Source organism: Dipodomys merriami, unplaced genomic scaffold (assembly GCF_024711535.1).
Source record: "Dipodomys merriami isolate MVZ:Mamm:240054 unplaced genomic scaffold, mDipMer1.0.p SCAF_166, whole genome shotgun sequence".
Classification (NCBI taxonomy): domain Eukaryota; kingdom Metazoa; phylum Chordata; class Mammalia; order Rodentia; family Heteromyidae; genus Dipodomys; species Dipodomys merriami.
In genome coordinates, this window is record NW_027203004.1 from 1,321,255 (window position 1) to 1,465,433 (window position 144,179).

At 35.8% G+C, this 144,179-nt stretch overlaps 1 non-coding gene across 1 annotated transcript; it reads left to right on the plus strand.

Moving 5' to 3' along the window:
- The first annotated feature begins 86,707 nt into the window (after positions 1-86,707).
- On the plus strand, positions 86,708-86,814 carry LOC138828857 (U6 spliceosomal RNA). Its single transcript, XR_011372396.1, has one exon. It is a non-coding gene; the product is annotated as a U6 spliceosomal RNA (small nuclear RNA).
- The last annotated feature ends 57,365 nt before the right edge of the window (positions 86,815-144,179 follow it).

Below are 144,179 nucleotides of genomic sequence, written 5' to 3' on the forward strand. Positions count from 1 at the left end.
CTCATGTCTGTAATCCTAGCTACTGAGGAGGTTGAGACCAGAGGATTGTGGTTCAAAGCCAGCCTGGTCAGGAAAGTCCATGAAACACTTACCTTCAATTAACTCCAGAAACTCGGAAGTGGTGCTGTAGCTAAAGAGGTAGAGTGCTCAATTTGTGCTGAAAAGCTGAGAGACAATGCCCAGGATCAATATTCAATAATCACAACCAACAAAAAATTACAAATATGGCTTTAAGTTTCCCTCAAAGGAATGATGAAGTCAATAGTAATCTTCCCAAATGATTTAGTAGTGCACCTACTTTTGCTGAGTTATTTGTTATGGCTTCTTTGCTAAACATATTCTCTTTTTTAAAAATTGTCAAATAGTAACTTTATAATAAACTTCATCTAATATTTCTTGGTTCAAAAGAGAAGTACATACAGTTGAGGTCACTTAGCTTTCTTACTGTCTTAGTTCATAGCCAACCCAGGCAAGAGAGTCTGTCAACCCTTATCTGTAATTAAACACCAAAAAAGCCAGAAGTGGAGGTTTGGCTCAAGCAGCGGAGTATTGGTTTGGGCCACTTTGGAAAAAAAGACAACTGTTCAGGGACAGGGGCCAGTCTCTAAGTTCAAGCCGGAGAACTAAATAAACAAGGAAACAAAACAAACCCTGGGTATTTCTTTGGGACTCTCCTTAAAATAGTGGTGGTCCGAAAATAGGCTGCTTTTGCTGATCATACTCACTGGATCCTGCTTTTTTGGAATCCTTATTGCTATGTAAAACTCAGGACTTGACTAAAGGAATTGATAACTGATTCCTGCAACAAGAGAATCATCTCAGGAGTGAAACATCCATCCATAAGACACTTCAAAACCTCCATATCTTTGCTTCTTTGCAATAGAACATTTTTAAAATAAAGTGACTTCCTTTTGTTCTATACTGGCCTTCAAATGACATATTGTTTCCTTTTCTTATACTCTCAACCAGAAGTTCACAGACAAGTTTTATATGAGTAAAGGACACACTCACAAAAGTCAGGGACAGAGTTTCCTTCCAGCCTAGGATCCTTTTCTTATATAGTAAAAAGGAAAGCAATAGTTAACTTGAACTTTGTCATTTCACTATATTCAATTCCTCTCCTAGGATCAGTTTCCACATCCAGTAACAGTTACTTCCACTTACTTCCAGTAACAATCTATGGTGCTGCTCCAGAAATAAATGAATGTTTTCTGGCTTCATTGAAATAGCACAAGGATACTTTTGGCCATGAGGTAACACGTGTTTCAGAGACAACTTAGTAAAGAGAAATGAAATTTAAATTGCTTATAAATACATTATCCATGAGAACATTTTGTTCAAACTTCCTATGTGTTCTGTCAATTAAGGTGAATTTTAAATGGGAAGAAGGTTCTCAGATCATTTTTGTGAGTCTATGTGCTGTACATTAATTTCCCAAGTGTACATGAGTTAAGAGTAAGAGAAACAATAGCAACTATGGGAGAAAAAGAAGTTCTGTGTTTATGTACAAGTGTTCAATAAAATATAGAAGACTCAACAAATAAGAAAACATTGAAAAATAAAGCCAAATCCAATATGTAGATTTATGGGAGTGATATAGAGAAAGCATTACTCCTATGTGGAACATGAAGCATGAGGCCACTGCCTTTCTAAATCATGCTTGCTAATCACATAAATGTGCAAAAAGGAGAATGGAAGAATGATTCTGTTTCCAATGCAAGTCACATATAGGAGAGTAGATGTAACTGGAAAAAAAGAATCCATCTTGAGAGAACAGGAATTATACCAGCAATGAACCTGGTGGCTAAGATCACATTTCTTATTCTTTCCTTTTCGTATATTCTTTTTGTTGTTGTTTTTGTTGTTTGTGGCCCTTGAAATATAGGACAGGTTGCTGTCCCTCAGCACTTCAGCTCAAGGCTAGTGCTCTTCCACTTGAGCCACAGTGCCACTTCCAATTTTCTAGTAATTATTGGAGAAAAGAGTCTCCAGGACTTTCCTACCCGTGCTGGCTTTAAACCCCAATCCTCAGATTTCACAACAACTTGGTTTAGGATCACATTTCTAACAGTGTACACTCAGGATATGTAATGTATATGTTCATCTATCTTTATATGAATTCTTGAGTTAAAAATCTGGGCTACAGGTTAGACTTTACACTCACAAAAGTGTTTGAAGTTTAAAAGTTGATACTCCTGGAAAAATAAAACCTAAGAATGTAAAGGAGTCTGGGAAGTTCAATTGGCATTTAGCTTGGACAGTATAGGCTTTGAGACACTACCTATAATTAATCAGCCAAAAGCTGGAATACCAGTCAAGAGCAACATTGCTGAATAAGAGCTTTAGGTTTTTGCATACGTACATTCGAACATACACATACACACAGAGGCACTTATAGGTGCACACAAAAAGACACAAATGAAACAACTCTCAGAATATGTAGAAAAGTTAGAAAACAATAGAAAATAAGTCCTGAGTAAGATTAGAATCAAATGATAATTTTAAATATTAGAAAGCCTTCAAGTGATCTTTCCCCCAGAATTTGAGAATATTACATAGGTAGGGACAGAGATAGTAAGAGAGTCAAGTAATCATTATTATTATAAGATCCATGGTAGAATGAATCAGGGAACCCTGCAGGTGCATCTGAAAATGTTCATATCCTGAGTCAAATGTTAAAACATCTTTGAAAATAGTACATAAACAGTCTGAGCATTCAGTCTAGTGGATAAGATCATAGGAGAAGTTCAGAATTGCTAGTCTGTTTCTAGATTAAATAAACAAACTATGGCAGGGCAAAGTGCTACAAACTTGGAATTATAGCACTCAAACAGGAGAATAGAGAGTGGAATTACATAACGATACCTTCCCTGGACCAGGTAGAATAATTTTGTCTCAGTAAAACAAACCAAACAACAAAAATGGAATACACAGTTGGAAGTTTGGGCTAATTTTGTCATTATGATTTGAGAAGTCAAGTTTCCTATTGAATGCAACTCATATATATCCTCACTTGTGTTTTAAATGCTCTCATCATTACAGAACATTCCTAGATGAAAAATAGCTCATGATTCCCATCCAAAAATTTGCAAAAGTAAGTAAGCCTCATTCTGTTGGATTCCAAATTAATGTTGAAGTATTACAAAAGCTTAAATCTGGAGAAATAGGAAAGTTCATCTAATGTAGGACTTTGTAGACCTTGTTAAATTAGAATTTAGATTTAAAATATATTTTTTGGTTTTGTTTGTAATTTCATATTCTATAGTATACTACAAAATTATTTTTAAGTAGAGGGATTAATTGAAAAATTCACAAATGATTCTGGCATTCTATTTGTCTACATATTCTTTCAAGAGAGTTATAATTAGAACATAGTAAATAGATAATTCCCACAGTTCATGTATACTATGTTAATGTGAATAATCTAGACAGAGTTGCCAAAAAATGGATGACATTAATTTATACATTTAGAAAAACCAATTTTTTAAGGATTTGGTTTAATATGGTATGAAGAGAGTAATTGTGTGACATCTTCTTTCTTCTACCTATATGTAACACAGGAAGTCATTTCCTTATTTACGTGCCTCTATATACATGGAGAAAAATGCTAGGTTTGGGGTTTGTTTTCAATTTTGTTTTTGTTTTATTGGTTCATCCTAGAGCTTGAACTCTTGGCCTGGACAGTGTCTCAGAGCCTGTTGATGCTCAAGTCTCATGCCCTACCACTTCAACCTCAGTGCCACTTGAGTCTGGCTTTTCTGGAGAATTTTTTTTGGAGATAAGATTCTAAGAAACCGTCCTGCCTGGGTGGGCTTTGAAACATAATTTTTTTATCTTAGCATCCTGAATATCTATGATAGTTAAAAAAGTATAAATATAAAAAATATTTGCAAGTGTTCTGATCTCAAGAATACTAGCGGAGGAAAAATGATGCAGCTCAATGTATTGTAGTGTTCTTTTCAGAACAAGGAGGGCGTCACATTAGCAGAGGTGTAGTATTTTTTCAAAATAGAGATAAGGTATTCATGATGTGAATTAAGGAATTTTAAGGTGCCCCTTAAAAGTTGGAAACTGTTGGGCTAGGATGACTTTATGGCATAAATCTTGGGATTGATGGTCATAGAAATAATAGCTTAATCTGATAAACAATAGCTTACTCTTGAAGAATTAGTTATTACACATGCTTCATAGTTTTATCCTCTACCAGAATGTGGCTATTTTTCTGTTGACTTCTCAGTCTGTAACACCCCATTGGAAACTACATATATTGCAGAATTATATTACATGCAAACAGGTACTGTTTGGAATCTCTCAGAAATGTTAAGAATTTAAAAATGAGTAGTTATTAGTCATAGGAATTTTGAAGAACACATATATTCTGTCCTCTTAACAACTTACTTACTTTTAAAAGTTATGGGTTTCCATAGCATTAAACAGGTTTCTGTTTTAGAATGAGAAAGTACTAAATTTATTCTTTTTTGAAAATTTTGGCAAGTATATTGTGAAAATATTGTCTAGTTGGATAACATTCAAGTTGATCACCCTCTGATAAATAAGGGGTAATTAATTCAAATTAGATGCCAAATAGTATTGATTTTTAAAATATTACTACATAAAGAATATTATTTCCTGTGCCAATACAGTGAAATTATATTTTACGCAGCTTATTTTTCAATTTTATTATCAAAGTGATGTACAGTGGGGTTACAGTAATTGTAAGGTATTAAATCATAACTTTTCAAATTTGTTAACCTTCTCTTATTTTCTCATAGTTTTCCTTCACCCCTTCATCCCTCACAAGTTGTAATGTACATTTCCAATATACTGTCTTGTGAGTATTGCTATTGCATTGGTTTGCCTTTTGTCTTTTGTCTCACCATTATGCTTTACCTCTTCCCTTCGCTAATTAAGGTAAATGTATATACAATACAAAATGATATACAGGAAGGATAAACCATAGGGGGAAAACCCAAAGAAAACAGAAATCACATAGTTCATCAAAAACAACAACCACAAATGAAAAAATCTGGTTCCATATCTTGGAATTAATTTTGCTTAGCATCAGCTAATATAGTTATATATATGCATAACAAAGCCACTGGAATATAATAGCTGCATGGATAATATATCATGAAAATAACATGTTAACTTTTTGATGGTAATGGTGGAATTAGGATTGGTGAATTCACGGTTCTGATAAAGGATTTTCAAGAGTTTTAAAGTTTTGACAGGTAAATTTTAATTGTTCAAAATTTTAACAACTTAGCCTATTACAAAAATTTAAATTGCCTGGAAGAATAGTTTTCATGCAAAGAAATCCAAGGAGACTTAGTAGAGAGGGAGCAATGTGGATGAAGATGGCTCTTTTTCACACTAAACAAACAAACCTGTAAATCCTGTAGGGTCCCTTGGAATTATCCTTACCCCGGAAATATATTTTCACTGTTTGACACAAGGTTGTATTGGAATTTAAATTCAAAATTCTTAAAAAATAAGGCATCAAAATTTGTGAATTTACCTTTAATTACCAAAGAGTAATTCTCTGAAAAAGATAATTTGAGTCAAACAATTTAGGGAGAAAGTGCCCTTCACAATGAAAGAAGGTGTTGGGATTACACATTTTTGTTTGTAACACTTTCCACAATGTCTTTGGATGTGAAGCAGTGAAACACAGAAAAAAATCTGATTGGATACTTCAAACCAATGATTTCACATTTCTAAATGGCTCACAAAAGTAATATCCTTATTAATATGAGATAGTGAATACTTCTGTTATTACATATGCCAAAAAGTTCAGAAAAGAATTGAGCAAATGGAAAAGTTAATAAAAAAAAGTTTTGTTAGAAGACTTAGCTAAGCATATTGTATTCAGCAGTGAAGGGAGGCCAAAACTTTTTGATATAAATTGTGTTAGTATTTTTACTCCCTAAAGAGAGTTTACAGAGCCTATTTGGCTCACTACAATGCAGAACTGATTGAATGAAGACATGAAAATAAATTCCACGTCCAAATGAGGCAACTTAAAGAGTTTTAAAAGAGAAATAATGAAGATTTAACAGTGGTGGAGCCGATATAGTCCTTCAGCTTCACTAGACATGAAGCCAAGAAGCTGTGATTAATTGGAACTCCGGCAAGAGCTAAAAGGAGGACATAGAAATAGGACATAGAAGCATTGTCCTTTTGTAACAGACACTGTCTTCCAAGGTATGGGTCATTTAACTCTATTGTCCTCCATACATCTTGGTGAACAAAGTCAAGACCAAGAGAAAAATAATCTATTGAAATAATTTTGCCTAGAATAACTTCACTGTTCCTGATATGGTATCTAAGGAGAATCTTAAGAGAGAAGATAAAAGTGCAGTGTTTTTTGTTTCCTATAAGCATCTTGTTAGGAAAATATATTTTTGAGCTTAGACAATTCTGATTAAACCAACAAGTGATGGAGTACTTATTTTTGTGGGCACTTTAGACACAAGAAGTCTTTTAAGGTATAAGAAAAAAAAATAGCTGAATATTTGTGATCACAGCTTCTAGGGCTGTATTCTGGAGACAAAGTTTTACATTAGATTTCTCCTCATTAACATAAATGTTGTTTCATGGCAACCAAATGCAAGAGGGATATTAAACAGCCAATTAAACAGCATGAAAGAAGAAAATGGCAAATAATATTTAATGAATTACTTTGCCAGAAGAAAGAAGGAAAAATATAATTCAAAATCAATTGACTTAAAAGTATGAAGAAAGAGTAGTGAAGAGATATTAGAGAAAATATAGAGTATTGTTTTCTCTCCAGAGGAGTAATGGGTTCATGATCTTGTTTCTTCCACACTAACCTCACAAGCTACCAAATGTGTCTCAGAACTGGATTATCCAGTTCAGACAGAAAACTCGTAGAAGAAAGATACTATTTGCAGCAGATTCTGTTCAAAATTCTCCCCTATCCCAAACTTCTCTCTTTGAACAGTTTTGTTTGCTTTTCCCAAGACTGTCCTTCATTAATTGATTAAAATTTTGAGAGGTCATATTCATACTCTCTGGAGATTGCTGTTTGGTTGTGATTTTTCTGTTTTTTTTTTTTGTTTCTTGTGTTTTTTAACTGAATTTTAAAAGGTTGTGCAATTGTTTTACAATTAAATATATCCATCTAATTGTCCAACACTCCTAGATCTGAGTCACTCCTTCCATCATTCTCAACCAACCCATTCTCCAAGATTTATTTCCAATTTTCCACTTCCTTTATCATGTGTGTACATTGAATATTCTAGCTGTACTTACCCCTTGTTAATTTTTCATTCATTCTATGTCTTTACTATAATTCTTCTCTGGTTTCAACTTCCTGATAGTCATTGTGTTAAACTGTCTATTAATACTTTGAGTGGTTTATATGCATTCCATGGACTTTCAATCCTGCATATTCTTGAACTGATGTCAGCTTATATTTCCATAATTGATTCATCTGCAGCAACAATTTGCTGGAGACTGGAGAGGTGAAGCACCTAAACAAGACTTTATTCTCATCCATTTGGAAGATTAATCTTTAGTCAAAAAGAAAGTTAAAAAAATGGCTTAGAATGTATTCCTAACTACGAATTTTTATAAATGGCTTTGTACAATGGTGTGATTCTTTTATTTTACATGGAATAATATTTTCTACTGCCTATAAGTTTTGGAAAAAGAAGAAAATTAAAATTTATTCCAAAAGAGGAATATGATAAAAATAGAAGACAGATATTATGTTTGTCATATCTCTGATGAATACCCATATTCAAGACTTAAAGTCATATTTCTTACTATATTAGACAGAAGGAAAACATAAAATAACATATGATAAGGCAACTATTTGTGACTTTTTAAAGTGTACCTTATTAAATGATAAAATTTATTAGCTCAAGTTTGGGTTTGAAATTTAGGAGGCTAACCTATTTAACACATTTCTGGAAGGCCCTTACTGAAAAACACAAATTGTGGGTGGTACTATTTCTACACTTTAATGAATGGTTGAACGTGTTTGGCATTAGTGCTGTGTAAATAATTCAACTCTATTGTAACTTGCTCCCTACACTTAAAAAACTTGTAATGTCACTAAGTATCATCAACTTGTAAAATGTCATTTTGACGAATGTGATTTTTAAAAGTTTATTTGAAAAGGAATACACTTTCAGAAGATTGAATGTAGATTATCATTGGTTTGAGAGTGACATTTTTATACCACAGAACCATGTTGTACTGAAGTCCCAGTGTTTTGAAGCACCCCTTAGTGCTTCAAATATTTTTCTGAATTACATTTGACCTCTAAGTCAAGTTTTCCGGGCTTTGGTAGACCAATTATGGATCTATCCTTCAAGGAACTATTTTTTTGGCCCACTTATGTTGGAATAAAATCTTTCATTAATCATAGGGGAGGGGTATTAAAAATAATCTTTTTACACTTGGTGAACTTGTTCACTCATATGGGCTGGTCATCTATAAGTTGCATGTTTTAATTACTGTACTTTCTCTCAAATTTTATTTCATTCTTCATTTTAAGTTGCCTTGCATTCCACAATTGCTTACTGCTAATTCATGCATCTCAAGGAATTGGGGCCCTGAAATATAGGAAATGAGAAATTGAGATTGGTCTTCAATTACTATGTGCTGACATGTTGCATGGGCCTTGGTGAGAAGTCTTGCCCCTGTTATTTGATGATGCAGATAACTGGGACCTGGGATCCTAGGACCCATGGGGACTGCAGAAGAATAATGTTTTTTTAGACATCTTAGCAAAATTTGGGTATAATCAATAGGAATGCTTCCAAAATATGCAGAAAAACAGTTTGGGACAAGAGAGTTAAAACAATAAACAGAGCAGCAGAGTAAAATGCATTATACATTAGAGGAAAACATTGTTTTTTTTACCATGTGGATTCAGAAGACCAAGAAAAGTTAAAATGTATCACAAGTTTATACTAAAGACATTTCATTGATACTTTTTATATTCTAATATATATTTTAAACCTAATTATTTATATTCCAATTCTATTTACTAGAATAAATAAATATCAATTTATTTGCCAAATTATCAACTAATTCTAGTAAGTTTTACTGTGTAAAATATAAAATCAGCACATATAAATATAAAATACATAATTATATATAATATAATTAAAAGGCACAGGTTTGCATTGTTCTGTCGTAGTTACTGTATCAAAGGCAACTCTGTTTTAAAGTATTATTCCATTATTTCTACCTTAGTGTTTGATAAAGTTAGACCTAAAGCTTTACCGTTTGTAGATTTACAGCATGGAGCCAAGAGGAAACACTGTGATTAAAACAGTATCAATTTAATGCCTAATAACAAGGAGAAACATATGGACTTCTCTTGCAACTATGAAAATATTTGGTGATAAAAAGGCAGTAGTGTAAGTTCCTGCCTGGTTGGATGGTAGACAGGCCAGGACATTAAGTATTCATGCATATGAACAATTTTTTCACCTTCTTGGCTTTAGCTACTTTTGAAATGGAAGGTATAATAAACAATTATATTTTGATAAAATACCTTCTAGTCTGAACAGTTCTGTTTGAACTGTTCATCTCTCTATGATCCCTTGTAACCAAGATTAGTTTTGTTCTAGTAAGACAATCTATGCTGTCAGGGTATGATTTTCTGGTTGGTCTGTTCCCACATGGAAGAAGGGTAAAGGCTCAGGTAGACATTTGTGCCAGTAACACCTCATTTGGGAAAATATCAGCTGAAGAAGTTTAGAAGTAGCTCTTAAGCAACGCTTACTTTGAATCCATTAGGTCCACATAGCTAACACAGTTGGATAAATAAGTACTTGAAAAAGCCATCACCTTTGGACCTATCTATAAATAATTGAGAGTATGATCAAATTCCAAATAAAAAGACTTAAGATAGTCATTGACAAAAAATTTGCAAATGTGAGCAATCGATTGATCAATATAATTTTTTCTACTATTCACAGAATTTTAGGGAAATAAGATCGATAGCATTGTTAGGAACAATACTGTTTCCTTGTTACAAGTAGGCACCCAAGCCTATATAGGCTTGTATAAAGATTGCATCATTAACTACTTAAATTTAGAGGATACTACATGCTTCAGCATCACGAATACTCAAATTACAATGCGGAGTTTAACATGGCACTTGCACAAGGATAATATGAAAATTTGAGAAGTATTCCATATGTTTCATTCTTCAGATGCAAGAAATGAAAAACAGTTATTAAAAAGTTGATTGCAAAATTACAACTGTAACAATACACGTAATTCATATAATTAAATTTAGTTTGACATCAGTGTATTAAATATTCACCTCAGAAAGGCGTTTACAAAGCATAAACTTTACAAAACTTTTCAAATTAGACAACATTGTCATTTTATCCCAAAGAAAAATAATATTAAGACCTAGAAAAAAAGGAATCAAACTGTTTCTATATGGAATGCAATCAGAAAGGACACATTAATGAACCTAAATATTATAAAATAATGTAGAATTCAAAGTATATCTAGTAGAAAATAAAATAAATTATGAACATTATGCAAACATAGAATATAGAATATTTTAAAATATACTTTTTCAGACAAGCACCAGAAATATTTTAGTTTCTGTACTACTCATTTCAACAGGTAAGTTAAAATTGTTTCTGATTAAAAATCACAAACTCTGAAGAAATCATTATACATGTATACAAAAACTATTAAATACATTTTGACATCCAATGCAGGCAATTAACTTGGAAGAATTCCGCACAATCCATGAATTTTTACAGTAAAATATTGGTGTTGCCGGCACATGTGGCTTATGCCTATAATGCTAGCTACACAAGAGGCTGAGATCTGAGGATCATGGTTCCAAGGCAGCCTGGGAAGGAAAGTCTGTGGTACTTTTATCTCCAATAAACCACTAGAAAACTGGAAGTGGAGCTGAGGCTCAAGTAGTAGAGCGCTCACCTTGAGCTGAAGAGCACAGAGATAGCTCCCAGGCCCAGAGTTCAAGCCCCATGACAGACCAAAATAAAATATATTGCTCTTATTTGGATTGTGAAAATATTTTGTAGGGACACAAAAGATCGACTTGCATTTTTGAAATTTAAGAAACTTAACCCGACCATTAGGACATAGGTGAACAATTTGTACAGCCTTCCACAACTTCATAGAGGTAGTGATACATACTTATCCTTTTGGCAATATCAAATGCAATTTTTTCTATGTTGTTCTCCAGGCCTGGTTTTATATAATGGTTCAACAGAAGGAGATTCAGCGTATCTTTGCTAGCTCAATTCTCACCAGCAAGATGTAAGGGGGACAAGAGGCCTTTAGTTGGGCATTGGTATCTGCATCATGATGAAGTAATAAAGAAGTCACTCTGGTATTATTCCACGTATATGCACTGTGCAGGGGTGTCCAGTCATCTACAGTCATTACATGTGCCGCTTGAGACACCAACTCACTGACAATGTCTAATTGTCCACTGTACGCTTCTTGATGAAGAGGGGTATACTCATCGTCATCCCTACTATTCACATGAGTGGCCTTTTGGGAAAGAAGTCTCTGCACTGTAGTAAGCAGAATATTTTTGGCAGCCCAATGAAGAAATTTGCTTGGATCCTTCTCCATTTTTTTTCTTGCAATTGATATCATTCCTTATTTTTTCATCTTGTTCTTCATATTCCTAAGAATTGCCTAACCAGAAACTTTGAGTGCCAGTGGGAATGAGGTGTCCATGTATTTTCCTAATTGTTCACATTGGTTGAACTGGTCAGAAATATCCAGTGAATTTTCTGCAACTGTTTATTCACCATGATTTATTTTCTCTTTTTTCAATTTTACTATTCGAAACTATTCTAACTGGAGAGTAGGGAATTGATGGAGAGCAGAGGAGAGATGTTCCTCCGTATTCAAATGTACACAGTGAAAATGAGGACCAGTGATGTCTTCATGTGCAGCTTATTCTAGGAATGAGAAATTAGGAAATAACGCCTTCTATATAAATGATTTGGAAATGGCAGAGCAAAAACTGAAACGATGCAACCAAAAATATGAAAGCAAAATAAATTAGGATAATTATGGTGCAATCATATTATCTATGAGAACCAAGAAAGGGAGAGAGAGACAGATGATGTGCAATGACCTAGCTAGCCACAAAATCCATGCCTCTGATCAATTTATAGAGCAAACAAAATTTTATTTTTTAAAAAAGATGGGAATCGAATTTATGTATTTACTTGAAATTAATAAATACATTTATAGTAGCCTACATAAAGAGACATAACTTTGACCAAATTACAGACAATAAACTAATTCCTTGATAATTCTAGCAACACATCTGACTGAAATCAGGTGAATCACACTTTTCCTGTATAATGAAGAAATAGAAAGGTAGTAAAGCAGCTAGAGAAGGCAGGGAGATTGTATCTGTGACAAAACTTTGTGGAAATTGGTATTGAGGATTTCTTACTGGTGACCAACTTGCAGTGGAAGCATGATTCTGAACTATTGATTTCTGATTCTGAATTATTGATTTGATCATTATATTCTCCAAGAAGAAAAATGAGAATTGATAGTTAGGGACTACTAATACATTTTGACCTTCTCACTAAGCACTTTCAATTATTGAAATCTCATGAAGAAAATAGACAGGCCTACTTTTTAGATGAAAGCAAGTGTCTTTAAAAAAAAAAGGAATATTTGTAGTCATGCAAAGGACTTCTATTTTACCAATGCCTCATACATTTCTCTAATGTTGGGTAACAATAAATAATGGATCTATTAGAAAGCTCTTAAAGCTCATATGTTAAATAGTGAGTTCTCTTATACTATAATATGGTATTTTTTGTGTATGGTCTTAAGAATAATTTACATTACTAACTTGAATTTCTGACAGGACAGTATCATCACTGTACATCTTGCTTCTATACTCTCAGCTTTAAATTACTATTTAAGTATGTGCATTAGATAACTATAGAGGAAAAAGTAGAAGCCACACTGATGGCTTATGTCTTTAGTAGTAGTTAATCAGAAAGATGAAATCTGAGGATTGTGGTTTGAAAGCAGACCAAGAAAAAAAATGTCCATTAGATTCTGATTTGAACGTAACCAGCAAAAGCTAGAAATGGAGCTGTGGTACAAGCAGTAAAATGCTAGCCTTGAGAAAACTGAAATAAAAAATAAATTCTGGGACAAAGCCAGGCCCTGAGTTAAAGCCCTAGTATTAGCACCAAACGAATTAATAAAGGTAATCAATTAATTAAAAATAAATTAAGTGGTCACATTTGGAGAGGCAGGTAAAATGTAACAAGGGTGGTGATGGTTCATGTATTATTTTGTAATAAGGCATATTATCATTTGTCCTAATCACTAATATTTTATTTGAACTTTTTTGTACAATAAACCCTAATTTAGCATGCATGTATATGTGTGTGTACATGTGCGAACATGTGTATACATGTATATGTGTGTGTGTGCTGTTGCAATGTTGCTTGCCAATCTGGACAGGGTGGGGCTGAAAAGAGCTAACTGTGTTGCAATGTTTTATTTATCAGTGTTCTGTCATGTCATTTCAGTGGAACCACTGTAGTGACCGCCTACTCGACCAGCGAGGAAAAACGACCACCACTCCAGGAGTCTTCTCAGATCACGCTTTATTGGAGAGCCTTTTAGTTGTAGGAGAGCTTGGGCGCGAGAGAGCGTGCACCCGAAATACAGCCGCTTATATAGGGAATTCGAACACGGGTCTTTTCTATTGTTGGTCGCCTGCCTTTTACCGTCACCAGGTGTCATGGGATTGGCTGGGGACACTACCTTGCTCGCGCACGCGCACAGCCCAGGCGTCCCGCCAAGCACCGTCTGGAGTGGTAATCCTCAAAACTGCAAGGGAGTGGGCGGAGTCTCGCCTCGGCTCCCTACAGTTCCCCCTTCTTTGTTTTATGGCAACAGGTAAGAGTAGAGGTTGGGCCTCTGTCTAAGACATTAATGAGAGGACCTTGCACTGGCCTTCGCCTGAGGGGCGCCTTCCCCAGTGATGACCAGGCCCGTCCGATGCCTTTTTTGCAGAGGTGGGATCTTGGGCATCAACCCACTTGCAACCCAGCATGCTCTTCTTGAGGAGATGAGAACCATCTCCTCAAGTGCAGTGCACTTGCCTGGCACCCTGTCCCAAATTGCAAATTGCATACCTGTCCCGGTGCAATGGGATCCCCTGATCCCTCGGGGTGCTAAGGCTATGCAGGATGGTAAGGCTTAACTGCCTCTCAGGGCCGACAGCCAAATCTGGGGTGAGGATCCACTCTCTAAAGCGGCTAATGCTTGCAAGATAACAACCTTGTCCCTTCTGGTTTGGGCTCGAAGGCGACAGACCAACCATAGGCAGACCACGCATCCTCCCAAGCAGCAGGCTAAAAACATTCCGACTCCCACCCGCTCTTTGGAAAAGGACACCGCAGAGGCAATCCAGTCAGTAAATTGTAACAGCCCACAGCATCATTGGTTTAGCTATCACAGGGATTGCTATTAGCACTGTTGCTAACAGCAGGAAGATCAGCTGTATCAGGAGACGAGTGGATGGCATCTTCAAGATGGGGTTCTTCTGCAGTCTCCACTGGCCTGGTCAGTCTCGTTGGCACCCAGTGAGGTACTTCTTGACTCTGTGGAAAAACACAAACAGCTCCCCTGGATCTCGTTATTACCGGATCCGGTCCATACCATTTATTATTAATAACATCCTTCCACATAACCATGTCTTTAGTATCCATGGAGTCTCTTGTCATATGCCGATCTGCGGCAGACTGATCGTTGTCATTTAGAATTAAAAAATTAAGGGTAAAGAGCGCAAGAGAAAGTCTTTCCCTGGGGGACGCGGACTCAGCAACTCCCCCTTTTTGTTTTTGAAGCATTTCTTTTATGCTTCTATTAGCTCTTTCCACTATACCTTGTCCTTGAGGATTGTAGGGCAATCCGGTGGTGTGGGCAACCTGCATTTGTGCGCAAAAGGCGCGAAAACCATGGGAAGTATAAGCAGGGCCATTATCCGTCTTGAGTCTAAGGGGCTTTCCCCAAGCTGCCCAAGCTTCTAAGCAGTGTATTCTGACGTGAGACACCTTTTCTCCTGCCAAAGGTGTGGCATGAATGACACCGGAAAAGGTGTCCACAGACACATGTAAATATTTCAACTTACCAAATTCCGTCAGATGAGTAACATCCATTTGCCATAGGGCATTTGGTCTCAACCCCCTGGGGTTTACCCCCACATGGGGAGGATGAAGAAAGGTAACACAAGATTTACAGGCTTTAACAATATCTCTTGCCACATGCCTGGACAAATTATATCTTTTCCTAAGGGTATTAGCAGGTACATGATACAATCTATGAAAGTCTTTTGCCAATTCTACAGGATCAGCAGCGACCAGAGCCATAGCCCGAGTTGCCTGGTCCACCAAATCATTACACTTTGCCATCGGGCCCGGCAACATAGAGTGGGCACGAATATGTCCAATATAAAAAGGATGTTTTCTGTTTAAGATAAGGGATTGAATCTGTAACAAAACATTAGAAATTGTACTGGCCTGCTTAATTGAAGCAGCAACTTCAAGAGAAGCAACGGCATTTACAACATATAATGAATCAGAAAATAAGTTAAAAGGTTGATCAAATCTTTTAAAAACTTCAAGCACAATTAAACATTCAACAGCCTGTGGGACATTCGGCCGAAAATTAAAGACTACCGGCTGTTTGTGTCCTTGAACAAAAAAGGCACCTTGTCCAGATTTTGATCCATCCGTAAAGATGGTCAGAGCATCAGCCAAGGGCTCCTTTGAAGTGACAACAGGAAAATACACTAAATTTTTGTTAACTATGGCAAGCAGAGGATGCTTAGGATAATGATTATCAATTACATTTGGAAATGAGCAAACAAGAATTGCCCACATATCCATTGTGGCTGCTAAAATTTCAACTTGCTCACGGGTGTATGGAATAATTAATTTATCTGGAATTTTTGCAAAATGCATTAAACAATAGTTTATACCCAAAATTGCCTCTTTTTTATTTTTTTTTATTTATTTATTTTTATTTATTTATTTTTATTTTTTCTCAGATCAAAATTGCCTGTTTAGCCACTAATTCAGGAAAATATTGAACAGTTTTTGCTCCCACAGAATTATAGCATTAATAGTTAGCCTTCGAAGCAAGGCAGTGGTATAATTGGCCGTCACTCCATAAGTCCTGACTGCCTCAACTAAATCCTTAAGCTGAAAGTAGGAAACCGGCTCAAGAATTCTCTCATTAGTAATGGGATTTTCAAAAACTGGAAAAGCGGCCGCTAACGGCGACCAGGTGCTGCCTTTTATAAAGTGACTCTTCCCTGCCAGCGGGCACGGCGGGGGGGCCGACGGGTGAGGGCCAGCTCTGTTTCCTCTCCCTGGCTGTTGCAGTACTCCCACCCCTAGGGGGCGCCACCCTCCATATTTGTCTGCCACGTGCTCCGCCGCAGCCTCTTCTAACTCTTCACTATCAGCTGGATCGAGCTGCTCTCCCTCCTCCTCTAACATTTCTTCCTCTGAGTCACTCACAAGATTACTATATTCTTGGTCCCGCCCTTCCACATGTAGGGCTGAGAACCGGTTTGCTTTTAAAGAAGGGCACGGAGGTCTCCTTGAGACCCCCTCCCTAAAACCCTTCTCCTTTTGTGAGGGCTGCAGCCCCTCTCACTTCAATTCTTTAGGATCCTTCTGTCTTTTTTCCCTTTTTCTTTTAGGCCTCTTTTCCTCCCCATTACTGTATACTGACTCTGATAGACTATCCTGTTTCTGCGTTAGTACTTTGCGTCCTTCCTGGATTAAATCAAACCCTCCCTCCTCGAGGCAAGTGCGCACCATCAAAAAGACAAGCCACAAGGGAAGAAGCAATGCAAGCAACCAATAAATATCTAAATCTACAGTGAACAGCATACCGGGGGATGTTTACCAAAGTCTCCTCTCCGCGTGTTGAGTTCTGGCTCCAATTCGGCCTCTCGCGCGGGTCCCGTCCCAGGTTCGTTCCCGGGTTTCGGCACCAGTTGTAGTGACCGCCTACTCGACCAGCGAGGAAAAACGACCACCACTCCAGGAGTCTTCTCAGATCACGCTTTATTGGAGAGCCTTTTAGTTGTAGGAGAGCTTGGGCGCGAGAGAGCGTGCACCCAAAATACAGCCGCTTATATAGGGAATTCGAACACGGGTCTTTTCTATTGTTGGTCGCCTGCCTTTTACCGTCACCAGGTGTCATGGGATTGGCTGGGGACACTACCTTGCTCGCGCACGCGCACAGCCCAGGCGTCCCGCCAAGCACCGTCTGGAGTGGTAATCCTCAAAACTGCAAGGGAGTGGGCGGAGTCTCGCCTCGGCTCCCTACAAACCACCCTGCTGTACATATTATTTGTCTACTAAAAAAGTCATCATAATCAAAGCATTTACAGCATTAAGTTAGATAAAGAGACCGCTTTCAGCTCTTATTGTATGTGAGGTAAGAAGATACAGACATAATTATGTAGTAAGTTATTGCTGTAAGACGATTGTCAGTACAAAATTTGACCTCTTAATTTGGTTATACTTTTAAGATACACTCATGGAGTGATTTGGACAGACTTGACCAAACAGGTATTACTCTCTGGTTATTCCTGTGAAACACAAGTTGGATAAACTCTTTCCGGATTTCGGTAGAAAATCGCTTTCTTTGCAAGACCATATCTATTCGCACTAAGAGTTAATCAAACCCATATTAAGTTTGAATATCCCATCTTATTGACAAAATAAGTATTGTCGATATGCTTGTTAGATATTCCTTCCAAAAACGAACAAACAAAATGCATGTGTAATGTCCAGATTGTGTATGCATTTGAATGTGTTTTGTACATGCACAGGGATCTTTACCAATGGCTCTTTTGTGGGAGTAACTACGGCAACTTTAACAAATAAGGCTTTTTGAATGTCTTTTCCAATATACATAACATCCCAGAGGAAGTCTTGCAATTTCTGAAAGTCCTTTGAATAGTTTAGTATTATTTCAGTTCATTGACTATAGAGCTAAAATTTCTGAAATAAATATTGTTAAGATCTGAAAATGTAAGTAGGCATATAGGCTTTTTTATGCATCATTTTATGAAAGCCCAGTTTTTATGAAAGTAAATGGAATAGAATAAAGAATGTAAGTGAATTGGGTAAGCTAATTATTAGTATAACTTCGTTTTCTATTAACAGTCCATTGAATGTACATGATGCAATTAAATTATTTCCTTTGTGTCTGTACTTCAGTTAGTTTTAGAATCTTTATAGTTATGAGTGAATGTTTAGTATAAATAAAGATCTTTTTAAATGATTAGAATTAACCTTGTGTTTTGTGTCCTACTCCCAAGAAAATGAGTTATTTTTAAGTGTTAAGAGTTTATCATTTTCATTATTATCATAGGGAATCATTTTCATTATCATAGGGAATTAAAAAATGCAGTAGTATTGATGTCTTTTTAAACCAATTGTATTCACAAGTTGGAGAGTCTTTAATTCATACTTAGGTTTTGGTGCCTATGATTTTTAACCTCTCATTCCTAACATTAATATGTCAGACTGCATTTTTGTGTATACAAAAGGTAAAATATTTATCTGGGGTGAAAAGTGATTTTTATATCAGTCTTTAATAACATTATATAGTAGCACATTTCTCTCAAAATGTTGGGTATAAAAAGCAATCAAAATACTTCTAATGGTAAACACTTTAGGTGAGCTACAATGTGGAAACGATTGCTCCAAAAGACCTGCTGTCTGTTTCCATCAGGAATTGGGCAGGTCATTCTTTCAGTAAGACTGTGTTAACCAGAGATGGGGTCCCCAGGCAGTGCAGTGTTGAGTGAAGGGATAAAATATGATTTCTAGTATTTTGAGCTAGAAATCAAGAATGTTATAATTTAGCAGTTCCTTTCACCAGGGAGGTATAAATTGATTATGAACTTGGAGTTTTCATATTACAGTTACTTATTTTCTTTTTTTGTTGTTGTTGGTCATGGGGCTTGACCTCTGGGCTTGGGTGTTGTCCCTGGTCTCTACCACTTGGACCACAGTGCCACTTCCAGTTTACTAGTGGTTTAATAGAGATAAGAGTCTCACAGTCTGTCCTGCCCGAGCTTGCTCTGAACCACAATCAGCAAATCTCAGCCTCCTGAGTAGCTAGTATTACAGGTGTGATATACCGGTGTCCGGCTTAGTTACCTATTTTCTAACAAAGATAAAGTGAAATATTATTAGAGTGTGCACAATAATTTTGGGAAATTTTCCTAGAATTAGTAGACTGAGTGCTGGTATTTAGTTATAAAATAGAATGAGGTTATTTGATATGGTGGGAACAGACCGCAGCCTAACACTTACCGTGTGTATAATGTTGTACTAGTAATTCCAACTCTGAAGACTTACATATCTTCATCTTAGAATTAAAAATAGAAGTAGTTCTACTTTATGGGATTATTGTGAGGATTAAATTAGATACCAAAGTTAAAGTACTTGGAAAAACAATCATAGTTTGATATTTTCTACTTGTTATTTTATCATGTGATATATTCAAATATTTGTACTATGATTTTTATATTGCGTCTATTTAGGATAGGCAAAGTGATGTATTGATATTCATTGCGTTGTTCACTTTTCTGTTATTATGAGGATAATACCTGCAAAGAAAATTTCTGAGAAGGAAATTATCATATTGACTCATGGATTAAGATCAGATGTCTCCATTGTTTATCATTATATTTTTAGTAAATAATTGTACGAAGGGTTTTCCATTCAAATAATCAGTTTTAAGTATGATGGATTTTTACATAAATTTCTCACATCCTTCCAAACCTCACCCCACTTTCATTTTTTCCTAGTTTCATACTATCTGCATTGAATATTATGGCTTCACTCTCTACCGTAAGTCTCTTTAATCCTTCCCTTTGACTTCCCCTCACATTTTCCAAGTGATAGTTTCCTGGTATTCATTTTGTTGGATTAAAAGTTCAATTTTATAAGAAATTACACCTTTTAAATACTCCTCTGCAAATAGCATGCTTTGATTAATACTGTTGTTTAACTTGCATAAAATTCTGGCTTCCAAATACGCGTCCTTTGTGTGTCTGGCTCTGACGTCGTTTACTTAACATAGTTTTAGATCTATCCATTTGTTTGCAAATGCTGTACCGGTCTTTATAATGGATGGGTGCAATCCAGTTGTGTATATGTGCAACACTTTCTCCAACCATCCCTCTGCTAAAGGGCGTCTGGGCTGATTCCATAAGTTCTCTATGGTGAATAGTGCAGTACAGAACATGATTGTGAGATTGATTTTACTGTAACCTTTGGGAAGAATTCACCACTGTTTTTCTAGGAGCAACCCTCTAGCCAATTTTCCAGAATAAGCACATCCCTTCCTTCATCTCCATCACAAGGTTTTTTAAGTTGTCAAAAACACACTACCCCCTACAGGTCTGAATCAGCTAAAACCACACTGTGCCCATATTCTTTGTTGTTGTTTTCTGTCCGGTCAAGTGGCCTGAACTCTGGGCCTGGACGCTGGCCCTCAGCTTTTCTGCTCAAGGCTAGCAATCTACCATTGGAGCCACAGCGCCACTTCCAGCTTTCTTCTTTTTGCTTATGTGGTGCTGAGGAATCAACCCAGGGCCTCATGCATGCAAGGCAAGAGCTCTATCACTGAGCCACTTTCCTAGCCCCGATGTGCCCATATTCTTTTAATACATTTTTCATAATTTTACACATAATTTAGTGAGAATCATCTATGTACTTTCCTAATGTGGTAATGAGGGATATGACAATAGAGTAAAAGTAAGAGATATGGAATTTAATTAGCTACTATCATATTTAAAATAATTTTCAGCTCTCATAGCATCACTTACTATTATTTTAATCTTTATTTGATTACTTCACCTATCCCCTAAGTTATAGCATGATTTAACTACAAAGGCAAAAATGTGTGGTTTGACTTTGACACTCATGTGTGAGGATGCAAAATATGGGCAAATAAAGGGATTGGAATTAATAGCCATTATCCATTTTGTTAAATGGTTTTCTCAAACTGATTCTCACAATTCATATTTCATTCAACAAGAAACGTGACTATTCCCTATGCTTTGCTCCTCATTAAACTTGTTTCCATGTTATTTTGTAATGAAGGATGATTTCGTAAATCTACTGTAGATACAAAATTACATTAAAATATTTCTATATGTATGCATTGATATAAATATACACACATATATTATAAAAGTTATAATGATAAATTTTAACTTCTGTAACTGTACAATTTACTAAATTATTAAAAACATGGACGGCTCAGGCCTGGAATCCTGGTTACTCAGGAGGCTGAGATCTGACGATCTTGGTTTGAAGCCATCCTGGGCAGGAAAGTCCATGAGCCTCTTATCTCCAAACAACCAACAGAAAATCAGAATTGGAACTGTGGCTCAAAGTAGTAGAGTGATAGCCTTCAGAGAAAAGACTCAGAGATATCACCCAGGCTCTTAGTTCAAGAACTAAAATCTACCCCAAAAAAGTATTTAATTTACACTTGTGTAAGTAGAGTATTTCTTTCACCCAATTGCACATCCATGCTCATTGCAAGGTAATTCTGTTGTATCTGGAGTACCACATAATATTATCACATAAGTAGAAGCATTGCAACATGGGTAAACTCTATCTGTCTCATGGATTTTTCTCCACTCAATATTCAAATCTTGCAATTATTCCAATTATTTAAAGTCATAGCTTTTTTTCTTTAATACCCATAATATTAGAATTTCAATTGAGTGTCTTGTGTCTTCTCAATGGATGTTCTTACCACTTTGGCATGCCCCCAGCCCTAAATTATCCTGATTAACTTTCAGATTGAATCTCGCTTCCTACTTGTGTATGATCATGGGGTCAGTCTATTTCATGTTATTCTTCCTGGAATTTAGAATAACAGGTTCCTGGCATTGTGTACAGATCTTTCGGTCCAGTCTGAGCTTTAACCACTATCCTCACCACATTAGGCTCCCATGTAGTCAGGATTTTCATAAGCTTATCATAGCTATTTTTTTTTGAGTCCAGTCGTGGGGCCTGAACTCTGGGCCTGGGCGCTGTCCCTCAGCTCTTCAGCTCAAGGCTACCACTCTACCACTTGAGCCATAGCGCCACTTCCGGCTTTTTTATTTTGCTTATGTGGTGCTGAGGAATCGAACCCAGGACCTCATGCATGCAAGGCAACCGCTCTGCCACTGAGCCATCTTCCCAGCCCCTATCATATCTATTTTTAAAAACTTTGAATTTCCTGCAGTTTATTGAGTACTGAGTTAATTTGGGTTTGCTTGGGTTGTTTTGTTTCTTTTGAATGTATGTGTTGAGTTGTTCCTCATTTTTCCTTTTGTTTCTTTCACTCAAGTTCTTACCTATAGTGCTGAGAAACCAAATCTTCTTTCTCAAGATAGTCAAGGTAAAAAATATTTATTCCAAAACAATTCCAGTAACATTTAAACACCTTCAGGAATTTCGAGAAGATGGCAGAGGAGAACATGGTGGCTAAACAAGCTCTTGCAGAGAAAGCAGTTCTAATGTTCTAGTGAACAGTCCTAGGTACACCAAGTGTGCATCACAGTACAGAGAGTTTGGCCAGAGAGGGAAAATCCAGGTAAGGAGACAGATGTGAGCATTTTCCGGCAGCCATGGCTGCGGCGGCTGTGGCGGCTATTGTGGTGTCCATAGCCACCATACCTACAACCCAGATAGTTTGGGACAAATGTGCCAGATGCAGCAAGTGAGCAGATTTTACTCAACACCAACAAGAACTGACAAATAGCAGATATCTTCATCCTGCAGATAGCAGAACATAGGCTACCCAAGAACCCACACTCCCGCTTGAGTACAAAACTGACATTCTCACTGCTTCTCAAAGGAAGCAGAGGAGGGAAGGCCACTCCTCCCCCCAACAGCGGAGATATCCATCTTTGATACAAAGTCCTGGCTAAGCAGCTAGCTCCAACTCAGTCCTTTGATGAAAACAAAAAAGTCATTTAGCGAGTCACAAGTACCTACCCTGACCTGCCATTCTGAACTCCACAACCAGGCAGAGAAAGCTACACCCCTGAAGGAGTGGCTTTCTTCACTGGGTAAAAAGAGCCAGAGGCAGCTCCTCTCTACAGCAGCCCTGACAATCAATTGAAACTCAGTAAACATAAACCCTGAGAATGGCTCCAGGCTGGGCTCTGTGAATGTCTCAGAAGCTAGCCCCTCAGGGAAAGCTACTGTTTTCTGAAAGGCCTCAACTTTTCCCAGAACCCAGCCTTTTCACAGCAACTCCAAACTAGAGGAAACAGCCATCTACCTCTTTTGTGATACTCAAAGCAGATCTCCCTCCCACTGAACTAGCCTGAGAGGAAGATCACAAACTTCTGGGTAAACCAACAGAATTTTTCTGCCTGCCCAAACAAACTGACTTAAAAAAACCAATCAAGCCACAGAAAACGAAACACCACAAGCAAACCAGAGACTCCACCAAAAGACTGGTTACTGACACAAGGGAGATACAGGATCTTCCCATCAACACCCCAAAAACAAAATCAAAGAAGTCTTTTTTTATATCTTTTAAAATATTTACTTTTTAATTATAAAAATTGTTATTATTAATCTTTTTTTCTTCCTCTTATAACTCTTATTTTAGGTGTATATGTCTGTATATGTGCTTTTTAAAAAAAATCTCTACTGACCTTTAGGTCTTTTTTGTTCTTTCTTTCTCATTCATTTTACTTTTTCATCTTTTGTTCTTTTTGCATGAATTATTTGTTGTTCTGCTTATCCTCATATATACCTGTCATTGATTATAAGGCCTTATCCCCCATTGTGTACATACTTAATTCACAAATGTATTCCTCAATTCAAAACTTCTTAGGATTAAATTCCTTAATAGCAGTATTATCTATTTACAACTATACAATATTTGAAGTATTTTTTAATTTATTTTTTATTGTGAAAATACTGTACAGAGGGGTTAAAATTACATGGGCAAGATAATTTGAACATTTCTTATCAAGCATTGTAGCCTCCTCCTTTGTTTCCCCTTCCCATCCCTTCCCAGCCTCCCACTGCCCCCCATTTAATCCTCCCCCCCCACCAAAGTTGTACAGTTCGTTTTCGACATGACAACTTGTACTTCTTATTGTTGCAACAGGTCCACCTGTGTCTTATTTAAACGACTTGTTTTTCCTCTTCCCCTCCACAAATTATTTTTTTTTTTAGTTTTTCAGGTCTCCTTTCTATCCCTCCCCTCCTCTCATCCTATCCCCGTTCATCTCTCAATGTCACTTCTTTAAATTTTCATTACTTTTAAGAGTTTCACTTTTTAAATTTAAATATTTGTCTTTCCGTTTTTTTCTTGTCTCTTCTTTTAATTTTTTTTCTCTCTCTCCTTTCATTCCTTCCAATCCATTTCCCTCTTGAGAGTAGGACTTGGTTAATTTCATTCTCCTTTTACCTTTCCACATCCCTCTAACTCTATTTTTCCACACCTTTCTCCCTAAACATAATAATTTCTGGTTTGTCAAATTCTTCTTTGCTATTCTTACCCCATTAATACAAAGTTGTTTAATGTTAAATAGACTGTATCTCTTGAAATAGATTGTATCTGCCGACTTTTGACTATGCAATTACAGGACTTTGGTTGATGCTTGCCTTAAAATGGTGTTCTAGCACAAAACTAGCATTACTTTCATCCCAAATGGGCAGAACAAGCAAGAAAAACACAAGGAAAAATGGCAAGTCCAGGTATCTCAAATCCCACTCAAGATAATCAGGTGATAGAACAGATAATGAATAATCCAGAGGAGAGTTCCCAAAAAGCTCTACAAACATTACTGGTAAACATGGTAAATGAAATGATTGAAACCCTGCAAAGGACTCAGTGTGAGCGTGATAGGGAGAGAGAGGAGGCAAACCAAAGATCAAAACAGGAAGCTCATGGGCTTGAGGAAGATACTAAAAGGTTGATACTGGAATTGGGTGAGCAGGTTGAGAACACTCAAAGAGAAATAAAGGAATTGTGTGAGCAGGCTGAGATCAGACAAAGAGAACTATACAAGTTGCATGAACGTGAGAAATCTAATCAAAGAGTAATACAAGAATTGCAAGAGCGGGATGAGCATAGACAAAGATCAATAGAGGCATTCATGGAATCCATAAACAGGCACCTGAAAGGAGTCAGGGAGACCACAAAGAGAATGCTGAATGGAGCCCAACAGAAGCAATGGGAGTCCAAGGAAACCATAACCAATCATCCAAGTGATTTGAGAATAAACACTGAACACAAATTAAGGAAGTAAAGAATTTCATACAAGATCTAAAACAAAGCTCCAACAAAGATTTTGAAGCAATAAAAACCGTGGTCGGCAAAAGAAATGAAAAAATGTAGTAGAAAGTCTTGACATCAGGTTAGACCATGCAGAAGATTGAATCTCCGGCATTGAAGACAGCCTAGGTATTATAGAGAAAGAACATACAACTATCCAAGACAAATTCAAGAAATATGATAAATCTATTCAACACTTGGAAGACACCATCAGAAGGTCTTATCTGAGGGAAATGGGTGTAGAGGAGCACGTAGAGACAGAAGTTAATGGTCTAGAAAATTTATTTAACAGGATCCCAGCAGAAAACTTCCCAACATGCAAAAAGATAGGCATTCAGATACAAGAAGCTTTTAGAACTCCAAATAGACCAGACAAGAACAGGACATCCCATCATCACATTATAATCCACACATGATCAATTCAGATCAAGGAAAAGATCCTTAAAGCTGCCAAGGAGAAAAGATCAGTCACCTATAAAGGAAAACCAATTAGAATCACCTCAGATTTCTCAACAGAGACAATTAAAGCAAGAAGAGCCTGGAATGATGTATGCCATGCCCTAAAGACAAACAACTATCTACCAAGAATAGTGTACCCAGGTAAACTCTCCTTCATAACTGAAGGTAAAATAAAAATCTTCCATAGCAAAGAAAAACAAACAATATATGTCCATCAAATCAGCTCTACAAAAGATACTTAAAGATGTCCTACACATAGAAAAAACAAGACCACAATAAAGGCCAAGAAACCACACCAAAACAGAATCCAAGAACCATAGGAAGAATGCAGTAGGCGTAGCTCCCAAGAAGGAGGATAAAATGGCAAGAACATCCAAATACCTCTCAGTCCTATCTCTCAATATTAACGGATGTAACTCCCCAATAAAGCGAACGCTTTCTATTAAGCCATCATTACCCTCATACCAAAACCCTCATCAAAGAAAGAGCACTATAGACCTATTTCTTTCATGAACATTGATGCAAAGCCTCTCAACAAAATTTTGGCTAATCGATTTCAACAATTCATCCAAAAAATCATACACGATGAGCAAACATGATTCATTTCAGCGATACAAAGCTGCTTCAATATACGCAAATCAATTAACATAATTCATCACATCAAAAAGAGCAAGGATAAGAACCACATGGTTACCTCAATAGATGCAGAAAAAGCTTTTGACAAGATTCAACACCCCTTTATGGTGAAGGTCCTGGAAAAATTAGGAAACCATGGAACATTCCTCAATACAATAAAGGCTGTGTATGACAAGACTACAGAAAGCATTATACTCAATGGTGAAAACTAAAGCTATTTCCTCTAAACTCAGGAATGAGACAAGGATGCCCACTCTCTCTTCTGCTCTTCAATCTAGTATTAGAATGCCTATCTACACCAATAAGACAAGATGTGAACATAAAGGTGATCCCAATAGGGAAAGAAGAAGTAAAACTCCCTCTCTTTGCATATGACATGATCTTGTATTTAAAGAATCCACTCCCAAGTTACTCAAGGTGACTCAAAACTTTGGCAAAGTAGCAGTGTATGAAATTAATCCTCAAAAACCAATGGCTTTTCTGTATGCCAACAATGAGAAAATTGTGGCTGAACTTAGGAAAGCAACTCCATTCCTAATAGCCCCACAAAAAATGAAATACCTAGGAATTAACCAAATGAGTGAAGGACCTCTATGATGAAAACTTTAAATACCTAAAAAAGGAAATCAAAACAGACTTAAAAAGTGGCAAAAAAAACCCTTGTTCTTAGATTAGAAAGATCAACACCATAAAAATGGCAATACTTCCCAATGCTTTCTATAAATTGAATATGATACCTATCAATATTCCAAGCTCATTCTTCAACGAAATAGAAAAGACAATCCAAAAATATATATGGAACAATAAAAGACCACATATAGCAAAAACGATCCTTAACAGAAAGAACAGGGCTGGAAGAAAATCAATAACAAATTTCAAACTCTTCTAGAAAACCATAGTAATCAAAACAGCTTGGTACTGGCACAAGAACAGACCTCAGGACCAATGGAATAGAATTGAAAACCCAGAAATGAACCTAAAGAACTACAGCCATCTAATCTTGATAAGGCAGCTAAAAAAAATAGAATGGAAGCAAGACAGCCTCTTCAGTAAATGTTCCTCTCAAAATTGGTTAATTACTTGTAGAAAACTAAAGCTAGATCCTTATATATCACCCGGCACCAGAATCAACTCCAAATGGATCAAAGTCCTCAGAGTCAAAGCAGACACTCTGAAAACTTTACAGGATGGAATAGGAGAAACCCTAGATCTCCTTGGAAAAGGCCGAAATTTTCTTAATAGATACCCAGAAACACAACAAATCAAAGAAAGGTTGGACAAATAGGATTGCATGAAGTTGCAGAGCTTCTGCATGGCAAAGACATAGCTAGCAAGATCAATAGAAAGCCTACGGATTGGGAGAAGATCTTCACTATCCATACAATGGACAAGGGTCTCATATCCAAAATATACTTGGAACTCCAAAAAATTGTATCCCCCAACAACAAATCCTAAAAGAAACAACTGCCCAATAAATAAGTGGGCTAAAGAGATACTTCTCTGAAGAAGATAGAAGGATGGCCAATAGACACACGAAGAAATGCTCAACCTCCCTAGCCATAGTAAAATGCAAATCAAACAACATTGAGATACCACCTCACCCCAGTTAGAATGGCTAAAATCAAGAACTCTAATAACAACAGATTCAGGAGGAGATGTGGATAGGGGAACCCTACTGCATTGTTGGTGGTAGTGTAAACTTGGTCAACCACTTTGGCAAGTGTTATGGAGGTTCCTCAAAAGACTCTACTTAGAGCTCCCCTATGACTGAGCAATCCTACTTTTGGGCATTTACCCAAATGATCACAAAGAAGACCACACTAAAGCTCTCCACACAACTATGTTTATGGCAACATTATTTACCATAGCTAAGCTTAGAACCAACCCAAATGCCCCTCAGTAGATGAATGGATCAAGAAATTGTAGTATATATACACAATGGAACTCTTTGCCTCCATCAGAAAGAATGACATTTCCCCATTGTCAGGAAAATGAAAGTCTTGGAAAAAATTATATTAAGTGAAGTAAGCCAGGCCCAAAGGCACATAGGCGCCATAGTTTCCCTTATTGGTAGTAAATAGTATATGTCTGAGACAAGCAGAAAAGGTAAGATTCGTTGATGTTATGTGAAATGTACCCCAACATAAGTATTCAAATATTTTTTTCTTTCATGTGATTGTTTGTAATATATTTATAAGATGAATTTTTGTTCCTTTGTATGTCCCTCCCCCATGATATAACTCCTGTTTTCACTGTATTTTATGTTGGTATAATTTGTGGAGGGGAAGGGAAAAACAAATCGTTTAAAAAGGGATAGAGTTGGACCCATTGTAACAATGAGATTTACAAGATGTTATGTCGAAAAACGAACTTTAAAACTTTCGCAAGGCGGGGAATAACGGGGAGGGGCAGAAGGGGTGAGATGGAAAAGGATAGAAAGGGGAAACAAAGGGGGAGGCAACAATGCTTGATAAGAAATGTATTCATTATCTTGACCATGTAATTGTAACTCCTCTCTATGGTATTTTCAGAATAATAAAAAAAACCTTTATACCTATTAATGGTATATGAATTCTATGTGCTTAGTAGGGTCTTTTTATATTCACAGCCTTCTTTGGCATACATAGACTGATCATGGGTTATATGAAGTTAATAAATTTCCAGATGCTTGCCAGGAGGAGTAAAACCTATAGGTTTTTTTTTTTTCCCCAGAGGCTTCCCTGTTCATGAAAGAAATATGCTACTTGATGCAGGAATTCACAAAATTACATTGCTAGGAAGAACTTAAGCAATCATCCAACATCACAGAGTTGAGGGAGATGAATTGATCTGAATAATTTACTTTTGGGTCAAATAAAAGCAGGCTGCCATGAAGAGAGTAGACTTTAGAGAAACATGATGAGTTGTATGTAAATAGTTGCTTTGCTAATTTTCTTAATTTGTGAACTAATACAGGGAAATAAAGTACAGCAAGGTAAAAAAAAATATAGAACTCTGCATTGAAATACTCATTTGTGTGTGTACACACACGTGCATGTTCATGTGCTCATGCATGCATTCATCATTCCTGCTCTAAGCTTCTGTGCCCCAGGATAGTGGTCTACCACTTGAGCCACTGCTGCACTTCTGGTTTTTTGGAGATAATCACATGTTTTTTCATGATTGGACTGGCTTTGAACAGTGGTCTTCTGATCTCGGACTCCCGAGTAGCTAGCTAAGCTAATTCACCCTCTGAGTAGCTAATTAAAATTCTGTCTGTCCTCTATGCTTCACTGCTTTTTTATCCTTTTCCTGAGGTAATCACAAGCCTGTCATCTATGTGTCTAATTGCTTTAAAAATACTGTTACTGCTTGGCACCAGGGGCTCCAATCTCTACTTTTAACTACTTAGGACGCTTGAGAACAAAAAGCAGGACAAATTTTAGGGGAGTTCCTTCCCAATCTATACCTGGGTGCATTGGATCATTTCCACCATCCTGCACTATCTAGAGACTAAAATTGGAAGGACTGCAGGATCCAGGAAACTTGACAAGTTGGTGTGCAACTCGGATGCCATTGATGCATCAGGTGCATGTCCTTGTGGAAAGGAAACCCCTATCCTAAAATTAACCACTGATATAATGCCAGCCTAGCATTATTGTTCTTGTTAGGCTGGAATTATATCAGTGGTTAATTTTAGGATAGGGGTTCCCTTTCCACAAGAACAAGTTGAAAATCTCACAATTTTCCAAAACCAAAACAAGTACATACATTAACATCCCAAAACTTAGTACAATCTGTTCTTTGCTCTAATATCATCTTTATCTAATTATCATATGATGGGACAGAATAGCTTCTTCATTAAATTTATGATATATTTAAAAAGACCTAAAAAATTCTTTCTCACTTATTAAGTGCAAACGAATGGCATATTGCCTCATTTCTTACATATTTGACTGCCATTAAAAATCCATTCAAAGATTATTATAGTAATATATTCTAATTTATTACTTTATTTGTAAAAGATTTTAAACATTTTGCTTTTCTGCTGAAGTTTATGTATTTAAATAGTATCATCAAAATATATTCCTTGGTTACTTGGGGCAGTTTTTTATAAAGTTTTTAACTAATGGCTTCTAAGAATTCGTAATTGCTATATTATCTGTTTTATTTTTAATTTCAATATAATTTATTTAAAGGTAATGCACAGAGGGGTTACAGTTACATAATTAAGGTAGTGAGTACATTTCTTTTGGAAGGAATATTGTTATCCCCTCCATCGATTTTTTTTTTGTACACTCAATTATTGATGCTTTTGCTGTTGGTATTGTTCAAATGTACTTTTTCTTTCTTTGTTCATACTTTTTTATTATAAAATTGATATAAAAAGTGTTTACAGTTACTTAAGGCAACTAAAGGGTACACTTCATTTTATTTTCTATATTTCAACTTTTGGTCTTAATTATTTTCTTGTTTTTTAAGATAATTCTTTTTTCAGAGTTGTAGGATTAGTTCATTTAATTTTGCATGATTTTTACACATGTAAATTATTCACAAATATGTTACTTTAAAAATATTTAACATATGAATATTTAATATTATTTTCTTAATTATTATATGGGTGGTGAATTTACATAAATTGGTTTTCTTATAGTTCTAAACATATTTTTCCAGGTAAAAAATAATTACTGTATTTTCAAGAATCACATACTATATTAAGAAAGGCTTCATTTTCTGGTCACTTTTTTGTAAATATTTGTACTTGAATTAAAAAAAAAGTTTGAGCTGGGCATGGTGATTTGGGTGTTCCATTTTCTACCTATGGTAGGAACTGTGAATAGGGTTTGTAATTCGGGAGAGCCTGAAAAACTATGAGACCTTATCATAAAAATATCCAGAGTGAAATGATTTGAGATATAGCCACCCATAGCGAGATATAGAGCACCTGGTTATTGTATTCTAAATCTTGAGACTTAAACACCAGTAATATTAATCTTTTGTCAAATTTAAAGGATACATGTTTCAAAATGTTTATTATTTAAAACTTATTTACAAAGGTTCTCATGTCTTCTATTTCTTAATTTTCCATTTACTTAATCTATAAGAATCCAAGTATATTGTGATCATTTGATTTCTACTAAACGTTTAAATAATATGAGCAATATTATGATTTCATATATTAATCTATTTTTACTATTTGTGATAATTTCCTCTATTTAATATAATAATATCAATATTCCAAATGTGTGTATGTGGTATGTGTGTGTATGTGTGTGTGTGTGTGTGTGTGTGTGTGTGTGTGTTTATGTGGTTTTTGTGTGTGTGTGCTTTGTGTGAACCTTTGTAATGCTTGGGAGATCACACCATTATTTCACATATGCTAAGTCAAGATTTTACCACTGAACTATACTGTGTAGTTATAATGTAAATAGTGTTTTAAATTATGACTTTAAAATTTTCATTCCTAGTATGTTTTTTCAAAATTATATATGATTAAATGTGATCCATTTTCTATCCACGTTAGCAATTTGTATTGTTATTTAGAGTATTTCCACTGCTTTTTCACTTCCAAATTCTTGTGTTTGTTATTGATAAAGGTTTTGCTTTGCTTCTTTTCTCTCTTCATTCTTTTTGCCTTTAGAGTTTAGCTATTGTTTACTTTATTTCTTTGGAAATTAATTATCATATTGCTATTACAATTTATTTACATTGTAAGAGGTCTATACAATGCTTTATTTTCTATTTTATTTTTCCTATCTTCTCTGACTCTCAGTCCACACTATTAGGTGGATTAAAAAGAACTTGATTAAGGACCCTTTGATTATTTTCCTCCTTCTCTTCTCTGAAGTCTTTCTGTTTTTGAAACACAATAACAATGACATACAGCTACTAGGTGGTCCATCATTCTATCCCCTTTCACTCTTCTCTGTAGTCGTTATCATTCAACTTTATTATTCTATAGTGTTATCTAAATCTTAACTCATTCCTAAATTAATTTTAGTTGTTTTAAGCATTCTCTAAAGACATTTTTCACTATATAATATCTGGGGTCTTGTGTTTTCACAAGGTGCAAAATATGAGTGACTATCAAACATCTAGATATCTGTAGAATATTGGTCCACCTGCTCAATAAACTTGTATGTAAATTCAAGGAATACAGGTCAATCAGAACAATCTTGTAAAATGGTGTAGTTTGAACACTCTAACTAGATTTGAATCTTATTACCATGTTTATTAGTGAAAGAACCGACAGATAGAAGAATGTAACAGATTTATCAAAAATAAATTCTTAGTTTTATTGTCAATAGATTTTGAAAAGGATGCCATGACTTAATGAAAGAAAAATAGAATATTAAATGGGTATATTGGCACTACTGCCTCTCTAGTTTTAAAGAATGATCTTAGACTACTACCTCAAACCTTATACAAAAATTTTTAAATAAAAAATGATTATCAAACTAAATGTGAGTTGTAAAATCCTACAAAACATACATGTAAAAATTCATGACAATGGATCAGTAACGGTTTCCAAAAATTTGACATGGAAAGCATTAGTGGCTAAAGAAAAGCAAGAATGAACTAATATCAACTGATGATCTTTCTTAATTCTATGAAAGTAGTGAAAACATATCCAACAGATAGAGGGCACATATCTGTTAATGCTACAATGTTAATGCTACAGTGATCCTGAATCTTAAGTACTATTATATCTTCTAATTCTGTATAAATTTTTCCTGAACAGGATATTTCTATAAAGGACATATATAAATTAATAGTCAATAGGAGGAGCATATGAATTAAGCTCCTCTTTAATATCTAAGAAAAAAGAAAAAGAAAATTCAGTAATATGACCAAAATATAAAATGATGACACCAAATATAGTAATGCATTTGTGGAGAAATTGATATACTTCGCATAATAGAATGATTTGTGTAATACTGCAGTCATTTTATTAAGCAATTTTTCAAGTCTTTAAAAGGTCAAAGAGAATTGTATATGTTCTAACTATTACACTTCTATTTATGTATTAAAGAGAAGTAAAAAACTTGAATGGATCGGGAATGTAGTTCATTGACTGTGCACTTGGACAGTATGAGTGAGAACCTGAAATAATTCCTCAAAACAAATTTTGAAAAGACACCCTATAGAAGATGTATGCAGGACAAATTCCTGTAACTCAATTTTATATCTATTTTAATATCTGTTCTAAAATTTATAGCATTTCTATCTGAAGAAATCCAAGTTTGTGAAAATTAGGCTTGGAAAACCTAAGAGTGTACAATTCACTTCCAAAGCACTAAAACGTATACAATGAAAGGAGATAATATATTGTATGTGAATTTCATGTCAGCAAAAAAATAAAACTATAGTTAAAAATACTTCCTACAAAATGCAAAATGACTAATGTTTTCGGTGTTGGCTAAAAATTCTTTGTAAACTGCAGTTTCTAAAACAAAGATGTGATTTCTGTTTATTTTGAGTTTTTTGTCTGTTTTTATACTTTATGCAGAGATAACCCAATCAAAAAATGTATGTGATAACTGGAATATCTAGGAATTATACATCACTTATACATAATTGATAACCTTTTCTGGAAGAAACTTTCAGCAAATGATAGAAAACACAAATCTATGCATCTGCATTTTTTGATAGCCATATGTTACTTGCTCAATCCAATTGCTTTTCTCTACTTTGCTAGAAAAAAGTATTCTCAGGATAAGAGCCAATAAAGTGAAAAGAAACAAAACATACAATCATCTTGATTTATTTGTGACAAAAACAAATGAAATAAAACAATTCCACTTAAGCGACTCCATTATTAGTATCTATGAAGATTATCCTGAATGCCAACATCCATTGAATTTTTGGAATTTTAATTTCTTCGAACATATGAAAATTAGAATAAGAAAACAAATATAGTTTTAGAGAAAACCAGCCTTGGAATAATTTTCTTAATTGTTTTGAAATTACAAAAGAATTAATAGCATTAAAATTATCCTTTCCTATGGAAATCATTTAAAAATGTATATCACTTATTATAATTCAAATACCAAGCCAGAGTAATTTTACAGAATAATTACAAATATTTTATTACTATTGTAAAATAGAATGAAAGACAGTCCCAATATATTATCATTATTCTTAATTTTAAATAATTACCTAAATATCTTAAACAATCTAAATAGTCATGTCTTTAACATAGATGTAAATATTCTATACTTTTTACCTAACATTTTCCATGGGCATGTATTCATGTTTCTACGAAATGTTCACATAAGGTAAAAGATGCTTCTGTGAAATTAATGTGATATATTTTGTTGTTGTTCTAGATGTTGTTTGCAAGGTTATGCATTGTCCCTAAACCATTTTGTGTTCAAAGCCAGCAATCTACAACTTGAGGTATTGAGCTAATTCCTGGTTTTAGTGGCTAATTGGAGAATCTAACAAGTACTTTTCTGTCTGGGCTAGTTTCAAAAACAATTCTAAGACCTCATTACCCAGAATAGCTCGAATTATAGGTGTGAGTCACTGGCACTTGGTTTAATGTATTTTTTAATTTTAATTATGTTTCAAGAGTTTTGTTTCATTATAATGTATATCGTTCTACACATAAATTTAGATATATGTATATATTTCTGATGACAATCTCTAAGAATGTATGTCTTTCTACACATAATATAAATATATATATATATACAAATACATTTCTGAAGACAGACTCCTTCTAAAACTTCTTATGCTACTATTATTTTACCTTTTTATTTCAAAGATATACAGTATGTTTTTCCAAAAGTTTCCTAGAATAAAATATCTAATATTTCTATAGAATGTAGCGTTTATTACTTTTAAGGGAATTTTAGATATACACATGATATTGTAGTATATTACTTGAAATAATTCTGTTCAAACTCTTAAATATTTGTGTGTAGTGGTGAGGAGAGAGGAAGTTAATTCATACTTGTTAGGAAATTGCAATACTTCAAAAATCTATTCTATAATATGTTATAAGCACATAGCCAAGCTACCTGCTATGGTTTAGTTTTTTTGTTTCTTTGTTCAAAATTTTAATATGGATGCATTCACAGTGGTAACATTAAAATTATTAATCTAAAGACAAAACGAATAATTGCAAAATCATAGATACATATCAGAGTTTCAATAGTTACCACATATGATTCTAATAATAATTTTGATGAGGATAATGATGATCACAGAGTACCCTGATAATGACAATATTGTGATTGAAAAGGAAAAAACTTTACACATTTTTGAAGCTATATTTCCCATTTTAAATATATAGTAAAAAATAGCGTTGGATTACATACAATAAGAATAACAAGAGGAGAGTTTCAATATCAAGAAATACTATCACATAAATGGGTAGAGACAGTAAAAACCCTAATGTTATTCCTGAAGTCTCTCTAATGTATACACACTTTTCTTGGTGGTATTATTTTCTTATAAATAAAATTATTTATTTCCACATTTTGATGGACTAAGATATAGTTTTCAGCTTAGTGTGATTAGTTCAAAAACATTCTCCTATAGATACTATTCAGTAACCAATGTTTCCAATGATATATTAAGGGTATGTTCTTCAATACATCTGAAAAAACATGACACTATTTATTTTTACATAGTACCACTTACATATCTGTAGTTACCTTAAAATGACATAGACCTTAGAGCCAGGAGGTAAAATTTATTTTTATTTCTGCAGGAAACAATTTGTGACTTTATACCAACAAACTGAATTTGAGTCTTTCCTTATTTGTAAGGTAAGGTGGAAAATGTAAGGACTCTTCACTTTTCTTTTTTCCTGCTCTAGAAGTCAACCCATATATTCTTCATTATTTCTGGTAGATTACATTCATTTATAGATGAGAAATGTAAGGCCAACAGTCAATGTAGTGAGTAAATAATGATACTAGAATTTGTGTCTGAGTTCTTCACTCTGTGTGCTTACAAAGAGAGTAATTTGGTGATGGAGGGGTCCAATATGAAAAGACTATGGGAAAAAAGCATACTTTGGATACGGTTGTTTTAGGACTAGGTGACAGTGTTGAGTAAATGAAACAGGCTGGTGTCAGGGTCATAAAAAGTAGTATATAGAAATCATTTCAGTGGGGGCTGGGAAGGTGGCTCAGTGGTAGCACGCTTGCCTTGCATGCATGAAGCCCTGGATTCGATTTCTCAGCACCACATAAGCAGAGAAGAAAGCCGAAAGTGGTGCTGTGGCTCAAGTGGTAGAGTGCTAGTCTTGAGCTGAAGAACTGAGGGACAGCTCCCAGGCCCAGAGGTCAGGCCCCACGAATGCACCCACCCAAAAATTAGAAATCATTTAAGTGACAGAAACTAAGAAAATCTGGATCATTCATCTTATCTAATGGGAGGGAGTAGAAGGGTAAGAAGAAATCTAATGTGCTTCCACACGTTTGGCTGGCAACTCTGTTAGTTCTACTCTTAGTTATAAGGACCACAGGTGGAAATGATGGATTTAGGGGGAAAATCTGATAGTTCTAAAGTTTAGTTGCAAAGATGGGTCTGTTTAGACATCATCAAAATATCCACAACCATGAATATGAAAAAGAATAATAAAATTGGGGGCATTATTGAAAGGAAAAAGAAAAGGAAAGTTCTGACACAGGTGTGAGCAATGTGGGCACCACTGTAGACAAGATTGGAAGAAAGAGATAAATAAGGAAATAAAAAAGTAACAAACACAGATTTACAGACGTAAAGGAAGGAATTTGAAAGAAGATATTGAAAGAAATATGCTATTTGGATTTGAAAAGTAAAAGGACATAGACAAGTTCAATAAGATCATTGTTTTGGTGAAAGTCATATTGATAAAATTTTGGGATATGAATATGAAGCCATAAAATTCTGGATCCATAAATTCAACAGATCATATTGATTTTAAATTTTGGGAACCAATGTTTTTATCCTGAACTTAGAAAAATTATACAGATATAACTGTCATGAACTTTACTCATAGGTATTGTGTGAACATTTTTGAAGGCTTTGTTTATTCAGGAGATTGTAGATTGAACTACAGCACAGACAAGCCTAATTTGTCCTACAGTTCCAATGTGTGGCCCATGTATCCACATCAGTTTGGGATTTTATTGAAATATTTTTACATATGTTTGGATGTCTTATGAGCCTATTTGTTATAAATGTAAGCCAAGTAACACTAAGTATTAGGTTGAACAAACAGCATTACTGATGTGACTGAAGACTCCACGAATTGATTCTTCTTTAGAATAGAAAATGCCTCAATAGTCATTGACACATCATAACTGCCATATACTCCATTTAACTCTAGTTCTTGTTAGGGATATCTCCATGGTGAAATAACCCTGTCAATCATCCTGCCACAAATTCTTATATGTAGGGAATGCTTTTATAAACTTCAAGCTTTTTTTGAATTGGAGAGTTCAGACTTTACCCTCACCAGTACGACTGAATGCCTAAAAAGGTAAGACATTTTGCTGTAATGCCTTCCTTTCATTTTCTCATACCCATTGGCAAGTAGGGAAGGATTCACCTACAATGATGACTTGTACTAACACAACATCTTGGATCTAGTGTTAATAAGGATACTTACTAATTAGCTTTAGATTTTGTGGATATTTATATTTCTCATGGGAAACCTAATGAGTCCCATGGAAATTGACCTAAGGAGACTTTCAATTCTAATATCAGTTTTTCTCAAAATGCTTTAAATTCTACATTCTCTAATGTGGGCATAGGGTTACACTGTGGAACTTTTCTCCTCAAAGAGTGAGTACTACCCTATTGCTTAATATGGACAAAGTACTTTCATACATAGACTGGTCTTGTGCAAACAAGAAGTGGTAGTTGAACAATGTTCTTAGCAGTTTGTAGAGATGAAATGGAAAGAGAGAAACTATGAACTCAAAAGGAATGTGCATAAAAGCGAAAGGCACAAAGTGGAATGTGCCAAGGAAATGCTGAAGTATAATTTCAAATTATGTGCTCAGGTGTGAGGGTGTGTTCAAAGTACAGCTTAAGAAAATGTAGTTGGGTATCTTGGGGAAAAACTGCTTTAAACTCTTCGGGGATAATTGTACAAGTAGAAGCCACTAACTCTGACTCTAATCAGCCACATCATCATCAACTTAGGGACTATTTTCCAAGTGCAAAGTGAGAAAAAGAGGGCTCATCACAGTTAGTGTTCAGGTTGAAGTAATGGAAATAACATAATTTTTCCTACAAGACTTCACTTATTTTGGTGGGTTAAAGTAGGAAAAACCCAAGTAAATTTTTTGCATGTACCTAAATTAAGTGGGACATAGTATATTACTCTCTTTTTAACTGGGAAGTTGTAGATTATGTCTTTTTATACTCTAACTTGGGAAAATGATCTGCTGTCAGTCGTTTTCTTTCCCCTCCCCATCTTTTGCCCTAACAATTACATAATTTTTATTTAAAGAGACATACTTGAGCTTGCATTTCTAAATCCTTCAAAATTATCTGAACTAATTCATACTTCTGGAAGCCTCCTCTATCTTTCTCAAGGGAATATTTTGTCACTACCATTTTAACCCATATGATATTGGATATCTTCCTGCCTAATTCAGTGCAAGATATACATTAGACTCATCCAGATATCTCAACACTTGTACCACCATGAAATCCTATCTTCATAAAAATCATGATTTTAGTATATCTGGGGAGGTGGCATCTGTCATTTTTGAATGACCCTAAGTGATACTTACATGCAATCATGTTTTAAGTCAATATGCCTCTCAGGAGATGAACGAATTGACAAAATGTGATAAATATATCCACTGTGGAATTCTATGCTTGCAATTCATATGGACATGGAAAAATCCTACTAAGTAAAATAAACAAGACACAAAGAAAGAGATTTCATGGTTTCCCTAATTTGCAACAAGTAGGAAATATCTAGGATAGTCCTAGTTAGATGACCAGAATGGCTCAGTAGCTATGTATAAGATGATGATGAACAAAATGAACTCCTACATATGGAAACAAAGGTTTTCTTCGTGGTTGTTGTTTTTAATGTACTCTGTGATTCTTTTTTCTTTTGTGTTTTCCCCTATGGCTTGTCCCCTGCTGTATTTGATTTCAGTATCATGTGTTATTGTATATATGTTTATCTTAATTAGGGAAGGGAAGAGGAACAACAACATGGCGTGACAAAGGACAAAGTATAAACCAATGTAATTGTAATGCTCACAAGACAACATAATGGAAATTTACATTACAACTTGTGAAGGGTATTGGGGTGATGGAAAACTGTTAGAAAAGTGAGGTAGTGGATAAAAAGTTCTACATGTTATGTATTCACCATCTTACAATTACGGCAACCTCTTCTATATATTACCTTGATAATAAAATTAAATAAAAAAAAACTTACATAAAATATAATTTCACTGTATTGGTATAGTAAATACCATTCTATTCCCCCTTTCTTTATCAGAGGGTCATCAACTTGAATGTTATCAAACTATACAATATCTTCACAATATATTTGCCTTTATGTTGAAAAAACCATTACCTCATACTAAAAGAGAAAAGTTTAATTCTATGGAAACTCCTAACTTTTAAAACTGAATAATTGTTACGACAACAGAATATATGTATTCTTCAAAATTCAGATGACTACTAACTAATCATTTTCAAATTCTGATCATGCCATGCCAGAGACATTTAAAACAGTATCTGTTTGCATTTTAATTAATTCTGCAATAGATGAAATTTCCAATGTGATGTTACATATGTAAAAGTGAATAGAAAAAATAGCCACATTCTGGTAGAAGATAAAACTATGACCTATCTATAATAATTAATTCCTGAAGAGTAAACATTTGTTCATCAGAATAAACTATTATTTCTATGAGAATCAATCCCAAGTTTTTATCCTAGCCCAACAGTTTACAACTTGTAAGGTGCACCTTAAAATTGCCTAAATTCACATCATGACTAGCTTATCACTATTGTGAAATAAATACTACACGTCTGCTGTGATGCCCTCCCAATTGTGCAAAGAATAATACACTAAACTTTTCTGCATCATTTTCCCTCCAGTGGTTTTCTTGAGATCAGAACACTTGCAAATAGTATTATATTATTACTTTATATTAATTTTATTATGTATTATTTTTATCTATCATAGATATTCAGGAGATCAGAATATCTGAATATTAAGATCTGAAGATTATGGATCAAACCCACCTAGGTAGCAAGATTCCTTAGATTCTTATTTCCAATAAACTCATAAGGAATAGCCAGACACAAGTGGCACTGAGGTTCAAGTGGTAGAGCAGTAGTCTTGAGCAAAAACAGGCTCAGGGACATTGCCCGGACCTAGAGGTCAAGCCCTAGCATAAACTAAACAACAAAAACAAAATATAAACAAGCATTAAATGTAGCTTTTTTTCCCTCATTGTATGAGTAATTAAGAGGTATGTAAGGAAATTTCTTCTTGTGTTATGTATAGGTAGAAGAAAAAGATGTCATACAATTACTCTCTTCATACAATGTTACACCAAAGCCTCAAAAAATTGCTCTTTTTCTAAATTTATATATTAATAGCATCCATTTGTTGGCAACTTTGTCTAGATTATTCAGATTATCATGTTATACATGAACTGTTGGAATTATGTATTAACTAATTTGTAATTATACCTCACTTGAAAGAATATTCTAGGCAATTAGAATGCCAGCATCATTTGTGAATTTCTAAATTAAATCTTCTACTTGAAAACATTTTTGTAGTATCCTAGAGAATATGAAATTACAAACAAAAAGCAATTATTTCAAATCTAAATTCTAATTTAGGCAGGTCTCCAAAGTCCTACATTAGATGAACTTTGCTATTTCTCCAGGCTTAAGCTTTTGTAATCCTTCATCATTTCTTTAGAATCCAACAGAATGGTGCTTACTTTTTCAAATTTTTGATTGGGAATCATGAGCTATTTTGCATCTAGCAATGTTCTGTAATGAAGAGAGCATGTAAAACAGAAGTGAGGATGATATATGAGTTGCATTTCACTAGGAAACTTGACTTATCAAAACATAGTGAAAAAATTAGCCCAAACTTCCAACTGGGTATTCCTTTCTTATTGTTTGGCTTGTTTTATTGAGACAAATTATACTACCTGGTCCAGGGAAGGTATCGCTATGTAATTCCACTCTCTAATCTCCTATCTTAGTCTGAGTGCTAGAATTCTAGGCTTGTATCACATTGCCCTGCCATAGTTTGTTGGTTTATTTAATCTAGAAACAGGCTAGCAATTCTGAACTTCTCCGATGATCTTATCCACTAAACTGACTGGTTTGACTGTTTATGTACAATTTTCAAAGATGTTCTAACATTTGACACAGGATATGAACATTTTCAGATGCACCTGCAGGGTTCTCTGACTCATTCCTCCATGGATCTGATCCCTTTAATAATGATTACTAGACTTTCTTAATATCTCTGGTCCCTATATTTGTAATATTCTCAAGCTTTTTGGGGGAAAGTTCACTTGAGGACTTTCTAATATTTAAAATTATCACTTGTTGTAGTCTTACTCAGGACATATTTACTGTTATTTTCCAACTTTTTCTACACATTCTGAGAGTTGTTTTATATGTGTGTTTACACATATAAGTGCCTCTGTGTATGTGCATGCTTGCGTGTATGTATGCCAAAACCTCAAGCTCTTATTCAGCAGTCTTGCTCATACCTAGTATTCCATCACTTCAGCCATTCTTACAATGCAGGTTTAGGCTGGTTAATTATAGATATTGTGGCAAATACTTTTTTTCCCAGGCTGGATGCAAACTGAACTTCCCAGAATCCTTTACATTCTTAGGTTTTATCTTTCCAGGAGTATCATTTTTTAAACTTGAAACAGTTTTGTGAGTGTAAAGTCTAACCTGTAGCCCAGATTTTTAACTTAAGAATTCATACAAAAATAGATTAAAATACACATTACATACATTGAGTGTACACTGCTAGATATGTGATCTTAAGCCAGATGACAGTGGCTCACACCTATAATCCTAGCTACTCAGGAGGCTGAGATCTGAGGATTGCAGTTCAAATCAAGCACAAGTAGGAAAGTTTCTGAAGCACTTATCCCCAATTAACAACCAGAAAACTGGAAGTGGCACTGTGGATCAAGCGGTAGACTGCTAGCCTTAAGGTGAAGAGTAGAGGAAGTGTGCCCAGGCCCAGACTTCAAGCCCCACAAATACCAAAGGAAAAGAAAAGTAAAGAAGTAAAAGATATGTGAACTTAGCCAACAGTTCATTGCTAGTATAATTCCTGCTCTCTCCACATGGCTTTCTTTTTCCAGTTAAGTCCATGCTCTTATATATGACTTGCTTTGAAACTAGAATTATTCTTCCATTCTAGTTTTTACAAATTTGCATGATTAGTTGCCATGATTTAGAGATAGAAGAAGAAACAGAGTGGCCTCATCCTTCATGTTCCACTGAGTAGTAATGCTTTCTCTACATCACTCCCATAGATATACATACTGGCCTTGGCTTTATTGTTTCAAATTTGTCCTATTTGCAGAGTCTTCTATACTGTATTGAACAACCATACTTAAACACAGAACTTCTTTTTCTCCTATTATTCATATTGTTTCTCCTACTGTTAACTTATGTACACTTGTGAAAAAATGTACAACACACACACATATTTCTGAGAACCTTCTTCTCACTTAAAATTGGTCTTAATTTATAGAGCACTTAGGAAATTTGAACTTAATGAACTCCAGGATAACGGTTTTTCATGTTTTTTATTGGAAAAATGTTGTTCAGAAGGTTTAGAGTTATATCTGTAAGTTAATTAGTACATAATCTATTAAGCATTGTTACCTCTTCTTTTGTTTTTCCCATCTTCCCTTTCCTCCTCACCGCCCCAAATCCCCCCTCTCCTCCCCAAGTTATAAAGTTCATTTTCTACATAGTGTCTTGTAGAACTCATTGTTACAATGGGTCATACTGTACCCTTGTTTCAGCATTTTATTATTTCCCTTCCCTACCCACATTAGAAAAAGGTATATGCAAGATGCAGATCACCGACATCAAATACAGTAAAAACAAAGTTTATACCATGATGGTAGAAAATAGAAGAGAAAAAAAATCACATAGTACCTGTTAGGTAACAATAAAGAAAAATCAAGTTGTGTCCTATCTTGGAGTCCCTTTCACTTACCATCATTTTATATGGCTATATGTACATGTATAATGTTTTATAAGTGATTTAAATTCCGTATTTTGTCATGACTAAGTTGTTTCTGAAGCGCTTTATCTCATGTACAAAGATGTACTTGTGCTATTTCAATGAAGCCACAAAACGTTCATTTTACCTGGAGCAGCACCATAGATTGTTACTTGAAGTAACTGGAAGGAACTGTTACTGGAAGTGGAAACTGATTCCAAGAGAGGAATTGAACATAGAGAAATGACAAGTTCAACTTAATTTGTGCGCTCACTTTACTGTACAAGAAAAGAATTCAAGGCTTGAAGGAAACTCTGTCCCTGACGTTTTCGAGTGTGTTCTTTACTCACATAAAACTTGTCTGTAAATTTCTAGTTGAGAGTATTACAAAAGGAAACAATATGCCATTTGAAGGCTAACATAGATTAAAAGGAAATAACCTTGTTTTAAAAGTGTTCTACTGCAAAGAAACAAAGACATGTAGGTTAAAAGGTAACATGCCTAGATATTTCACTCCTGACATGATTGTCTTGTTGCAGAAGTCAGTTATCCATTACTTTAATCTGGTCCTGAGTTCACCATAGCAATAAGGATTCCAAAAAGCACGATCCAGTGAGTATGATCAGCAAAAGGAGCCTCTTTTCAAACCAGTGCTTTAAGGATGGTCCAAAATAAATATGTGGACGTTTTTTGCTTGCTTGTTTGTTTAGTTTGTGCTGGTTCTGGGGCTTGAACTCAAGTCTGGCCCCTGTCCCTGAACAGTTGTCTTTCCTGCCCTACTGCCACCACGGCTAGTACTCTACTGCTTGAGCCAAAACTCCACTTCTGGTTTTTTGGTGTTTAATTAAAGATAAGAGTTTGACAGACTCTTCTGCCTGTTGGCTTTGAGACTGTAATAAATCCAAGTGAGATCAACTGTATGGATTTCTCTTTTGAACCAATACATGTTAGATGAAGTTTATTATAAAGCTAGTATTCGACAAATTTTAAAAAGAAGAGAATATGTTCAGCAAAGCAACCATAACTTAACTCAGCAAAAGTAGGTGCCCTGAATTATTATGGAATTATGTTCTCTGCTTGGGAAGATTAGTATTGACTTCATCGTGCCTTTTGAGGAACTTTTTCTGTTGGTCATGGGGCTTGAACTCTGATCCTGGGCGCTGTCCCTCAGCATTTCAGCTCAAGTTGAGGGCTCTACCACTTTAGTTACAGCACCACTTCCAGATTTCTGGTGGTAATTGAAGATAAGATTTTCATGGATTTTCCTGACCAGGGTGGCTTTGAACGACCATCCTCTGGTTTCAACCTCCTGAGTAGCTAGTATTACAAGTGTGAGTCACCAGCACCCAGCTCATATTTGCATTTATGTACACTTAATGACACTATGTTGACAAAGAATGGAAATTTTAATCAAATGGTGTGACATTGCAGCTTTTCAATAAAATGGAGGTAGCAATAATTATGTCCTCTTTTTCCATGTTCTTACATTAATGACTCATGACCTATGGGACTCTTACATTAGCATCCTCTGTTGTCTGCATATGTGGACTTAGTATCAGAAATTGTTCATAGAGAAATAGAGAAAGACAGATTTGTAGAAAGCAAAGGAGATCAAGTTTGAAAGAGCAGCATAGAAGTATATACAACTTATCACACAGATTACGAACTAGCCTAAGTTATTTGGTTATTTATAATCAAAAATGGTTCTCTAGAACAGTTTATGGTATAACTTAGTTATTATTAGCATTTATTCCTTCCATCTGGAGTTATTCCTTCTGTCAAAACTACCAATTAACCTCTGCCTTTTTGGTGTCTTAACTTACCAAAAAGATTTCCAAATTCCACTTATACTACCCTTCTGATTGTGATTAGCAGTGGCCACTCAAGAGCCTGGAATCTTTAAATTTTCAGGATTAATCTTCACTGATATCTAAGCACATTCTTGGTATTAATTGCCATGACCTATTAACAAAACGTTTTTTTTTTGTTCAACACAGTATTCTAATATAGGTAAAGTACATGAATTAAGGACTATTGATAGGTATCAGTTGGAAGGAGCAATTATATATTCCAAGTATGGGTTCTTTATTTTGCATTTCCTAGCTAAATGACTCTTTTGACAGTCCTGGGGCTTGAACTCAGGGCCAGGGAACTGTCCCTGAGCTTCTTTTTTTTTTTAATCGAGGCTAGCATTATACCACTTGAGGCAAAACACCACTTCCACCGTTTCTTTTTCTATTTATGTGGTTTCATGCATGCTAAACAATAACTGTTCCATGAAACCACATACCCAGAGCCCTAAATGACTTTCTTTTTTTTATATTAATAAGTTTTTTGTGTGAAAATACAGTAGAGAGGGGTTATAATTACATGAGCAAGGTAATGAGTACATTTCTTATCAAACATTTTTGCCTTCTCCTTTGTTTCCCCTTACCATCCCTGCCCTCCGATTCCCCCCCATCCACCGCCAAAGTTGTAAAGTTGTTTTTTCAACATAATGTCTTGTTGCAATAAGAATTTCTTTAGATGACATTACTTTTTTATTCGGTTAATATGTATTACAATTTTGGCCAAGTGGTAGAAAAGGAAGTGGAAAACAATACTAAGTCCAGTAAGGCTGACATTCTGATCACATCACTAAGGAAGTAGTGTTAAGACCTTCAGGACTCTTAGGGCTGTTGTATGTGACATTATTATGTAAAACACTATTAACTGTGATCCCAGACATCCATAACATTCTGCTTCCACTTTCCAGGTCAAGAACCAAATATGTACGCCTTTTTATTGATTGGGTGTGTTTCCTAGGAAGGAAGAAAGAGGATGTAGTAAGTGATGGTGGAAAAAGCTGTATATTGGGTCCCTGTCCACATTTTTTGCATTTTTAAAAAGTGCTACTGATGAACTCCCACTTACATCTAATTGACTTGCTGTTTGCACAAGATGCAGATAAATGAAGACATTTATTCTGGTGGATAGTCACATATATTTAACAAAATCCATTTCTGGAAACATAAGATACTAGGTAAGAAATTACAAATTATTGTCTATAAAATGATTTCTTTTCTTGGAGAACAAAAGGTAGTATTGAAGTGATTACTCCAACTTTCTTTGAAATTTTATGCTGTTTCAGTATCAAAATGTTCTCTAATTTCTGTAACATCCAAACATAAAAGACATGATTTGAAGATCTCAGTCGTTTTAGAAAATAAGGAACGTAATAGCATCCTTCCTGCAGAGATATGTGATGGCAAGTATGATTGTATTATGGTTCTCTTTTTTCCCTCTTTATCTCAAGTGTTGCATATCTTGGCATATTACTCTATGTCCCGAATCAGCTTCCTGTAGGTGAGATTTACCTCCACTCTGAAGTGTCAAGATTGGTCATGTGACTTACTTGAGCTTACAAAAATGAACCAGAAGTCGTGAAAGGTTATTTCTAGGGGAAGATTTCTATCTCATTATCTGTGTCTTTTTCTCCTTAGCTATAAAAATAGCATATTTACAGAGGGAGTCTTCTTTCAACTTATGTGTTGGAAGAGTGTAGCATGTGAAATTGAGGCAAAACTCAAATACAGCCTCATACATATAACACAGGCAGAACTAAGCTAATATTAGAATATATTAAGATGCTAGTTTCTTACCATTCTTTTATATATATGTATATATATATATATATATATATATATATATATATATATATATATATATATATATGATAGTTGGCTATAGCACACCAGAATTCAACAAATCCTAAACAAGAACTAAACAAATTGATAACATTTCCTATTGGAAGATATTATGTTTTTTTTTCAGGTAAAGGGTAGGTTTATTCAGTAGACCTGCTGGGACCAGGCAAGGTTGGCACTCCACGTGGCTGGGAAAGGCCTGGGAAAGAGCGAGAGCTGGGAAAGAGAGGAAAGAGAGAGGAAAAAGAGATAAAAGAGCAGAGAGAGAGAGCATGTCTGCGAAAAGTGGGAAAGAGAGAGAACTAGAAAAGAGAAGGGAGCTAAAACAAAGAGAGGAAAGAGCTAGAAAAGAGCAGAGAGAACAGAGAGAGCAGAAAAGAGCAGAGAAAGCAGAGATTGTGCAGAGAGAGAGCAGAGAGCAGAGAGAGCTAGGAAAGAGCAGAGAGAGAGCGTCTGGGCCTGAACTAGGCCTTATGTGTTGAAAAAGGTATGGCCACATCAAATTCAGATGTGACCTCTTCCAGGTGTCCAAGTTGCCTAGGTAACACAGCATTCCAGCTGGCACCAGGCCATTTTGGTACTTAATGCGATGGGGAAAGGCCAGGGAAAGAGAGCTGGGAGAGCTGGGAAAGAGAGAGAGCTGGGTAAGAGAGAGAGAAGAGCTAGAAAATAACAGAGAGAGAGCAGAGAACAGAAAGAGCTAGAAAAGAGCATAGAGAGCAAAGAAAGGTAGAGCAGAGAGAGAGAGCAGAGAGAGCTAGAAAAGAGCAGAGAGCAATATTACAATTTTTATTAATAAGCATTCTCCATGTGATCACTTGTGGGGTTATCTATTTCTATAGATGTGTTTAATCACTCTAGAGCACTGGATCTAATATCCACAATCATTATCCAGATCTTGTGATTGAGATGAGGAAGAAAAAAATATCTAGATTTCTCCTTCTCTTTTCCTCTTCTCCTTTTTCTATTGTGGATTCTCATCTTTTCTCCAAATTCTCCCATTAATTAAGGAAGAATGACACATTGTGGATATGAAGCAAAAGGCTTCAAAGCCAGAATTTTATTCTTTCAGTAAATCAGAGTGGCTCAAGCAAGAATAAAAACATGATTTTTTTTTCCCTTTCTGGATTTCACCATAGACTCTGAACATGACTCTAAATAGCTAGTGAACCACTTGCCTTGGATAACTTTTTAAAAATAATGTTTTTTTTTTAAAAAAAGATAATTTAAAAAATTAAAAATAATTTTAAAATAAATAGTAATTTGTTGTTTGCTTTTGGGAGGCATGAAATAAGACTGCATTAACATTGTGTGAGTTGAGAGGCTTAATTTTATCAGAATCCAAACATAATGAAAATTAGATGATTTTAAGATAAATAGCCTGTAAATACATTTTTACCTTGACATACCCACAGAGACATATTTTTTTCTTCTTTTCCTCTCCATGATGATTCAACTTCAATAAGCAGTTAATGTAATTCAAATGGATGTGTTTCTTCCCGAAATAGAATAGACCCAAAAAAGTTAGAAAAAGAGAACCAGTATTGGGTAATACATTTTTAAAAATAGCAGTCAAATGAATATTAACCATAATTCCAAAATAATAACAATCAAATGCTCTTGAAAAGAGAAGATTGTAAGCAGAATATACAAAAAGTGATAGTTCCACAACTACTTCAGGAGCTGCTCTCTGGCATTTAGGATTTCTAGTACATGACAAGGTTTTAATGATGATTAGTTGCTTTCAGGGACTAATTTTTTTCTAGTTATATTTCATTGAAGAAATATGTTGTTCAAAATTAATGAAAGGATAACAGTTTATATTAGAAAGAATGCTATACACTCATTTCACATAGCAAAATACTTTTGAATAATATCTGTCTTCCCCAAAAAACTAATCCCTCAAATGTACATTTGCATTATATGTATATAAGTTTGTAAAATAATCACCTTTCATAATCCAATGAACACAAATATGAAGAATTATCAGATAGAGGAAATATATTCAAATGGGTACTTTAAAGTCCCAGGTGTAGTTTGAAAGGACATGATGAGGTTTCAACCATCAGAGACATGTAAAGATGCTACATTAGAAAATAAAGAAAACAACAACAACCCAGATTCTGAATTTCTGGAAAGCAGAAGAGCAAGTAAATGCTTTTTCCACTAGAATCATTTGAAAAATATTTTAGCTCTGTAGGTGGCTCGATTTTAATCTAGTGAGACTTCTTTTAAATTTCTGTCCTTTAGAACTGCAAAATGATAAATACGGATTATTCAAGCCAACTAACGTGTAGAAATATTTTACAGCAGATTTAGATTAGTAAACTAATTCAACTACAGCCTTTTCCTGATGCAACTACAGGGACACCACATTTCCTAGTTTTTGAGAATATGAGAAAATGTTGCCATTGGCTTTGTACACATGTATGATGTAAATACTACTTACGGGCCTTACATAAAGAAAACTTGAAATTCTAAATAATATTTAAATAAGAGATTTCCTATCTTTATTTTCACATTTGGGGATCACTAAATACCAAAATTATGTAGAAGGCTAGGGTAAGAATATGGAAGTGAAATCTGTCTCCTAATATTATAAAGATAATTTATGTCATTTTGAGTTACAGTTTTTAAAGTAATAAAAAAATAAGGTAAAACAGATACAAAAACTCAATTTTCTATCCCTCCTAACTTTCCAACAGTAATTAGAGAATCCAGTAAATGTACAGCCATCCCAGGATGGTATAGGATGGTACAGGATCACTAGATGGTCAAAAAGAAGATAACAAATATGGTTCCCCTGGAACAATTTGAAACAAAATGTACATCTACAGATTGTGATATAGCTAGAAAATTGTTTCCACTATTCTAAGTCTTTGATATTTTAGGTTTGTTTGCACAGCATCTTTCCACTCTTAAGAAATGACCCTTTATTAACACTCAAGTGTTTGTAGCTTATAACCCAGAAACAAACAATGCTTCTAAATGTAAAGAAGAATGATATTAAGAGTAATCAAGGCTACTTCCATAGCTATAGCTGATAAATAATAATGATATTGGGGAATAGTCCAATAATCTTGAACTTTTTCATAACTTTACTCTTCTCCAACACAAGAAGTCCTAATCAAAATATGATAAACATTAATAGAGGATTTTTATATTTTTATTGTTCACTCCAAAGCAAATACACTTTCCTCTTTGCAAGCCTGACTTTGAAAGAGTCAGACCCTCAAAACTATTTTATAGACAAAAGTTTACTTCTTTGACTTAGGTGTTTTCCTGCCTTTGGGTGTTGCTCTCCATTATTTTGGCAACTGCATAGGAAAACAAGATAAATCCATTATGCTTGTGTTGAATTGTTCAAAGTCAAGCTGTCTTCAAAGTTTTCTGTTCCCTTCTTCACTGCTAATTAAAGTTTAATTATTGCTCTTTAAATGCAACAAAACGTGATACTTTTACGTACATTCTCATTGAAATTGATGATAACAAGAGTGTCTGTGATTGCTTTTTTAATAGTTTTCAAGTATTTTCCTTGGCTATTTTCATTATTGCCTTTGTTCCGGTCTTCTAATCAGGAACAGAGGGTTACCAAAAAATATCTTCCTAAGATATAGGATGTTATGTAGAAAAAAATAGATGTATAATTAAAGATTTTCATCTCCTTAAAGACTGAAAAGCTCAGAAGACATTTTGCTATTACTGGCATTATTAATATGATTTGAATGTTTTGGTTCTTAAACTAAGTGAAATACATGTGAAATGTTACTTGTTCTAGCAATGATTATGGCTTATAGTTTTCTTCTCCAATGAGTTGAAATCTCTGACTATTTTGGAGGGCATATTGATTTTAGGGTAAGAGGCTTAATTATAGAAAGCCAAGGGAGATTCCTAAAACAGTATTGCCTTTCACTTATCACTTAATTATACTTAAAGTATATAAGTATAGAAATATACAAATATGAATTGAGTAACAAATGTGTGATTTACAAATTTGACTCAATAACAACTAATCCAGAAAGCAATTCTTTATATTTATATAAACTATTATACTTAGTAAGGATTTAAAAATTGTTAGAATATATTTTTAACATTTATTTCAAAATATTTGTTTATTTGTAACTATTTTTAATTTTTGTTGGTAGTGGGGATTGAAATCTGGGCCCGGACATTGTCCCTCAGCTCTTCAGCTCAAGACTAGTGCTCTACCACTTGAGCCACTACCAGTTTTCTGGTGGCCCATTGGAAATAAGAGTCTCACGGACTTTCCTGCCTAAGCTGGCTTTGAACCATGAGTCTCAGCTCTCAGCCTTCTTAGTAGCTAGGGTTATAGCATGAGCCACTGACTCCTAGCTACACAATTATTTTTTACATAGCTTTGAAATATTGCTTGATAATCCCATTCATTTATATGTTGTGTAATAATAAAGCTACATCATATCCATTAATTTCTGCATGTAACATTTCTTTTTAGAGAGCTCAAAAACTTATCTTCTGGCTAGGATGAAATATCTATTCTTAACTATAATCACTTTTCTTCTTGTGGTATACAGTTAATATATTTAGTTTTAGTCCTGGAAGTCTGCTAATTAAAGTTACATAAAACATGAATTGTAAAGTGAAAGAAATTCATGGTTCCATTACTTGTTTTAAGAAAACAATTATGCCTTTTGTTTCCAATTATATTTCGGTGGGAATGTGTAATATTCATTGATTTAATTGTTAAAATTTATTACCGTTACATTATATCAAGTTGATTCAAACTTGTTTGGTCCTGGGGCTTGAACTCAGAGTCCCTGAGATTTGTTGCAATTTTTTAACAATTTACCATTTCAGTCATGCCTCACTTCTGGCTTTTTTGCTGATTAATCAGAGATAAGATTATCAGGGAGTTTATTTTGTGGGCTGCCTTCAAACAGCAAAACTCAAGTCACAGCCTCCCAAGTAGCTAGGATGAGATACATGAGCCACCTGCTCACCACTTGTATATGAACTTTCATAGGCTAAATTGTTTTACACTTTCCATGAGTTCAACTCTTTCATTTTCCTTTCCTATAATTTTAATGCCAAATCTCAAAATTGTCAAAACATCTTCCGTTGCTGTAAATTCTCATCTCTCTTTTTGTTTTATATGCCACGTTTTAATCCTGCTTGAAGTTAACATTTGAATAAATTGTTATGTTTAAGTCAATGTTCACTTTTTAATTTTCCCAAATACTGCCTAATGTATCACCGCTTATTAAACAGAACATCATTCCACAAATGTTTGGTTTTACCCCTTATTAAATATTCCTTGATAATATTTATGTGGATCTAATCTGGTGCCCTACAGACCCATTGAGCTGGATAATCTTTCCTCTACAAATATAACAATTTTACACTAATAGCTTTAATATTGGACAGAGAAATATATTCCAGATTATTTTTCTTTGTCAATGACTCAAAGAGTGCTAGTCAGGTGTTCTTAGAAATTGTCATAAGCATAAATAAAACTGTGAAGCTGAGTGCTGTTGGCTTATGCTTGTAATCCTAGCTGCATAGGAGGCTGAGATCTGAAGATTGTGGTTGAAATTTAGCTGGAATGGGAATGTCTGTAAGACTGTTATGTCCTATTAACCACCAGAAAACCAGAAGTGGCACAGTTGCTCAATGAGTAGAGCATTCACTTTGAAATGAATAGCAGAAGGACAGCGCCAGGACCAGATTTCAAGCCCCATAAATGACCAAAAAAGGGGAAGAGACAATTTATATCTTTTCTCAATTGTATCCTCCAATCGACAAAAATTATGTCTCCATTTATTTAGATGTTTGCTTTTATATTCAGCATTGTATAATTTTCAATGATGGTGAGTAAATAGCACTTTAATACATTTTGACAATGTGTGAAGGTAACATAAAGAAATTCAAAGAAAACAGTTGAAATATAAAGGGCAATGGAAATGGAGAAAGCCAGAAACGGGTTAATTAGGGCCTTCATCAATATGTGAGAATGTAAGATATTGCAATAAGATATCTTCATATAATTAATATGCACCAATTAATAACTATCTTCCAAAGGCTTTTTTATTCAAGTATGACATAAAGGATAAATACACATTCTGTGGTGAAATGAAAGGAAGATAGATGAGAAAATGCATACTTATAAAGATTGTGTAAATAAAGTAAGAAATTCAGTCAACATTCTGAGGGCTCATGGCTCATTGGACTCGAAAGTTGCTGGTATCTAAAATAATTCTAAAATGTTAGACTTGATCCTATCTTTAAAACTGCTTAATACTATTGCTTTTTGAATCAGTATTCTTTTCCTTGTTGCTGGTTGTGGTGGTGGTTCTGGGCCTTGAACCCTGGGCCTGGGCTCTGTCCCTCAGCTCTTCCACTCAAGGCTAGAACTCTACCACTTGAGCCATAGTATCACCTCCGGTTTCTGGTGGTTTATTGGAGATAAAAGTCTCATGGACTTTTCCTGCACAGGCTGGCTTTGAACCATGATGCTCAGATCTCAGCCTCCTGAGTGCCTAATATTACAGGCATGAGCCATTAACTTACAGACAAATAAAAATTATAATATATGTATCTGTATATATACATGTATGTACACATCTTTATATTCTTATATATGTATACATATATAGGTATTTGAATATATAAACATATAAGTATGACTATATGCATATGTACATATAGTGTGTACACATATTTATTTATTTACATAAACTTGAATCAGAAATATATTAAGAGCATATTAATGCCAATGAAATACTTTAACCATCCTGAATAAGTTATCCAAAAATCCAAATACATATCTCTATAGTAATATAATAACAATCAAGGAACATATGGAAAGATCATAACATACCTAGACATATAGAGATTAGTGGAAATAGAAAGAATAAGATAGCCCTGCACAACCATTATGTAGAAATTGCAATCCTTATACATTGGTGCTTGGCACTTAAAATGGTATAGTCAGTTTCTTAAATATACTGGAAATCTTTAAGACATTACACATAGAATTGTCTCTATGATCCAGTATTTTGAATTATAATTTTATATACAAAATAGGTTACAACATATGTCCAATGAGACACATGTACAAGAATATACATAGCAAAACCCTTCATAATATCATATAATAAGACATGGAAATGCTCATTGAGGATGTTATTCCAATATACACAAGCATACAAAAAATATGCTCTATCCATGAGAAAAATTTACAGGGACTTACTTTGGAAACAGTGATATTACATGGGAGAAATGGATAAAATAGACTACATTTTCTAATTATATGAGGTTTTTAAAATTGGCACATCTGTAGAGGTAGAATATGAAATATTAGCTGCTCAAAGGGAGAGTAGGTTGAAATGATGACAGGAAATGACTATTAATAAATATTTGAGTTTTTTGAGAGTGTAGTAATGATAAAATGTTCCTGAACTGAAGGTGATGTTCTTACTCAACTCTTTAACATTCTAAGAATCATTGGACTTTATCGAAGAATCACAGATTGCATTTGCATTAACCTTAGGAAATTTTTTAGAATAGTAGTGGGTTAATCTGAGTGATAATTTAGAATTTAAAATCACAGAATTCTATAATGCACAACTTTAGTACACTGATGAATAAGACTATCAAGAAAATATGATCTGTGATATGTCCTCTGAGTGCCTATATATGACATTAAGAGTCTGAGTATTCTACAAATTCATGTAAATTGAGCTATGAGATAGGATTGAGAAGGATGAGGGATATTGATCATAAGATGCATTGTATTGGCCATGGAATGTGGCTTAGTGGTAGATGCTTGACTTGCATGTGTTAAGCCCTGGGTTTGATTTCTCAGTACTACATAAACAAAAAAGCAGGAATTGGCACTATCACACAAGTCATAGAGTACTACCATGAGGAAAAAAACCTCAAGGACGTTGCCAAGGCGTGAATTCAAGCCCCAGGACTAGGCAAAAAAAAAAAAAAGGTGCATTTTATTAAGCCAGGCACTAGCGGCTCACGGCTGTAATCCTAGATAATCAGGAGGCAGAAAATTGAGGTTTGAAGCCAGCCCAGGTAAGAAATTCTGTGATATTCTTATTTCCAATTAAATCTCAGAAAAATCAGAAAGTGCTGCTGTGCCTCAAGTGATAGAGTTCTAGCATTCATCCAAAGGAGATCGGGGACAGCCCCCAGACCCAGAGTTCAAACCTCAGGAGAGGAAAAAGAAAAAAAAACTCACTATACACTGTTAATATACTGCTTTGTCAAACAGCAAGTCCCACACAACTACTTAAAGTTAATTAAAAATATGATAAAATACAAGTCATTTTGGGAACCAGACAAAGATGGTATACAGGGAACAAAGTATATATTATATCATGCAGTTTGAGTTGAAATTTGTTCTATAGTCTTCTTAAATCATTTATGAAATTGACAATACTGACCTATAATTGACCTATAATTGACCTATAATTATAGGTCAATTTCCTTGAGGAACACATTGTACGCTGCTGTCTTTTATACGAAATCATAGAGGTGATATTTTGCCTTGTATTGAACTATATCTGATATTTTAAAGTAGATTTGTCCTAATATAATATTAATTTAATCAATCATTTCATTAGGGTGACGTTGGTTAGATTTTTTCCAGTAAATCTTATCCCTATAATAAATGAGAGCATGCTGTGACAGTCTTCTATTAATATGAAAAAATACTTTATAAAATTAACTTAAAAGGGGGAAAGATTAAACTTGACTTCTGATTTTATACATTTCACATTATGTTTCTTATCCTCAGTGACATGGGTTGGTGGTGGCACAGTACCCCATGTCAGAAATATGTGTTGGAATATGTGTATTCGTGGAAGACAGGAATAGGAGTGGGAGAGGGCGAAGGAGGAAGAGGGAAGAGAGAAGGAGAAGGAAAAGAAGGAGGAGAAGGAGACAGAGAAGAAAAAGAAGGAAGAGGAGGAAAGGACTTTGATCTGAACACCTTTGATCACAAGTTCTCAGCGACCAAATCTCTACAACTATGCCCACATGAAAGGTTTCACCTCTTTATGGCAACTTAGTGAAAGCTAATTATTAATCTCAATCCTTTATGATTTCAGATTCAATTTCTAGAGTGGTGGGTAGATATTTCTATACATTGTGATAACTTCTGTTCCTAAATATTTACTTGAATTAATCAAAGAAGCTATTTGGCATGGAGGTGGTTTGGTTATACCATTGCTGGAGAAACATTTTGAGTGCAAATACATTTTATTTAACAGATAAGGAAGCTTCAGAGATTTCATTTGGTGACTTTCAAAAATGACAATTTCATCTAACTCATAATGACTTTAATTTTTCATAATTTTATGACATTTCTATTCAAGTTTTTGTCATCTATAGTTAGATTCTTTCTTTCTAGTTGACGGAAAAATAAATACTATCACAATCATTTATTTCTTAATTATTCCATAGAGTAGGAATAATATGAACTTCCTACCATTCAAAAATAAGTTATATTCAAGTCTATAGGAATAATTGCATGTAATGGAATATCTTGCTCTATTTCATATGGAGACCGATTCAATTTCTAAAAATCACTGTTGACATAAAATACATGAAATTCAGTGTTTCTCTGAAATGTCTTGGTACCCAAACCTCAGAAATAAATAACTAGTAATTAAGATTTTTATATACTCCAAAAATGTATGAATCTATATTTTATGCCAAAAAAGTTTTGGTTTAAAAGAAGAGAAAATTATGTGACCACAGTAGATAATATTTAATTTAATGAAAAATTACTTCATTCATCCTAACAGAGCCTATTGCTTTTAGCTTACATGAGAAATTTGATTAACGATCCCTTCATCACTTTTGAATATTAGAGTATTTCAATTTGTGCAAAGATTCTGTCATTTAAACCTTTGAGTGTATATTTTTCATAAAAATGAAAACGTTTTTTCACACTGCAGGTTCAGATTCACTAACTAAATAAATATCTAAATATTAATTGGTTAAATTGAGCCTCTAGAATTCAAATAATAACAAATTTATTTTATTCTTACATATATTATATCAGTGCTGAATATGGGTATCTCAAGCTTGTGATCCTCACTACTCCGGAAGCTGGGGTTCAAAGCCAGCCTTGACAACAATGATATCATCTTATAAATATGTTAGAAACAATTACAAGAAAAAAAAAACATTTGAATACTTATTTTGGGGTCCATTTCACCTAACATCAACTTATCTGACCTTTGCTGCTTGTCTCAGATATGTCCCTCATCCACTTCTTTCATTGTATTTGATGTTGGTACAATTTGTGGAGTGGAAGGGAAAAAACAAATGGTTTAAATAAGGATAAAGGTGGACCCATTAAAACTATGAGGTGTAAACGTCGTTATATTGTAAAATGAACTTTACAACTTTGGCCGGGTGAGGGGCGGAGGGGGGGTAAATGGGAAGGTTTGGGAGGGGGAAACAAAGGAGGAGGCAACAATGCTTGATAAGAAATGTACTCATTACCTTGCTCATGTAATTATAACCCCTCTGTATTTTCACAATAAAAAAAATAAAAATAAAAAAGGCCAGACTTGCCAAGAGTTTGTGAGTCACATCTTAATTAATCACACACACATCAGAACACATGCACACACACACAAAGCCAGAATTGGAGTTGTGGCTCAAATGTTAGAGCAATGTCCTTACTAAGTAAAAAATCAAGGGATAGGTCTGGAGTTCAAATCACAAGAACAACACACATACAATATTATGTATAAATTGTTATTTTAGTTTAAAGAAATAAACAATATCATGGAAAGTAATATTTGTTACATATCCTGAAATTTTGTGAAGTTGTTTTTATTATCATTTGTCTTAAGATATAACTTAGGTTATTAAAATTAATGTTAATATAGTACATTTATAATTACTCATAACATCTTGGAGTATAAGAGTTGGTATTTTTTCTATAGCCATAAGAGATAGTCTGAGTAAAAGAAAGAAAGGAAGAAAGGAAGAAAAAGAATGAAAGAAAGAAGGAAAGAAAAGGAAGGAAGAGAGAAAGAGAGAGAGGAGTAGGGATGAAGGGAAGGAGGGAGGAAGGAAAGAAGAAAAGAAGGAAGGAAGGAAAAAAGGAAGGAATTAAGGAATTAAGGCACAAAGAAATGAAGGAAGGGAGGGAGGAAGGAAGGGACAAAAGCAATTTAATTCATAAAATGTGCTATTTAGCCCAACATAAACTTGTAATTAACCCTTTAGTAAATGCAAGTTTGCAATTTTCATTTCTCTGCATGTTCCCAATGCATGAATGAAACCAACAAATGACGGTTCAGAAATAACCAGGTGAATCTGTTTGCATCTGTAGTAAAAATGTATGCAAATATTTTTCTCATTTTACATACATCATCAAATAATTATTTGCAAACAATTTACATTTAGTTCTAAATATTCTAAAAATTCAAGTAACCAAGAAATGTCAATATATTATATAATGTGAATACTAGTAATTATAATGCTATTAATATTAGTCTTTATGTTATATTAATTGTAACAATTTTATTATGTGTTTTATCAGAGAAATTAGCATACTCTGATTTTGGTTTTTGTGGGAGTCCTAATAGCAGACAGTAATTAAAATGAAAGGAGATCTGTATTTGTTGGCACAAATGAATATTTCTGAAAGCAATTAACTCATTGGAGATTGTTCAAATACATCAGAAGGGCCTTAGAAAGGCTGTACCACGTTAACATAGTTACCTATGATGTGATTCAAGAGCCACTAAACAATCATACTTCATTTTGCCATCACTATAATTATTCCCATTGTAAGAAGAATAGTTCACATAATTTACATGATATAATCTTGTCCTTAAGTTATTATGTTCTATGAAATAATATCCAAATGTACACCACACTGAGTTAAAGAAAAAGTAGCAAAATGTTTTGGACGATGTAACTCCTTCCAGATACATATGTTAAAATTCTATTCTCCTGTCTGGTGACATTAGAATCTACCTTTCAGAGATGACCCTGCAATAATGATTCTGATGAAAGAAGCACAATATAATAACTCTGCCATGTGAACGCCCAGCAAATAGATTATTATGAATCAGAAAGTAGACCCCCATAAGAAAAAAAATTGCTTTGAATAAACATTTTTTAAATCAATGTTTAAGCTTCTGGAGTATGGATAATATACTCCTGATATTTTTAAGCCACTTATTTTGAAATATTTTAACAGCCCAATGGCTGACAAAACGCAAAGTTTTGATTTAAATATCACAAATTCTGATAAAAAAGATTCATAAGGTTTTATTATTTGAATTTTATTCTCCAAGTCTTCGGGTTTTAAATGGGAATTGAATTGAGGTTCAACTCTCTATTCAACTATCATAATTAATTTTTTGAATATTTTTATTTTCTTTAGTTGTACAAAGCTGTTGCCATTCACTGAAACAGTATATGGATACAGTGCATCTTGATCTATGTCACCCCTTTTAACACTCTCATCCAATCCTTATGTATCTCAATATTATATTATGGAATTTCTTGCCATTTAACAAAGCAGTTTAGGTATACAATGCACCTGGAATTGTGTCACCAATTCAACGTCTTCAACCTCATTTCAAACTACCCTTTGCTTTGTACATTTCAATTCTGGGAAGCATACAATGGATTCTTGCCTGTATTCTATCCATTTCCCCTTCAATTTCCTACCCCTCTCACATTGCCCACCACTATCCTCTCTTTCACTACACATTTACTGGTATTCATTTTGTTGGTTTTCACTTAGCCTTTTAAGAGAATTATAGTATTTTCACTCTCCATGGACTCTGACACTTCAGCTAATTCATTTGTACCTCCTTGCATACCATCCAATGTGTTTACTTTTACATTTATAGACACTCCTATCTACCACAAGTGAGGAAAATCATGCAAACTAAGTTTCTCTGGGTCTGCTTTTTTCACTTAATATTATTTCTAAGTGTTTCATTTTTCCTTTAGAATGGTGCAATGTTATTCTTTCTGATGAATGAACAGAATTCCATTATGTATGTATTTATATGTTTGTATATATATATATATATATATGCATATATGTTTGTATACATACATTTATATACGTACATATATACTTGTAAATTGGGACCAATAAAATTATATATATATATGTATATATATACATATCAAGAAATATATATGTATATATATATATATATACATATATATATACATATATATTTCTTGATCTCTTTTTACAATGAGAGGCATCTGGGCTGATTCCATATGTTGGCTACAGAAAATAATGCGATAATAAACATGATTATGCTGGTAACTTCAGAGTGGCCTTGTTTCTGCTCTATTGGAAAAATGACCATAAGTGGAATTGCTGGATCATAGGTGGGTAGCTCTCTATTGAGTTCTGTGAGCAATTTCCATACTGTTTTCCAAAGTGATTGAACAAGATTACATTCCCACCAACAGTGTAATAGAGTTTCCTTTGGGCCACATCCCTATCAGTATCTGTGATTGTTCATTTTTTCATAATGACATCTTAAGAAGGGTGAGATGAATCTCAGTGTTGTTTGGATTTGCATTTCTTTTATGCAGAGAGATGCAGCTATTGGTCATTCTTACTTCTTCTAAGAAGTTATCTTTAAGTCTTTATCCCATATATTAATTGAGTTCTTGTTTATTTGAGGGTTTATTTTTGTTGGGTTTAACTTTTTGATCTCTAAATATGGGTTAGTTATGAAAACACTTGTCTAAAGCTTAGCTAATAAAAATCTTCTTCTATTCTGTTCTCTTTCTATATATCCTGCTAACTTTTTCCGTTGCCATGTAGAAACTCTTCAGTATGATGCGAATCTATTGATCCAGAAAGAATGATATTACACCATTCATAAGGAAATGGAAAGACGTGGAACAAACTTATATTAAGTGAAGAAAGACAGACTCAAAGAAACATAGTTTGGAGTTCCCGGAAGATGGCGGAGGAGAAGCTGGAATCTGAACAAGCTCTCGCATAGAAAGCAGTTTTAGAGTTCCAGTGAACAGTCCTAAGCCAGAGAATCACACTAAGTGTGCCATCACAGGACAGAGACTTAGAGAAGAGAGGGGAAGCCAAGGCAAAAAGACACATCTGAGCGCTCACCAGCAGCCGCCGCGGCAGGGGCGGCAGGGTCGCAGCAGAGAATGCAGGGGGCCATAACTGAGCGCTCACATGGAGAGTCCCGGATGAAGGAGCCAGACGCAGCGGGCGAGCGGATTCTACTCAACACCAGCAAGAACCGACAAGGAGCAGACATTTTCATCCTGCAGTGTGCAGACCAGAGACGACCCAGGATCCAACACTCGGTGTGAGTAGAAGCCTGACATCCTCACTCCTTCTCAGAGATCAGAGGAAGGAAGGCCACCCCTCCCCCCCAGCACTGGTGATCTCCATCTTGGATACCGACAAAGCTCGGAGGAGCTGCCAAACTGTAATATTTAGGGTTTACCTTCCTATACAGTAGAAATAAATGGCATTTTTACTTGACGAAACTAAAATATAAAACTGTATGCAATAAATAATCACATTACTTTTATCTTTCCATAATTTAACTTGTTTTACTAAATATTTCTAAAATAGTGTAGCTTTTGAAAATCAATAAATGTTGCATTTTCATATATGATTACATATCCTTCCAAGTGTTGTTTAAAATTGATCTACACTGAAATGATTGCTATTGACATCTTTCTGAAGATATTTATACTTTCAGCTGACCTTCCACAAAACTCATACCCAAAATATAACTTTTTAGTTTGTTCATGCAAACATAGGAACATAAACATATGTCTCAAAATGTTAAGTACTTTTATCTGCTGTCATTAATGAAGTATAACTAATAGAATTAAGTATATACCCTGAGGGAAATAAGATACTTCCTTCTAAATACAGACTTGGAGGCACTCACACAATCACACACGCACACATATATATTTACCACTCTGACTCAGGTTAGATTCCTGACATTGGGTGTCAGCAGTGATCTAATAATCAAATTTTCCAGCCCAGACATTAAATGCATTCATAATTCCACACAGACAAAAACACCAGATCATTCAAAATAATGAGAATATTTAACAGAACCAACCAGCGCTGAGCCATCTACTCCCTGATTTCATTCATTCATGTTGATGCATTTTTCATATCATAATTAAAAATATTTTTGTCTCTGATTAGCAGAAAAAATTTGCTATCATATAATAGAAATTGTAGGTAAAATTACTTGTAATCTGTAATAGATCTTATCAAAGACTTCTGTTTCCTTCTTGCAGAGTGTTTCGGGCATTTTGCCATAATGTCTATAATTAAATTACAAATGACATGCCATATACCTTAATTCACTTTTCCTAAAGGTTATGCTATGGAGTTGAATCTGATTTGTTTGCTTATTCTAAATTAAATATTCTCAACAACTTGGAATTATTGTTTATGTTACTCCTAATCCATTTGAAATATCAAATAGAACTGGAAATTCCCCTCGGCAATGATTTGTGAATGTCATTAGTGGTTGTGGAGGGATGAAGGATTTGAATTATCTAGAATGCATTAAAAATGGCACTGTTATTCAAAGGGCTGATCATTTAGTCAGCTTTTAAAGTGTGGTGTTCTTATTTCATCTAAGAAGATAACACTATGATTTCCATCACATTCTTGCCTGCAGAGAAGTAGAATTATTTCCTTTGTACAGTTGATGTCCAGCTGCGACTTTAGTGAAACCTACAAACAACTGCACAAGTTTATCAGCTGCTCTAGATTTTGAAATTTTCTTCCTGTAGCCCATGTGATTTGAGCCCAGATTCATGGGAGAGTCACATAATCCACAGTAACAAAGCACCACAATATACAAAGACCACGTGCAAAATGAGGTTCAATTTTTTCTTTGTTGTTTCCTTTTTTTATTGATTGTCTTTTAAGGAGCTAAGGGTGTTTATTTCTCATTATTTTTGATGTGACTTAAAAAAATTTTCCAGATTTTTCAAATAAAATAAAGAGATATAAAAGAGACCTATTTAGTCACAAAATACAGCTAAGCGTTTACGTGATTTTTTTATTCTAATCCTGTTCTCAGTTATCTTCAAATAACTTTGAGATGAGCCTAGCATATGTGTAAATTGACATGTATAAAGCACACAGAATTCTGGAATCTTTGGACTGTGATTTCTATATAACTTCACTTAGAAAAGAAAATTATCATTTGGTTCATGTCTGAAGTAATCTACTTAAAACAAGTTTTATTAATTTTATTAATAGATGTCATAATCTATGGTACTGATGCATTGCATAAGTTTTTGATTCCTTAAGTCCACTGAATTAACATTACATTTATTTTACTTTTTACACATGAAATAATGACATTCGTGAGGATAAAACATGCCTGTTTTTAATTTTGGTTGCCAAAAGGGAATTATTAGACATTTGGAACATCTAAATATGAACTTTCAAATTTCACTAGGACTTGAATTGTGTTACAAATTTAATATTAAAATAAAAAGCATTACTAAATAGAAAGCAATATTATTTTATTACACCTTAATCCCTGAATTGACTTCATGATAAAAAACAATTAGATTCATATAACAACATAGACATACTCAAATGAACTATGAGATACAGAAACAGAAAACTTCTTTTTTGTTTTGTGTTTGTAGTTGTTTATAGTTTGTGATAATTCTGTCTTTTTTACCTTATGCCTGGTATATTCATTGTGTGTCTTCAGGAAAGTGAGGCGTGGTCACAGAGCTTTAGGGAAAAGAGTGAAAAATTGCAGCAGTGGAGTTCATTGAACATTGATGAAAGTGAACTATTTAACACATGGGTGGGGACAGAAGGGTGGGACTGGGAACAAGTGAGGGAACTGAAGACATTTCACAAAAGGAAGTGTACTCATTACCTGACCCTTGCAATTAGAATCCATCCATAAATCACCTTAATAATAACAACAGAGAATTTTTAAAGTCAAACAGAATGTTGCTTGTCAGAATTCTAGATTTTTTTGTTCACTGGTTTGAGATTGTTGAGTCTATCTCTGAAAATAGCTACATTGACATTCATTGGGTGAATTTTTGAGCTACTAGTAGATAAAAGTCAATTATGATTGTATGTTTTTTGAGACTGATTCATTTATTTTTTAATCTAATTTGTATTATTTCTGTCTAGTGGTTTTTGGTTTTGTTTTTCCTGTTCTGTCAAAGACTTAGTGGTGCATCATTAGTGCTGATTTAAGATTGTTCTAATTTGTTGATGTACATACTCAAAGCTATAAATATTCCTCTGAGTATTGTCTGTGCTGCTGCTGTGTCCCAGAGGAGGTAGTATTTTGTGTATTCACTTCCACTGAATTCCATAAACGTTGGAACTTTCCTGTATATCTCTTCAGTGACTCACTGATGATTTAACAATGTGTTATTCAATCTCTGTGGGTTTCAGAATGTTATGTGATGCCTTTTGATGTCGAGATCTAATTTGGTACCATCATGGTCTGACAGGATACAAAGAGTAGTTTTGTTTTTATTTTTGAATTATGAAAGATATTCCTTGTGATATAAGATATGATCTAATTTGGAGAACATTCCTTGAGTGCTGAGTGGAATATATATTGTGACACTGGTAGGTGAAATACTCTGTAGATATCCGTTAGGTATAACTTGTCAATACAATTATTTAGCTGTAAAAAATTTTGCTAAGTTTTCACCTGGATGGCCTGTCAGGATTTGTTCAAGCAACCAACAATTTATTTGGATATATGCATGTTTTTAGGGTAAGTAGTATTTCTCTGATGAATTTCTCTAGGATTCATGACATTGATATTTAGAATTTTTATATCCTTCTGATGGTGAGTTTTCTTTGTCAATATTTAATGTCCTTCTTTGTCTCTTTTTACTTTCATACCACTTTTATTTTCAAGCCATTTTAATCTAATATTTGTATAGCTACTCGCCTGTTTATGAGGTCCATTTTTAATTTGTAAAGATGATTTACAGATGGGTTACAATTACATAAGTCAGATGATGAGCACATTTCTTTTTGAACAGTGTCACCTCTTCACACATATTCCCCCAGTTTTCCCTTTCAAACTCCCTCTCGCATAAGTTGTATAGTTCATTTACAATGTAAGGTCTATTGAGTAGCACTGCTGCATTTAAGCCTTTGTCCCACCATTTCTGTATTCCCCCTTGCCCTATCCAAACGTACATTTAAGACCAAAGGTGCAGAAATTTAAAAAAATAGCATCAGAACACTGAAGGAAAAAGCAAAATAATAAAGAAACTCTCATAATCATTTCTTGGAGATCATTTTAATGAACATTATTTTATATGATAATATTCGTACAGCTATTGATCCATTGTGATCCTCGCCAAAGGGTATCCTCCTTTGATCTCACTGCATAAATGTTTGGAATCCCATAAAATTTATCATGTCCAAGTGTAATGTTTTCTCTTTTATCATCCAGTTGCGTTTACTTGTAGAATTAGAGGCAAATTCTACTACAACAAATGAGGGAAATTAGGCAACCTAGGTTTCTTTTTTTTATTATTTTATTTTATTTTATTTGTGAAGATACTGTACAGAGGGGTTACAATTACATGGGCAGGAAAAGGCGTACATTTCTTACCAATCATTGCAGCCTCCTCCTTTTGTTTACCCTTCACATCCCTTTCCAGCCTCCACCCTCCCCCCCAATCCCAATCCTTCTCCTTCCCCCCTTTCCCCTCCCCCCGCACGGATGTTGTAAAGCTCGTTGTGGACATGACAACTTGTACTTCTCATTGTTGCAACAGGACCACCTGTATCTTTAAACAACTGGTTTTTCCCCATCTCCTCCTCAAGTTATACCGACATCAAATATAGTGAAAGCAGGGGTTACACGGTGGGGGAGGGACATACAAAGCAACAAAGAGATAATCTTATAAATGCATTAGAAACACATGCATGAAAGAATAAAGCATTAAAATACATATCTAAGGGTTCATTTTCCTGACATCACATTATCTAACCTTTTCTGCTTGACTCATAGATATACTAGATAATGCAAATAAGGGAAACCATGGGACCTATGTTACTTTGGGCCTGGTTTACTTCACTTAATATATTTTTTCCAAGTTTTTCCATTTCCTAACAAATGGGGCAATGTCATTCTTTCTGATGGCGGCATAGAATTCCATTGTGTATATATACCACATTTTCTTGATCCATTCATCTACTGAGGGGCATCTGGATTGGTTCCATATCTTAGCTATGGTAAATAATGCTGCAATAAACATGGATGTGCTGGTAGCTTTAGTGTGGTCTTGGTTGTAAACATTTGGGTAAATGCCCAAAAGTGGGATTTCTGGGTCATAGGGGATTTCTACATGAAGTCTTTTGAGGAACCTCCATACTGCTTTCCAAAGTGGTTGAACAAGTTTACATTCCCACCAACAATGAAGTAAGGTTCCTTTCTGTCCACATCCCCTCCAGCATCTGTTGTTGTTAGAGTTCTTGATTTTTGCCGTTCTAACTGGGGTGAGGTTATATCTCAATGTTGTTTTGATTTGCATTTCCTTTATGGCTAGGGATGTTGAACATTTCTTCATGTGTTTATTGGCCATCCTTCTTTCTTCTTCAGAGAAGATTCTCTGTAAGTTTTTCGCCCACTTATTTATTGGGCAGTTGTTTCTTTGAGGATTTGTTGTTGGGGGATTTAATTTTTAGAGTTCCAAGTATATTTTAGATATGAGACCCTTGTCCGTTGTATGGCTAGTAAAGATTTTCTCCCAATCCGTGGGCTTTCTATTGTTCTTGTTAGCTATGTCATTTGCCATGCAGAAGCTCTGCAACTTTCTGCAATCCCATTTGTCCAACCTTTCTTTGATTTGTTATGTTTCCGGGTCTCTATTGAAAAAATTTCGGCCTGAGCTAAGGAGACCTAGGGTTTCTCCTATTCCATCCTGTAATATTTTCAGCGTGTCTGCTTTGACTTCGAGGTCTTTGATCCATTTGGAGTTGATTCTGGTGCAGGGTGATATATAAGGATCTAGCTTTAGTTTTCTACATGTAGTTAACCAATTTTGCCAGCACCATTTACTGAAGAGGCTGTCTTTCTTCCATTCTATTGTTTTAGATCCCTTATCGAAGATTAGATGGCTATAGGTCTGTAGGTTCATTTCTAGGTTTTCAATTCTATTCCATTGGTCCAGAAGTCTGTTCTTATGCCAATACCAAGCTATTTGATTACTATGGCTTTATAGTAGAACTTGAAATTTGGTATTGATATTCCTCCAGCAGTGTTCTGTCCGTTGAGGTGCGTTTTTGCTATTCGGGGTCTTTTATTGTTCCATATGAATTTTTGGATTGCCTCTTCTATTTCCTTGAAGAATGAGGTTGGAATTTTGATAGGTATTGCGTTGAATTTGTAGATAGCCTTGGGAAGTATTGCCATTTTCACAATGTTAATCTTTCTAATCCAGGAGCAGGGGAGGTTTTGCCATTTTTTTAGTTCTGTGTTGATTTCCTTCCTCAAGATTTTAAAGTTTTCATCATAGAGGTCCTTCACTTCTTTAGTTAAGTTGATTCCTAGGCATTTTATTATTTGTGGGGCTATTACAAATGGAGTTGCTTTCCTAATTTCAGCCACACTTTTCTCATTGTTGGCATACAGAAAAGCCATTGATTTGGGGCGGTAAATTTTATAACCTGCTACTTTGCCAAAGTTTTGAATCAGCTTGAGTAATTTGGGAGTGGAGTCTATGGGATTCTTTAAATACAAGATCATGTCATCTGCAAAGAGGGAGAGTTTTATTTCTTCTTTCCCTATTTGGATCCCCTTTATGTCTGCATCTTGTCTTATTGCTGTAGCTAGGCATTCTAATACTAGATTGAAGAGAAGTGGAGAGAGTGGGCATCCTTGTCTTGTTCCTGAGTTAAGAGGAAATGGCTTTAGTTTTTCACCATTGAGTATAATGCTGGCTGTAGGTTTGTCATATACAGCCGTTATTGTATTGAGGAATGTTCCATGGATTCCTAATTTTTCCAAAACCTTCATCATGAAGGGGTGTTGGATCTTGTCGAATGCTTTTTCTGAATCTATTGAGATAACCATGTGGTTCTTATTCTTGCTCCTGTTGATGTGATGAATAATATTAATTGATTTGCGTATATTGAGCCAGCTTTGCATCCCTGAAATGAATCCTGTTTGATCATTGTGTATGATTTTTTGGATGAATTGTTGAAGTCGATTGGACAAAATTGTGTTGAGAAGTTTTGATTCAATGTTCATCAAAGAAATGGGTCTATAGTTCTCTTTCTTTGATGAGTCCCTGCCTGGTTTTGGGATGAGGGTTATGATGGCTTCATAGAATGTGTTGGGTAGTGAACTTTCTCTTTCAATTTCATTGAAGAGTTGGAGGAGTATTGGTGTGAGCTCTGCTTTGAAGGCCTTGTAAAATTCTGCTGTAAAGCCATCTGGTCCTGGACTTTTCTTAGCTGGGAGGTCTCTTATTGCTGTTTCTATTTCAGTGCTTGATATGGGCCTGTTACGATAGTTTAACTCATCTTGGTTTAGTTTTGGCATGTCAATATTTGCTAGGAAAAGGTCCATTTCTGTCAAGTTCTCAAACTTATTAGCATAAAGTTTTTAGAAGTATTCCCTTATAATGTTCTGAATCTTGGTTTTTTCCGTGGTGATGTTTCCATTCTCATCTCTGAGTTTATTAATTTGGGTGTGTTCTCTTCTTTTTCTGATAAGATTTGCTAAGGGTCTGTCAATTTTGTTAAGTTTTTCGAAGAACCAACTCTTTGTTTTGTTGATTCTTTCTATAGTTTTTTGGATTCTAATTCATTTAATTCTGATTTAATTTTGATTATTTCTTTCCGTCTACTGGATTGGGGTTTATCTTGCTGCTCTTTTTCAAGGAGGTTTAGATGTGTCATTAAATTGTTAGTTTCAGATCTCTCCAATTTGTTGATGTAGGAGCTCAGAGCTATAAACTTGCCTCTGAGTACTGCCTTTGAAGTGTCCCAGAGGAGCTGGTAATTTGTGTGTTCATTTTTGTTGAATAGCATGAACATTTGAATTTCCTTTCTAATCTCTTCCATGACCCACTCTTGATTCACCAGTGTGTTGTTCAGCCTCCATGTGATGCTGGACTTTCTTTGGTGGCTTTTGGTGTTGAGTTTTAATTTTATTCCCTTGTGGTCAGAGAGGTTGCAAGGTATAACTTCAATGTTTTTGAATTTGGACAAGTGTGCTTTTTGACCTAAAAATGTGGTCTATTTTGGAAAACGTTCCATGTGCTGCTGAGAAATACGTGTATTCTGATGCTGCTGGGTGAAATGTTCGGTAGATGTTTGTTAAGTCTAGTTGATCTATGCAGCTGTTTAGATCTGCGGTTTTTCTGTTGAGTTTTTGCCGAGTTGATCTATCTAGTGGGGAGAGTGGTGTGTTAAAATCCCCAACAATTAATGTCTTTGATTCTATATGGGATTTGAGGGAACGTAGTGTTTCTTTGATAAATTTGGGTGCTCCATTTTTTGGCGAACAGATATTTAGAATTGTAATATCCTCCTGAAGGAGAGATCCTTTAATTAGTATGTAGCGACCTTCTTTATCTCTTCTCACGAATTTTAATTTGAATTCCATTTTATCTGATACTTGGATTGCAACTCCCGCCTGTTTATGGGAGCCGTTTGCTTGGTAGATTTTGTTCCAGCCTTTAACATTGAAAATGTGTTTGTTTTTACGGGCAAGATGTGACTCCTGCAGGCAGCAGATAGAAGAAGGGTCTTGTTTTTTAATCCAACTAGATAGTCTATGTCGCTTAATTGGAGAGTTCAGTCCATTAACGTTAAGTGATAGAACTGAGTGTATTTGGGAGTTCCTGCCATGTTATCCACCTTCTTGGGGGCTGCGAAAACTGGGTTCTTCCTATGGTTCTTGGATTCTCATTTTGGGTGCAGTTTCTTGGCCTTTATTGCGGTCTTGTTGGTTTTCTATGTGAAGGACATCTTTAAGAATCTTTTGTAGGGCTGGTTTGGTGAAGATATATTGTTTCAATTTTTCTTTGCTATGGAAGGTTTTTATTTGGCTTTCAGTTATGAAGGAGAGTTTAGCTGGGTACAGTATTCTTGGTTGATAGTTGTTTGTTTTTAGGGCATGGCATACATCATTCCAGGCTCTTCTTGCTTTGATTGCCTCTGCTGAGAAATCTGAGGTGATTCTAATTGGTTTCCCTTTATAGGTGATTACCCTTTTCTCCTTGACAGCTTTAAGGATCTTTGCCTAGGTCTGAGTTGATCCTGTGTGGATTATAATGTGACTGTGGGATGTCCTATTCTGGTCTGGTCTATTTGGGGTTCTAAAAGCTTCTTGTATCTGAATAGGCCTATCTTTTTGTATGTTTGGGAAGTTCTCTGCTAGGATCCAGTTAAACAAATTTCCTAGACCATTAACTTCTGTTTCTAGGTTCTCCTCTACACCCATTATCCTTAGATTAGGCCTTCTGATGGTGTCTTCCAGGTGTTGGATAGATCTATCATATTTCTTGGACTTGTTTTGGATGGTTGTATGTTCTTTCTCTATAATATCTAGGCTGTCTTCAATCCCTGAGATTCGATCTTCTGCATGGTCTAACCTGCTGTCAAGACTCTCTACTTTGTTTTTTTATCTCTTTTCCTTCTAATTGGTCAGCTTTGATGGCTTCAAGTTCTTTGTTGAACCTCTGTTTTAGGTCTTGTATGAATTTCTTTACTTCCTTAATTTGGTGTTCAGTGTTTGTTCTCAAATCACTTAGTTGATTGGTCATGGTTTCTTTGGACTCCCATTCCTTCTGTTGGGTTCCATTCAGCATTCCCTTTGTGGTCTCCCTGACTTCCTTCAGCTCTTTGTTAATGGATTCCATGAATGCCTTTAGTGATCTTTGTGTATTCTCTACCTGGTCTCTCAATTCCTGTATTACTCTTTGATTCACTTCCTCCCATTTGTGGGATTCCTGTATTTCTCTTTCCTCCCGTTCGTGGGATTCCTGCAGTTCTCTTTGAGTGTTCTCAACATGCTCACGCCATTCCTCCCTTTCTCTTTGAGTATTCTCAAGTTGTTCCCGCAAATCCTGTATCAGTTTTTGAGTAGCTTCCTCACGCTTATGATATTCCTGTATAAGCTTTTGGGATGCCTCCTCTTTCTCCCTTTCACGCTCATACAGAGTCCTTTGTAAGTTGTCAAACTTCTCATTTATCATGGTTGCCAGCAGTGTTTGTAGAGCTATTTAGGAACTCTCCTCTGGATTATTCAGTACCTGTTCTGACCCCTGATTATCAAGATTGGGAATTGAGATATCCGGATTTGCCATTTTTCTTGTGTTTTTCCGGTTTACTCTGCCCATTTGAGATGAAAATAGCACCAGTTTTGTGCTAGAACACTATCTTAAGGCAACCATCAATCAAAGTTTGCTTTTGTACAGTCAATACTCTACAGATACAATCTAGTTCAACAGATACATCTATTCAACATCAGACAACTGTATGTTACTGGGCTTCGAACCGCAGATAAGAATTTGGAAAACTGGAAATTATTAGGGTTAGGGAGACAGGTGGGTAAAAAATAGGAATAGATTGGTGTGGGGAGGCACAGGGAGAGTTAACTATGTCCTAATCCCAATGCAGGAAATAGGTTGGGTAGGATGCATGTAGAGAGAGAGATTAAAAGAAGAAAGGGTAAGGGAAATGAAAAGAGACCAGAAAAAAATAGAAACGTAAAATTTAATATTATTATGGAGATTAAAAGAACATCTATTTAGAGAGGAATGTGAGTATATTAATAGAATTGTAGGGACATAGAGGAGAAGTGAAAACCTTAAAAAAATGCTTAAAATATTATATAGGTATAAAGAGGTAGTACTGCTATTAAGGAATTTAAGTCTCAGAGGTTTTGAACTGAGTAATAAATTTGTGGATTAAGTGTGTACACAATGGGGGATAGCGTCTACTAATTAACTAAGGGTTTATCTGAGGATGTGCAGGACAAGAGTTAAGTCACATAAAGAAGATCAAAAGAGAGGAAAAGGTGAAAAGGATTAGAAAGGGAGAAAAAGAGATCAGAAATTCAGTAGAGCTAGACAAAAAAACAAAAAGATAGTTAAAATTGAAAGAAAAAGAGAAAGAAGACAAGAAAAGAAAGGAAAATGCACATTCATGTATTCCTAAAATAAAAATTATAAGAGGAAACAAAAGTTCCTGGAAAACAATTATTTTTTCAAAAAAGTCAAAAATTAGAGATTAATAAAATTTTTAGAAAAAGAAAAAATTTATATATATATATATATATGGTACCAAAAAAAAGAAAAAAAAAGAAAAGAAAAGGAAGAAAGAAAAAAAAAAGTTCTTTGATTTTTTTTTTATTTTTTGGGGAGGCGTGGGAAAAATCCTGTATCTCCCTTTTGTCTGTAACCAGCCTCTTGTTGGAGTCTCTGGTCAGCTTGAGGTCCTGTGGCTTGATTGGTTTCTTAAGTCAGTTTGTTCAAACAGGCAGAAAAATGCTCTGCTTTACCCAAGATTTTGAGATCCCCCTCCCAGAATTGTTTACTGGGAGGGAGATCTGCTTTGAGAATCACAAAGGAGGGGGATGCAGTGGTGAGGTTAGGTTCTAGGTAGAGTTGAGGCCTTTCAACAATCAGTAGCTTTTTCCTGGGGCTGTGTTGTGAAAAAAAACTCACAGAGCCCAGCCTGGAGCCGTTCTCAGGGTTTCTGTTTTTCAATTGATTGTTGAGGCTGCTAGAGGGAGGGGCAGCCTCTGGCTCTGGTTACCCAGTGAGGTAAGCCACTCCAATGGCTGGCGCCTGAGTTGGGTGACTTTTCCCTGGATGGAGCCGAGTCTGGCAGGTCACTTCGCTGTTAAGTTCTTGTGACCTGCTAAATGACTCGTTTTATTCCAAGACCTGGTTGGAGCTGGCAGCTCCTCCGAGGTTTGTCGGTATCCAAGATGGAGATCACCGGTGCTGGGGGGGGAGGGGTGGCCTTCCTCCTCTGCTCCCTGAGAAGGAGTGAGGACGTCAGGCTTCTACTCACACCGAGTGTTGGATCCTGGGTCGTCTCTGGTCTGCACACTGCAGGATGAAAATGTCTGCTCCTTGTCGGTTCTTGCTGGTGTTGAGTAGAATCCGCTCGCCCGCTGCATCTGGCTCCTTCGTCCGGGACTCTCCATGTGAGCGCTCAGTTATGGCCCCGGCTGCATTCTCTGCCGCGACCCTGCCACCCGCTCCGCGGCGGCTGCTGGTGAGCGCTCAGATGTGTCTTTTTGCCATGGCTTCCCATCTCTTCTCTAAGTCTCTGTCCTGTGATGGCACACTTGATGTGATTCTCTGGCTTAGGACTGTTCACTGGAACTCTAAAACTGCTTTCTATGTGAGAGCTTGTTCAGATTCCAGCTTCTCCTCCGCCATCTTCCTGGAACTTTCCTAAATCACTGATTCTTTTTGTATTTTCTGTTATATGAAAGAAAATATAGGTACAAAACTATTGAAATAAAATGCACACATATTTTGAAGTCATCACAGCTGGAAAAACAACCAACAAATTGGAACTTCCCCAGGAACAAAAACATGTTGTGCCCAGTTTATTTTTTAAACTACAAAACTTTCAAACACATGTTAATTTAAGTAGAGCTATAACTGTCTCTCAGAAATAAGGTTGTGTTAATTTGTAATTCAATTCATCTGGATCAACCTAATATAGAAAATCCCTTGAATGGATCAAATTGTTTAAAACAAATGTAACTGTATGTAAAGAAAGATCTGCACATACTTAAAAGAAAAAATGCTACAGTATGAAATCACAAAAATCATACCATTCTTAAAATTTCTGAAATGCAATTAGTAATTCCAAAATATCCATAATGAGAACTAAATTCTACTGACTTAACAAGAACAAAATGTGCAAATAATAGAATCTGACCAGTGTACATGAGTGTACATAATTTAAAAATACTCTAAATTATACAGTTTTTAGAAGACTGAATGTGGATTATCTAAAGGAAAACATCAGCACAATATATAAATGAAATTAAAAATCTCATGAAAAGAGAGAATAGTAGTAGTTTCTGGAAAATAATACTTTAATAAATGGTGGTCAAAATCCAGTACTGACTAAATTGTATACCTAATTAGTTAGATCCAAAGAAGACCAAAGTTACTCGAACTGATTTGAAACTGGCAAAGTAGTAGAATATATCAGTAACATTATTATTGATATTGACTCTGGCACGGAATTCATTTCCTCTTTGATCTGACAAATGAATATATGAAAGAACATAACTTCTCCAACTAAATATCAAGACCTAACTAAACATATAACTAGAAAAGTCATCATGCAATCCGTATTGCAACTGGGATAAAAAGAAAAATCAGTCATACTGATTCTTTATTTATTTTAAACGTTGTCTTTTTTCATAAATTATTTCCTTTGTCTTGCATTTTTAAAACGTTGTGTTAAATGATTTATATCTTGGTAACTAATTTTGGATGCCTCCTTAAATTTTGTTCTGGATATAATATCTCACTTCAGCTCTTAACCGATGAAATGATGTTGTTTACAAAACAAATTCTAATAACCTCTGTTTATAATACACAAAATCTCATAAGCATGATTTCAGGAAGCATAGGTTAACATTTTGATATCGTGGTCTCATGACTGATCAGGCCTATCTGCATGAGTAAAGTTGTACCTAGATTCCTCAGCCTAAATTTAGCCACAGTTAAAAAATTTTTATACCTTTATCTGTCACCCATCAGAGGTTAAACCTGAGTATAAAATCTAAGGAAAATCATAAGGTAAGAATTTAGCTCTTCTGGATATAAAGTAAACCAAACTGCAGCATAGAGTAACTCATTTGACTAAAGTCAATCTATTTCTCTGATACATGTTAAGCATTCCCTTACAATGTGTATTATTCTCAAGAAGGGAATGAAGAATACGAGACGAGGACTAAGCAAATATTGTCTTCAAATATACATAATTTGGATTTATATCTTTATTTTGTTATAGGCATTTTTGATAAAAACTGTTTGAATAATTGATTTCCTGGTCAGGTATAATATATCCTAGTTACATTTACCAAACTTCATTCAGAAAATGGTATATAGTAATTGAGTAGAAAGATATTCAATTAGTAGCAAAAAGTATATCCCTATAGGGTAATATTTTGAAGAGTCAATTGGAAATATTCTAATATAATAACTTGAACAATTTCTCTCTCTCTCTCTCTCTCTCTATATATATATGTATATATATATATATATATATATATATATATATAAAACAGTTTCTCTCTTCAAGGAGTGATTAAGGAACATGCAGTTAATTCTGTAGTTATTTATGCTTTTTTATGTGGGAGAAGGAAGGATGGAAATAATGATGTTTGGAATAAGAAACATGCTCTTTAGGCAGGCAATCTACTATTTGAAACATCTCTCCACTGCTCTTTCATCAGTATGTCAATAATGCATTGTGTTTAAAAATAAAATTTAATTACATTTGCAAAGGTGTTCTTTTTCAGTATATATATTATTTTGTATTACAATGTTACATTTAGTATGTAATGTGAGTATGGGGATGTATGTGAGCATGAAAATCTAGGCATGTTTGTACATGTAGCTGACTCGAAGGAAACTGAATGTATGTGAGATACAGGATTCAAATAAAAGTTTAAGACCTGTAAGTTGCTAAATTGATATATATGTCTGGTTTGTGGAGTGTGATTTCAAGATCACATTTTGGTAGGTTTTATACCAAGTAAGTAGATGTTTCTAATCCAAAATCGTAAGGATTAAAACAACAACTCTGTTTCATAATCATTCAGTCTTAGTAATCCAGACATTGCAATAAGTGGAAAAAATGATTGAAAGTATGGTGGGTCAGTTGTAAGCATTTAAACACTCTACATTTTCCCCAAAATCTTCAGATGTACTCTTTGGATATAAATTACAGGTGTATTTATAAACGTACAGATATAATATGATCTTATGTATATGTATATATTATAAATACATCATATATTTACTTATATTTTAAATGTGTATCACAAATATTGATTTATATTTAAATGTAATTCATCTCATCATAGATACCTAGACAGGCAGACACACAGACAGACGGACAGACAGACAGACAGAAAGACAGATAGACAGATAGATAGATTAGAAAGATAGATAGATAGATAGATAGATAGATAGATAGATAGATAGATAGATAGATAGATAGATAGATAGATAGATAGATAGATGATAGATAGATAGATAGATAGATAGATAGATAGATAGATAGATAGATAGATAGATAGATAGATAGATAGATTTTTTTTGGTCAGTCGTGGGGCTTGAACTCTGGGCTTAGGTGCTGTCCAAGTGCTCTTCTGCTCAAGGCAAGAGCTCTACCGCTTGAGACCTAGTGCCACTTACAGTATTCTGGTAGTTTATTGGACAAAAGAATTTCATGGAATTTCCTGCCTGAGCTGGCATTGAACTGTGATCCTCAGATCTCAGCCTCCTGAGTAGCTAGGACTATAGGCATGAGCCTCAGGCACCCGACCATACTTATTTCTGAGATTTGTTAGTGGAACAAAGGATACAGAAACTATTATTCTTATCATGAAAGGACTTCACACTGACAGGTATAATTACAAGAAGAAAACAATAACTATTCACAGTTGCACAAAAATTCCTTAAGTGCCTAGCAAGACAGCATGTGTTTCTGTACACTGCATGTGGTGTGAGCAGTTTGCAACCCAAGTGACTGTGGGAGATATCGTACCCTAAACAAACCTGACAATTGCATAAACACCGCCCTCTATGACAGATTTAGAAAGGCCTATCTTAGAGATTCTTGTTAGGGACATGATGAAAAAATTTATAGTTTAGTTGTGATTACAGAACTCTTTTACACATATCACTCAACCATTAACTATATTTCACATAGTTCCTATTGCTCTAACTTATATTTTCTTGGTTCAGTAAACGGTTTTTTGTTTGTGAAAACTTAGCTGTTCAAAACATAGACATAGGTTTTTAATATTTTTGAAATTGCTGTCTGCATAATGTTGTATGAGATGAGCTTCTCTTTACCATTTCATAGGAATAAACTTAATCTGATTCAAACTTGGAAACAGGTAGCTTGTTCTCTCTCCTAGAAAGAATCTATATAGACTTCTTTACATGTAAACAGACCCTCATTTACTTGCAAAAGTCTGTCAGTGGATCAAACCTAACTCACCCAAGTGAGGTGAATTCTTCTCTCATGCTTCCTTTACATTAAAAATGGTAGGAACTGTTCAGTAATGTGCATACTTTTTAATATGAAGTGTGACTCCTATTTTCCTTAATCTGAATCAAGCAGAGGAATCAGTTTAAGATGTGAAAGAGCCTTAGAAACAGTCTTGGACCTTGGAAACTGTCCTTTGTATGAATTTTTGCAGAAATATCCCTTTTCAAAGACAAAGGATTCATTTTTTTTAATATTGTGCTGGTACTGGGGTTTGAACTCCTGGACTTGAGCTATATCTGGGCTTTAATTCTCAATGTTTGCTCTATACCACCTGAGCCACACCTTCACTTCTTCCATTTACCACAAGTGGAGAAAAGAAACTCTTAGGTTTATCCACTTGGAATAGCTTCGAATTTCAATTGTCAAATTTGAACCTACCGACTATCTAGATGTAAGCCACTGGTTCTGTGCTAGGACTCACTTCTTAAAAATAAAAAATCACAAAAAGAGGAGAAAAAATATTTGTTCAATTATTTATGTGTTGTCTGATAAACCAAAGCACTTGCTACTGGAAGGGAAAAAGAGAGAAGATAGAGATGAATATGCAGGAGAGAGACACAAAGAATGACAAAGGAAGGGAGATTAAAAGAGGGGAGGGGAGTGGAAGGAAGGATACAAGAGGAGGGGGTAGCTGAGTAGAATTGTCTACTCCTCACTAAGGTTTTGTTGGACAATCAGTACCTTTACATTTATGTAGCCAAAGCTTTTTATTTTTGGTAGTAGTAAGCTGAGATATAAAATACCAATTTACAGGTAATAACCTGTTAGTGTGCTTCCTTCTGCACCAAGGAAGCCACAGTTAGGTTACTGTCAGAGAGAAGGCAAGAGTAAGCAATTTAAGTAATTCTGAGAAACAATAATGGACATGCCAGGAATGCTCCCTTGTATGGTGAAGTCAAGCTTCACTCTTGTTCCCTGCTTCAGTCTTCCTCTCAACAAGAACAGCAGAAACAGGAGAGGAAGGAGATATGTGAGTAATGATTATCTCTCTGTTTACCCTCATCCCTTGGTCTCTCAAAATATAAAGCGAAAGGAGAATTAACCTGAACTAGTGGGGAACATGGGAGGAAAAAGTTCAGTCTAACTTATTGTGAAACTTTTAAAATAATTGGAGCAGCATTTCAAATACTGAAATAAAACTTTTAAAATTATTAACAAAAAGTAACTCGAAATTTATCGAAAATTTAGAAGACTTCAGAGCTCACTACATAGTGGAATTTGAAAATTGAAACTCATTCCTGCCTCTATCATCAGAAATTGAAGATTGTCCCTAAACGTCCAATACTAAGTAAATTACCCTTGATATTCACTTATACTGTGTGAATATAATGCAGAAAATATGACTTTAAATTTAGACTGCTGAAGTGATAAGCAATGGGAATTCATGATGGATAACATAATGCTGACAGCATGGAAATTATTTCCCTTCCATCTTCAGTGAGTAGAGAATAAAAATGCTCTATTGGATGGCCCTGAAAGTCCAATTCTAAATTTAGGACAGAAGGCGAATAGTAAAGAAGATTTATCTTAGCCAATCTGAGATTAGAAATGTGGAGAAATATACTCATTTATGTATGTCAAACATGGAAGAGAAGATGTGGCAAGCCCATAGCCAAATGCCAAAGTAGAGATATTTAACAAAATACCATGAAGTTGAAACAAGTCTTAAAAGGGGATCTGGGCTAAAAGGGAGTAGGGTAGAAGAATGGAGAGGGAAATGGTGGAATAATACAGTCATACCATTCAATGTACACATGTCAGAATATAAGTAAGAAACATGAAGGGATAGGTGGGGTTGGGGTAAGGGAAGGAAGTAAAATGCACTGTATATTGAAATGCACACACACTCTATTCAACACAGACATGATGAAGCAAAAGCCCTTTGCACAACTAGCTAAACATAATTTTTTTGAAGTTTTAATATTCAGAGACCAGAAGCATAAACCTTTAGAGATAAATAAGAAGAGAGAATTGACATATTGTTGAGGCTTGTTTCCCTTTCAATGTACAAAATTTAATGTGTGAAGTCTGCTGCAAATATAAATTTTATTTTGCCTATTTTTTTAAGCAAATTGCTTAAAATGTAGAGAATCAAATTCCAATATCGCTTCATTTCCAATAAAAAATATCGTATGCACCTTTAAGTTTCTCACTTATTTCTAAATACCTTAATGCAATGCATTATTGGAACTAATTTCATTCCATATTTAAATTTATTTTTTTGTTGTTGTTGTGAAAATACTGTACAAAGTGGTTTCAATTACATGGACAAGATAATGAGTGCATTTCCTATCAAGCATTGTAACCTCGTCTTTTGTTTCCCCTTCCCATAACTTCCCGTCCTCTCCCCGCTCCCTACTCAGTCCTCCCCCTACCAAAATTTTAAAGTTTGTTTTCGACATAATGACTTGTACATCTCATTGTTTTAATGGTCCAACTGTATCCCTATTATATAAACGATTTGTTTTTTCCCTTCCCTTCCTCAAATTATAACAACATCAAGTTCAGTAGAGCTAAACAAAAAACAAAAAGATAATTTAAAAAAAGAAAAAAAAAAGAGAAAGAAGACAAAAAATAAAGCAAAAACGCACACTCCTGTATCCCCAAAATAAAAATTATAAGAGGAAAAAAACTTTCTGGAAAACATTGTTTTTATCAAAAAAGGCAACGATTGAAGATTGAAAAATGTTTTAGAAAAGAAAAATATATTTTTTATTTAAGGTACCAAAAATAAAAACTAAAAAAAAAAGAAAGAAAGAAAACGAAGAAGAGAAAAAAGAGAAAAAACAAAAACAAAAAACAAAACAAACCCAAAAATTTCTTTGATTTTTTTGGGGGGGAGGAGTGGGAAAAATCCTGTATCTCCCTTGTGTCCGTAACCAGCCTCTTGTTGGAGTCTCTGGTCTGCTTGTGGTCCTGTGGCTTGGTTGGTTTCTTAAGTCAGTTTGTTCGAACAGGCAGTAAAATGCTCTGCTTTACCCAGGATTTGGCCATCCTCCTCCCAGGCTAGTTCATTGGGAAACAGATCTGCATTAAGTATCACAAAAGAGGGGGATGCAGTGATGAGGCTAGGTTCTGGTAGCTTTTCTGGGGCTGGTTTGTGAAAACCTCACAGAGCCCAGCCTGGAGCCATTCTCAGGGTTTCTGTTTACTGATTTTCAATTGCTTGTCGAGGCTGCTAGAGGGAGGGGCAGCCTCTGGCTCTGCTTACCCAGTGAGGAAAGCCACTCCTATGGCTGGCACCCGAGCTGGGTGACTTTTCCCTGGATGGAGCTGAGTCTGGCAGGTCACTCCCCTGTTAAGTTCTTGTGACCTGCTAAATAACTCTTTTTATTCCAAGGCCTGAGCTGGAGCTCCCAGCTCCGCTGAGCTTTGTCTGTATCCAAGATGGAGATCACTGGTGCTGGGGGGTAGGGGTGGCCTTCCCTCCTCTGCTCCCTGAGAAGAAGTGAGGATGTCAGGCTTCTACTCACGCTGAGTCTTAGTTCCTGGGTCGTCTCTGGTCTTCGAACTGCAGGATGAAGATGTCTGCTTCTTTTTGGTTCTTGCTGGTGTTGAGTAGAATACGCTCGCCTGCTGCATCTGGCTCCTTCATCTGGGACTCTCTGTTGCTCAGCTATGGTGGCTGCACTTGCCCACCACTGCTACAGCTGCCACCGCCGCGGCGGCTGCTGGCAAGGGCTCAGAAGTATCTCCTTGCCTGGATTTCCTTCTCTGGCCAAACTCTCTGTCCTGTGATGACTCACTTGGTGTAATTCTCTGACTTAGGACTGTTCACTGGAACTCTAAAACTGCTTTCTATGCGAGAGCTTACTTAGACTCCAGTTTCTCCTCCACCATCTTCCCGGACTCCTCTGTTTTAGATCTTGTATGAAATTCTTTACTTCCTTAATTTAGTGTCAAGTGTTTATTCTCAAATAACTTGGTTGATTGTTTATGGTTTCCTTGGACACCCATTACTTCTGTTGGGATCCATTCAGCATTTCTTTTGTGGACTCCCTGACTTCTTTCAACTCTCTGTTTATGGATTCCATGAATTCCTCTATTGATCTTTGTCTATGCTCATCCAGCTCTTGAAATTCCTGTATTACTCTTTGATCAGCTTCCTCATGTTCATGCAATTCCTGTAGTTCTCTTTGACTAATCTCAGCATACTCACACAATTCCTTTATTTCTCTTTGAGTTTTCACAAGCTGCTCATGCAATTCTTTTATCTATCTTTGAGTAGCTTCCTCACACATATGAGCTTCCTGTTTTGACATCTGTTTTCCTATATCATGCTCACACAGAGTCCTTTGAAGGTTTTCAATCTTACAATGTTTACCATTAGTGTTTTTAGAGCTTTTTGGAAGCTCTCCTCTGGATTATGCATTATCTGTTCTGTCCACTGATTATCATGAGTGGGAGTTGAGATACCCGGACTTGCCATTTTTCTTGTGTTTTTCCAGCTTATTCTGCCCATTTGGCATGAGAGTAACACCAATTTTGTGCTCGAAAACTATCTTAAGTGAAGCATCAAAGAAGTCTGTAATTGCACAGTCAAAAGCCTCCAGATCCTACTGAAAGAGAGATCCCTTGATTAGTATGTAGCGACCTTCTTTATCTCTTCTCACAAATTTTAATTTGAAGTCTATTTTATCTGATATTAGTATTGCAACTCCTGCCTGTTTATGGGAGCTGTTTGCTTGGTAGATTTTGTTCGAAAATGTGTTTATTTTTATTGGCAAGGTGTGACTCCTGAAGGCAGCAAATATTTTGCCCATGTAATTGTAACCGCTCTGTACAGTATTTTCACAATAAAAATAAACAAATAATTATTACAAAAGCCTGCAGATATAACCTAGTTCAACAGATACATTTTCAACATCAACCAACTATGTATTAATAGGCTATGAACAGCAAAGAAGAATTTGGCAAACCAGAAATTATTAGGTTTAGTGAGAGATGTGGGTATACATAGGAATAGAGGGATGTGGAAAGGTAGAGGGAGAGCTAACTTAGTCCTAATCTCAAAGCAGGAAATTGATTCAATAGAATGATAGTAGACACCGGGGGGGGGGGAGGAGGAGAAAGAGAAAAAAAAGACAAGGAAAAATAGTAAAACAAAAATTAAAAATTGAAAAGTGAAACACTTAATATTATGCAGAATAAAAATGTAATATTCAGAGAAGGACAGGAATATGATAAGAGAAGTGGAGGGATAGAAAAGAGATGTCAAGAAATAAAAAATAAAAATGCTTAATATTTTATATAGGTATATAGAGGTAGTACAGCTATTAAAGAAATTAAGTCTAAGAGGTTTTGAATTCAGTAATACATTTCTGGATTAAGTGTGTATACAATCGGGGATAAGGTCTAATAATCGACTACAGGTATATCTGAGAATGAGCAGAAATGTGACTAAATCACACAAAGAAGAACGAAAGAGAAAAAAAGTGAAAAGAATGAGAAAGAAAGGAAAAAAAGATCAAAAGGTCAGTAGTGCTAAACAAAAATGGAAAAAAAGCGCGCACACACACACACACACACACACGTATACCCATAAAATAAAAATTATAAGAGGAAGAAAAAAAAGTTAATAGAAAACAATTTTTTAAAGTTAAAAATTAAAAATGTTAAAACAATTTTAATAAAAGGTGACAAAAAAGAGTTCTTTCTTTTTGGGGGGTGAGAAGGGAAGATCCTGTATCTCCCTTCATAACCAGTCTCTTGTTGGAGTCTCTGGTCTGCTTGTGGTATTTGATTTTCCTGTAGCTTGGTTGTTTTCTTAAGTCAGTTTGTTTGAGCAGGCAGAAAAATGTTTTGATTTACCTAGGATTTTGTCATCCTCCTCCCAGGCTAGTTCAATGGGAGGGAGATCTGCTTTGAGTATCACAAAAGATGGCTGTTTCTTCTAGTTTGGAGATGCTGTGATGGGGCTAGGTTCTGGGTAGAGTTGAGGCCTTTCAGTAAACAGTCGCTTTTCCCTGAGGCCTAGCTTCTGAGGCAGTCACAGAGCCTAGCCAACAGCCATTCTCAGGGTTAATTGTTACTGAATTTCAATTGATTGTCTAGGGAGGATCAGCCTCTGGCTCTGTTTACCCAATGAAGAAAGCTTGGGGCTGGTGCAGGCCCGGGATGGGTGAATTTTCCTTGAGTGGAGCTGAGCCTGGCAGGTCAGGTTAGGTTCCTGTGACCTGTTAAATGACTTTCTGTTTTCATCCAAGGAATGAGTTGGAGCTAGCTGCTCAGCCAGGCCTTTACCAGTACCAAAGATGGAGATCTCCGGTAGTGGGCAGGGAGGGGTGGCCTTCCCTTCTCTGCTCCCTGAGAAGGAGTGAGGAAGTCAGGCTTCTACTCACACAGGAGTCTGGTTCCTGGGTGATCTCTGATCTGCGATATGAAGGATGAAGATGTCTGCTCCTTGTCAGTTCTTGCTGGTGTTGAGTAGAATCCTCTCACCTTCTGCATCAGGCGCCTTTGTCCTAGACTCTCTGTGTTGCAGGTATGGTGGTTATGGCCGCCACCGCCCCCACCATAGCTGCAACCATGGCTGCTGGCAACTGCTCAGATTTGTCTACTTGCCTGGATTTTCCCTCTCTGGCCTAACTCTCTGTACTGTGATGGCACATTTGGTGTGATTCTTTGGCTTAGTTAAGCTTCCAGCTTCTCCTTCACTATCTTCCCGGAACCATAAATTTAAATTTTAAATGATAAATTCTTTGAAAATTGTTTCACTCGTGCAGAAGTATGGATAGTGATGTGGGCAGAATCAGAATTATTCAGAAGGTTGTAAATGGATGCTTACCTAGTTTTCCCTCGGCTGGATCATAGAATACAGACTGTCCTAATTGAAAAAGTTAGCATTCCGAGGTTTTTGCATATAAACACTCCATCAACATTTTATTAGAGGATTATTCAAGATTAGCTATATGTTGATTAATAATGACTGATCATGACAGAAAGTTGAGGGAAAACCATCTACACTTCAGTGAGGTTCTGATTTGTGCTTCACAAACTGTTATGAAAGCTCTACATGAGAAATCTAGCAGCTGCATCTCTAAAAAGACCTTGGATTGTTACACTTTCTGATATTGTCTCAATTCAAGTACTTCTCCTTGGAGTTCCATACTATTCAATGATGCTGTATTAGCTCCTTGTTACAATTTTCAGACTGGTCTTTTTGATGCAATTTGTGCTTTTCAAAATTGCTCTCCAAATTCCATCCACAAACTGCATACAAAATTTATCTGAAAAAAATTGTATCTGTTTATATTGCATATACTTTTAGTTTTCATTACAAATATAGAATGTAGTAAAAATTCTCATAACAATTATACTGCACTAGATTGTGGGCAGATTCTGATGTAAATAATATACTGTGTTCATGTAGAGATTTTGAGTATCCAAAGTAATAAGCCTGTGGTCCTAAAACCAATACCTTACTATATTGAGTGACAAATACAACTTCATGTAAGTACAGAAGTTTTCCTTGTATCTTTTTAACATATATTTTTAGTATAAATACTGTACAGAGGGGTTACATTTACATAAGTAAGGTAATGAGTACATTTCTTATTGAGCATTGTTACCCCCTCCTTTGTTTTTCCCCTACCATCCCTTTCCTTCACACCTCTCCACCTCCCCCCTTCACCCATCCTCTGTTAGAATGTCTTGTATATTTCATTGTTACAATGGGTCAACCAGTATCCTTTCCTTATATCTTAAATGAAGAAATGCTGGCTTGATTTATGCTGATTCTACTTGTGTAGACACATATAAAATCACTGCCCAAGTCCAAGAGCACATAAATGAAATGCCATCATTTTTTCGTCAGTTGGTATAATTGTGTTCTACACATTTATTGACAGGTTACAAATTATTCTCAAACTTTAAAACATTAAAAATACTTTTTTTTTCTTATTTTCTTTGCCAGCTAATTAGCAAGACCTCAGTCAGCATTTCTCACCTAGGAATTTTCACATGGGTTAGTTAAATGTATATGTAGAGTCCAGTTTACTGAGGACTCATTCATCTGCCTAGGAATTCATGCTGGTTGTTGGAAAAAGAGCTCAAGTAAGGATTCTATTTAAAGCCTTATACCTTTACTCTTTACCAGGGTATTCTCCTGCTACATTGGTTGCTGAGAATGTCTACAAGAGTAAGCATTCCATGAGGAGCAGGGAGACACCATATGACTTATACTTACTGAGGTTTCCAAGTCAATTGTTATCACTTGTACTGCATTTTGAAAGTCAAATCTCTCTAACACTACCAGTTTTAAGAGATAAGAGGAGTGGAAAATCAACTCTTAAGGACAAATACATCTTCAACATGTATTGTTCCAAGTATTCCTTTTAAGGCATATTCAACAACTGGTGAAACTTGTGTTGGCTGTAATTATGTGTCTTTCTCCATGTGTGCATGTATACATGAGAATATGTATTTGTGTGAATAGTAACATACATGTGTACATTATGGCTTATATCATCATTTATTCCTTGCTAACAAATAAAGTAAGGAATCACTAAAGTTTTAACAGAAACTGTGTAGTTAAAGTTGTAACTCTTCACTCTGCTTCTTTACACAAAGACTTTGCAACTTCTCATTAATAAAGTTTCCATAAACTCTAAAATGTACATACTTAGTACTTAATGTCTGCTATCATAAATCTTAAATACTTTACAGAAAAGTTTTATACCTGCCAAACAGTCCTATTTTTGGCATATATAAGCAAAATCCCAAAATTAATCATATTTAAAACATTAAAACTTTTAACAAACCTTAACACTTGCTGCAATGTTCATTTTGACAGGTGCCTTGTATAGGATAATTGAATTTCTCCTCCTCCAAATCTCTTGAACTACAAATATCTGGAATTATTTTGTTTTTGGCATGTCTATCTTGATTTTATTCTTTAATGTGTGCTTATGTAAGAAATACATGATTCTATAATTTCACAACAATTCTTTTGAACTTACTTTTTGTTGAATTGCCTAGCTTAATAAAATCAATTAAAAGTTATACTTTATATATAAAAACTGTTCTGTGCTCAATTTAGCATCACATACACTAACATTGGAACGATACAGAGAAGATTAGCATGCATGCTGGGCAAGGATGACATGCAAAGTCTTGGTGCGTTCCATATTTTTACAGCAACAGATGCTGAAACGTATGTGGCCACAAGGGAACCGTACCACATTCTTGGTGGGAGTGTAAACTTGTTCAACTACTTTGGAAAGCAGTATGGAGGTGCCTCAGAAGACTCCATATAAAATTACCCTATAATACAGTAATCCCACTTTTGGGGATTTATCCAAATGATCATAAAAAAGACCATACTAAAACTACCAGCACAACTATAGTTATTGCAACATTATTTATGATAGCTAAGATATGGATCCAAAACAGATGCCCCCATTAGATGAATGGATCAAGAAAATGTGTTATATATACACAATGGAATTCTTTGCCTCCATCAGAAAGAATGACATCGCCCAAATTGTTAGGAAATGGAAAGACTTGAAAAAAAATTTATTGAGTGAAGTAAGCCAAGTCCAAAGAAATATAGGTCCCATGATTTCCCTTATTTTCAATAATGAATGTATGTCTGGGATAAGCAGAAAATTCAAAAGATATGTGCATATAACCAGATAAGTTGATGTTAAAGAAATTGAACCCCAAGATAGGGACACAAGTGGTTTTTTGTTTCTTGCTATTGTTTCTAACGTACTTATAATGTGTGATGTCATTTTTTTTGTTTATTGTATGTTTCTCCCCACATTATAACCCCTGTTTTCTCTGTATTTGAAGTTGGTACACTTACATCTTGTATGTATGCTTCTCTAATTTGGGGAGGGGAAGGGAAAAAAATGCTCAAATAGAGATACAGGTTGACCCATTGTAACAATGAGATGCACAAGAAACTATTTTTAAAAATGAACTTTACAATTTAGGCGGAGGAAGGAAGGGGATGGGGAGTGTACTTGTGGAGGTGGGAGGGAAGGGATGGTAGGGGAAATATAAAGGAGGAGGTAACAATGCTTGTTAGGAAACTTACTAGTTTCCTTGTTCATGTAAATGTGACCCTTCTGCACAGTATTATTACCATAAAAAAACATATAACAATGTTCTTAGATGGAAGAGTTTATTTCCTCTATTTTACCCATATAATATTGTTAACAAAGAAATTAATTCAGAACACTGATATGAAGGTAATTTGAATAAATGTGTGTGTGTGTGTGTGTGTGTGTGAGTGCGGCAGCGCACAAGCATACACACATGTGCATGCGAACAAACACCATGCATATATATTGGAATGCTCAGAATTTAAATCAGGGCTTCGAGGCCTTGCTAGGCCTTTCCTATCTAGATTGGTGAGCTACAATATAAGCTACATCTCAATTCTTGGCTCTTTGCTAGTTCATTAAACATTTTGAAATATAATTTCATGAAGTTTTTTTTGGCCCTGATTGGCTCCCAAGTGTTATCCACAGATCTCAGTCTCCTGAGCAAATATTCAGAGTAGATAGGATTATAGGTGTGACCAGCCAGCACAAGGCTTTTAGAACAATTTTAAAAGTAAAAGAAAATTTACTTCATGGGGGACTGTTTTATCATCACCTAATTTGAAAGCCTTTTGAGTGATTATATGTCAATTTAATTCGTTTGGGGATTGTTAAAAGATAGTAAGTGATGATATTTAAAAGTTTTAGTACTTTTTAAAAAAGAAACTGGAACTGTGGGACAGAAGAAATTTGGCTGTCTTCGGACCTCAATTTGTAAGCTCAGCTCTGTGCATGAAAACCCATTGTCACCAACACAGTCTGTGTTGAAGACAAAATGTGACAGAAAACAATCACCATGGGAAATATTTGCTATGCTATTATTTCTTGGACAATATGAATATTGAATTGAGAGCATAAGAGAATGGAGAGATTTTACCCACCTTTTTGGTATTGCTGAAAGACTTTTGGAAACTTTGACTCATTTCCTTCCTCACTGTGTGTATCTTTGGGCCATGCACTTATAGTCTTTTACTACAATTTCCCCAACACTACAATGGTAATAACATTAGCATTATACCAAATGTTATCTTAAGAAGTAAGAGAATAAAATTTGTGAAACACTTAACATAAAGCTATGAATGAACTTTGAGTTTACCCAGCATTCTTTTTTAAATACTAAATAGAATATGATAAGTAGTACAGAAGCCATTACGTGTAGTGTTAGCAACCAGAAGTAATATCTATTGACCATGCTCAGCTTCCAAGGAAGCCAGGTGGATAACTTCTCATGCTGTAAACCAAAATGGTTATTTATGTCGTGATAGTGTAAAAATATCAGAGACAGAAAAATGAAGGAATGTTGTAGACTGAGGTGAAATCCATATAAAAATGTGCAAACCTGATAAAACATAAAAGTATCTGAGCAGTATATTGTGTTTTACATCATTTAAGTTACATAGCAAAGATAAGGAAGACCTAGAAGAATAAATTGTCTTTTTGATATTTTATCATAGGTCCTTAGAAGGATGAAAACTTTCCTCATTCTTGTAGAGGCATCATCAGATGAGGGGAACTGTATTTTTTGTTTGCTTCCTTCCATTTATTCTTCAGTTTGAAATCTGAACTACATGAGACTGAAAGAAAGCAAGTGAAATTAGTCGTACAGGCTTTGGAAAGAACAATCAAAGTAAAATAAATAATATATATATAGACTTGTAAAAGGTCTAACTAAATTGAGTTATATAGTCTCAAGCGTTAACAGAAAATGATTTAAGCAATATCATGTTATTAAAAATTTAAAAATTTTAGGAGCTGCTTAATTTTTTCCTTTCTACTACCTTGAATTAATTATTGATTTTCTATAGAGAGATTAAAGATGAGATTAACAAGAAACTTGATTAAAAATGGACAAAAGTTCTGAATAGACATGTTTTCCAAAAAGCCCTGAAAATTGCCTGTGGATTTACAAATTTGTATTTAATACAACTTCAATGCTGGCTTAATGCTTTGTGAACAGAAGTCATTAGAGAAATGCAATTCAAAATTATTTTGATACTACTTCTTAACTATTATAACTCTTATCAAAAATATCTAAGGAACCAGGTGTGGAGGTAAAGGCTGGTAATTCCAAGTGGTTGGAGGTTGGAGTAAAAGGATTTGAGTTTAAGGCCAGTCTTGGGTACTGCACACAGTAAAAACCTGCCCTTAAAAAAAACTCAAAATGTAATAATGTTGGCTGGCGACAGTGTGGAGAAAAGGAAATTTTCGACACTCTTGGTCAAAATACAGGTTAGTGTTCTCGTTGTAGAAAGTAGTATGCAGTTTTCTAAAGAAATCCAAAGTTGAAATATCATCTGTCCCACCAATCGTGTGATTATTTCTCTCTGGGTAACTCATAAATACATCTGTAATTCATTGTTATGCACATTATTCACAACAAGAGCTAAGATAGAAATCGAAGTCCAGTGTTCACCTACAAACAAATAAAGCAACTGTGGTACACGCACAAATATCTTTTTCTGTTGATCCCAAAGTACTATTTTTTATTGTTTTCCTGTTTCCATGTGATTAATCTCCAAATTAGAAATCCAGATATATGATTTAATTTAACCAAAACTATTTATTGAGTATAAGGAACTTCTACTCTCTGCATTCTTCAAACTAAGATCACCAAATATGATGAGTCTGGAATAATTAGTCTTTTTTTGACCTATGTTAATATTCTTTATAATGTGAGTGAAATGTTTAAAAGTAGTATTTGTTTTAGATTAATTGCTCTGAAGAGACAATAAATGATATTATCAAAGCTTAAAAATGATTTGATTTAAAATTTCAAATTCAGGAAATGGTTTTGACCACTCTGGTTACTGGAGCCTTCACTACAACCTCATGGGACAATTTATATTGATGAAACAAAAATCTGACGTTAGACATTTATGAATAAAAATATCATGTCATTCTGAATATGTAGAGCTATATATAAAACATAGAAAATTTATTTTCTAAATACCTGAATATGCTAGTACATTTAATTGCAGGGTAAGTACTTGTTCTGAAAGGAGATAAAATTGAACTTATTTTGAAATGTAAACTTAAGTATTTATTTGAATAAAAGACAATGTTTAAAATATCACTCATTCAAGAAACAAGATGTACAGTTAGTTGTTTTTCATGCCAATTATGTTTTCTAAACTTACTACAAATACTAGATTAGTAAACCTAAGTCATTGTTTTGTAGGGAAATAGCAATTCCATTTCTTAAAACTCATGACAATAACTTTTTCTCAAACAATTGCTAAGTAACTGTTTTATATTTTTTGTCACGGAATCTTATTCGATAAATTTTTATTCATTAAGTTAAATAATTGGCAAACAATATAAATTATGCATGGACAAAGTTTATCTAACACGAGTTTTTTTTTCAGAAGATAGAGCATGGCTCTCTTAAAGAACATTAGAAGGCAGTGTGTTCTTTATTAATTTTTAGTTATTTTGTTAATAGATATTAATTGTCAGAAGTGACAATTCCATAAAATCTTTAACGGTATTTGATTATACTCCCTCTATTTCTTTATCATTACACCTTCCTCCAAAGATCTTCTGTTTTTAAAATAAAATTACATCCTTATATATGCGCATATAAACTAATTTGGAAGATTTAAGCTAAACTTCAAGTTAATTCAAGATGTACAGTGAATTAATAGAATAAATAAAAACCTGAATATCTTTTGTTAACTTTTGAATTGAGCTATCATTATTATTATGGTTAGGGTTAGGATCTCTGACAGAATTAGAATTAGGATTAGAGAAATACAAAATTTAGGTTCATCACAGGATGACCCATTGCAACAATGATACTCCCAAGACACTATGTTGAAAATGAAGTTTATACCATGGGAAGGGAAGGGTATGAGAAGTGGGGAGGGACGGGATAGTGGGAGAACAAGAAAGGAAGGGGTAACAATGCTCAACAAGAAACGTATTCCTTACCTTTTATATGTAACTAATCCCTCTTTAAATCATCTTTTCAACAAAATAAAAATTTTAAAAATAATGAAAAATAAAACCTGACAGGACATAGAAAAACAGTTAAAAATTTATGTTCAAAATGCAAGTAAAAGTTAGACCTACATGCTGAGCAAGAGTTAGGATAAATATGAAAAAAGAGGCTTGCTACTAACATGATGATTCGGTTATATGTAGGCTTAGGATTAGGAAAGTTGTGCTAGTTAGAACGGGGTTAGGATGAGAAAAACATGTAAGACATTGTGTAAAACTGCCACATATTTTAAGAAGAATGAATGAAAACCAGTCTGTGTTACTTTCAACATTCAGATATAATTTGGTTTAAAGTGTGAGATACTTTTTTGTTCCGGTTAGGGTTAGGGAATGATAAGCTTTAAGGTGAATTTTAGTTTTCCAATTAGAATTAGAAGCCAAAAAAATGTGTGATTGAATAGAATCTAGACAATTTTCCTTACGTTAACCATTTGGTGTTAAATCAGAATGTGATTTGGATTAGGTTTCTGGTTAACCGGAGTTGAGGATAGAGTAAAGAAATGGGTTAAACTAGTGACTCGCGCCTATTATCCTAGCTACTCAGGAAGCTATTTTCTGAGCATCGCAGTTCAAAGGTAGCTCAGGCAGGAAAGTCCATGAGACTTTTATCTCAAATTAACCACTATAAAACATAAAAGCGGTGCTGTGGCTCAATTGGTTAAACGCACACCTAGGGCTAAAGAACTCAGGGATTATGCCCTGGCCCAGAGTGCAAGCCTCACGAACGACAAAAAGGAAAAAAAAAGAAATGTTAAATATTAAGTAAAGCTGAACCGTTTTTTAGGTTCTAGGAATTCAGGAAAAGCTGGGATAATGGAAGTATTTCATAAAATCAAGATTTGAGATCAATGGGTATAATGATTCCTGTTATGGAACAAAATATATTCAGAGTTAAGAGTGAAAAATCTGTAGGGTTTACAGAAAACCTACAATTTATTTCAAGAATTACCAATGGAATTTCAGTTAGGATTGCACAAAATGAGCATTTTTCATAAATTTTAGAATTGGGAAAAGATTAGTGTCAAGGTAATGGTTAGTATTCCAGCCATGGTTAGGCTTAGAGTGAAGGAGAAAAAAAATGAGGGTCTAATTGAAGGTAAATTTTAATATAAGCCTGGTAAGAATTAGAATGAATGTAAACTAGTGTATTGCTATTAATGTTAGAATCTACTCACAATTAGGCTGATGGTTATTCTCAATGTTCCAGTTAAGAAAGATTACGTTTAGGGTTAGAAAGTGACTAAGATATTGGAAAAATTGAAACCTGTGTTTGGAAGGATGAGTGAAAACTAGTGTACTTGTGTTAGTGTTAGTATTGTCATATAATTTGGATTAAGATTAGGGTCAGTATTTTCTTCTGATTATATTTACTGTTACGAATAATAAAGCTTTTAGTATAAAATTGTGTTCACTAACAAGTAGAAGCAAATATATGAGGCTGAATAGTAACTAGAACATTATCATTACATTTATTTCTCAGTGATCATTCTTGTAGTGATTAATGAGAGTTTTCCAGACAGGTTTAGGTTAAGAGTTAGCGTTAAGTAATGGACTAGATGGTAAGTAAATCTGAAACTGTTTTCAGATACAGTAGTTCAGAAAAAGGTAGAATCAATGGAAACTACAGTATTTTTCCTGGTAAGAGAATGTGAGGACAAGTAATATAATGGCTCCTGTTAGGGAACAAGATAACTTTCGAGGTAGAGTCAAAAAAATTGGTGAGAATTAGGGCAAACTGAAACTTATTTCCAGAGTGAAAACTGGAGTATTCATTAGAAAGATTAAAAACTAGAGTATTTTTCTTAAACATTAGAATTGGATTATCATTAGGGTGAAAGTTAGGTTTTAGTTCCAGCTAGGCTTAGTGTAAGCATTAGGGAAATGGAAAATTTAGGGTCAAACAAAGTAAATCTTCGAATAACAAATAGAGTTAGAATTAGGATGAATGTGAAATAGAAAACTGCTAATAATAAGATTAGAGTATGATTACGGTGAGGGTTAGGGTTAGCTTTACAATAAAGACAAGATAATGAGTGAAACTAAAAACTATTTTTAGAAAGATGAGTTGACTTGAAGTTAGGATGAATAAAAACTAATGTATTTGTGTGGCTTTTAGACTCCAAAGGCTAAGGCAAGCCAGTGATATCCTCGTTCCCAATATCTACTGTGGGAGTATAGAGAATTACTGCATATTACCAAGTGAATGTCCCACACAATCTTAGTTGTAGCAGCTTTCAACCGGGAAGCATTTTCAAGTAATGGAATCAGTCAGGAGTGCAGTCTACCTTTACCACGGTGGAGGTAATCTGGATGATGATGTAGATATCCTCCAGGTAACTGTCAGGCTGTTGTTGAACTTTACCCATTAGGATGTGCAGCAACAGCAGCAGGGTCTCTCAGTGGCTCCAAGGGACTGTCACACCTCGTGCTTGACTGCAAATTCCTACATAGACTGGTAAGGATACATTGCATACGCTTGGCAGGCTGTGACTCCACTAGTTTTTAAGACAATTTACACAAAAGCCCAGGACAATTTACCAAGATGACAACTTTTTAAACAAATAGATCTTTTAATAAAGCTAGGATTTTCTAAGCAGATATAGAGGACTCAGGCCTGTACTATTATTTCCCATGCCTTTTCCTTCTATTTTGCCATATTTTTAAAAAAGTGAATATTTTCCCTTATTCTTAATAAGGGATGATGGACAAAGATTCATCTTCTGTCACTTCTTGAAGCTGACTCAGGAGTGTTGATCCTACCTAGCCAGGATCCTATAAACTTAGCCTATTTTACAAAGAGGTTACCATGGTTAGATGTCATTAAGAACAATATTTTAACTTTTGACAAATGCACAGACCATTTTTCTGGCTACAGCAGTGGAGCTTCTTTAGTCTTCTGGTTTGCAAAAGGATCTTTATGAATGGCTTCGGAACGTGATCTCTAGTAATCCTAACAATGTCTGAGATACCTATGCAGGCCTTCAGACAGATATCAATAGAAACACACTCTCGGGTTTACAAACTTTTCCTGAGAAGATCAATTTCATGTAGCTTGTGTCAGCTCAAAAGTTACTGCCAATTAGAGCTTTTGGCACATACAGGGGTTGGGATTTAAACTATCCTCCACATTTTGCAACCTTAGCTTTTTACTAATATCACAGATGACTGACAAGTTCCTGGCCCTTTCAGTCATAGACATGCTTACAAACTATCTTCCCATGACCTCCTGGCTCTGACCAATTTGTGAAGGGCCATGCACAAATGACTCAAGGATCTGACATTATTTCTGCCTTCTAAGCAGTGGCTTACGGTCTCTGGATGCTCCTCCATTACTTTCATCCAAGGAGTGTCTTCTCCACACTGGAAAGAATGCCTCATTGGCAATTCCCTTAGTTGGTTGCTGGACTTGAAATTGGGGCCTGAGTGCTGTCCCTCAGCTCTACAGCTAAAGGTTAGCACTCTGCCACATTGAATCCTAAAGCAGGTCTGCTTACTCTTTCTGCCTTCTGCTGGCTGAGTAGAGGTGACATTCTCACAGAGACCTTCATCTGCCCAGGCTGGATTTGAACCAATTTTCAGATCAATGAGTCTCATAAAAGGCCTTTTTACTCCAATTAAAAGCAAAAAGGCAGTCAACATAGTAGTAGCTTTTAAGCATATTCTTACCTGAAACTTATTAAGAGCCAAAGTTACATCTGACAAACTTACAAGAATCCTAACTCCTTTTTGTGGATCTGCTGGGATCTGTTACGGAAAAAAAAGAAAAAACCTATGAGACCAAACTGAAATAGGAATTAAGCAATAACTTTGGTAATCCTAATTTTTCCTTTTTGTACTTTGAGGCAAATGTTTAGAACAATTTTACTTTTAAACGTTATATACAGAAATCCATTCCTAACATGTAAGCCTCCTATTCATCTCTGTTTTAATATTCTATACTTTAGTTTTTAGTTGCATTTTGAAAAACCCCTTAAACTCTCGAGGCTAGGTGTCACTCATTTCCTTTTGGCTGCTTGTTTTTAAACAAATATACATGAAAACTTTTAAGCTCAAATAACATTTTTTTCTCAATGCAAAAATTAGAATCATCATTGTACCAAGAAGCTAGACTTAACACCTTTATGTCTTAAAAATAACATATCCAATGGCAGAATATCAGAGATCAAACCACATTATACAAATAAAAATTTTGATCCTCTTTTTAAGGCCTTCTTAATTTTAATATTAACACATCCAAGGGGCAGTTTTAGCAATGTTGATCAGATCTTCACATCACTCATTTATACCATCATGTTTGCAGTGTCTATCTGTAGGGAAAAGGGGCAGAATAAAAATGGGCCACTTGGCCCTTCCTGTGGAATGGGCACACACCCAATCCGACTCTTTAGATTTAGTTGAACTGCGTTTGTGCCCGCTTGCCCTAATTCACGATGCATGGACTCTTCCCAGGGCCTGTTCCACCATGCATGACCAGCTGAACTGCACTTCTGCCTGTTCATCCTTCACTCCTAACGATAGGTCTTCTGTTGGCTTCTAAATTTCTCCTTTTTGTTAAGCCAGATATTTTGATTACAGTGTAAACAGCTTTATGCATTCTAAAATACCAGATTTTCTAATTTTTAAGTTAAAGAATCCTTAAAAAGCTATTTCAAACAATGTGAAAATGCTTTAAAAAATTTTTAGTAATGATCAAATCTCATAACCTTTGGAACTTTAAACTTAAACTCAGCCAATTGTTACAGCATGCTGACAATTTCTATCATGAACATGTTCACAAGCACATACAAAACACACTCAGATTTTTAAGCACGCAAAAATCAAAATCAGTTATATGTACATTTTAAAGTTTTGAAAGAAAAATTTAAGACAGTATTTATTTTAATCTAAGTAACTTTGTTGAGCTTCATTTTCCCAGGGCTTGCTAATTTAGCAAGGCATTTCAAAAATTGGTCTTTTGCATCCCTTCTGTTGGAGGAAGGCTGGGGGGGGGAAGTCACCTGAAATTAAACTGGCCTGATTTTTATCCAGTTTTAGACAAGAGCACTTTACATTGTCAGGACAAGCTGAAAAATCAAAACCAGGCACAAATCCTTCTCTATGACTGAGCCCAGCTGGAGCCTGGAACTTCTATTTTCCCAGATATGTTCAAAATCACATTTGTAATAATAGTTACTAGATGAGAACTTCATAGATGAGGTGGTATGGGGTTTCTGGTGGAGCTCTGTCTGGTTTAAGGGAGGAGTTCGTATTGGCACAGCCTGTATGGTGGAACAGGACAGGGATTTGAGGGCAAAGGCCAGTCTGTGTAGGGCTTTGAGACATCAGGGAGGGAACAGCAAGGACTAGACTTGTTAGAAGAGGGGTGTCTTCTGCAGTAGGTGGGATTTAGGATGGAGGCTGGCAGGTGGACAGGTTTTCATTGGAAGAAGGTGGGGTCACTGGGGAGGAGGCTGTTTGGGACAGGGCTTTGAGAAGGAAGAACAAGGCTACAAAGGAGGAGGTTACTTAGAGGAAGGGATCTGGTGGAACACTGTGAGCCCTTGTGGGACATGTAGGGTGAGGTTTTCCATAAGGCAGGGCAGGGAATGGAGGGAAGAGGTTGACAGAAGGTGGGGATTTGGAGTAGGAATGCAGAGCTATGAGGAAGTAGCTTTTCAGGGTGTGGCTTTGAGAGGGCATGGTGGTACTAGGAAGACATAGGCTAGTAAGGGGCGGGGTTTCTCATGGAGAATGGCAGTCCTTTGGGAAGTGTGTTAGGGTGGAGGTGGGGTTTCCAGTAGAGCAGGATGTAGTCACAATGTATGGAGGCGTTTTTCAGGACCAGGGCTTTGTGAGAGCAGTGATAAGTTCCAGTGCACTAGACTAGTTAGGATGGGGTTTCTGGTGTTGCCAGTTACCACTTCGAAAAGAGGAGTGAGGTTGAATGGGTATTTCAGTGTTGTAAGGCAGGACATGGACTATGGACATGATTTCCAGCAGGGCAAAACAACCTTCCAAAAGGGTCTATGAAGGGACTGGGATTTAAAGTTGAGTCTAGTGAGGCTTCCAGAGGGAGGCCAACTGGTGCAGTGGTTTCCAGTGAAGCAATGATGGTGTCGAGATATGGGAGAGTGTGGGGGAGGTTTTCTAGGCTTCCAGAAGGAGGTCAACTGGAACAGTGGTTTTCAGTGGAGCAATGTGGGTGTCCAGAAATGGCATAGTGTGGTGGGGGTTTTCTAGTGGAGTTTTTCAGGAGCAGGGCAGGGTTTGGAGCCATGGGGCTAGTTGGAGGAGGGGCTTTGAGAAGGAATGTAAGAACTACAGTGGTGTAGGATAATTGTGGGCAGGGTATCTGGTGGAGTAGGATGTGGAACTGAGGGAGGAGCCAAGGGGGGGGTTATCTGGAGAGCAAGTCAGGGCACTGAGAGAGTATATATGGGAGGTAAAGAGGCTTGTGGTGGAGCAGTGCTTCCTTTCCAGGAAGGAAATGGGCTGTGTGAGAAGCTTCTGGCCAAGCAAAGCAGGGCTTCAAGGGCAGTTATAGGGAGATGAAGGGTTTTTGGTATAGCATAATGGGCTTTGTGGGAAGAGGTAGTTTCAGGGCTGTGTCTGAGAGATTAGGCCTCTTTCAAGTAGGCTAGTTATGGGCAGAGATTCTGATGAATCCAGGGGGGCTGGAGTGAGAAAGCTGGTTGGGGATGGGGTATGAAAGGGAAGGGAGGAGTTTGGAGGTACTAGGATATGGGAGCAATGCGACTATGAGGGACTAGAGTAGTTAGGGGCGTATCTCATCTGGTGGACGAGGTGGGAATTTGAGGGAGGAGCCTGGTGTAGGCGGGGTTCTATTGCAGCAAGGTGGGACATAGAAGGAGATATGGATGTGGCCTGGTTTCTGGTGGTGCAGAGCAGGGATTCCAGGAAGGGGTGGAGTGGAAGAGGGATTTCCCTAAAGCAGAGGAGGGCTTTCAGGAAGGAGTCTGGTTGCAGTCAGGCCTTTGAAAGTTTTTAGCAGGGCTACCAGGGGGTAGGTTATTTAAGGTTGAGCTTTTTAAGGAGGAGGCTGACTAGAAGTGAGTTTCCAGTTGATCTAGTCAAGTTTTATGGGAGGGAGGGATAGCAAATGGGCAAGACATAATGAAGAGTGGGGCTACAAAAAACAAAAAGTTACTACTAATAAATAAATATAAGAACACCATTTTCTGTCAGTGTAGAACTATATTACTTTTATGTGTGTGAGAGATAGTGGAGAAAGTAACCAAGTGTTAAATCCTTCCTAGGGAAATTTTTCTTTATTCCAGTTGATTGAAAATAAAACCATAGGTCACATCAGGCTCAGAGGCACACAGTAGACTAAGACACATGAAGCTAAGAACTTGATTCCCCAGCACCACCATTAAGGACCACAAATAAAAAGTTTAAAATATCTCACTTAGTCATAATGGACAATGTTGTCTTAAAATTGTGAATGAATAGAACTTTTAATCTAACAATTTTAGAAATCCTAACACTAAGTAAGTAGTAATGTTAACTTTATACAATATTGGAAAGTATACTAAAAATAATTAGGAGAATATAAATTTGTACACAGAATGTTCGTTCTCCAGCATCAATTCTAATCTAAAAGAATTTAAAACCAGAAAATTGCGATATAGTGAGATTGTAGCATGGTTTCTTTTCAATCATCAAAATGGTGACTTAAGCAATGTGTCTTTATCATCGGATGCATCGATGTTAAAAACATATCTAAGAATGTAAAGCATTACTATACAGACCCTGAAGAAACTAAGAAGGATCTGCAGAATGATGATGGAAAAAAATTAATGACTAATTAAAATGGGAATTGATCTACACTAGGCCCATAAATACTTTCCAGAAGAAAACGCTACTTTAAAAATAAACAGTGAATAGGAAGCAGGCAGGAAGACCTTGAAGTAAACATTACCCAATGAACAACATCTACGGAGGCATGATTGCAGTCTTCTTTTACCTGAGTTACAATTACTGATCTATGAACTTCCCCAATGCCAAATAACAAAGCCATGAAAATGCAGTAATCATTTTCAAGGCATTAGACTTTACAGAAAGAATTCAATGAATGTATTGCTAGAAAGTAAAGATAGATGTCTGAGCTAAAGAGTGAAGAAAATATCCTCAATCTCTGACCCTCTGCGGTGAGAGGGGTACAAGACGAAGCACAAGGAGAATGGATAGAAGTACAGTAGTGCATAACAATAGTTCCCAAGATGCAATGATGAATGTAACAGGGGAGAAAATCAACATGATCATCACAGGAATGAGCATGGGAGAGTAGAGAGAAGAACAGTGAAAATCCAAGGAGAATTACAAAGGATGTCCTTGCATATTTGGCAGAAGAGTGCATGGCATTGAGTTCTAAACTATGTGGAGTTATTATAGGCTCATATGGTGCCACAAGAAGTGATGAACTTATGATTTACAGGGCATTGAATAATCATAAAGGTGCTGCTTCTGTAGTGCAGAGTTAAACCTTGGTAAATTCTGTTTTGAAACACACTCTAAAACCAAGAAAAGAAGATTCAAATTATATATGTGATTTTACCATTTGCAACGATAGAGTTCAAAAAAAATCAAATCACATAATGTGGATGTAAAAGGATAACATTAATAAAGTAATATTTAAACAATACACATTTTATGTGAATATTCTTGGTTATAAGAGATTTGTTGTCCTTACAGGTTTTGAATGCACAAAACAACAAAAACAAAAACAAAAACCAATCAAAGCAAAAAAAACACTTGGCAATAAAGCTGGATGCCAGTGCCTCATCTCTATTCTTATATAGTCACGAGGCTGAGATTGGAAGATCATGGTTCACAGATGGCTGGGGTAGCAATCCATGAGATATTTATGTTCAATTGTTAAATCAAAGACAGAATGAAACCTTGGTTGAAATAGTACAGACTCAGTAAGTCATGAATGAAGAAACCAAGCAAGAATTTGAGGCTCCGAATCAAGTTTCATTACTGTGCGCGTACACTCAAGTTTCATTACTGTGCGCGTACACACACACACACACACACACACACACACACACACACACACATCCACACACACAATTGTCATGAAATAGGAAGAGCGAGAGAAAAAAAGGGAATATTAAGAGTTTAAAAAGTAAACCTGTCTGTCAGGACTATCCTAAGCATATATTAATTAATAAAAATGAGGCAAACCTTAGAACCTATTTTTCTTTGAGTAAGGCTTCCTTCACATAATATGATTGTTTTCCAAGTCTTTCCCTTTTCTTAAGAAAGGGGCTATCATTCTATCATTCTTTCTGATAGAAGCATAAAATTACAACATTTTCTTGATCCATTCATCCATTGAGGGGCATCTTGATTGGTTCCATATCTTAGTTATAGTAATAATGGTGCAAAAAAATATAGTTGTAGATTTAGTGTGTTTTAGCTTGAGATCATTTCTACAAGCCCAAGAGTGGGATTGCTGGCTCCAGAGTTATATACATTTGACCTTACAAAATGATACTAATTGAAATGAACTCCATGACATGGAAACAGCAAATTTTTTTTCAGATATCAACTTTGATGTCGGTAGAGTATCTAGATATTATTTTATTTCATTTGTCTTTTCTATTGGTTTATCCCTAGAAAACTCTGTCTTGATTTTGGTACCTTCCATCTTGTATATACATTTATCTGATTTGGAGATGGAAAGGGAAAAAAATATAGTGATGAAAGAAGTACAAAGAGTGACCCATTGCAACAATGATATTCACAAGACACTTTCAGAAATGAACTTTACAACTATGGGGTGGGGAGGATTGTTGGAGAGTGGGAAGGGAAATGAGAACAACAATGGAGTGGATAAAAATATTCAAAAAGGAATGTATCTTATTCATGTAACTGTAACCACTCTGTACAGTATTTTTGAAATAAAATAAAATCTAAAAATTGAACCTATCCTAGAAAAAATATAGTTTTCAAAATAAGACATCTGTCACAGTACTTGTGAGGGATTCTAGGGCCAAACTGTTAAACCTGGAAAGGGATAGATTGCAAAGCCATCTCAAACAGCAATCAAAAGACTGAGAGCTCTGCTCTGGAAAGGTCAGTCAAGGGAAGACAGGGTTATGAGTTATTACCTCAAAAGTATATAAATTCGAGCTGTTGGACAGTAAAAGATTAAGACTTTGGAGACAAGATGGATGTCTGTGTTATGGATGTAATGAATATTATTCCCTTCTGCTCCCTAACAATAAGGGATTCAATTATCACTATGTATACAAACAATACCTCATGTTAATAGTTGTAACCTAAGCTAGGTTAATGCCTTAGTTTGTGGACATACCTATAGCCACTGACCACCACCCGCCTTGTAGTAGAAGGAATATGAATATAAACATGTTAAGCAGGATTTGGTGATCCAGAAGCTGGCAATGAGGCTTTGGGTCCTCTGGTGTCTTCTTTCCTATCATTTTCAGTGATTTCTCAGTTTTTTGGCCAGGTATCCCATCATCTTTCCTGTCCCATGGTTGCGGTTAGTGACAGTACTGATTTTCTGAACACCTCAAAACAAACTATGGAAACACACTTCCTCAAAAAAGATTGAGGAAGATTGAGCACCTGGAAAGATACCAAACGTTAGCAGTGTCCCTGTGATCCTCTAGCAAGTAAGTGTAATTCAAGAATATCTTTACTTCTGATAATATGAGATGGATAATTGTCCCTTTTGTATATTTGGTATTTGGTATTGCATGCATTTTCAGAAACATATATGCATTGTTAAATAATGTTATTTATTTCACAGGTCACAGACCATGTCACTGGAGTGATGACCCTAATGTCTTATCTCAGTTGCCTGATTCAGACTTAGATGAGTGTGAATTGCCTAATTATGAACATTTCTCCATGAAACTCAACAACACAGAATGAAGTGTCAGGGTCAGGCCATTCCATACCTGTAAGGATTTTTACATATATTATAGTAATATACACCTACACTGCTCAGCACTCATGGCACAGTGGTTTGTTATAATTGTCCTCAAATCATAAATATTCTAGAGCTTAAAGCAGAATGATGGGCTATTTATTTTCAATGCAAGAGTAATGATCACCCCCTGAAATTATTCTCAGTGGAGAATCCTTCCTATACATTTTACTGACTTAGCTTCTACTCTCTGTTTACCATTATCAGGAAGGGTCACACTGTATCGAGCTACAATATTGCAGCAACTTAGCTGCCTTAGAATGTTACCTCCAATCTTGATACCAAGGTCAACTCTGCAACTCTAATCACATAGTTAGTGGACACCCGAACTTTTCAAGCCTGGTTAAAAATTCAGCTATCACTGCTCTTTGCCAGGGTTAAAGAACTCACTCCTTTAAATGTATTATGTATCTTCTTGTATTTCCAACACTGCCTTAGATGTTGGTTTTTCAAGTAGAGCTTTTAGTTTGCATTTGATTTATGGAGGTGTTAGTGATGCCAGTTGTTAGTAATTTGACATTGTGGCTATTGAGGAAGTGAATACACATTACTCACAAAAGTTTCTTTATGTGTATTGGTATTGCGATATTGTGAACTTCCTAAAAGCCAGCCATGGGAGCACATGTGCCTAATCCCATCACTTATGTCACTGAGACAAGCCTTGAAAGGTCCAGACCAATTGGCACTTTATAGTGAGAACCTTTTCTACAAAGAAAGGGGAGAGAATAGCAAACAAAAATAACAACAACAACAAAAAAAACCAAATGAATCTTCCAACAGTTTTGTCACATATTCTTTACACTTAGCCATTAAGAGCACCATAATAGTATTGTTTATGACTTCTTACCTACTCTTTTCCTGTTCTGAGCTGTTTTATGTATGGATCTCTAAGATGTCATATAAGAATCACATAAGAAATCTATATAAATCATATAAGAAATAATAAAAAATAGTTTGTTAGGGATATATAATCCAAAGGTAATAATTTCAGCAAAATATTAAGCACATAAAATGTAATGCATTGACTATTGAAAACTTCAGCAGTTGTAGTTTATTTATTCTTATAAGAAAGATTATAAACGAAGTTACAATAGTATACCAACTGGAACACAGAACTAGAAATATGAAGGTTAGCACTAAAGAATGCTACTGCTACCACTAATAGAGTAAGAATGAAATTTAGGCAAAACTCCTTCATAATAAAAGCCACAGGACAACCCCAACATTGCTTTCATTGTTTCATATGAGGACAAGACTTTTTTTAGTAAAGACAAATTTTCAAAGATATTAACATCAGGGGCTGGGAAGGTGGCTCAGTGGTAGAGCTCTTGCCTTGCATGCCTGAGGCCCTGGGTTCGATTCCTCAGCACCACATAAGCAAAAAGAAAAAAGCCGGAAGTGGCGCTGTGGCTCAAGTGGTAGAGCACTAGCCTTGAGCTGAAGAGCTGAGGGACAGCACCCAGGCCTAGAGTTCAGGCCCCACGACCGGACCCAAAAAAAAAAAAAAATATATATATATATATATATATATATATATATATATATATATATATATATATACATATATTAACATCAATTGGGTATATATTTCTTAAGTCCTTCAGGAAGGATGCTGTGACCATGTTGATGGAAGCTGACTTCTTTGGGACCTACTACACAAGGTGCAGAAACCATTCCAAGCACTGAACCTGCATTAGGGTAATTTAAGTGCTCGAGTGTTCTTCAAGTTAGGAAATGAATTAAGTTTTTTATTAAAAACAAAAGTAGGAAAGAAGCCCAAACAAATTTCCCAAGTTGCTAAGACTGATCAGTTGAGACCCATAATTCAAATCCAGAATTCCACCAGCCACATCTGAGGATATTCTGTGTCACATTCATTACTTATCAAGAGCTATGGAGCAGATGAATCCACATAATCTTCCTAATTATGGTTATGAAATCAAAAACATTGATACAGAATATAAATATTTTTAAATGAAAAGGTTGTGGATAATGACAGCACAAGTGATCTTTATATCAAATGAAGATCAGTTTAATTTCTGAAGAAATACCTGAATGAACATCATTCAGCTTCCACTGTTTATTATTCCTGGTATCAAAGACACCTGTGCTGACGAACACAGGCTTTTATCAATCAGTACCCTCAATACACAGGGAATAGATTGTTATGGATATACAATCCAAAAGGAATAATTTTTGTGACTACTTACTTCCTTGTTGTACCAAAAAAAATCTATTCCCTATTCTAAAACATATATCAATTTAATGGATATTAGTGTTATCAGTATTAATTAGGTGTGCATAATATATGTAATGTATCTTATTACATAACATAGAAATTATATATTTATATATCATATATATACATATATGTATCATTACTGATATTCTACGACTACTATAAATAATATATGTATAAAACATTTTAGTATTATACTGTGAAGGATACAAGGAATGACAACTTTATGTAAATAAATATATATATGTATGTTTTAGTAACATAATTTATTTTTGTGTCATTACTGAGACTGGGTTTTGTCCCTGAGCCATTACACTCAGACTGGCTTCATATAGCTATCTTCAGATCTCAGCCCCTAAGTAGCAGGAATTACATACATGAGTCAGGTTATAGATTTTTAACCACATCCTTGGCATATTCTTACATAATTATTTTTGAATGCTCAATTATATTCTGATATTCCATTTCTAAACCAATTCAAAATAAATAACTACTAATTGAGTAAAACTCTATGTTGCAATCGAAATTGTAAGGACCCTACTTTATTATCCATTTTCAAAGATATTGCTAGTTTAATTCCTGGACAGACAAGTAGAAAAATTAAATTATGTGTGCATAATATATGTAATATACTATATTACATAACATATAAATGATATTTTTATAATATATGCATAATTAGTGATAGTCTATAATTACTATAAATACTATATGTATAAAACTGGTTTTAATATTATACTGTGAAGGATACAAGGAATGACAATATCCCTATCGTAACTGTCTCATTTTTAACAGTACACAAACTATGTTATAAATAGATATCTTCAAGAAAGCGCACCTCTGTAATCAAATATTCTCCTCATCATTATGAACATCCTCTAAGATTGCTACACTTATCCACAGCAAACACTTTGTGATACTTTCTGGATAAAGTTTCTTGTCCTCATCTTTATCAGTCTTTCAGCAACTTCAGTGAAGAGCTTTTTCTCTTGCTTTGCCTGTAGTCGATATCATCTTTGTTATTTCCCAGCAAAGAAATTGTGGTTAGCAGGCTTGAGCATTGGTACATACAAAGGTTCTTTGGTTATGAATTTTTCCTTTCCTTTCTTGATAAGTTTGCTGTAATAACAAAAACCTCTTAAGACAATGTGTAAATGAAAACATATTGATTTGAAAATACTACAAATATTCGTTCTTTGAACTTATTTTTAATTCAAATATAATAAGGGTGGTTTTATTGGTGTACGCCTTTAAATCTAGCTATTTATAAGGCTGAAAACAGAAGATCGTAGTTTCAAGCTAGACCAGGTAAATAGACCATGAGACATTTATCTTCAACTAAGAACCAAAAAACTAAAAGTGGAGCTGTGGCTCAAATGGAAGACTGACAACCTGAGCACAAAAGAAAAGTAAAAAAAACAACCAAGGCCACGAATTTAAGTCATAGTATTAGTATTCATATACTATATATTTATGGTTCCTAAAATATTATGTGAGTTAATTTGTCAAAACCTGCTCATACATTTCATATGATGTGTGAAATAGTAGGTAAGTCTGAAATGACTACAAGATATTTTGACAAGGCAACTGGAAGAGTTATCAATTAATCAAATAGTAATGAGGGATACAATCAAAGCTCACTTTGGACTCTTTTGAATTTGTTAAAATCAATAGCTAGGAGTTGTCAGTAGACATGATGCTATTAAGGAATTGAATTAAAGAAAACAGAGCTGGAGAAAAAGTAACGAAATAATTACATGTACTCAGTGGTAACACTCATGAGAAGGAAGATTACAGAACTAAGCCATGGGATACATAAATATGTATAATATGACAAATGAAGAAAAACAATAATAAGTATGTAATGCAGACTTATATGGATAGGTATTTTTAATGTTTAAGGGCTATGAAGTGTTTATGTGATGACCTAAAATTTAAGAAATTGGTAAGGTCAACTATCTCTTGGGCAAACTATAGCAGATAGGTTAAAAAAAACAGGGCCACAATAGAGTGTCTTGATTTGCCAACGTGAAAACAGGTCAATATTTGGAAAGCTATTTTTTGGACATGTGGTTGGAGTGACAATTGCTGCAGTTTGTTCAAGTGTCAGTAGAAGGGTACAGTTTTAATACAATGATAGAAATCTTTCCGGGTCTGTTACATTTTCCCACTGTCTTCAATTTCCCTTTTTTTCTGAGAACTAAAATGTCGTTACTGGAAGCCATTCCCAAATTGTGCCTTTGGCAAGTTTTCAGATAGTCAGTCAATCACTTGCCCAAATAATAGAGAATGGGACCAGGTCTACATTGAGCACTAACAGTAGACAGGTTTCTAGCCATTCTCAGGAGGAGCCTTCTGCAATTGTGGGATGGATAGGGCTGGATAATTTACAGAACAGCCATCATAGATGGAAAGTATTCTGCTAATTTGACCCCTGAGATATTGGATGTTTTATCTCCATTGTATTGATTTTTATGAATCAGTTAATCAGATTCTTTATACTATATGATGTTACTAAATTGTGAAATGCATGTTTATTGCATTTCCTTTGTATAACATATAGTATGCTTTGAAATTTGGTATAAATTATTCATGTTTTTATTTTTTTCAATGTGGATTACTCCTAGTTCTCAAGAGTGGGGAAATGCTTTGGAACTTTGTAACTTGAAGTCATATGTTGCCATGTGTCATATCCTATTTTCCTTGTACAGAATTGATAATAAATTATATGTAATTTATTTTTTATTTTTATTTATTGTCTATTGCAGAGTTTGAACTTGGGTCCTGGGCACTGTTCCTGAGGTCTTTGGCTGAAGGTTATCTCTCTACAACATTGATCCACAGTATCAATTTTAGTCTTGATTGAGTAACTGGAGATAAGTGTCTCATGGCAACTTTTCTGCCCAAGATGGCTTTGAACTGATTCTCAGATATCAGCCTCCAGATTAGCCAAAATTACAGGCATGAGTAACCAACACATAGCTATATGTAATTTCAACTGTAATTTTCTTCAAGTGTTTCATCCTGCACTGAAGTTTATTTTTCTGACAACCTTTCTAATAAATATGTAATCTATTTAATTTTGATAAGTACTGCTGTACCTCCCAATTATTTGTGGCATTTCTGAAATCCAAGTTCCTATGTGTGTCAGGGTAGATACTTTTGCCTGTAACAAGTATTGTTGTTGAACACATGACATCTGGCTACTAAGAGAACAAAGGATGTGAAGCTACAGTAGCCAGATAAATAACTACCAGGACAATTCAAGGGCAACTCATGTACTCTCTGTGTAGATGCATACGGAACATAGAAAAGACATTATTTTTTGTGGGGGGGGTCCGGTCATGGGGCCTGAATTCTGGGCCTGGGTGCTGTCCCTCGACTCTTCTGCTCAAGGCTAGCGCTCTACCACTTGAGCCACTGCACCACTTCTGGCTTTTTTCCTTTTGCTTATGTGGTTATGAGGAATTGAACCCAGGGCCTCATACATGCAAGGCAAGTGCTTTACCTCTGAGCCATCTTCCCAGCCAGAAAAGAAATTCTTATACTTGAAAGTGATTGAGTGCGTGGGCACATAGATGTTGACTTAATTATCTGTTGCTATAGTTTTACACATTCACTAGTATAAAACAATATTTCATATATACATGTATATGTATATGTATATACATATATATATATATATATATATATATATATATATATATATATATATATATATATATGCAGATCACAGTTTCCAGAATCCAGAGAACCACATCCATGGGCACCGCTTGCTTATGTTGCTCTTTGTGTAATAAGAATGAAACCTGGAATTGTCCAGTGGTAGAGAAATTACTCAGAGATTCAAGCATTTGTCTTTCAATATCTTGCTTGTTCCTAACTCTAAAATTAGGAAGTTTGTTAATATATAATATATGTTATATTAGAATTTATTTATTATACTATATAATGTATAATATATTTTACACTATATATTATATATAATATCTGACAGAATTATATATTTATAAGGAAAATTATAATAAACACATTAGTGTCCATACTTTCCTAGTCATGATTAAGTTCAGCAGAGTTGGTGCATTGTATCTCAACAGGAAAACTTTACTGAAGTTCTAATGACCTTGAACTAGATAAGAATTCCTGTTAAAAAAAAAGCCTCTCCTAATTTATGAGCAAAAATAAGTTTGGAAGCTTTTTTTGTTTTGGGTTTTTTTTTTTGTTTTGGCAGGTCATGGGGCCTGAATTCTGGGCCTAGGTCCTGTCCCTCTCCTCTTCACCTCAAGGCTAATGCTCTACCACTCTAGCCATAGCACCACTTCTGGCTGAGGAATTGAACCCAGGGCGTCAAGCCTGCAAGGCAAGCACTCAACCAATGAGCCATGTTCCGAGCCCAGGTTTGGAAGTTTCTCGGAAGAGGAATTTGGCATTTGCTAAGCATCCTTGATTAGTAAGAATAGGTATCATTTTGCTCCAAATTTTGTGTCCTTTTATGTTCCCTAGACAGTTACACAGGATCATTATTCCATCGCATATCTTTAAGTCCTTCTTTTATTTCTTTTTATCATTATTGTGTTGTTGTTGTTGTTTTGATGATCATTAAGCTTGAATTCAGGGCCTAGATAGTGTCCCTGAGCTCCAGGCTAGTGCTCTACCACTTGAGCCACAGGACTACTTCTGGCTTTTTCTGCCTGGGCTTGCTTTGAATCGTAATACTCAGATCTCACTCTCCTGGGTACCTAGGATTACAGGTGTGAGCCACTAGTGCCCAGCAAGTCCGTCTCTTTTAGATATTATTCTAAAAGCCTTCTAACCAAGGTCACTCCTCAGATAGTAAATGGACCTATGCCAAGAGTTCCTTCACACTCTCATCTCCTGTTATGGTTATTATGTGTCTTTTCCATGTTATCTTGAACCTACTTCACTGTTTTCTTCCTAATCCATGATTGTATATGTGTTACTAATATTTACCTAAATTTAGTGGCTATCCACCCTAAATTACTCAACCATTAATTTCATTTATTTTTTTTCAATATGATTGTTGTTCAGTTCCAATCTGAGCTTATACTCACCTTTTCTACCTCTTGGCATGTGCAGAGACTGGGCCTTTTCTACCTCCAATGCAAGAGGTTAGCCAAAGTATAGCCTACAATATTCCTGCTTAGGATTCAGGACAAGTAGTTGAGTGCCTGAAAGAAGCAATGCATTCTTGGCATGGGAATGGGTTGGAGAGACAATAGCCTAGAGAGCAAACTGGTAGACACAACATTTAACAACTTCTTTGGGGAAACTGACCTCCCACACAATGGCAGTGAGATAACACACCTAGTGAATTTTCATATATAAAGGAAGTTATCATGTCTCCCTGCACAACTCACTTTTAGTCAGAAAGGGTCATTCTTTTGTGTACTCCTTAGGCCCAGTCTCACTTGATCTCCATCTTAGACTTTGCCCAGACTCTGTTTCTAACAGAAGGTGCCTGATGAGGAGAAAAATGTGATCTCTTGGTTTCTGACTTGCCCTGTGAGAACTGAGGTCACTTTTAGTTTTGAACCTATTCGTCCTGACAAAGCTGTGGTGAGTGGTGGGAAAACTCATTCTCTGAATTGTGCCATAGTACCAAATCTCTTCAGAGAAAGTCAAGGAATGATGAATCCTGCCTGAGGGATTGAGTTGGTCTATTTCCAAAGAGGTCAATTAATATCTGATTCTGAGTCCCAGGTGGAGGTCTTTTACCAGATCCTCCAAGCTGGAGTGGATGTTCCTCAGATTCCAGACCATCCTCATATTTCTTTAGCTCTTTCTCATGAACCAAAAGGTCACAGGAGTTGAGTTCAGAAACAAGGAGAAATGAGAATAGCAGAAGAATTACTGGCAGGGGAAGGAATTAGAAAATTTGGGTGAAAAAGGGCTGAGAAAATCTAGGATCACTCATATCATTTGGGAATCACATCATAAGATTAGGGAATAAAAGTAATAAATTACTGCCTAAATTGTAACTCCACTGCTCTGACTACATTACAAGTGCTCTGTCAAAAGGTAGCTGTCCTAGCTCAACGTTGATGAGCAAAATGGAGCACATTTTTTCCTCACAAAGTTCTACTGAGTATCTTCATCCATGCCCCAGGTTGTTCTTACTTTCTACTTCTCTGTTACTTTTCTTTGCTGTATTCAATAAATGATACTTGAATGTGTTATCATCTTCAGACATGTAATCACATTTTCTTTTTTTTCTTTTTTTAATTTTTTTATTTTATTTGTGAACATACTGTACAGAGGGGTTACAATTACATGGGCAGGATAATGCATACATTTCTTACCAAGCATTGCAGCCTCCTCTTTTGTTTACCCTTCACCTCCCTTCCCAGCCTCCCCCCTACCCCCCCACCCAATCCTTCCCCTCCCCCCCCCTGCACCGACGTTGTAAAGCTCGTTTTTGACATGACAACTTGTACTTCTCATTGTTGCAACAGGTCCACCTGAATCCTTAAAAGACTTGTTTTTCCCCATCTCCTCCACAAGTTATACTGACATCAAATATAGTGAAAGTGGGGGTTATACTGTGGGGGAGGGACACACAAAGCAACAAAGAAATAATCTTATAAATGCATTAGAAACACATGCATGAAAGAAAAAATAACATTAAAATACATATCTAAGGGTGCATTTTCCTAACATCACATTACCTGAACTTTTCCGCTTGACTCATACATATACTAGATATTGCAAATAAGGGAAACCATGAGACCTGTGTCCATTTGTTATAAATTAAAACAAATTATGGGGAACATATGTCTATGGTACATTTTCTTCCATGGCATACTTATTTGATGTTATTAAGTATTATTTTAATTGTTTCATTTTTAAAACTTGAGGAAAATATTTTGTTAGTATTAGCACTAATCTGTTGCACATTTTTAAAAATTTTTTCCATGTCTGTGTTTTTGTTATTAAGCTTCTAACATTTTCTTGTCCCCCAACTGTTGCCTTCTTAAAATTGGATCAAATTATAAACTGTATATGATGGTCCTTTATGTGTTCATTGATATATTTAAATTTCTTCTAATATCCACATATTATAGGATATCTTCAACCTATTGTAACTCCTCTAAGAATCAATATGGAGGTCCCTTTTAAAGAAAAACATGAAGCCACAAAACCTGTGAAATTAGGATTAGGTGTATAACCAAAAATATTTAGCAGTGATATTGGAGAAATTCACTTCTCTTATATACCAGAACATGTTTATAGTTATGAATAGCATATTTCTTTATTCCCTCTTTTTTGTGCACCTAAGTTGATTGCACAGCTTTCTTTCTTGCTGCCATGCACATGGATGTTGATGTTGATTTATATTCCTTCTTTATGTATCAAGGTTGCAGTAAAAGTCATCAACACATGTGTCTTTTTGGTATTGTCTAAACTTCCATTATGATCTCCATATGGGTTGCACTAGTTTACAATATCACAAAACTAAATACAGTTCCTGATTTATTTCAACCTCTCCAGATATTTATTATTCGAGTGGTGATAGTTATTCTGGTGTGTAGGATGGGATTTCAGTGACTTTCCTATTTATTTTCCTTTGTATTTCCTATGTGGATAAGAATCTCAAATATTTCACTTATTAATTAAACACTTACATTTGTACTGCATTCCTGATCAGTGTCTTTCTTTTACTTTTGGTATTTTATCAGTTTTTAAGTTCTATAATATTTGGTTTTTTCACGTTCTAAATATTCACTTTAGTAAGAAGAATTTTTTCATTGCTGTGGTGCACAATTAACTAAAATCAACAGATTGTACATTTATACCACTGGAATTTTTTATTAGTTTTACAGCCAGGAAATTGTTTCAATAAAGATGCTGAACTTTTTTCACTAGATAGATTGAAATGATAGTATTTCATATTAGCCTAAACTAATCTCAGAACTAACAGTCACAGCCTGGGCCACAACAGTCTGGGCTAACACAGCACATCCTGCATTTAAATAGAGCAAAGGGCTTCATAAAAGTTAGAAGAAAGGCACCCCCTTTATGAAGCAAATTCTGAAGTTCACAGCAGATATTAGGAATCTGAATATTAAGAAGATCTAAGGATAAAAGTATATAGAAGGACAAATTTAGAGTTCAGAATTCGGGAGGGGGAACAACCACTAGATACCAAAACTCAATGCTGAAGGGAAGAAGTGTTTTACACCAAACCTCAGTTGTGTCTGACTCTCTCATTCCAAACACACACACAAACACACACACACACACACACACACACACACACACACACACACACACACACACACACACACTCACACACCCCTAGTGAGAGACCTTAGCCAAAGTATAGCCATTCTGGACTTAGTCCATTTTGAAGGCCTATACTGAAAGTATCCATTGTGAAGGCATTTACTGAAAGTACCTATTGCAAAAACTTTTACCGAATGTTAGGACTCAGGTTCCTGGAAAAACCATGAAATGTCCCTATAAACTTCTTCCCGTAACTCCTCTAGCAATAGCCACCAGTGGATGACAGGAAGGTACCTAAAGCTACAGATGTTTCTTAAGATTCCATAGTTAACATAATTTGCTTCTTACTGCTAAGCTTGCACATGTTAGCCAATAAGATTGTTACAATATTATCTCATTAAATGTCAACCAATCATGTAACTGACAAGCTATGAACCAACTTACCTCAGCCCTATGCCCTATAAAAACCCTGTTAACTGAAAGTTTGGAGGTTGCAACTCTGACCCACTGCGATGCTGACAGTTGTGAGTCCAGGCTCGAGCTTGCAATAAGTGACCCTCGTGTGCTCACATCAGAAATGGCTCCTTGGTGGTCTTTGGGGATCATTATCTCAGCACAAGACTAGTGTACACAGAGAACCCCAAGGGCAGCTGTATCTGGGGCAATGAAGTTTTTCCCTCTTCCAAACTGAAATTGTGGTAACCTTTGCCTGGAGGATGGCACCCTATGAGCCCTGCATGCATGGTGAACCAGACGTGGGAAGCCCTGTAAGCATCTCCGGGATGGCCTCTTAGAGGCTGGAGAACTTACTCCTATAGTTGGAAATGGCACGAGGCAGGAGGAAAGTGGGAATCCAGAAGATAGGAGGGGCACAGGAGTAAATGTGCCTATCCGTGGAGACACCTTGACCCTGCTAAGGAATTTCCCAGCCGACACATAACAGCCACCATGCAAGTCCCCAGAGGCCACTTGTCTGGGGGGCAGTCCCTGGTCCTGATAAAGAGCCAGTACTTCCCCAGTGGCCCTGTGCCTGGCTAGGGTGGAGCAGTACCCACCAGCCATTCTTCCTCTGCCCTGCTGCACATAACCTCCCAGCAGCTGCCCGGTCCCCAGCACTTATGGCAGGCCAGCTCTGTGGGGTAACCTGAGGCTGTGCCTGCAATTCCTGGTGCCTGCTTCAAGGCAAGAGTGAGGCCTAGTGCACAGCACAGCAGGCCCTCACTCACATCAAGGGCCTCCAGAGAGGCATGACCACCACTAGCTCAGCACTACTGCCCTCCCCACCCCCAGAGTTTACCTACAAATCCCTGCCTTTTATCTTGAAATTCTTCAAACACTGGTTGTCTCATTTCTCATTGTCTGTTTGGGTGGGATTTGAGACTCCTTCCTCTCCTCACCCAGCCACGAGGCCCCAGGGGCCAAACTCTGCACCTCACAGACACTCCCCAGAACCCAGCTGCGTTTGGGGATGCTACTTCCTGAGCCATTGGCCTACTGCCTCCTTCCTCCCTTCACCAGCCTCTGCCAGGGCCTCCCGTACTCTCCCTACTAACCCCATCCCCAACCCCAGCTCGGCCTCCCCCGAGGCCTCCCCTCCTCTCCACACAGCTCCCAGTGCCAACCCCAGCAGGGCTACTGCTCTGGGGAAGACAACTGTGGGCCTGGCCCAGCAGAATCAAAGATTCCACAATGTGCATCAGGCTTAGAAATTGAGGCAGCATAGGTCACTGAGAAGTGTCTTTCACTTCACTTACACAAGTATTAGTTGTATTAACTTGGTATTCAATTTTGGATTTTGTAACCTCTTATTAAGCCTTTGAAGAATAGCTGGTAGAAATATAGTTCCAAAATTCAGATTGTCTCTTGTTTAATTCTTTTGAGATTCAAAGATGTTTAAGTAGTTATAACCATCATGAACTCTCATTTCTATAGCAGAGTCTATTCAGAAAAAAATTGCCTATGCATCTTTTATCAATTACTTACAAGACTTGAAACTTTTAAAGTTTCAAAAAGTACAGGAAAATCTTTGATTCATGTTGAATGGAAGTGATTAGGTTGAGCTGTTGCATACATTCTTGTGTGTTCGTGTGTGTTTGTGTGTGTGTGTATGTGTGTGAGTGTGCATCTGTGTGTAGGGGGGTATATGTGTATCATTGAAATCAAGGATAAGGATGTTGAGCCCTGGTCTGTACTTGTTTCCTTTTTCTGAGATATACATTATGGTGTTTCTTTGTTGGTGCTATGCTCTGATTGCTTGCCTTTGCCTGATGTGCACATTCCAGCTCAATATTTCAATTAAAGCTTCTTTTTTTTATAATTCAGCATAAAGGGCTCTGATAGTGTTTTTAGTCTGCCATCTAAGATCTTTTTTCTTCTTCAAAAATTAACATTCAATATAAATTTTACCTCCTGACTGATTTTCCCTTTCATTTGCATTTTGAAATAAGGATTATATGTCCTTTAATCTCTGTATTTATGAAGAAAACTCATTTTGAATTCTCTGTTTAGTGTAATAACACCTGGACAGTTTTGTTAGCACCAAGACCTTAAAATTACTTTTGTAGTTTTAGTTTAAAATACCTCCTCCATGTTTACAGCATGGGGAGACAAACAATTCCTAGTAACAATGATAACAGTTTTATTCATTAAAATATCAGATAATTCATAAATTTTGATTATGTCTTGTGGTGAATGAATACATTTGCTCAATAGATTTGTTTGATACACCCTTGCACAAAAATACCACTTATGGGGGCTGAGAAGGTAGATCAGTGATAGACAGATTATCTTGAATGCACGAGACCCTAGGTTTGATTCCACAGCACCACCTAAGCAGAAACAGCTAGAAGAGGTACTTTGGCTCAAGTGGTAGAGTACTAGTTTTGAGCTGAAGAGCTAAAGGACAACGACATTTCACCATCATCAGCAAATTAAATAAATAAAACTCATACTCAAGTACATTAATTTCAAAGGTTGATTACAATTTTAGTTAGGGGCAGGTTGCCAAGATACAGCAGAAATCTGTTGAAAAACTTTACGAAGGATTTCAACACCTAACAAATACTAAAACCAGAAAGTAAAACCTTACCTCTGCCAACAACATATAGAATTGCTACTCAAAGAGAAACCAGTACTAAGAATGAAATACTTGTTATAACATTTCTTAGGAGATTATGGCTTTATATTAATTATCATATAAATTGACCTTCAAAACCTCCATTGGTGGGCCTGAGTCTTAAGGGCACCTACAAAAACTGGAGTACAGAATCAACCCGGATTTTTAAAATTGTTACTGTATTTTTAAAATTGTTATAGGGAACCTTACTTCATTGTTGGTGGGAATGTAAACTTGTTCAACCACTTTGGAAAGCAGTATGGAGGTTCCTCAAAAGACTTCATATAGAGCTCCTTGATGACCCAGCAATCCCACTTTTGGGCATTTACCCAAATGTTTACAAACAAGACCACACTAAAGCTATCAGCACAACTATGTTTATTGCAGCATTATTTACCATAGCTAAGATATGGAACCAATCCAGATGCCCTTCAGTAGATGAATGGATCAAGAAAATGTGGTATATATACAAAATGGAATTCTATGCCTCCATCAGAAAGAATGACATTGCCCAATTTGTTAGGAAATGGAAAAACTTGGAAAAAATTATATTAAGTGAAGTAAGCCAGGCCCAAAGAAACACAGGTCCCATGGTTTCCCTTATTTCCAATATCTAGTATATGTATGAGTCAAGAGGAAAAGGTGAGATAATGTGATGTTAGGAAAATGAACCCTTAGATTTGTATTTTAATGATTTTTTCTTTCATGCATGTATTTCTAATGCATTTATAAGATTATTTCTTTGTTGCTTTGTATGTCCCTCCCCCACAGTATAACCCCCGCTTTCACTATATTTATGTCAGTATAACTTGTGGAGGAGACGGGAAAAACAAGTCGTTTAAGGATTCAGGTGGACCTGTTGCAACAATGAGAAGTACAAATTGCCATGTCAAAAACCAGCTTTACAATGTCGTTGGGGGGGAGTGGGAAGGTTTGGGGGGGAGTGGGGAGGCTGGGAAGGGAGGTGAAGGGTAAACAAAGGAGGAGGCTGCAATGCTTGGTAAGAAATGTATGCATTATCCTGCCCATGTAATTGTAACCCCTCTGTACAATATGTTCACAAATAAAATAAAATAAAATAAAAAGATAACAATTTTGTAAGTCAGGTAATGAGTTCATTTCTTGTTTGACAATCCAATCCCTCCTGTCCCTGTCCACAGTGGTATAGCTCATTGTGAACACAATATCTACAGTGTACAAGTACTGCATTTGTTTGCCTGTTCTCCTTGAATGTCTCTGGCTCCCTCAATGCCATAAATGGATAAACTAGAACAGAAAAATCCCTCCTGTTTCCAATTCCTGGAATACATTTCAATATAAACATCAGTAGTGTTATGAGTGTTTCAGGCTTTGTGCACACATCCCAAGCACGTATACTTTCTACACCCAGTCATAAACTCCCACCTGATTCTAAGGTCCACACAGTAATTCTTTTCACTTTCTACACAGGAAACTGAGATTCAGAAAGATTATGTAAGTCACTGGAAATACTGGGCTGAACATAGTGGCTCACTCTTATACATTACCTACTCCAGAGAGTAAGATCTGAAGATCATAGTTTGAAACCAACCCAGGTTGACATATCCATTACATGTTCATCTCCATTTAACCAGAAGAAAGCGAGAATTGTGTGTTTCACATGGTAGAGCTAGAATGCCACCAGACTTGAGTGGGAAACCTAAAGAATATTGACAAAATGATGGGTTTTAATAACTAATGCTGTCCCATATATAATCTCAGACACCACACACACACACACACACACACACACACACACACACACACACACACACACACACACACACACACTTACCACAATCGCACTCCTTAAAACAGATGTTAGTACTGAAATCCAAATAGATTTTTTTTAATTTTATAAGTTTTATTTTTTGCTTTAGTGAGGTTTGACTTGATAGTTTCTACTGATGAGCCACAAATTAGAACTTTGTTATAATTATATCCATATCTGTATTCAGAGGAATATTCTCCTAGTTAAGTCTTCCCACTTTTTCAACAATGATAAGTTTTCTCTTGTTGGTCCAGTTTCTTTTTGGGATCTCAATCTCTTAGATTTTTCTGTCTTGCATGGTCTGTAAGTTCATTGATGCAGTAGAACTCAGCCATCCTAATAACCTGGACATAACCTGTCGTAGGAAAAGTGTTCTAAGCTCACCATTCAGTGGAGGTTGTTAGTACGCACCAATAATAACGTTCTCTTCAGAATTGATAACTTGTTAGGTCCAGGAATTCAGGGAAAGCACTCACTGTGTGCTATTTCATGTTTTTTTTTTAATTTAATGGCAGCTTCCACCTATTGTCTACTTTAAGCATTGTGTGAAGAGAAGGATTGCCCCTAAGAGACAGAAGCACTTCATTAACTGTTGCTGTCAAAACATAGGAGAGAAAGAAGTTCTGAAGGAAGCATAGAGCCTAGAAACTGATTTTGTAGAAACTCAAACTGCGTTTTATCTTACCTTCAAAATAGAAAGTCAGAGACTGCAGTTACTTGTAAGCTCCATTTCTACTCCTGAGCAGGGGGCTCCCTTCCCCTTTGCCCTTCTGACAATTTACATCAGGGGCAGGTGGGAAGATGTAACAAGAACACTTAGAGTTTGGGTCTGGGATTAAAAACTCCTTTTTGTGATCATAAACATTGCACCACCTCCTGAATTGGATCTGAGGGGCAGAAGGAAATAAGGTTAGAAATTCAGAAACTTATAATTACTTCTAAGTTTGTTATCTAAACTCATCCATTTCCACCCCTCAGAATCCTATTTCCCAACTGTGTAGACACCCTTACATTCTGTTCTCCTGGAGCATTTGAGTGTGGGGCATCATCTCCTTCTTATGCGTACTGCTTTACAAATGGAGGTTTTCTCCTAGGCTCAAAATGATTTCATTGATTGGGACATTGTGCAATATGCTAAACAGAGAGTTACCTGGAAGGAAAGTCCTAGAAGGCAAAACATCTACTAGGACAATGGAAACCCATGGTTTGGCATGCTTAATGTTTTAACTTGTGCACTGAACTAACAGGAGAAGATGACACACTAAGAAATCTGCCAATTATGCCAAATAAAGAGATATGATGGTCAGAGAAAGGACATAAAGACATTGATTTCATCTTGGTCATGACAAGACAACATCTTACCACACCTTCAAAATACTAATCCATACTCACCTACTTTTTTATTCACCCATGTCATTAGGTCTGAGTTGTATGTAGGAGTCCTCAGGGCCTTCACAACAGGAAGATCTCGGGGACAGATTAACACTGGTCTGCCATTTTGAGCATAAAATAACCAGTTTGATGAAAGCTCTTAGTAATATCCTACAAATATGTGCATTTATCCTACTACACTTGGTAAGTATCTGCTCGATAAATTATCTTTGGTTTTGTCACTTGCTGTCATCGCAGCTGTCTGGTAGCTCCATTGTGAATTCACTTTATGCTGTGAACCAGAAATGGAGGAGAGACTGACCAGAACACATTTGCATCTTTCTCAATGAGCAGTGAATGACAGCGGAATATTTAAGAAGCTCCCCATGTTATCAGTTAGCTAGTACCATCTTGGATACCAGCTCAATTCTTGATAAACAGATACAGAAGTTAGCTTGTTGTACCATATTGACAGCTAGAGAGGTAGATGAGAAAATGGAAGGGTTTGGTGTGAAAGCCACAGGTTGATATGAAGCACAATTCAAAAGATGTGGAGATGAAGCGAGCTAACTGGAGGGAAATGGAGAGGCAGCTGAAACAGAAGAGAACCTAGAGAGAGAAGATAGAGCAAGTTTGATGCCACCTAGACATCAAAGTATTCCATCTGAGGTACAACAAACTGGTTGTGCAGAGCCACAGAGAGAAGTTGGAAGAACATCAGCAAATGCTCTTGCCCATTTCTAGGGAGCTCCCAAATTGCCATGGTAAGAATTGGTAGCTTTTCAGAGCACTGCTGCTAAGCACATCTCAGATCCCTTGCTACCATTATAATTGACACTGGAGAGGAGCAGCAAGAGTTATATGCGGTGATTGCAGCTCACTATGTGGAGCCTGTTCTGTAGCATTGTGGAGTGTGGTCTTTCAGGATGCTTAGAGCAAAGATCCTATAGCTGATGTCAAAGAATGCAATCTACTTGGAGTAGACATTTATATATGGCACGTGCCTGAACACAAGCTGATAATGAGCTGCTAGAGGTAGTTTCCCTAAAGATCTAACAGCCAAAACTGGACAGGAAAACCCGGAGCTCTGCACCACATCAGGCCACCATGCCAATTGCTTCTACCATAGTACTGGCTACCCAGTTTACACACCCATGACCTTGCTACCCAGATTGTGCCCCACAATCCTTCACAACTTTTACTCTTTCACTTTGTCTATGCTTACTTGTCCCTGCTAAACAGTTCTGGATACCTGTGTTAGCTACCCCAACCCCTGCAAAGCTGTTGCTGCTAACCAATTTTCTAACACTGGAACTCAGCAATTACAGTCACAATTAACCTTTACCTGGTATCCTAGTCTCTACTACTCTTTTCTGCTACCCATAATTCATAACACCATGTTTCCAGCCACCTGAACCCTGACACCCCTGTCTCCCCGGTCTCTGATACCCCATTCTCAAACAAAGTAAGGGCATAGTGGGCACAGAGAGTTGACTTGGATACTCCTCTTGCAGGCATATTGGGACGAGTTATTCCTCAGGTTTTTAATGCTAGGGACTAACTGGTGGTGGAAAGAAAACAGCTTACTCAAAGTTGACAAAAATCCAAGGCCATGACATAACTTATTGCTAGGAAAAGAAGGCCCTGCAGTGAATGTTAATGAGAAAGAAAAGTTTACAAATAGCATTGGGAACGATGCAAAAGTTTGTGCTTACTCTCTTCTACTAGTGGTCTGAATTATTTTATGACATATGATATGTAACTACATTGCATTTTAAAAATTATATGAAGATGCACATTTATGTGGTATTTATATTAATTGATGGACTAGTTGAATAGGATCACGTTAATGATATTCAATAGTTTATGCTCTATGATATGCCCATGGGTCTGCCTTTGGCAATATGTATTGATCTATCTAACAACAAATGGAATTTCATTGTCAAATACTACACGGAGATTATTCGTGCTAGTACCAAAATGAAAGTGGGAACAAGAAAACTGAATAAAGCTACAAGTTTGAAGGGAGGGGATCACTGGTAAGGGCTATGATAAAAGAGAAATTCTTCACCATGGAATCTTGGAAGAATAGAATTTGTTTTATTGAATTACTAGCTTTTAAAACATTCTTAGAAAGCAAAACGTTGTTTTTATTCTTGATATTTGGAAACTCTTTAGTGAATAGTTTAACAAACATTCTCAATACGAATTTGAAAATTCAATGATGTGAATTATCAGATTAACATTATACTCAAAGTTGCCTTGAGAGGCAGGCAGGCTGCATTCCTTTTCTATTAAATTAATGGAATAAGCTTCCTTTTGAATGGTTGGACAATCCATGACACTTGTTCCAAAACAAAAAATATACTGTAGAGAAAAAAAAAAGAGTAGTTCCGGGAAGATGGCAGAGGAGAACCTGGAGGCTAAACAAGCTCTCACCTAGAAAGCAGTTTTAGTGTTCCAGTGAACAGTCCTAAGTGGGAGAATTACACCAAGTGTGCCATCCCAGTACAGAGAGTTTTGCCAGAAAGGGAAAATCCAGGAAAGGAAACAGATCTGAGCAATTGTCAGTAGCTGTGGCTGTGGTGACAGCGGCGGTAGCAGTGGCCGTTGCTGCCATACCTACAACACAGAGAGTCCTGGACAAATGTGCCAGACCCAGCAAGTGATCAGATTCTACCCAAAACCAGCAAGAATTGACAAAGAGCAGGTATCTTTATCCTGCAGATCACAGACCAGAGACGACACAAGAACCAATACACTGGCATGAGTAGAACCCTGACATAATAACACCTTCTCAGGGAGCAGAGGAGGCAAGGTCACCCCTCTCCTTCCCCCTCCCCACTGTGCCACTATCTGAGATCTCCATCTTTGATACTGGCAAAGGCTCAGAATATAGCTCCAACCCTGGCCTTGGAGGAAAACAAAAGAGTCATTTAGCAGGTCACAGGAACCTGACCTGACCTGCCAGGCTCAGCTCCACCCAGGAGAAAGTCACCCAGCCCAGGCAGTGAAAACTCTGCCCCCAGAGGAATGTCTTTCTTCAATGGGTAAACAGAGCCAGAGGGTTCCCCTCTCTATAGCAGCCTAGATAATCAATTGAAATTCAGTAAACATAAACCCTGAGAATTACTCCATGCTGGGCTCTGTGAGTGTCTCAGAAGGTAGCCCCTCAGGGAAAAGCTACTGTTTGCTGAAAGGCCTCAACTCTACCCAGAACCTAGGCTCATCACAGCATCTCCAAACAAGAGGAAACAGCCAACTCCCTCTTTTGTAAGAAACAAAGCAGATCTCCCTCCCACTGAACTAGCCTGGGAGGAGGTTCACAAAATTCTGGGTAAAGCAGACCATTTTTCTGCCTGCCCAAACAAACTAACTTAAGAAACCAATCAAGCCACAGGAAAACCAAATACCACAAGTAGACCAGAGACTTCACCAAGAGACTAGTTATAGACACAAGGGAGATACAGGATCTTCCCATTCAATGCTCCCCCCCCACCCGCCAAAGAACCCTTTCTTTATACCTTTTTATTAACTTGTAATTTTTTTAAAAAAATATTTTCTATTAATCTTTTTTTCCTCTTCTAATATTTATTTTAGGTGTATATGTATGTGTACTTTTGTATTTTTATTTTATCTCTACTGAACTTTTGATCCTTTTCCTTTCTTCCTTTCTTTCTTTCTCATTCTTTTCACTTTTTCTTCTCTTCATTCTCTTTTGGGTGACTTAATTGCTGTTCTGCTCATCCTCAGATATACCCTTCATTGATTATTAGACCTTATTCCACATTGTTTACACACTTAATCCAGAAATTTATTATTTATTTCAAAAACTCTTAGACTTAAATTCTTTAATAAACATATTATCTCATAATACCTATATAATATTATAATTATTTTTTATTTTTATTTTTATTATAAGTATTTTTAGTTCTTCATATCTCCTTTCTACTTCTCCTCTCCTCTTATCCTTTTCCCATTCTTCACTCAATATTACTTCTTTATACTTGAATAATTTTTGTGTTTCACATTTTAAATTTAAATTTTGGTTTTTCCATTTTTTTCCTGCCTATTTTATTTTCTCTTCTCATTCTCCTATCATTCTGTCCAATCCATTTTCCCCTTTGAGATTAAGACTTGGTTAATTTCACTCTCCGTTTACCTATCCACATCTCTCTAATCCTATTTTTCCCCCCTTTTCTCCCTAAAACTAATCATTTCTGGTTTTCCAAATTCTACTTTGCTGTTCTTAGCCCATTAATACATTGTTGTTTTGTGTTGAATAGATTGTATCTGTTGAAATAGATTGTATCTGTCGACTTTTGACTGTGCAACTACATGACTTTGGTTGATGCTTGCCTTAAAATAGTGTTCTAGCACAAAACTGGTTTTACTTTCATACCAAATAAAGGCATTCATGGAATCTATTAAAAGACAGCTGAAAGAATTCAGGGAGACCCGAAAGGGAATATTGAATGGAGTCCAACAGAAGGAATTAGAGTCCAAGGAAACCAGAACCAATCAACTAAGTCCTGTGAGAATAAACATTGAACATGAAATTAAGGAAGTAAACAAATTCATACAAGATCTAAAACGAAGCTCCAACAAAGAATTTGAAGCCATCAAAGCTGACCAATTAGAAGGAAAAGAAATAAAAAGGAAGTAGAAATTCTTGACAGTAGGTTAGACCATGCAGAAGTCTGAAACTTGGGGATTGAAGACAGCCTATATATTATAGAGGAAGAACATACAACTATCTAAGACAAATCCAAGAAATATGATAGATCTATTCAACATTTGGAAGACACAAACAGAAAGCCTAATCTGAGGATAATAGGTGTAGAGGAGCTCATGGAAAAAGAAGGTCTAAGAAATTTGTTTCACAGGATCCTAGCAGAACGCTTCACAAACATGAAAAAGATAGGCCTATTCAGATACAAGAAGCTTTTAGAACCCCAAATAGACCAGACCATAACAAGACATCACAACTACACATTATAATATCCACAGGATCAATTCAGACCAAGGAAAAGATCCTTAAACTTGTCAAGGAGAAAAGATCAATCACCTATAAGGGAAAACAATTAGAATCACCTCAGATTTCTCAGCAGAGACAATTAAAGCAAGAAGAGCCTGGAATGATGTAGGCCATGCCCTAAAGACAAACAACTATCAACCAAGAATACTGTACCCAGCTATACTCTCCTTCATAACTGAAAGACAAATAAAAATTTTCCATACCAAAGAAAAAGTGAAACAATATATCTCTACCAAACCAGCCCTACAAAAGTTACTTAAAGATGTCCTACACAGAGAAAACCAACAAGACCGCAATAAAGGCTAAGAAACTGCACCCAAATTGAGAATCCAAGAACCGTAGGAAGAACCCAGTTGGAGCAGCCCCCAAGAAGGTGCATAAAATGGCAGGAACTCCCAAATATCTCTCAGTACTATCTTCCAACATTAACAAACAATACACTTAAACAACATAAACTGTCTAGTTGGATTTTTAAAAAAAGATCCTTCTGTCTGCTGCATTCAGGAGTCACAACTTGCTCATAAAAAGGAACACATGTTGAAAGTGAAAGGTTGTACAAAATCTAACAAGCAAACGGCCTCATAAAGAGGAAGGAGTTGCAATCCTAATATTAGATAAAATACATTTCAAATTAAAATTAGTGAGAAGAGATAAAGAAGGTTGCTATATACTAATTAAGGGATCTCTCCTTCAGGAGGATATTACAATTTTAAATATCTATTTCCCATAAGAGCATCCAAAATTATCCAAGAAACTTGACTTTTTCTCACATCTCCCATAGATCCAAAGATATTAATTGTTGGGGACTTTTCTCCCCACTAGATATATCAACTCGGCAAAAAATTAACAGAGAAACCATGGATATAAAAAACTGCATAGATCACCTAGATTTAACAGACATCTACCGAATATTTCACCCAGCAGCATCAGAATACACGTTTTCTCAGCAGCACAGGGAACTTTTTCCAAAATAGACCACATTTAGGTCACAAAGCAAACTTGTCCAAATCCAAAAACATTGAAGTTATACCTTGCATTCTCTCAGACCATAAGGGAATAAAATTAGAACTCAACACCAAAAGCCACCAATGAAAGTCATGTAACACATGGAGGTTGAACAACACACTGTTGAATCACCAGTGGGTCATGGAAGAGATCATAAACGAAATTCAAATGTTTATAATATTCAACACAAATGAACACTCAAATTACCAGCTCCTCTGGGACACAGCAAATGCAGTACTCAGAGGCAAGTTTATAGCTCTGAGTTCCTACATCAACAAGTTGAAGTGATCTGAAACCAACAATTTAATGACATATCTGAGCCTCCTTGAAAAAGAGCAGCAGGATAAACCCCAATCCTGTAGATGGAAAGAAATAATTAAAATTAAATCAAAATCAAATGAATTAGAATCCAAAAAAGCATAGAAAGAATCAACAAAACAGAGTTGGTTCTTTGAAAAATTAACAAATTGATAGACCCTTAACAAATCTTATTAGAAGAACAAGAGAACACACTCAAATAAATAAACTCAGAGATGAGAATGGAAACATCACCACAGAAACAACCAAGATTCAGTACATTATAAGGAATACTTCTCAAACTTTTATGCTAATAAGTTTGAGACCCTGTCAGAAATGTACCGTTTCCTAGTAAATATAGACATGCCGAAACTAAACCAAGATGAGTTAAACCATCTTAACTTGCCCATATTAAGCAATGCGATAGAAATAGCAATAAGAGACCTCCCATCTAAGAAAAGCCCAGGACCAGATAGTTTTACAGCAGAAATCTACAAGGCCTTAAAAGCAGAGCTCACATCAATGCTCCTCCAAGTCTTCAATGAAATTGAAAGAGAAAGTTCAATACCGAACTCATTCTATGAAGCCATCATAAACCCCATCCCCAAACCAGGCATGGACTCATCAAAGAAAGAGAACTATAGACCCATTTCTTTGATGAATATTGATGCAAAACTTCTCAACAAAATTTTGGTCAATCGACTTTCACAATTCATCCAAAAAATCATACATCATGATCAAACAGGATTCATTTCAGGGATGTAAAGCTGTTTCAATATACGCACATCAATTAATACAATAACTTACATCAACAAGAGCAAGGATAAGAACCACATGGATACCTCAATAGATGCAGAAAAAGGATTTGACAAGATCCACCACCCATTTATACTGAAGGTTCTGGAAAAATTAGGAACTCAGGGAACATTCCTCAATACAATAAAGAATGTATATGACAAACCTACATCCAGCATTTTACTTAATGGTGAAGAAATAAAGGTATTTCCTCTTAACTAATGAATGAGAAAAGGATGTCCACTCACTCCACTTCTCTTCAAACTAGTATTAGAATGCCTAGCTACAGCAATAAGATTCAAATATGAAATGGAATCCAAATAGGGAAAGAAGAAGCTCTCCCTCTTTGCAAATGACATGAACTTGGATTTAAAGAATCCCACGGACTCCACTCCTAAATTATTCATGCTCATTCAAAACTTTGACAAAGTAGCAGGGTATAAAATTAATCCTCAAAAAACAATGGCTTTTCTGTATGCCAACAATTAGAAAAGTAGGGCTGAAATCAGGAAAGCAACTCCATTCGTAATAGCCCCACAAAAAATAAAATACCTAGGACTTAACAAAGAAAAGAAGGACCTCTATGATGAAAACGTTAAAACCCTGAAAAAGGAAATCAAAACCGAACTTACAAAGTGGCAAAAACTCCCATGCTTCTGAATTGGAAAGATCAATATAGTGAAAATTGCAATACTTTCCAAGGCTATCTACAAATTCAATATGATACCTATCAATATTCCAGCCTCATTCTTTTAGTAAAAAGAAGAGGCAATCCAAAAATTCATATGGAACAATAAAAGACCACGAATAGCAAAAACGATTATTTAACGGAAACGACAGTGCTGGAGGAATATCAATACCAAATTTCAAACTCTTCTACAAAGCTATAGTAATTAAAATAGCTTGGTACTCTCACAAGAACAGACCATAGGAACAATGGACTAGAAATTAAAACCCAGAAATGAACCTATTGACTTATAGACATCTAATGTTCGATAAGGGAGCTAAAAAAATAGAATGGAAGAAACACAACCTCTTTAGTAAATGGTGCTAGCAAAATTGGTTAACTACTTGTAGAAAACTAAAGCTAGATCTGTATATATCATCCTGAACCAGAATGAACTCGAAATGGATCAAAGACCTCGGAGTCAAACAGATACTCTGAAAACATTAAAGAATGGAATAGGAGAAACAGTAGGTCTCCTTTGCACAGGCTGAAATTTTCTTAATAGACACACAGAATTACAACAAATCAAAGAAATGTTGGACGAATGGGATTGCATGAAATTGCAGAGCTTCTGCATGGCAAAGGACATAGTTATCATGATCAGTTGAAAGCCCATTGATTGGGAGAAGCTCTTCACTACCATAAACAGACAAGGGTCTCATATCTAAAATATACCTGGAACTCAAAAATATTAAATCCCCCAAAAACAAATCCTCAAAGAAACAACTGCCCAATAAATAAGTGGGATAAAGACTTAAAGAGAAACTTCCCTGAAGTTTAAAGAAGGATGGCCGATAGACACATGAAGAAATGCTCAACCTCTCTAGCCATAACAGAAATGCAAATCAAAATAACATTGAGATACCACCTCACCCCAGTTAGAATGTCTATAATCAAGAACTCTAATAACAACAGATGCTAGAAGGGATGTGTGCATAAAGGAAATTTATTGCATTGTTGCTGGGCATGTAAACTTGTTCAACCACTTTGGAAACTAGTATGGAGGCTGCTCAAAAGTCTCCACATAGAGCTACCCTATGACCCAGCAATCCAACTTTTAGGCATTTACCCAAATGGTCACAAACAAGACCATATTAAAGCTACCAGCACAATTATGTTTATTGAACCATTATTTACCATAGCTAAGATATGGAACCCACCCAGATGCCCCTTAGTAGATGCATGGATCAATAAAATGTGATATATATATATATATATCACATTATATATATATCACATTTTATATATATATATATACCACATTTTATTGATCCTATATATATATTATATGTATCACATTATATATATACCACATTTTATTGATCCTATATATATATACCACATTTATTGATCCATGCATCTACTCTATATATCATATATATATATGATATATCTATCTATCTATATACATATATATGTATATATGTTATATATATAAGTATAGGTATATATACATACATATATATGATACATATATACATATATATATATGATATCATATATTTATGTATATATGTATCATATATGTACGATGTATATATATGTTCGATATATATATATACACACACACACACACACACACACACACACAATAGAATTCTATGCCTCCATCAGAAAGAATAGCATTGCCCTATTTGTTAGGAAATGGAAAGACTTGGAAAAATTGATATTAAGTGAACCAGTCCCAAAGAAACATAGTTCCCCTGGTTTCCCTTATTTGCAGTAGCCAGAATATGTCTGAGAAGAGCAGAATATGTCAGAGAATTTGATGTTAGGTGAAATGAACCAAAAGATAAGGATTCCATGTTTATTTTTCCTTGCGATATTTTCTAACATATTTATAAGTTGATTTCTATATTGCTATGTATGTCCATCACCCACAGTATAGCCCCTGCTTTCACTGTATTTGATGTTATAATTTGTGTAGGGAAAGAGAAAAAACTAATCTTTTATCTAGGGATACAGGTGGACCCATTGCAACAATGAGATATACAAGTCTTTAGATCAAAAAACGAACTTTACAACTTTGATGGGGGGTTGGGGAGGGTCGGGTAGGGAGAGGAGGGTAGTATGGAAAGGAATGGGAAGGGGAAGCAAAGAGGTGGCAACAATGCTTGATAAGAAATATACTCGTTATCTTGCCAATGTAATTGTAACCTGTCTGTTTGGTATTCCTCACTATAAAAAAAATAAATAAAAAATGAAAGAAAAACGATCTTTACACCTTGGCCGGCAAGGGTGGGGGGCGGGCAAAGGGGTGTCTGGAGAGCACGGGGGGTGGCAGATGAGAACAGATGGGAAGGGGAAACAAAGGAGGAGGCAACAATGCTTGATGAGTAATGTACTCATTATCTGGCCTATGTAATTGTTACCCCTCTGTATGGTATTTTCACAAATATAAATAAATAAATATGAAGGAGACTCAAGGCTGCTGAAATGACCATATTTCCAATTTGGACTTTAATGGGACTTTTCTACAAACAACAAGATTTTCATCTTAACATAATAATTTCAAAATGTATTGCTACAGAATAGATTGTAAATGTAATATTTAATACTATTGGAATACTTGAAGACAAAGTTTTACAGAAAACTTTAAATTTCAGATAAACTGCAATATTCCAATAAATACATAGAAGAAATATAATTAAAAATTCACTGATCAAAGCAAACCCTGACAGGAATGTCTGAAAGATGCTTATCTGAAAACACGAATTGGCACTGTGGTTCAAGTGATAGAGGGCTCCACTTGAGCTGAAGATCTCAGGGATATGTTTACACCCTAAGATTAAACCCTAGGACTGACAAAAATAAAAAATTAAATATAAATATAAAAAATAAATATAAATAAATAAATAAAAATAAATATAAATAAATAAATATAAAAATATAAAAAATAAAAAAATAAAAGAATTGAAGCATTAAGGCTGGGAAGAAGACTCAGTGGTAGAGTGCTTGTCCTGAATGCATGAGGTCCTGGGTTCAATTCCTCAGCACCACATAAGCAGAAAAATGTGGAAATGGCTCTGTGGCTCAAATGGAGGAACACTAGCCTTGAGCTGTAAAGCTCATCAGGTACAGCAACCAGACCCAGAGTTCAGGCCCTCCTACCACCACCACCACCAACAACAACAACAAATTAAAGCATCAAACAACCTGAAGTTGTCCAGAATAATGAGTGCGGCATTTTCCATTTACATGACTTAGTGACCTTAAACCTAGTTTAAAAGGGGAGGTGGTGGGCAATTTGTGTGTTTGCCAAAACCTGCAAAATTATTTTGTACTTTCCCAAGGAGGAAGGAAGGAAGGAATGTGGGAGGAAGGAAGGTGTTTGGTGACCTTTCCTTTTGGTTCAGTAGTTGTTTTCTGGAGTCAAATTCATAGAAATTCTGCTTGCAATCCTAGTTGCATGGGGGGGGGGGATGAAGAAGCCATGCCCTGGAAGTGGTTTTGTCCTGTCCTTGGCCTAGTTCCAACCATCACTGGATAATCCAAGTCCCACTTCAGGACCAAGAAGCCTTGAAGACTACTGATCCACTAGGCAGATGGACCTAACCACAGCCAGAAAAGGCAAAAAATGCAATGCCGAGGGCAGCACTGGAAATCTATACCAGGAAGAGAGTTTTATATTTTTAATTGTAAAAATACTATACAGAGGGTTTACAGTTACATGAGTAGGGTAATGAGTACATTTCCTATTGGGCATTGTTACCTCCTCCTTTGTTTTTCCCCTACTACCCTTTCCCTCCTCAACTCTCCAACTCCTCCCTCCTTGACCCCTACCCCACATTGTAAATTCATTTTTGACACAGTATCCTGTACATCTCATCATCACAATGGGTCAACCTACATCCCCATTTCAGCATTCTGCTATAACCTTTCCACACCCCAAATTACAAAAATGTATACAAAAATGCAGAACACTGGAATCATATACAATGAAAACAGGGATTATACCATGGGGGGATGAACCTACAAAAGAATCACATAGTGCATTATAAGTATATTAAAAACAAAAACAAGAAAGAAAAAATCACTTGTGTGTCTCACTTGGGGTACCTTTCACTTAATGTCATCTTATATGGTTATATGTCCATAGCCTTTGATCTTCTCTGCTTGTCCTAGATATATACTAGTCATTGCAAACAAGGAAAACCATAGGAAATATGTTTCTTAGGGCCTAGCTTACTTCACTTAATATAACATGTACCAAATATAACATGTACCAAATATAACATGTACCAAATCCATTTCCTAACAAATGTGACAATTTCATTCTTTCTAATGAAGGCATAGAATTCCATTGTGTGTGTGTGTGTGTGTGTGTGTGTGTGTGTGTGTGTGGTGTGGTGTGTGTGTGTGTGTGTGTGTGTGTGTGTGTGTGTGTGTGTGTGTGTGTGTGTGTCACATTTTCTTGATCCATTCATGAACTGAGGAGCATCGAGGTTGGTTCCATATCTTAGCTATTGTGAATAATGCTGCAGTAAATATGGTTGCACAGACAACTTTGGTATGACCATGTTTGTGATCTTTTGGGTAAATGCCTAAATGCCCAAAAGTGGGCTTGCTGGGACATAGGGGAACTTTACATGAAGTCTTTTGAAGAACTTCCATACTGCTTTCCAAAGTGGTTAAACAAGTTTACACTCCCACCATCGATGAAATAGGGTTCCGTTTTAGCCACATCCCCTCCAACATGTTGTTATTAAATTTCCTGATTATAGCCATTCTAACTAGAGTAAGGTGCAATCGCAATGTTGTCTTGATTTTCAGTTCTTTTGTGGCTAGAAGAGTTGAACATTTCTTCATGTGTCTAATGGCCATTTTTATTTCCTCTTCAGAGAAGTCTCTCTTTAAGTTTTAGCCCACTTAATTATCGAGCAGTTATTTCTTTGAAGATCTGCTGTTGGGGGATTTAATTTTTTGAGTCCTAAGTACATTTTAGATATAAGACCTTGTCCGTTTTATACCTCATGAAGATCTTCTCCCAGAACGTGTGTTTTCTATTGATATTGCTAGCTATGACCTTTTCCTTGCAGAAGCTCTCATGTTTCATGCAATCCCATTTGTCCAAGGTTTCTTTGATTTCTTTTTCTGACTATTGTATATGTTTATTATGTACAGACTGCATCAGCATTTGGAATTTATAATTTCATCTCATCTTGTAATAGTAAATTACTTGTTTCATAAAGAGATGAATTAAGGAATGAATTTCTTAACTTATTTTTCTTTACTCTTTGTTTCTGGCTCTCTATTAAGAAAATTTCGGTATGTGCTAAAAAGCCCTAGAGTTTATCCTATTCCTTCATGTAATGTTTTCATGGTGTCCTCTTTTATTTTGAGGTCTTTGATGCATTTGGAGTTGATTCTTGTGCAGGATGATATATACCAATCCAGCTTTAGTTTAACAGGTGTTTAACCAATTTTTCCCACACCATTTACTCAAAAGTCTGTCTTTCTTCCATTCTCTTTTTTTAGTTCCCTTGTCAAAGATTAGGTGGCTATCGGTCAGGGGTTTCATTTCTGAGTCTTCAGTCCTACTCCATTGGTCCTCAGGTCTGTTCTTGTGCCAGAAACAAGCTGTTCTTATTACTATGGCTTTTTAGTAGCGTTTGAAATTTGGAACTGATATTGGTCTAGTGTTGTTCTTTCTCCTAAGAACTGACAAACCTACAGCCAGCGTTATACTTAATGGTGAGAAGTTAAACCCATTACTTATAAATTCAGGAATAAGATAAGGATGTCTGCTCTCTCCATTCCTTTTCAACTTAATATTAGAATGCTATCTTGGGCAATAAGATAAGATGCAATGTTAAAGGGATCCAAATAGTAAAAGAGAAGTAAAACTCTCCCTCTTTGCAGATAACATGGTCTTGTATTTAATGAAACCCATGGACTACATTCCCAAGTTACTTGACCTGATCAGAAACTTTGGTAAACTAGCAGATTATAAAATTAACCCTCAGAAAATAAAGGCTTTCCTGTATTCCAATAATGATAAGAGTGCAGCTGAAATTAGGAAAGCAACCCCTTTTTACTAGCCGCACAAAAAATAAAATACGTAGGAGTTAATTTAAGAGGTGAAGGACCTCTATGATGGGAACTTTAAAAACCTGAAAAAGAAAATTAAAGCAGAGCTATGGAAGAGGGAAACTTCCCATTCTCCTGGATTGGGAGGATTAACATCATGAAAATGGCAATAATGCCAAAGGCTATATCCAAATTCAATGCGATACCTACCAATATCCCAATGTCACTCTTCAATGAAATAGAAGAAGCAATCCAAAAATTCATATGGAATAATAAAAGACCCCAAATAGCAAAGAAGTTTATTGTGATTCTCATTTTGTATTGCCACCTTGATTCTACAAAGTCATTTATGAATTTTAACTTTCTTCCCTCCCTTTGGATAAACCTCACAAACACTATGCCTCTAGGTCCCAGACACTTAACTCTTAGCTCTGGACAATTGTTCCTAGATAGTGAGTTACTTAATTATATTTTGAGCGCATAAAACATGCATATAAAACTAGCACATTTTGATCTTATGAGAAAGCAGTCTTTTTTTCCCCTCTCAAATTTATTTCCTGATAGGCATTTTTATAGAGAATCTGCTTTCATTTTTAAATGAAAGACTGGTAGGAAACAGTGTTCATAATCTGGCTCCTTCTCTCGCACCTCAACACCTAAAACACAAATTTCACAAAGCATTTACAAGAAACAATACAAAAACCAAACTTGGGAATGCTCAGATGCAGAACGTTTTACAAAACCCAGAAAACTCTGCTGTCTGAGGGAGGGGCTGTCTGTATAAATTAACAAACAAACCCAAAAGAGCAGCAAGGAGTACCAGACATGAGTGTCCCTGGCTGCTACTCCATGGACAAGGAACATGGAAGGGCTTCCTGAGCCTGCTGGAGAGTGCATGGAGGAAAGTTTCCTTGCCAGCCTGAGTACGAAAAGTTGGCTTCACCTGCCTTGGTCTGTCTTTCTTGTTTTCTCCCCACAGCGGAGCAGAATTGTCCCCTGCCCTAACGAGAATAAATACTGTACCAGCTAATCTGCAGAGTGGCTTCTGTTTGGTCTGCACACCCTCCTAGGTAGGCGCCCCCTGCCCCACGGTGTGTGTGTGTGCTCCCAGGGGCTGATCCTCAGGGCCCAAGCCCACGGGGCAGGCATGTGTTAGATGCGAGTCAGTGACACTGTGTCATTCACACAACAGCTGCCGGGTTGCTGCCCTAGCTGAACAGCAGGTGCACCCTGATCCTCTCCCACAGTCCCAGGCGAGGTGCCTGCAATGGCCTGATATGGGCATGCTGCCACTAGGATCCTACTTCACCAGACAGACCAGCATGCCAGATGAAGTGGCTGCCACCTGAATTACCAATTATTTTTTGGAGCAGTATTAAACAAAGTGATACACATTACTGTATGATATGTAATGCTATGCTCTATCCTTGAGTCTCTAGTCCAAAATCATTGAACTTTATACCAACAAGAATGCATTTTATTGTTTGTATTCATAAGGCCATAATGGAAAACTGAAATAAAAGTACAACAAAACTCCTATCCATAAACACGTGATTAAATCACAGAATTTGAAAAAAATTGTAAGTAGTGCAAATGAAATTATACTAGAATAGTAAAATGCACACAAAATACATTACATTAGTTACAATCAAATGTAAAATAGGTAATTGCAGACAGAATTCCTACTGGATAAAAATATTACTGTGGTTTAAAAGGTTGAAGTGATATAGTTTATATATTTTGTTTTTATAAAACTTATTTATATCTCCAAGTTCTGTTTATCTCAGTGAAGGAAAATGTTTGAAAGTAGATATTATATGTGGCACCTCTTGCTTGCAGTACCACGAAGGAGAGTGGCACTTCCTAATGGGAGTCCTGAGATGAAACCCACACCCAGCCCAAGTAGGCCCATCAGGGGTCCATGTGGTGAACCTAAGGGGGTCCAGGACACTGCATTGTTGCTGCAGCAGGTGCAGGACCTTTGCGGTGGGCTGTAGCCAACAAGGTTCCATTAGTGACCAAACCAAGCAACCCAGACTCAGGTGCCAAAGCCGGGGGGAGGCAAGGCAAGTCCTGCCTTCCATCTGTGCAGCCTGAACTGCCAAGGCCAGGCCCTTTCCCCTGCTTTGGAGAACAACGTGGGTAGGGGGTGAGCCCATTGCCTCCAAATGGAGTATCCCTGGAATGGCACCCAGAGCTGGGCCCATGTGGGCCAGAAAGGCGACGGAGGAGGCTACACAGCAAAGCAAGAGGAACTTCATTTCCTTGGTGCTGCAGCTGGTGTGCTGATTGGAATATGTAGGGTTGAACCTGTTCCCGAGTCCACAAGGACCAGAAAATGGAGGTCCACAGAGTTACTGATGGGGCTCCAGGTTGCTGAGCTGCTGCAGCTGTCACAAGCCAGCTGGCAGAAGGGCCAACACATGGCTCCAGTACCCAGACCCCCTTAAAAACAGATGAGGTGAACCAAGGCTGGGCTGCCTGGCCCCAAGGAGGCAGACTGCATGCCCAACCTTCCTTTACCAATGGACTATACAGTGTACAAACAGGGTGTCCCCCACCCTGCACTCATAGGGGCAGGCAGTGACCCCAGAACAGAGTCTCCCTAGGAGGGGCCACGCACTCAGGAGCACAGAAGACCACTACCAACACAGCTGGAGGAGGAGAGGGCAACAGTGTCCTCAACTCCATACCCATAGCTGCCAGCTCCTGGGTGAAATGGAGCAACTGAGACTGGGAAGTTAGGTGGGAAGGGTGGGCTGGGCTCATCTGGAAATGCTGGGGAGCATGCACACACATCCACTCACTGCACATCCACCATAAAGGAGTTGGCCACACATCTCAACGGGTGACCTAAGGAGGCATCCACACCCACAGGGACTACAGAAATGGACTTTCATGTGGTGACTTGGAAAGGGCTCCAGGGCACAGTTTTGGAGCAATGAACAACTGGCAAAAAAAAAAAAAAAAAAAAGATGTCCAGTAAAACTTTTCAGCAATGATAACCTATTATACTTTAAAAACAGTTTTAATTTCCTCCTGTCCTGTATTTTTGCATGGGACCCTCTGAATTAACCAGAAATCTCCAGGATTTCTTCATGCATAGTAATACAAATAAATATAGCTTCTAATCTTTTTTAATTAAAGGAAGTTGCATTTAGTTCTTTCCATTGTTTGATTCATGAAAAAGAAATCCTGAAGTATATCTGTAAAACACCGAACTAAGCATTTCTTCTGAACTCCTCACTGAAGAAAGAGAATAAAATGATTGAGTAACAGGTATCACCCATATTGTCACTGTGCTAGCTGTCTCTCTGATTAGAAAATAATCCTGCCATGAACATGTAGATTGCTTATGCAAAATGTTTCCCAACAATTCTTGTTGATATATTGCATTTATCTTCCTCTTCCTGCCTCCTCACCTGCTCCTCTTCTCTCTCTTCCTTCTCTCCTACCTCTACTTTCTCCCTGTCCCCTCCTCTTCTCCCTCCTGCTATGCCCTTCCTCCTCTCTTACCCCTTCTTCCTCCTTTCCTTTCCTCTGCTTGCTACAGGCCTCCAGTCTGGACTTCATTTCAATGACACTCTATTTCTTTGTTGCAAACCCAACAAAGTCTTTATGATTTAATTCATTGTTCATATTCTACACCATGAATATGTGCTACTTCATACAGTGTGGCAAATAGGTTTGGATTATGCTTTGGGCTTCAGTTAAACTCATCAGAAATAATGTGTTTGAAAGCAATCTAATGTGATCCTGTTATTCCCACATTAATGAGCTGGTTACTTCATATCTTGCAAGAGTACTTCCATATTGCTCCCAATTTAATGAACTGTCATTTTGTGGTAGCACCCACAGTAACACTAACCTAAGGATTTCTGGGGATCAGAAGATTAAGTCTAGACAGGAAAATCCATGAGATATTTATTTCAAAATAACTACTAAAAAGCCAGAAGAAAGCCTGTGGCTACGTGGTTTAGTACCATACTTCCACAGAATAAGTTGACGACACGGCCCAGGCCTGATTTGAAGACATGTGGTGGGTGCATACACACACAAACACACATACACACACACACACACACACACACACACACACACACACACACACAATGTCCCAGCTAGAGCAAGTATCTGTTTTCCCAGTAACATATCTGAGTTCAAATTTTATGTGTTTGGATATTTTTTGAAAGTTTATCATCAACTTACCCAATTTTAATAAATGACAACCTGTTCACTATTATTTAATCCTGGTTGGAAAATATTTTAAGACACATTTTCATGTAGGAAATTGTTTTTTCCCCAAATCATGACTGTCTTGGTTTGTTAGAATGAAAGAATTGTGCCTTTAATTCATTAGTTCATACATTAGAAAAAGTATCCCTAACCCTAGAACCAATTGCCTTTGGATTCTAAAAGCCACAAAAGTACATTAAATTTATACATCCTGTCTTTGATTCAACTCATCTTTCTTAAAATAGTTTCTACTTAATAACTTGCCATTTTTCTAACACAACATTCAGGCTCCCTCACACTAATCATACCCTAATCCTAATATTATTAGCAGTTTCCTATTTCCTATTCATCCTAATTCGATCTTGACTTGTTATTCAAAGATTTATTTTCAGTTTGACCCTAAATTTTCCATTTCCCTAATGCTAACACTGTCCAGCTAGAACTGAAACCTAATTTTCAAACTAATAATAGTCCAAAATTAATAATAATAAATACTCTAGATTTATTCATTTTAATGAATATTCCAGTTTGCACTCTGGAAATGAGTTTCAATTTGCCCTAATTCCAACAAATTTCCTGACTCTACCTGTGAAGTTGTCTTGTTTCCTAACATGAACCATTATATTACTTGTCCTCAAATTCTCTTACCAGGAAAAATACTGTAGTTTCCATTAATCCTACCTTTTCCTGCACCACTGTATCCTAAAACAATTTCAGATTTACATATCACCTAGTCCTTTACTTAACGCTAACTCTCAACCTAAAACTGGCTGTAAAACTCTCATTAATCATTACAAGAATGATCACTGAGAAATAAATATAATGATAATGCTCTAGTTACTATTAAGGCTCACATTTTTGCTTCTACTTGTTAGTGAAATCTCAATTTTATAGTAAAACTTTCCTATTCATAACGCTAATCATAATCAGAACAAAATACTGACTCTGATTTTAATCCAAATTACATATCAATACTAACACTAACTAGTTAGTATTACACTAGTTTTCATTCATCCTAACTTGATTCATATAAGCCTTCCAAACATAAGTTTCAATTTTTTTCCAATATCTTAGTCATTTTCTAACCCTAAACTTAATTTTAACTGGAATATTGAGAATAAATATAAGCCTAATTGCAAGTTGATTCTAATATTAATAGCAATACTCTAGTTCACATTCATTCTGATGCTTGCCAGGCTTATATTAAAATTTACCTTCAATTTGACCCTCATTTTTTTTTTTCTTTCAACCTAACCCTAACCATGGCTGGAATCCTAACCATAACCTTAACTCTAAAGGTATCCCAATTCTAAAATTTATGAAAAATGCTCATTTTTTGCAATCCTGAAATTCCACTGTAATCCTGGAAATAAATTGCAGGTTTTCCTAAGCCCTACAGATTTTCTCACTCTTATCTCTGAACCTATCTTGTTCCATAAGAGGAATCATTATACCCATTGATCTCAAATCCTGATATTAAGAAATACATTGTACTTCCATTATCCCAGATTTTCCTGAATTCCTAAAATCTAAAAAAGTTCAGTTTTACTTAACATTTAACACATTTCTTTTTCTTTTTTTTCTTTTTGTCGGTCGTGGGGCTTGAACTCTGGGCCTGAGCACAATCCCTGAGTTCTTTAGCTCAAGTTGTGCGCTTGTACCACTTCAGCCACAGCACCACTTTCTGGTTTACTGGTAGTTAATTGGAGATACAATTCTCACAGACTTTCCTTCCTGGGCTGGCTTTGAACTGCGGTCCTCAGAAATCAGCTTCCTGAGTAGGTAATGAGGCTGACAGGGGGATTACAGTTAAATGCGTAAGGTAATGATTACATTTCTTGTTGACCATTGTTACTCCCTTCTTTGTTGTTGTCCAACTATCCCTTCCCTCTCCATCTCCATCACTCTTCTCTCTCCTTGGTGTAAAGTTCATTTTCAGTACAGTGTGCTGTGAATATTATTGTTGCAATAGGTCATCCTGAGTTGAACCTAAATTTGCTATTTCTCTAACCCTAATTCTAATTCTGTCTGGTATCCTAACCCTAACCATAATAATAATGATAGTTCAATTAGAAGTTACCAAAAAAATACTCATTTTTGTTCATCCTGTTAATCCTCTGTACATCTTAAATTTGTAGTAGGAAGACCCCCTACTCAGGCAGGCAAGCCCACCTAGTCGTCCGGAGTGACAGAGCCCACCACCACAAAGTTGTTATTAAAGAAGCAACTTTATTGAGAAGGTTCCTACACTGACCGGCCAGGGCTGCAGCACAGGCTCAGGAGCTGATACTGCGACCCCCAGCGGCCCACGTACTTAGGTTTTTAAAGGCAAAAATCACAACCTGGTCATGTAGGCAACCAATGAGATTGTCACACACCCAAAAGATTGCACAGTCATACCAGACCACACACAGGTGGCCAATGAGGTTACACATTGTCACATAATGGCTGTTTAAACCAGCCTATCACTTTTGGTTTAAATGACTCACGAATTCAATGGTAAAGTGGAGCTTAAGGTAAGCATATGCAAGGAGTTTAGTGGAGTTAACATAAGCATGTGAAAAAGGAGGAGTTTATGGTAAACTCAGGATGTTGCCAGCATGAGCCTGATTACTGGCTATCTGTTTAAAATGTCAGTCCTTAACAGAACAATGAAGGTGGGTTAAGTTGTTAAGGGGAGGGGAACCTAGGGGCATTCTTCTCATTCTAAGAACTGAGCTGGTTGGAGCCAAGGTCCAGTTAACCTTGTTTAGATGTTTTTGGTTTTTTTCCTAAAATCCCTAAAACAAAAACAAATTCTGTAAAGAAGCTGGACTAGCTCGAGTCTCCTCTCAGGGCCTACTTCAAAATTAAGTTGCAGTTTAGCTTAAATCTTCCAAAAGAGTTTATATGTGCATATATAAAGATATAATTTTATGTAAAAAACAAGATCTTTGGAGGAAGGAGTAATATAAAGGAAATAGAGTGAGTATAATCAAATGTTTTAAATATATTATGGAAAGAGAATAACGAAACTGCCACTTCTGAAAATTAATAACCATTAATAAAATAAAATAACTAACCATTAATAAAATAACTGCCTTCCAGTGTTCTTGAAGAGAACTATAATATGTTCTGTGTAAGAAATACTTGTTCTAAACTTTGTTCATGCATAATTTATATTGTTATTGGCCAATTATTTAACTTAATGAATAAAAATAAGATTCCCTGACAAAAAATATAAAACAGTTACCTAGTAATTGTTTGAGAAAAAGTTATAGTCATGAGTTTTAAGAATCTTTCTATTTCCCTACAAAGCAATGATTTAGGTTTACTAATCTAATATTTGTCGTAAGTTTAGAGAACATAATAGGCATAAAAAAAATGAACTGTACATCTTGTGTCTTGGATGAGTGATATTTTAAACATTGTCTTTTATTCAAATGAATACTTAGGTTTACTTTTCAAAATAAATGCAATTTTAACTCCTTTCAGAACAATTACTTACCCTGCAATTAAATGTATTAGTATATTCAGATATTTAAAAGCTAAATTTTCTATGTTTGTTATGTAGCTCTACATATTCAGAATGACATGATTTTTCTATTCGTAAATGTCTAAACTCTGGGATTTTTCCTTCATCAATATAAATTGTCTCATGAGGTTTTTGTGAAAGCTCCAGTAACCAGTGTGGTCAAAAATATTTCCTGAATTCTAAATTTTAAATCTAATCCTTTTTAGCCTTTGATTTTATCAGTTATTCTCTCTTCAGAACAACTAAAATAAATACTACTTTTTAAACATTTCACGCACATTGTAAATAATATTCACATGGGTCAAACAGAGACTAATCATTTCAAACTCACCATATTTGATGATCTCAGTGTGAAGAATGTAGAGAGTATAAGAATCTTATACTCAATAATATGTTTGGTGAAATTAAATTAAAATATATATCTAGATTTCTATATTGGAGGTAAATCACATGGAAATAAGAAAATAATACAAAAATGATTACTTTGGGATCATTTTCTTCTTAATTTTTTTATTGTGAAAATATCATACAGAGGGGTTACAATTATATGGGCAAAGTAATGAGTACATTTCTTACCAAGCAGTTTCCTCTTCCTTTGTTTTCCCTTCCACCTTACCCATCTCCACACCCTTACCAGCCAAAGTTTAAGTTCGTCTTCGACATAACGTCTTGTATATCTCATTATTACAATGGGTCCAATGGTATCCCTAAAATTATGAAGCAAAAATATCTCCAGGAAATATATTTTTCAATAAAATGTTTCAATCCTTAGGTAAAGTGCATTATACTTCAATAAAAAGTTTATCTTAAAATAGAAATTCTGCAACTAATCTAATGCATGTTTTCATGCACAAAATTCTGTGACTTCTAGACTTTTTATGTGATTTTAATTATATTTTTATTGTGAAATGATCCCTCCTTATATTTATTACAAACTTCTGTAATTATACAAATCATGCCTGTACATACTAATTTACATAATTTAATATACAAACAAAATTATCTTTTTTCTTGTCTCCCACAGGGAAGGATGAGTTGCTGAAGTATATTAAATGAAAGCACTCTAACAGAAAGTCTATATGGAATGGAAATTTGCAACGTGAGGATGGGAACATGAGTACTTTCTACTTGGCTGAACAAGAATTCTTATTTCTATAGTACTTTCTTGCCATTTAATCACACAGGGAAAGCCACAAAATTTGAAGTTCATATGAAGGAATTACATTCCTAAAAGTTGTGGCAACCCTGCTGGAAGCTCAATCTTATCACAAATTCTTTGTGCTTGTTGGCTGATCTATTTCTCTATCACATATTTCATATTATTAAGCATATTAGTAATTCAACTGGAAGTACATGGCAGGAGACTCCTGAAATCACATCTATTGCAGTGTAATATGTAGAAGAGAGGAAAAAAAGATTATATTGATCTGCAATTCCTCCCTTTGGCCTTCAATATACTAATTAATTGTCAAAACAATCATGTAAGATATTAGTTTATTTTCCCTATTTAATTAGAGATTAAGCAAGTGTTTGTTTGCAGTAAAGTGATGACAGTAGTATCACAGCTCTAATATGAGCACCTCTTCCCTAACAAGTAATGCTCTATGGACTGTAAATATGGAAGCCACACTAAATTCTCTCTCTGTCTGTCTCTCTTTCTCTCTCTCTACTCACACACACACACACACACACACACACACACACACACACACACACAAACACCCACACACAAACACATAGAGTTGCCACCCAGACACATCAGAGATCAGTTCCATTCCTTTGTAATTATAGTTGACTGATGTTTGTGCTCCCTTGCTTTTCTTTGCTTCAGGATCTTGCCTGGATTTGTATGTTTCCCTGAGATCAAGTCCCTTGTTCTAAGTATACTGTGTATCTTTGTATGCTTCAGGCCAATTAAGAGTACCTTGAATACAACATCTTCATACTTGACATTCAAGTCAAACTCTGTGAATTCATACTACTGTTCCAAGATACTAGAATGTATTGGATCTCGAGACAAAAAAACGCCCACTTTGTTGTTTTAGAAGGAATTGAAATCATGAAATAGAAGAATATCGATCAGGAACTGAGCTAACAGAATGGGAGTATGTGGGGAAATGTAGAATGCTGTATGTGTGTTAGAGACACAGAATAATAGGCTCATTTATTGAAAACTTGTCATCCTCTATTGAAAGCTCAATTTAAGCATACAGTTTTCCAGTTACTTTGCTTACCTATCACTTCTGATCACAAATTCTCTTATGAGTGTGTATAGTATCTTTGAATAAATCACACGATTTGCAGGTACTTAACATCTTAAGGAAAGACAGTCTGCTTCTACATTTTTCATTCTATGTGACAAACCCTTATTTTTTGTTTCCTTGTTTGCTAAATAGATGTATTCCTGGAAACAGGATATTGACAGCAAATCTGAGTGTAATTTTCATCTTGTAAATTTCAAATAGAATGTAAACTTTGTATTGACTAGTCATTTTTTAAAAATGAGTGATATTCATGAACACAATATTTTGATGCCTTTAAGTTAATTGAGAATTGCATGGTAGTTCTTGTGTCTAATTGACTTAACCATTATATTATTCATGTATAAACATTGCATTGCACTTATTTATTTTTATATATAAAATAATTCCCAAGGGTTTACTTTGAAGTGATAATAGCGGAGTTGTCCTCATGTTCCAAACTTTATATTTACTTCAGTAAAAGTCTAGAAACACATGATGTTTACTGAAGCAATTTAAAAGCTGAGAACGCATTTCTAAAGAGACTGGATTTATTGATTAAAGCATAGAATAGAGTAAAAAAGTCAGGTTTCTTGCTTGAGACTGCATAAATTTCATATGAATGTAACTAAAGATGAGACTCACAGATAAATTCAAATTTATATTACTGAGATTTACATCACAATATAAGCAATATAGGTATTTTAAGGAAGTGGTCATTCAAAGCCCTAGATACATAATGGATGAATAATGGAATTGAAAATAGCAAAGGGAAAACAATTCAACATGCAGCTATTATGATTTTATAATACTAATATGGAAGTAATGACGCTTTTCCCTTTCTGAAG